The sequence below is a fragment of the Indicator indicator genome, chromosome Z, assembly GCF_027791375.1.
Source record: "Indicator indicator isolate 239-I01 chromosome Z, UM_Iind_1.1, whole genome shotgun sequence".
Taxonomy (NCBI): Eukaryota; Metazoa; Chordata; class Aves; order Piciformes; family Indicatoridae; genus Indicator; species Indicator indicator.
The window spans coordinates 10,538,091-10,682,269 of NC_072053.1; the positions used below are offsets into that span (position 1 = coordinate 10,538,091).

Sequence of the window (144,179 nt, forward strand, 5' to 3'; positions counted from 1 at the left end):
AACACAAAGCATAAAATGATAGATCTGTTAGATTAGAAGCCCAAGAGGATTTTCTAACTACAGCAGGTATTAGTATCTTCATGAGAAGGCACTGCATTTGAAAAGTGAAGGAAAAAGCCTTCCTGTCAGTTGTGAGGAGCTGTAAGTCACCAGACTTCATATCTCAACAGCAATTTGTCTGGATGCAGGATGAATTAATTTCTTTTCTAAAGACATTTACAGGCAAACTTTCTACCAAATAAACCACCTTTCTAGTAAAACTCTGTTGTCTCTTCTTTCCATATGTCACTGTTCTTTTCCCTGACAGGCAGATCCATCTCTTTCCTTCCTGTGGTTGACTAAGAAATACACTTCTGTGCTCATGCATCCTCTCGCATCTGTACAAATGTAATAATTCGGATCCCACAGTAATTCAGGCTGAAACAGACCTCTGAAGGTCCCTGGTCCAATTCCCCACTCAAAGCATGTCTTACTAGACTAGGTTGATCAAGGCCTTCTCCAATCGAGTACTGAGGCATTTTAGTAGGGATCTGAACAAAAATGAAGCTGTAAGTGCTGGAATTTAACCTTATACTTTTGTAGAGAAAGACTACATACTTCACATAATGAAAAAGGTAACTTTCTGTGGAAGACAACTGTAGTTACAAAGGCACTGGCAGTTTCACTGCTGAAGCTGAGTTTCTTTTTGTGTATTTCCACACCAGCTTTATAGATGTTGTATCCAAATTCAGCAGATGGTAGGGCTCAGCATATGGGTCTGAATAATCTGAAGTAAAACATACATCTGCCAAAAGATGCATATAGAATTAGGTTCTCATATCTGTGTTTCTTCACTGATATGTGCCTCTTTTTGCTAAAGCAACTTAATTTCCACAAACTATCTCTGTCTTGACAACTCATGCTTTGAGAAATCCGCCCCATCAGCCACTTTATTTGTGCACCTGTAGGCTAAGAATCAGCAATATCAATGTCCATTTCCAAGACTTTGTTCTGCATGGCAAGCTATGGATGCTACTTTCCCACCTGTATAACCACTGGTGATTTTTAAATGTTGACCAAGAAAAGATAGTGTTCAATTTTCTTGCCTTGTTAGTCCACTTCTGGTCAGCTATGTATTCTTCAGTGCCTACTTTCTGCCATAGTGCCTGGTGTTCTGTACAATTATCTATCTTAGTGTTTTCAGCAAAGTAGTCCACTGCAGACATCTGTTGTCATTTCTATTATGCAAATTGTATGCCAGTGTTAATATGCAGCATCTTAACTGTGCTTTCTAGGAGGCCTACATGCTTCTTAGATAAACAGGTGTCTCCTACTATAGCAGCCAGTTGTTTGCCTGCTGTTTTTTTAAAAAACAAAAAGTCAGCAGAAAGGCAGAGAGATCAGTGTCATTACTGTATTTATCCTCATGGCCTCTTACAGCTATTTTACAGGGACCAGAAATGTTGCTACTGGCAGCCTGATTTTAAAGATGTATCCTTTTTTGCCACCCCTACTAGTGAAATGAGTACAAAAAGAAGAGTAACGTTACATGTGCTTGCCTGGTTTTCATTCCAAGTCATGGTGTTTGTCACAGCCCAGCTTTAAGACAAAAAGAACAAAGTGGAAGGAAACTCTCCCTGTGTGATCTCAGTGCTCTTTGAGGGCCTGAGCGTTCTGCTCAACATCCTCCATACCCTCTTTAGTGCACATTTGTAGACACTGCTGTGGTGCCAGAAACACAGGTGATCTCCTTCACTGGGGTTAAAGGCCAGGCTCTCTGCACTGGGAGTGAGGGTTGTAGGTGCATGGGGAAACCAAACCACTTCATAAACAATATATCTGATTAGATAGGGATGAAAAAGCTGGACTTTGAAACAGTTAAGCAAGATTGCAGAGAGTACAAAAAACAGGAAACGTCCAGCATAGTGTAGAGAGGTGAGGAGGAGGCAGACTCAGCTGAAGTCTGCTCTGATTAGACTTTAACCCCATCACGCAGGCAGCACTCTGTTGGGACATGCTGGGTCTGGTGTTTTTCATGTGGATGCATATTACTCATATTCTTCCAGCTTACCGTGGTTTTTTTTTTTTTATTCTGTATCAAACCCTCTTACAGACCTGTCCACATACAAAAATATTGATAAGATTAATAGTACTTCATTTACTGGAGTGCAGAGGGAAGCTCTAACTGTTTAATTTTTCTCTTGGTGGCCATGTAATCTCTGCTTTATCAATTTCTTTCATTTTAATCTTTCTTTCTCAGATGTACTGCAGTCTGTCTCTTCACATTTGCTTATCATTTTCAATTAAAATTCTATATGACTAATGAAAGGCAAAATCAGTATTGGACTGATACTGCTAGAAACACAAAGGAAAAACACAATTATCAATCTGAAGAAACATAAGCAATTCTAAGATTTCTACTCATTGCCTGTAAACCCAGCTTTGCATTGACTTTAATGTACTTCATCCAAAACCAGCCTTCACTCAAAACTTGGGTGTAGAATGGAGAGATCCTTTGACAGCACGGTTGTACATAGCAAGGACAGTGATTAAGTACAAATCTAGTACTTGCATTGTCAAATTCAAGAAAGAAAAACCACACATTAAGACGTACTTAGTTAGATACATATTTCAGTAATCACTTCTCACACGTCCAAAACTCTCAAAAACTAGTAATCCTTTCTATGGTGAAAGATTTTTCTCTTCATTGGAAAAGCAGGTAGCAATCATTGCAATAAGACTGTGAAATTATTTCTAAGAATACCAGTAACTAAGAGCATCTGTGTTAAGCTCAACTGCCCTCCCTTCCAATTTCCCTGCCCTCACCTTCAGCCTGGGATCTTTGCAGTAATTCCCCCTTCCCATGCCAGAGGCAGAAGGGTGCATGGGGAGCCCTAAGGAGGCAGAGAGAAGAACTGTTGCTTGCTTAGGGTCTGAACTCCCACAGGAAACCCTGCCTGCATGGCCAGCCCTCAAACTGCAGAAGAAAAACCCCACATACCACTGTGATGGGTGGCAACACAACAGTGCATACTACAAAGGGGCATCAGCTCCATGTGATTACTGAGACACTTTGATGAAGTTTTGTTTTCTGTACCCCTTAACATTCATCTGCATGATCTCTGCCTCTCTTTGCCTATTTTCCTGAACTCCCTGAATCTGACTCCTGATCTGTCTCCTTATTCCTCTGAACACACCTTCCACCAGAGCTTTGGTGTTCCTTCCACTCCATGTCTACCAAACACGTCCCAGTCTTCCTGTATTGTAAAGTGTGTATCAAAGTTATGTCCTCTCTGGCCATAAATTCAATCTCTGTTAAAGTAATGTCTAGACATAGCCACCTCTGCCAAGGGTGCTTACACCAGCAGACAGTCTCCTGCTAGGTACAGCCTTATGGCTGCCTCACATTACTCTGAAAAAAAGCTTAAATAAAAAAGGAAATAATTTCAAAATTAGCTGGGTCACTGTAAAGCTGATCAAGTTAGCAATACTTTTGAGTTCAAAGACTAACACAATGAGACAGGTTTACAACCAGTAACCTGTTTACAACAGATTTAAACCAATTTTGCTCTAGAATAATTAGTGAGGGCAATTACTTGGTATTTTTGTTGGGGCAGGTTAGCTGCTTGCAAATGCATGTACACTGCATTCTTCTCATAACACAAGCTTATTCCTCTTATACAACACCACTATAACCTAATTTTGAGAGGTACAAGTATCCCCAAACTATGATTACATAACTGTGATGGTGAAAGTACACACTCTTTTCCAGTGCATTTTAACATCACTCTACTACTAATTTCTGCACAGCACGGTCAGTGTCATGAGTCTGCATGTTGATAGTACTGAACTTCACAGGGACATTATCTAGCATGATTTCTCGTTCCATATTCTTGCCTGGAAATGCTCCCATTCCAAATTTAAATGAAAAAGTTAATTGTTAAAAGTTAATTCACTTTTTTCCTCAGTCCTCAGAATCTCTTCTAGGACCTGTAATCGTAATGCTTGAAGTTCTGGTATTGGTTTGGAATTATTAGAAAGGCACATAGTAGTTAGTGACCACCTGGAAATGCATGCATGCATACATATATATGCACTTCAGAAACAATTAAGAACACAAGGTGGGCTGCAGGAGATTATCTGAAGTTTCTAAAAGTCAGACACTGTTCTTTGCATGAAGGTTTCCTCCAGCTTTTCTCTAATATCCTGTCACACCATATCACAGATAACACTGGAAAAAAACACTTAAAAGTACTTTCCTACCTGTGACAGCTTCTATCCAAACCATAAATAATGGGACTCCAAGTCTGATTTTCTCTATGGTCCTGAAGAAGACCGTTGTATTACACCTTCCTGGTATGAAGAGAGTCCTAAATAATATATTTCATTTAAAATATCTTTAATCCATAGTAGATGTCTCTGTGTATGGTGGAGAAACTTCAATACACTATGGTGTTCATCTTCTTGCTAGGATGGGAGAAACAGAGTATTAAGCAAACACTGTAAAGCAGGGAAGACTTTATGTCTATGTTATGTACCACAGCATTCTTCAGCAAAAAGGTATGGATCAGGAAGGAGAATGTTAAAGAAAACAAAACACTACAAACACAGGCCTACAGTAGGACTGTATCCTCAGCTCTTTCAGACATTTCTCTGCTGACTGCCATGGAGTGCTGCCACTGGCAGTATGTAAGCTGCTGAGGCTTCCTACAGGCACTGACTTTGTCATGCAGCTCTCAAAAAGACAAGCTCAAGGAGGAAGCATTGCTCAGTGACAGGAGAAATTGTGTCTCACTGTGACCATGTAAAGGCTAAAGGTGTCAATACATAAGCCAAACAAATGGAGAAACCACGTCATTCTTCAGGCAAACACTGTGTCTTTGTGGTAAAGGCAGGATAATGTACAAGGTCACAGAGTGTGTTGTTTCTGAGGGTATGTTTGCCCAACAGTCTTCACTCAAGGACTACTGACCTGCAGTATCGGGGAGCAAAAACAAACAAAAAATAAACAGGAAAAAAAATCAGGCCTATCTACATGGATTTGGTGAAGTAAGCTGGAATGCTGACATACAGTTTATAAAGCATTAGCATTTCTCACAGAAAAATTTTACTAAGCAACTGAGAAGTTTGCATGTCATTGTAGTAGGGGTAGGTGTTTCACTGGGATTTTGGTGGAAAATTTAGCTTGCACATGTACACCTCAATGTGGGCCTACTTCCCCTGGTAACCACCGTTATCACACATGTACAACGTTAAGGGAAATCAGAACTTGCAGTTTCATTAACCCTGATACTGTTGCAGCACATTTTGCCTTTCCATATCATAATCTGAAAATTAAAATATTTCCATGCTAATTTTTTATGTGAGGGAAATGAGCGTTAACACTTGGGAAGCCACTGAAATGATAGTAACTCATGTCACCTAAGGAGCTGTTGCATTACTTCTGCATTTTGTTTCCTACTCTTTCTTCCTGCACTGTGTAGTTTCCTAAAAATAAGCTTCCAGAAGATCTTACCCTCAATGCAAAGTTATGCCCAAGATCCCTATAAACAATTTCTATGGTTCATCTTGTAACTCTTCTCAGTCTCTTTCAGAAAGAGGAGGAATAATTTCAAAGAACTAGAAAACGTCTCAGTTTCACTGCATTGTGAACCAGACTTATATACACAGGGGAGGGAAAAGAGGAGGAACACCATGAATGAGACCAGGCCCCACTGGGCGTGTGTGGTTGTGGTCTGACAGCCAATGACTGACCTCAAGCAATGACATCTCCCCAACCAGCCTGGGGAGGAGGGAGTATGGAGTTAAAAAAAAAAACAACAAACCAAAAAAACCCCCACCACTAAACTGTCAGGAATTGTATAAAAGTTAGTGATTAGAAGGACCTGGTCTCTTCACCTGCAACCACCTCACCAGAAGCTTCTAACAGCAGAGGAACTGTCCACAAACAAGTAAGTATAATTTCATTTCTGAATTGTAGAGGTGGTATGTATATCAACAGAGACACAATGTTTATCTAAAGTGGGCTTGGGAAGTTGTTTTTGTTTTGGTGTGGTTTTTTTTTTTTTTCCCTTTTGTTCCAGGAACAGCTTGCAAGAAATAAGCAGTCAGCCACTCGGCAGTGATCTTCCAGTGTGAGCCATTTGCTACTAACATGGGGTTTCTAACTTAGCTTAGTCACTTAGAGCTCCTGGAGTATAAGGAGACTAGAGCAATACCATACCATGCTTTGCTTTCTACTGCTTTGTCTGTGTTTCTTTATGCTTGTGGAGTACCTAAATTTGTGTTTTACAAGGAGAAGAGAAAAAGACTGGAGAATGCAACTGGTCCTGATAAACACCAGTACTGACAGAGGTGTAATTAAGTGTTTGTTGTGCAGCTTTTTCTGAAGCATTGGTGCAATAGTATGGATAAGATTCCTCAGCAAGGGGATGTAAGGTAGTCTGCAGCAGAGGAAACTAGCAACTGCTGTAATCCTTCAAATTGTGAATAGCCAGCTTCAGGAAACTGCTGTGAAATTCAAATCTTCACTGAGTCACTGGTCCTCTGTCACTTTCTCAACCACTATTTAGCCTGTCTGAAATGTTCACCTTCCATGCTGCCATTATAAGACTTGAATTCTTTTGCAAGTCTGGCAGCGTTTTTTTGCTTTCCCTGAGAAAAGCCCAGCTCTGAGAGAGAAGCAGCTTCACTTCAATGACCACGCTTACTTCCAACAAACCAGTTTCTTCCACCTCAGCCACCTCTAGATATCATGAGTGCTCCAGGAGAGCTCTGTCCTGAATGCAGAGGCCAGATCCCTGAGTACATGATCTCCTCTCATACATGTTAGAGAGATGAAATGGGGACATGTTTGCTCAAGGTTTGTGTACAGCTCTGAGATTAACCTGTGAATTGGGACAAGAAGCTGCAGGTGTCACATACTTCCATCCATTTGAGACAGGGTATTGAAGCCAGGTCACTAGACAGAGTATGACCCTTGTCACCCTCACAAGAAGGAGCTAAAAACAATCAGGCAATTTAGTATCATATACAACCCAAGGAACCCAAGAAAGTTAGTGAAATTAATGCCAATTAAATACATCTGCTGCTTTTTTCTAGGAGACAGAAGTCTGAATATCTCTTTTTGTCCCACACCCTGCCTCTTTTTCGAACCCAGAAATGACACATTTTAAAAGCTTTTTTAAAGCCTTCACTCCCACAGCAAAGATGAAGGGATAAACATCTTCTTCCCTCACAGCTTCTTCATAGAGAATCAACTCCCTAAAGCAAGTACTCATGAAAAGTCACAGGGTTAATTCAGGCTGAAAGGGACATGACAAAGGTTGTAGTCCAATCTCCTGCTCAAAGCAGGGTTAGACATAAGGTCAGCCCAGGCTGCCCATGGCTTTATTCAGGTGGGTCTTGTCAGGCTCTTGACAGAAAAAACACAGCCTCTGTCAACCTGCTCCACTGCTTGGCTGCCCCAATAGTCAAAAAAACTTCTTCATATCCAGTCCAAATCTCTCTTGTTTCAGCTTGTGCTTCTTGTCTCTCACTCTCCCATCACATGCTGCTATGAACAGCCTGACTTTGCTTCTTTGATCACCACTCTGTAGGTATTGGGGGTGGCTAAGAGGTACCCCTGAAGCTATGGCTGCTTCAGGCTGAACTAGACCCAGCTCTGCAGCCTTTTTCTTGCAGAGTGTTCAGTCCCTGACCTTCTTGGTGGTATCTGCTGAACTCACTCATTTGTCAATGTCTTTCCTGTACTGCAGGGACCCAACAGTCCCTGCTGGGGATGCAGTACCCAGACGTGATCTAAAGAGTGCTGATCAGAGGAGGGCAATTCCTATCCTTCCCTGGCTCTCTGGGCTGGACCTCTGCTCGCACAGGATGCTGCTGACAGGGCTCTGGGCCTTCTCCAAAGAGCTGTTCCCCTGTTCCACTAGCCCTGGTGGGATCACTGTCAGGGCACTGCTGCCCAGGCAAGTGGCTGGGATTTGTCCTGGTTGAATTTCATGGTGCTCCTATTGGTCTCCTCGGGCCCAGGATCCTCTGGATGGCTGCCCAGCAATCAAGTGTATCAACTAGTCCTGCCAGCTTGGTGTAGTCTGCAGGCTAGATAAGAATGTGCTCTGTCAGCGCCATGTGCCCAGGCTTGCCCAGCCGTTCATATCCATTAATTTGCCCAATGCCCAAGTAACCAGACGTACTTAGAAATAACTTTTTTAAATGGAGGTCCATAGAGAAGTGAGGCTAATAAGTGGATTTATCCACTGTAACAAGAATATAAGGTGCAGAACTCACTATGTGTAATTCTCTCCTCAGTGAGGAGTAAATCCAGACGGGACAGTATTCTGCCTACAAGTTATGGGTTACATCTTTTAATACTTTTCATTCTCCTCATTTACCTATTTATATAAGCAAGTTTTGCTTCTTCAAACCCTACTCTTTGAAGCAGAATCTCTTGTGTGGGCAGTGCAACGGCATGTACAAACCAATATGTGGTTTGTATCACTAGCTGTCAGAGATGGTGCTAAAGGGCAGTGTTTACTAGTAACTGAACAGGAAAAGCTGCATGCATGGGTTTGGAAGCAATTTCATAACACAAGGCAATGAGGAGACCAAAGAGAAAAATGTATCCAATTCAGTCTTTTCCCATCTGCAAACCAGGACTCAGGTGAGATTTTGTGTAGGATTAGAAGATGCCAGTCACTGTAGGTGATTGGAAAGAGCAGACATTAATGAAGTATTAATGTTTCTAGGATGACCTGAAGTGGAATGTAGCAGTTTGTTTCTGCTGCTGTTTATCTTGCCTCTGCCCTTTGGTTATCACTATTAATATTAACAGGGTGCAGTGCTTGTGCTGATATCCATGAAGATATTTCCCCTGCAGTCCTCCATTATGGTAGCTGAAAAAAAATCCAGCAGTGCAATATTTACTTTCACAACTGTGCTGTCCCTTTTCCCTCCACCCCCACCTTCTGCTGGTCACAGGCTGGAGGCTGAAAAAATACCTTTGTTTACTTAAGGAGCTGTAGAAACCTGACAAACACTCAAGGTAGCCATAAAGCTGGGATTTTGTGCATTCTGTGCAGTCTTATTCTTTTGGGTTTTTTTTCTTCTACTTTTAACAGATTCTTTGTAAGCAGTTAGCACAAAGAGAATACATTGTCTCCATACAACATCCAATCAATGTGCTATCACTTGAGCAGGTGACACTATGATAATAGTCCACATCCTAAAACAGGAAATAAAACCAAAATTTCTTGAAAAAATGTAATGGTGTGACAACTCCTAGATACTGAGAACACAGTTCCTTTGAGCTTTTTCTCCTGGAAAAGCTGTCAAAGCAGAACCATGAGCCAAATAGGCTTTGCTGGTGAAAGAAGGAAATGAGCTGCCTAACTTTGGCTACATGGGTACAACCATTTTTCCTTAGGACCTGTAAGGGGACATATCCAGCTCTTTAAGGGAGGGCATGAATGTTTCTATGAATGTGCTGGGAGTTTATGCTTTACAAGGAGCTGTAAGAAGTGTTACTGAAGTGTAAGACTTCACTCCTCTTTAGATGCTCACCTTGCAACAGAGACACCCTTTCCAAATCCAACAAGGAAGATCCTCAGATTATGCTCCTCATGAAATAATTAGAATTGAGGGTACTTGAACATTCTGGACCTTAGAGCTATCATTAGCTTTACACCTGCTCTTTTGCACTCATTTCTTCAGTTAGAAATGCTGTGTGTTTTATTTGTAGCTCAGCAGGGTATCTGGGAACCACTCACCAAGGTCTTACAAATCATTGCAGGGAGTCTTTTGGCAAATCACTACCTGCTCCTCCACACTCAATGAAACACTTGCATATAAACTTGCTGTCTTCCAGTGCACTGTGGAACTACACTGTGGTGCTTCAGTCTCTCAAAAACCTCACTAACACCAGCTTATCCACTGAAAACTGCTTTGCAGGCTGGTTTTGAGTGATAACTGTTTCTTTGTTATCATTACGCAAACACTGGAAACAAGTGAGATAAAACTGACATTAGTCCCACTGCATATTGCGTTGCTGGAGAGAAAGTCTACCTGTAAGAACATAACTAGAGTGACTGATGGTCATGTAGTTCTGCTACCTGGATTAAACATTATCTGGATACACCTACTCATGCTGCAGCATACCTCCAAACTGCGACTCTAAAATCCCATTACTGATGTGGCAATTCATTAGCTTTGACCTTGGAGAAGATCATGTTCTCAGCAGATCAGTTTTCCAGTCTTTTCCACAGAGACTGTGGATTACTGGAGTGGCTCCTCATGATTTGGCATAGCAATTTATTATTTTTGACTGAAGTGCTTACGACACAAACTATTATTACCAGAATCATAGTAACAAGCCAGTTTCCTATTTCTAAGAGACCTACCAGCAGGTGAGGGATAGTGAGGGTTACAGGAGAACTTACTAGCCATGCAGCATGGATCATAGCTCTTAAAGTAAAGCCAGGACTGATGGAGCTGTGGTGATCACAATAGAAGGATTCTGACCACAGCCTGGCACACAGAGAGAGGAGTTTGGCAGAGCCTGCTTTTGCAGGACCACAGCAAAGCATTTCACTTGGAAAAGGAGGGACTCCTCCCTCTTTTCACACAGTCTTCATCATGCACTCCTCCAAATTCCCTCTAAACCTAGAATGACTCACCAGTGTTAAGTTGCACGGGAGGAAATTCTACTTAAGAACAACTTTTAAAAGGGTAAAGCAGACGTCGGGGCACTGCATTGGACTAGTCTGTACTGGTAGACAACACCATTTGAATGGTGTAACTCAATAACTTTACCAATACCCAAGCACTTTCAACTATAAATCAGAGACACAGATTTATAGCTGTCATAGTACTGTGGTAGTATTGTTGCCAGAAATCTTGGCACCATTTGGCAGGATGCACAGAATTCTGTTGATGTTGGCACGTACCCTATCATGAGTAGCAGCCAGACCCCCATTCTTTTCTCCCCACTACACCCTTCAGCAGGAAGGGTAAGACAAGGATTCCTTCCCTTTTTTTTTTTTTTATTAATGATTCATTTCATGGATTTACCACCCAGCTGAAATAACATCAGGTGTTGCTTTAGCTATAGCACATGATAAACAGAGGGGAGAAAGTATTTATGTTTCAGGATCACAGGTTAATGCACACAGGGATGTAACCTGGACTATTCAGGTGATCTGAATAACTGTAATTGAATACCATGTAATCAAAACTTAAATAAGACCAAGCATTTTGTAATATGAGACAGAACTTGCATTTCAGGTGCTGTGTATCTGCATCTGCTAAGTTTCTGCCACAGCTGAAAAGATAGGAACAGGTGATGGATCCTTCTAAAACCCCAGGTCTTTTATATACAAAATAAGCAGTGCACCACAGCTCTGAAAGCAGCCATGGGGAGGAGAGAATTTAAAAGTGAGGCAGGATGATGGGGATGGGAAGTTAATAGAGAAAGCAGCAAATACTGACAACACAGGCCAGGGAAGGGAAGAGGGGCTTTGTTAGGAAAAGTGTAAAGGTAAGTGATTCTTCTCATTGAGCCCAAAAATGCCTTCAGTTCTTAGTGAGGAAGTCTGCAGAGTCTGGAAGTATCACACTTGTTAGCTTAGTGCACATTTTTATAACAGACTGACCTTCCTTTAGTCTCTGAGCAGATCCATATTAAATGCAGAGTCTTTCCCACTTTGGTTCTGGGAGGATGTGTTAGGATGCATTGTTTGCATTTCTCTCTTCTGGTTTTCCCAGACACACCAAGAAAAGCAACTAGAAAAGATTTCTGGGAATGTGCTTATGATAACACGGACAAGTAACAAGAGCCCTGCAACAGAAATACCCAAGTGGTGGCTCTTTTGCAGTTTGTGTGTAAGATCTCTCCCACCTTGTAACATTAACTGTCTTCCATAGGTAAGTCAACATGACCCACCAATTCCCAGCACTGACTTCAGAGCAGAAGAAAGCTCTTTCAGATATTGCCCAGCGGATTGTGGCTTCAGGAAAGGGGATCCTAGCTGCAGATGAATCCGTGGGTGAGTTCTGGATATGAATCAATTAGCAGTACCTAAGACTTAAAGTTTGCTTCATCTTTGAAATTAGTGGGATAAATGAAGGAGATTTAAAAACTGTTGAATGAGCAGGAAAACCTCATTCAGAAAGTGTGGTGTCTACAGCAACAAAAGCTGGCAAACTGTGGGTTAAGAAGGAAAGTTCTGAACTGAAGCCCCACTTCATTACTATGCAGTGGGACCAGCAGATCAGCCAAGCCTGACACCTCTCTGTCTGACCTTTGTCCACCTCACTAGGTACTATGGGGAACAGGCTGCAGAGGATCAATGTGGAGAACACAGAGGAGAATCGCCGGGCTTTTCGAGAGATCCTCTTCTCTTCAGATGCATCTATCAACCAGAGCATCGGGGGAGTGATCCTCTTCCATGAGACTCTCTATCAGAAAGACAGCAGTGGAAAGCCATTTCCAACTCTCATCAAAGAAAAAGGCATTGTGGTGGGGATAAAGGTGAGGATCTTTCCAGTGAAAATTATATACGAGGCTGCACTCTCACCCACCAAACACTTCTTTTTCTGTGTTTGGCCTTAAAATTGCTGGAGGATCTCTTCCTCATTCTTTGTGTTGGCTTTGTACAACTCACCAGTGGCACATTTGCATTCATGCAGGAACTCTTCATACACTGACTCCCATCTATTCACCATTCAGTCCAACTACATCTCTCCATGCAGTAACCTAAATCCAGGCCTTTCCACACCTGATAGAACTCAAGCCATTCCCTGCAGACACCTACACATTGTCCCTTCCATGTATCCAATTCACTCTCTTTCTTTCCCTTTGCCCCAGTAGTTCACTTTTTTGCACCCCCTTACTTTCCTCAGTCTGCAAAGGCAGGCTAGCCATGGGTAACAAGATGAGAATGAGACAGTTCTCAATCTCTCTGTAACCCTTTCTGTTCTCCTGGTCTCCACAGCTGGATAAGGGCACAGCACCTCTAGCAGGAACAAATGGAGAAACCACCATCCAAGGTAAGAAGAGATCTAAGGAACCTACGCTATGACTGGTGCAGCAAAAGCCACAGGGTGACTCACCTGACTCGTGGCCTTGGCTGGTGTCATGGCACTTTTCAGACCTATGTCCTGAAGAACTACATTCAGTGAAGAATTGTTTTTTCACCTGCAGGGCTGGATGGACTGGCTGAGCGCTGTGCCCAGTATAAGAAAGATGGTGTTGACTTTGGCAAGTGGCGTGCAGTGCTGAAGATCACCAGCACAACACCCTCTCAACTAGCCATTGAACAGAATGCCAACACTTTGGCACGCTATGCCAGCATCTGCCAGCAGGTATCTACCCTCCAGCAACATTTCCTGAGATGGTGTTGCTGCTTCTTACTGCTCTGTGATAACCTGAAAGGTGGATCTCTGCAAAGGTTTTGGGAAAGATGAGGAAGAAGGTCAGGGTAGCAAAAAGGAATGCCACCAAAGTCAGTTGGCAGCAAGAAACAGACCCCTAAATAATTCCCTGTTTTTCTTCTCATAGCATGGCTTGGTGCCCATTGTGGAGCCAGAAATCTTGCCTGATGGAGACCATGATCTCCAGCGCTGTCAGTACGTCACTGAAAAGGTAAAATATCCCTGCACCTCTTCTCACCTTCACAAAGCAGTAGCCACCCTTATGCAGTTTGTGCTCACAGATGTCAAAGAATTAAAAAACAAAACAAAACAATGTGTTTCCTAAGTGTGTCACGAGTTGTGCACATCAAGCATTGAGATAATAGAGAATGCAAGAATAGAAACCATGTGTTTGGATTTCCACTCAAAGTGCCAGTATAAGCATGCTCAAATTCAAAATGATGCACTGGAAGCAAAACACTACCTCTCTTAAGGTATCTGTTTGCAGGGACAAATCCAGTAATGAATATGAAGAGTAGAATCATGGTCATCTCAAACAGTGGTATCTCCAGGGCTGCAACCTCAGCAATAAATTTCATGAGAAAGCAAAGTTCAGTTTGATTTTCTCACGCTCCCAAGGAATAAGCCATCCTTCTTCAGCAGGTTCAGGTAAAGATTCGAGCAGAGGTCTGTATTCAGTCCTCCTTTTCAGGTTCTGGCTGCTGTCTACAAGGCCTTGAACGACCATCATGTGTACCTGGAAGGGACACTGCTGAAACCCAACATGGTGACAGCTGGGCACTCCTGCCCCAAGAAGTACACCCCTCAGGATGTAGCCGTAGCAACTGTTACTACTCTTCTCCGCACAGTGCCTGCTGCTGTTCCCGGTGATTCCTGATTCATTCCTACATATCTATTCTCACTGCCACTCTTGCTGGCTTTGCTCCTACATGTGACACTGTGGCTCCTCTGGCATGTAAAGGTCAGGGACTGCAGTGGCTGGAGCACTCTCTTTCTAAGCCCCAAAACCTCTTTCTTGCAGGAATATGCTTCCTGTCTGGAGGTCAGAGTGAAGAGGAGGCTTCTGTCAACTTGAACGCCATGAATCAGTTGCCTCTGCCTAAGCCTTGGAAACTGACCTTTTCCTATGGGAGAGCCCTGCAAGCCTCTGCCCTAGCAGCATGGGTGGGCAAAAATGAGAACAAGAAGGCTGCACAGGAGGCCTTCTGCAAGCGGGCACAGGTATAAGGCTTCCCCTCTGCACAGAGAGGAGCTCCTCACTATGAAGGGAGACATGTTATCACCTTAAGGCTTTTCTTGTCCCCACCCCTCCTGGCACTTCATGTTCACCAGGGATGTTACTCTGTTCTTTTACCTTGCTTGGTTACTCTCACTGTCTTTCTACATCTGTCTTTCTTACTCCAAGCTAACCAGCTCTGCCTCCTTTTTGTTTCTTTTTCAGATTAACAGTTTGGCTTGCAGAGGACAGTATGCCACATCTGGGAAGACTGATGCAGCTGCTGCACAGTCCCTTTTCACTGCCAGCTACACCTACTGAAAGCACAGTAACCTTATTTTCTCCTGTCTCTCTTCACAAGGCGGAAGATGTTCTGAAATGAGAGAAAACCAGTATCTAATTTCCCTAACCCTAAACAAAACTGGAGAGAAAATGGATTAGCTTCCTCCACCCTTTGCTTCTACAATTTACTAAGGGGATATTCTTATTTCATTTGCACATTCCAAGAAAGACGTATTCTTCCCATACAACAAACTAGAGCTGCTACTTAATCACAAACCCACTCTCCCTTTGATTTAAATTTATCCCCCTGCATAGTAGACAGACTAAGTAGTTCCCTTCAAATATATACCTTTGCCCATAACCTCATTTTGCAGCTAAAACCCTGAATTACAAAGCCTGACTGTGTCTTCAATCACAGAAATAAAACAGTAATTGAAAACTAATCTCTATCTCACAATTTTTATTCTCTGTAAAGTCTCTTTCACACATCTGTGGTTTTCAGTAGCCTATGCAACTCATTACTGAGGGTGATCCTGGGAAGCCCTGAAGAAATGAAAGGAAAATAATCCAATGGTCACACAGCTGGAGAGGTTAATGACTGAAGTCTGATAGGCACTGACAAAACTTGATAGATGTATATGGCAAGTGGTACATTGGCCTCAGGACACAAATAAATAACACTACCTTCAGAAGTTTCTCACGTCTTGGGAGAATCATGTTTGGTATAATGAGGCTGCTAAACACCAAGTTAGGGTTGCACAGGTTGAGTTAGTGCACAGGTTGAGTTAGACTGTTCTTCCAAAGCACTTTTATGGTGGCATCTGTTAACATAAAGCATGTCTTAGAATCATAGAATCAGTCAGGGTTGGAAGGGACCACAAGGATCATCTAGTTCCAACCCCCCTGCCATGGGCAGGGACACCTCACACTAGATCAGGCTGGCCAGAGCCTCATCCAGCCTGGCTGCAAACACCTCCAGGGATGGGGCCTCAACCACCTCCCTGGACAACCTATTCCAGGGTCTCACCACTCTCATGGTGAAGAACTTCTTCCTCATGTCCAGTCTGAATCTCCCCATCTCCAGCTTCATTCCACTTCATTCTACTCCTATCACTACCTGATATCCTAAAAAGTCCCTCCCCAGCTTTCTTGTAGCCCCTTTCAGATATTGGAAGGCCACAATAAGGTTACCTTGGAGCCTTCTTTTCTCCAGACTGAACAGCCCCAACTCTTTCAGTCTGTCCTCATAGGAGAGGTGCTCCAGCCCTCTGATCATCCTGGTGGCCCTTCTCTGGACACCTTCCAGCATGTCCAGATCCCTCTTGTAATAGGGGTTCCAGAACTGGACACAGTACTCCAGGTGGGGTCTCACCAGAGCTGAGTAGAGGGGGAGAATCACCTCCCTTGACCTGCTGGCCTCACTTCTCTTGATGCAGCCCAGGCTCTGGTTGGCTTTCTGGGATGCAAATGCACATTTACAGCTCATGTTGAGCTTCTCATCCACCAGCACCCCCAAGTCCCTCTCCTCAGGGCTGCTTTCCAGCCAGTCACTGCCCAGCCTGGATTTGTGCTTGGGATTGCCTCGACCCAGATGCAGGACCTTGCACTTGGTCTTGTTGAACCTCATGAGGTTGGCTTGTGCCCACCTCTCCAGCCTGTCCAGGTCCCTCTGGATGGATCCCTTCCCTCCAGCCTGCCTGCTGCACCACACAGCTTGGTGTCATCAGCAAACTTGCTGAGGGTGCACTCAATGCCACTGTCCACGGCACCGACAAAGATGTTGAACAAGGCTGGTCCCAGCAATGATCCCTGAGGGACTCCACTTGTCACTGACCTCCACTGGGATGTGGAGCCATTGACAGCCACTCTTTGGGTGCAGCCATCAAGCCAGTTCTTTATCCATCTCGTGGTCCACCCATCAAACCCCTGTGTCACCATTTTGGAGACGAGGCTGTGGTGCGGGACAGTGTGGAAGGCTTTGCTCAGGTCCAGGTAAATGACCTACCTTGTTTGACTAAAGCATAGTTTCAATAAGTAGGCTGATGCTGAAGGCTGACAGTTTGACCTTTGGGATGTTGCAATATACCTTTTAGAGTTGTAAGCTTGATTAGCTAAAGCTCAATTAGTCAGTTGTCATGAAAAAAGGGCCTAAGTGGCAGAAATGGCAGGCCTACGGTTATACAAGAATATTCACCTGGCAACATTCTACACCAATCAGCTAGTGACACCTTTGAGCAGCCCACCAGCCGGCAAAGATGATGTAAACCAGAGGACATTCCCTCCAGGGCCACCTGAGACCTGGCCTGTGCAAGCGAAGCCACCTCTATCTGCAGGCTGCTCTTCCCAGCCACCCGCACCCACTGCTGCCAGCGAGGGGAAAGAAAACAGGGAAAGTCAGTGCCCTATAACCTCCTCGTATTCTTTGTGTTGGCAACCACTCTTTCATACTGGCAATAAATAGCTAAACTCCCTCACATGGATCCAATCATTGCATAACTAATGCACACATTTTGTCTGTCCTGACCTCAACCGCACACGAAGTGCAAAACATTCTAGAGGCTGATACCAGACTCAGGAGCAACAACTGTTTTCTGCTTCAGTTGTGATCCTGTAGATCACGCACCCGCGTTCAAATATGCCTCTGCTTCTGACGAGTGGCATCCTACTGATATGTATAGATCACTTCTTTTAAAACTAGGAGCAGCTGGCAGGGGGGTTGGACTCAATGTAGGAGGTCCCTTCCAACCCCTAAGATCCTGTGAACAGGAAAAGCATTTCCACAAACCAGCAAAAGAAGCCTTCTCATGCTTTCTAAAACGAAAGCTGTGGTTTTTCTAGATAATTCATGTTCCTTTGCCGGACGTGTCACACAGGCTGTGTCTGATGCAGGTGGTACCTGCGCACAGGCTCTTCACGATTCTCTTGGACAGAGCTGTTTGTGAGCAGAGCTGCTAAACGTACTGCCGCGAATCAAACCAGGACTGTGCAGAGTGAAGTGCTATTTCTCACTTTTAAATAGGCACATCCTTTTAAAAATCAGAAATAGTGATATTCACATATAATTGTGTGCCGGGTGAGAGGGGTGTCACACAGAACAAACTCCCTATGAGAGGGGGCAGGTTGACGGCACCGGCAGCCATCACGCTGCAAAAACAGGAGGAAAACCCTGGGAGGCAGCTGCCAAGAGCCTTTGACTGGCACTACAGCGACTGCTGCAGTCGCAGTGGCTGACGACATATGTCCCTACCTTATGTTGTTTTAGTCCCATATACACTCTGTTGCCAAACCTCTTCCCCACGCCTGCTGGTACGGCCTCTTCCGTACCCGCCCCGTACCCGGGGTGTGTGGGGCAGGTGACGCGACGGCCGCGCGGCACCCTTGGCTGAGTGTACGGGGAAGATGACGGGACGCAGAGGGTGCCTGCGAGCGGCTCCAGCTGGCTGTCCTCGGCAGGCCAGCCCTCACCCCGCGCAGAGGGTGAGACTACAGTTCCCATGAGGCAGCGCGGGGCGGGCCGGAATCGTTACGTCATGCGCACGCTGGCTGCCGGGAAGAAGCCAGGAGTCTCCGCACGATGGCGGCTGTGGTGTCGCTGCGGGTGGCGGGTCGGCGGCTGGCTCTCAGCGCTCCAGTGTGCAGAGCGTTTTGGGGCGGCCTGAGGTAACGGGGGGATGTTTTGGGGAGCGGCTCCCAGGGGCAGGCAGGCGATGGCGGTTTTCGAATCCTCTCCCACTTGCCTCCCGTTTTCGGGCCTGCGATCTGACGGCGCTGTGGCTATGGCTGCCGCTGGAAGCAGTGCTGTGTCGCGGTCCGAAGACTGGCTGATCGTTCCGCCTGCCGCCCTCAGTGCTCGGTTTTCGTTCGCCAGGCCATGGGGCGTGCAGCGAATGCTGATGATGTACTGCCAGCAGGCACCTGTGCCGAGGCGGAGTTAAGATTTTTTTTGCCCTCACCTGCTTTGGTAAGGGAACGGGCAAGGTCTGGAAAAAGACATGTTTCAGGGCAGTACTACAATAGGAATGCCAAATAGTAGTTTCTATGTAACTTCTTAGGTGAAACTGCTTGTGGCATATGAGCAAGTCAAGTAGGTTGAGGTAGGCATTAATTTTCTATTTAAAACTAGTGATCACTTTGTGGGCATAGTTTATTTATTTTATAGTAGTGATTATTTTCTGTTACAACTACACACTTTTTTTTTTTTTTTTGTTCCAAAGCAAATTAAGAAAATGGTGCTATAGCATTTGTTAAAATTCTGTTTACACTTAAGCTAATAAGATTGGCAAATGATTGCTGTGTAGAGACACCCTGTGTGGTGAGCAGCATTTGGAGAAACCCCAAATGTCTAGCCTCTGTGCTTTTGTTTTTGCATATATAGTGAACCGGCTATGTCCATGGGATAGGTGAACTGTCTGCAGGCTAGATTGAGTCCAATATTAAAAGAACTGTGCTCTGACTCAGTAGCCCAGAGACTGAAAATACTTATGTCTGGTATCAACAGGAAGAAGGAAAAAGAAGTAGAACCAGAGAAAATAATTCATCAAGAGAAAAGTGAACCCAGCTTGATCTGTCCCCCACCACGCAGCAGAAGCTATGTTCCTCCAGAGGACGTAGAGAGCTACCTTGAGTCTCATGTCAAGGAGATTTTTGGACCCTCGCTTCCTGATAATTGGCAGCAGACACCCCTCAAAGAAAACAGGTTAAAGTTTCGCCTTTTGGCTCAGCTAGCAGCAGAACTTGGTCATGCTGTTCCCAATTCACAGCTTCATCTGATGTGCAGTGCTGAGGATGTCTTGAAGTTCTATAGCACTCCTGTAAAGGATGTGTCCAAATTTGATGAACTGTGTGCAGCAGAGTTACCCCCAAACCTGAAAATTATCTGGAAGCAATGAGTTGTACCACAAAGCACTGTATTGCTTTGCTTGTGTTCCTGAGGCAGGACGGCAGAGCAGAAGCGTAGAGCCCTTTCACTGTGGTAACAACTCAGTATGTGAATATCACTAATAAAAGTTTGTTTAGTTGTCTCTAGGTTTTCTTGTTTTTTTCTTTTTTGCTATATATATGGGAAAAAGAGATTTCTCCTTGGTCTTTCAAAAGTGCCTAATTTTTATTGAATGCAGTTATAAATACTAAGTAAAAACCTTGCCCATGGATTTGCAGGACGGCTGATCTTCATTTGTTTTAGGCAGAACCAGCAGTGAAGATCAAAAGATAGTGTAAAGCAGGCCACATTAAGAGGTTATTTCTGCTGGGTGGACTGGTGTCTCCAGGAAAGAGAGGAAGCTGTGGTGAACTATGAAGAGGCTCCTGGCTGTGTACAACTGTGGCAGCAGTCCTACACCATCATGTCTGCCAGTCAGTGGAAGCATCAACAATGTGCCCATTGTGAGCTTGGGGGAGGAAGAACATTTTCTAATTCTGATCATCAGTTTCAGTGAGATGTGCCAATTTTCCCTGCATACAGCCAGTCGATCAAGATAGGGGCAGGTGGTTTTCCTTATCCCAAGAGTCATGTTCCAGAGCCTTTGCACTGAACCAAGGGACACAAGTCACCATGGTGGAGCAAGAGCAACAGCTACAGCTCTTCAGGGGTACCTGCTTCCCTGTCATGGGAGTTACCTGGGGGACAGAGGCCACAGCCACCCAGCTGCCTCCGGTCACATTATGTAGGCCAGGTTTATACCTGAAGTGTAAGAAACTGCACACAGCCCAAGGGCATTACATGGGTCTTAAATAGTCTAACTTCGTGCTGGAAAGCTAGCCACTGCAACATGGCTACACAATTGGCCATAACACTTTGTAATGACAAAAGCCACTGCTGGCTGCCTAAGCTCACTGTAAACAGCACGTGGAGAGCAATGTGCCTCAGCACAGGAAGTAAAAGAAAAGAAAACAAAAATCTGAAAGGCTAACAAATGAATACTTTTTTCACTGGGTCACAGATTCTAGGAGGTAGGCATACATTGCTCCTGAAGGAAAAGTAAATGTGCTGTTAGGTTTAGACTTCCTGCACAGGAAGTTACCTGTCAACTGGAAAATGCGCCAGGTACTATAAACCTGAACTGGTTGCAAACAGAGCTAGCCAAAGGGAAATGGACTGAATTGTGTGTGGTAGTCTAGCTTCATCTAAGCAGTGATCTAGGACTCCAGCACTTCCAAACAAATATGCACACCCACATGGATCTGCATGACCTGCAGACCTTTCCTGGGTGTAGGCATCCTAGCATACCATGTCAGAGAGAACAGGGTTCACATCTTTATTTCAAAGTGTAGAGAAGTGCCTCTTCATGCTGCACAGTAGCTGGATAACTGATAAAATAGTCCTTCAGGGACTGGAAAATCAAGAGTCAAATCCGTCTTCAATCTGGAGGATGCAGGAGGAAAACCACATCTTTCCCTTTCAGGAAGACTGTCCACACCACCATACTGGAGAATGTGCAGTGGAGGAAGTTACTGATCAAGATATTGTGGAAGCTATTGATCAAGAATGCACAATTGATGCTGTAGTGAGAGCACACCTGGGAGGAGTGTAAACTCAGGGACCACAGCTGCAAAATCTAGGCTACAAGATGTAAAGTTTTTGTCTTAGAATTCAATCCCCTGCTAACCCATTGCAGTATGAGTGGACTGATGTGCTGCAGACTGGGTGTATGGAGTGGAGTATCCATTACTGGTAAGCTTTCCTAGTGCGTTATTATTCTTCTGACACAGCAGAACAAAGGTTGGTTCTGCAGCCCAATTTCTTCAGCAGAAATCTTCCCTTTGTGGATCAAAGTTGTAGTGAGGGACCCAGAACACTATTAGTGGTTCCTCAAGGTCACAGAAAGCCTGCACGGCCCAAGTTAGATCTCTCTATTCCTAAGACTGTAGCAGACATCAGTAGAGTCAGAGGAAAATACCAACCTTCAACATTGCAAGTCCAGACAGACGTTCCAAATTTTCTTGTGTCACAGGCAAATGACAAACACCAGGCTACACATTTCGGGTTTTTGATAATTTTTTTTTGTATCTGTTTTGGAAAAAATATACAAAAAAAGCCAAGAAGAACCAACATGGAAGTGTGAGGTAAACATTCCAGTAAAATTACAGACAGAGGCTCCATTCTTTAAAGGAGACACACAGCAGTTATCACCATGCTAGAAGAATGAGATGCAGGAAAACCCTAGAAACAGTGAAAAAGTCATGTGATGAAGCCTTTGCCCCAGTTCTAGCCATTGTAAGTGGTCTCTTTGTTCTTACCCCCCACCCGCATGTAATTGTCTTTTTATTCCTTAAACAAAGGTGTTAAACTGTACAACAGCAGTTTTGATATAAATTATGTCAGAATTTGCAAAAATACAGACTGCTACTATGGACTGTCAGGTTTTCTGGGGGTTTCTTTTGACTTGCCAAAGTCAAATTGGCTTCTTGGTAATGCCAATCCGAATGCCAAATAATGCCACTCCACTGGAGAAGTGGTGTCACTTTGCACCAGTGTTACTAGTTACCCCACAAATCTATGATGAAATTATGAAACACTTAAAAGTGCAGCCTCAGCTCCACAGTGGTGGCTGTATATCCCCATAGTCAATTCCTGAAGCCAGGTTTCACTGGGAGCTTTAGCTGGTCCTTGGGGAGGAACAGAGATCTGGGGAGATGATATAGTCAGCTTACATGCTATCAGCTACTACTATAAATTTTCATGTCCACTCTGTCTATATTGCAGACTGAGTATGTTGTTTTAGTTATTCTTCAATAATTAGCACAGTCACCCACACCAGAATAATCAGGTTTTGATTCAGTAAGGTGCTTAAGCAACGCTTAAGTGTGTCACTGAATCAAGAACAGGTGTTTATTACTTGTTGACAGTGTCATTCAGGTTAGATTCTTGACCACCACTTTATCTGAATTAAATATATGCAATTACTTCAGGTCCCTGCTGAGCTTACTCAGATCAGAATCTGACCCAGTGGTAGAAGCACTTCTTATGGTAAGAAAAGGTAAAAGTGATTTTTATTTTTTTTCCCCAAGATATATAAATTCAAAGATGAAAAAAAAAAGGCATACAAATATCACATAACAACAACAACAATTCCATAGATGTAGTTCCTCAGTGCACACTTTAAACAAGAAAAAGGTTTTTTTGTTCTTTTTTCCATTTTGCATTTAAATTCTGGCATAATAATATTAAAGCTGACAAAAAATCAGGGCAAGCTACATCACTTCCTCATACAAAAAAAGTACAAAACATTAGCCTCTAACTAGACATAACATAATACTGGTCATCACAGTTAGACATTTAGTAACTGTGTGTCTTGGAGTTACTGTACTGGAGGGTAATAAAAAACAGCTTCAGTTACCAGTCTTCCATCTCAGGTTACTTCAGTCATAGAGGCAGAGTGATTCTGCAAAGAGGAAAAGGCAAACACTGAACATTTGTATGATTTTGGCATTTACATATCCTGGTGCATAAAATGAACGAGGAAAAACCTTCACTAGTAACATCTGTTGCCCACCTCAATGTAGGGCTTTCAAATGAAGAGAGAACTGCAAATGTGACTGCTATCTAGGCTATGAACACTCACTGAAAAACAAGGTGTGACTTCTTCAGCAGAGAATTCCACACTGGACTGGATCCTGTCTAGAGGGATGTGTCAGTACTGGCTCAAGCACTTCATACACTCACATAACTAATGCGGTGTGTCTGTCCTTAGTCCTGAAGAGCCTAAAGGACCGTTGTTTGGCTTCATCTGATGTATGCATGTAGATCCTACACATATTGGTACTAGGGAATGTACAGAACCTAAAGCCACACAGAGATGGGATCATTGTGCCAAAACACATGTGACCCCCAAAGTCCTCTAGGTGGAAAGACTGTTGATTTAACCTTCTTAGAAGACAATGGCCAGGACTTCAGTGGCAGTAATGAGTTGTCCTTGGATTATGCTTCGTCTGCACGATTTGTGTGGGTGCAAGGCAAAACAAGAGGGAGAATCTAAGGAGAAACTTGCACAGAGAAGGACAATGCACCTCCTGTATCTGAAGAAACAGTAATACCAGCCAAGGACTTGTTTATAACAACTTTTTTCTCTAGTCTGTTTCTATTGGTGTGGGAGGAATTTCAATTGACACTGACACAATGGTAGATGCATGGTCATTTAAAGACTGGCACCTTCTTGATTACAGTGGACATCAGGAGTTAAGGCGTAGTCCCTGCCTGTACTTCACAGTCCAAAAGCTATTAGTAACTGGCTAGACAAATTTTTTCTCACAGACTGTTTTTATATGTTCAGCCCTTTTGTCCTACGTGTGGATATATAAGTAGCACTGCAAGTCCACCAAGAGAACAGTTAAATGCACACAGTGCTGCAGATTTGGTTTAAAGTCTTCCAGCAAATCTTTGCCTAATCAAAACTGACTTTTCAATTAAGCAAAATATTTCTACTTTCAGTTTATTTGTAAAGGGTTTAAGAGGAGCCACTACTGACCTTGTGGCACACCTTCTACACAGGAATGAAGTACAATTTAAAGAACAAATATATTACACAAGGGCATTTCAGATACTGATAAACTACAGTCCTTTCATGTTCACAAAAATTCTTGGCAGGTGTCATTTGCTTGTCTGTTCTGAAAGGACTGGGTATGATTCAGTTATGCCAAAACAAGCCATCTGAAATGAGCAGTTTAAGAGAAACATCACCACCAATGATGCCTGCACTCATTTTTTTGTAAACTTGAAAGAATTATATTAATTTCTTTTCCAGTGACTTAGAGATGGAAAGCAGATGTGATTTCTTTTTAGAGAGAATACCGAACAATGATAAGGATAAGAAAATAATCTCTGTAATAATCTTCTAGATAGCATAGTTTATCCATAAATCCTTAAGACATTCCTAAGGCATTCCAAAAAGCAATTAGACAGAATATTATTGTATTTTCCCTCATTTTTCTATTTTTCTAAGCAAAAGTACGTCAAAGGATATGTAGAGGCATGTGCAATGCCACTGCTTTAGCTTTGCATGTGCACAGGGGCAGAAGATCTTAGTAATTTAAGTGATAAATGCCTTAAAACAAACTCTCTCCTGATGCAATCACTCTGTGCATTCAGCTCCGTATTAGGAATAAAACTAGCTCCCTGTGTAGTTTTTAAGAAGTAGTTTTAACCATAACAGAAGATGTGCTTGGTGATGGTCTGAGTGAGAGAGTACCTGTGCACTCAATGTCTCCAGAGGACTTTCCACTCTTGGAAAAGCCATTAGTGGCATCCCTCGTGGGTCTTCAGGTTTCGGTTTAGAAGGAGCTCCATGAGTGCCTTTGAAGTTGTGGACAACACATATCCCCTATGTAATGCAGAAAAAAAAAATAGAATGAGGTCAGCATGTTCTGTCCTGAGGAAAAACTTGTAGGAATTACCATCAAGGGTCTAAAAACTGCCAGTTTCTGCAAAGAATTTAACCTGTTTTTCACTTAAACCTATCTCCGCCTTGAATGGTGATATAAACGTTTACTGAAGCTGGGCATGGTAAATGGGTTAATCTGGGGTGATGGATCCTTCTCTGCCTTTTAATGTTTTATACAGCAAAGATTCCCAGGGAGACTTTATAGGGGCATTTCAATATCTGAAGGGGACCTACAGGAATGCTAAAGAGGAACTGTTTAGAAAGTCTTACAGCAATAGGATGAGGGGCGATGGTTTTAAACTTGAGCAGGGTATATTTAGGTTGGACATAAGGGGGAAGTTCTTCACAGTAAGAGTGATGAAATACTGGAACAGGTTGCCTTGAGATGTGGTTGAGGCCCCATCACCAGAGACGTTCAAGCTCAAATTTCATAGAATCATAGAATCATAGAATCAGTCAGGGTTGGAAGGGACCACAAGGATCATCTAGTTCCAACCCCCCTGCCATGGGCAGGGACACCTCACACTAGATCAGGCTGGCCAGAGCCTCATCCAGCCTGGCTGCAAACACCTCCAGGGATGGGGTCCCAACCACCTCCCTGGACAACCCATTCCAGGCTCTCACCACTGTCATGGGGAAGAACTTCTTCCTCACGTCCAGCCTGAATCTCCCCACTTCCAGCTTTATTCCATTCCCCCTGGTCCTGTCACTACCTGATAGCCTAAAAAGTCCCTCCCCAGCTTTTTTGTAGGCCCCCTTCAGATACTGGAAGGCCACAATAAGGTCACCTCGGAGCTTTCTCTTCTCCAGACTGAACAGCCCCAACTCCCTCAGTCTGTCCTCATAAGAGAGGTGCTCCAGCCCTCTGATCACCCTCGTGGCCCTTCTCTGGACACCTTCCAGCATGTCCAGATCCCTCTTGTAATAGGGGCTCCAGAACTGGACACAGTACTCCAGGTGGGGTCTCACCAGAGCTGAGTAGAGGGGGAGAATCACCTCCCTTGACCTGCTGGCCACACTTCTCTTGATGCAGCCCAGGCTCTGGTTGGCTTTCTGGGCTGCAAGTGCACATTGACAGCTCATGTTGAGCTTCTCCTCCACCAGCACCCCCAAGTCCCTCTCCTCAGGGCTGCTCTCCAGCCAGTCACTGCCCAGCCTGGATTTGTGCTTGGGATTTCCTCGACCCAGATGCAGGACCCTGCACTTGGTCTTGTTGAACCTCATGAGGTTGGCTTGTGCCCACCTCTCCAGCCTGTCCAGGTCCCTCTGGATGGATCCCTTCCCTCCAGCCTGTCTGCTGCACCACACAGCTTGGTGTCATCAGCAAACTTGCTGAGGGTGCACTCAATGCCTCTGTCCATGTCACTGACAAAGATGTTGGACAAGACTGGTCCCAGGACTGATCCCTGAGGGACTCCACTTGTCACTGGCCTCCACTGGGACACGGAGCCTTTGACAGCCACTGTTTGGGTGTGTCCATCAATCCAGTTCTTTATCCATCTCGTGGTCCACCCATCAAACCCATGTGTCACCAGTCTGGAGACCAGGATGTGGTGCAGGACAGTGTTGAAGGCTTTGCTCAGGTCCAGGTAAATGACATCAGTTGCTCTCCCCTCATCTATTAATGTTCTGACCTGTTTATAGAAAGCCACCAGGTTTGTCAGGCAGGATTTGTCCTTGGTGAAGCCATGCTGACTGTACCCAATCACCTCTTCACTATTCTTCTGTCTCAGTAGTGCCTCCAGGAGGATCTGCTCCATGATCTTACCAGGCACAGAGGTGAGACTGACTGGCCTGTAGTTCCCTGGTTCTTCATTCTTCCCCTTTTTGAAAATGGGAATAATGTTTCCCCTTTTCCAGTCAGTGGGGACTTCTCCAGACTGCCAGGACTTTTGGACTATAATAGAGAGGGGTTTAGCAACCTCATCTGCCAGTTCTCTCAGTACCCCTGGGTGTATCCCATCGAGTCCCATGGACTTGAACACTTTCAGGATCTTCACTTATGATGGGCAGTTCTTCCTCCCGGTCCCTGCCATTATCTTCCATGACTCCAGGAGTGTGGCTGGAGGCCCTTGCAGTGAAGACTGAGGTAAAGAAGTCATTGAGAACCTCAGCCTTTTCCAGGTCACTTGTGACCATTTCACCTGTTTCCTTTCTGAGGGGGCCCACACCTTCCCACGTCTTCTTTTTACCATTTATATACATATATACTTTTTTATATATATATATATATATAAAAATATATATACATTTGATGGGGCCCTGAGCAACCTGATGATATAGTTAAAGATGTCCTTGCTTACTGCAGGAGATTTCAACAACTTTGAGGGTCCCTTCCAGCCTGATGCATTCTGTGTTTCATTTAGCACCATTCCTACTTACTTACTGGTATTTATCCCACAAGCCCCTGCCTTGTGCATGACCAGACTTCCTGCACCCAGATAGTAATGCTAAGAGCAAATACATGCAGGTTGGCACATGGAAACTCAGTGGAGAAAAGGAAGCTGACACATCTGCTGTCAGAATGATCTCTGCAGCCAGTTCCCTGCTTGTTCTTCCATTTTACTGCTATGGAGACCTTAGCAAGGGACAGGCTGCAGCCTGAATGAGTCTCATGTGACAGCAGGAATCTCATAGCACCCCTGCCCTCCAAACTCCTGTGAGACCCCTTCTCCCACTCTGCATTTGGGCTTGTGACACTTGTAGGGCAGCAGAAGCTCTGCAGGGCCAGAAGTGTCTGGGAGTTTGCTGTGACTACTAGAAATAGGTACTGGAAACACATAGATTGTCCTGACCAAAGGTATAGCCTGTCTGCCTCTTATGGGCTAGATTTAAACTACCTTTCCCAGTGGGAATCAGATAATTTACTTACATTTTGCCAAGGAGATTCAGGTTAGAGTTTGCAGACACTTTTTATTTAAAGTGAACATGAGAATAAATGATATATGAAGATACGTTGTTGTTTTTTAAAAGCAGAGAATAGAAAGAATATCAGTAACAGGACAATCTAGATTTAAGGCATTTTTGGAAGATAATCCCTCCTGATTACAGGGATTACTGTTTACTGTAGCTTTGGACTGAGTAGTTTTGAAGCACATTTTGGTTAAATGTCGCCAATCACATTTCTTGGTAATAGTGAGAATCACCCAGACTGCTTGCTGTGTGAGTAAATCCTCAGCAAGAGATCTTCCACCAAATAAAACACTTAAACCATTCAGACAGCTGGGGAGCAATATCTGAAGTCCAGAGAGATGCCATTCCTGGATTACGTGGAAAGACCTTTGGTACATTTTAATACATTTGGTTACCCTATGAGATGGTGACCAATTCAGATTAATCCCAAATGCTGCAAAGGGAGGTAGTCTGGTCTCCCTGGAAGATTGTCCTGAATTTTCTTTCTATCATACTTCTTTCATGGTCTGAAATAAAATGGGGAACCAAGACTACTGCTTAGAGCCCCAGTCAACACCCTGTATCCTCCATTTTTTTTTTGCCAGATACCAGGCAGACAGTTGGGTTTTCTAATACAGGGGTGTCAGAGAAGTCTTCAATTAATGGAAATCTTCATCATATTTAAAGCATTTTCCAGGACAGATGAAGTAAGAACATGTATAGCAATTTAAACAATCTTGAAATATATACAATGCACAAATGTCATCATATTAGCCTTATTAATTACTATCAACCTGGTTTCATATTAGGATTTTCTCTGATGACAACTTTTAATTAGACGGGGCTAAAATCAGTTCTTAGCAACTGGATTAATTAGCTGACATAGGGCACAAAATAATGATAATTTTTTTGTTTGTTTGTTTTCCAAGTGAGGTATTTTAAAAAAGAATGTGGAAAGACTGATGAGCTTACCAGAAACAAAGCTACAGCACTCCCCAGGATGAAGCCTGCGATGACATCTGAGCAGTGGTTTCGATACTCAGAAACTCGGTTTAGCCCGGTGAGGAATGCAGCACACAGGGTACCCAGACAAAGCACAGGTTTGGCTAGCCTGCTACTCTTTGTTTTAATTGTACTTGTGATGTACATCTGAAACAAAGGGCAAGACAAAAATGAAAGGAGTCTCTGCCAGAAATGCATATTTTCCCACCCAGACAAATCCTAAATCAGCAAAGATGTGGCAAAACCCACAATTCATTAGAAAACCCAACACACTGGGAAATGGAGAAAAGAGGTTTAAAGTAACTCTGAGAACACTTTTAAGAGAATAAACCAGATACTGTTAAACGATGTTTCAGGATGTCAAATATCCCATCAACTGCATTTACCTGCTGAGCTTTCTCTGAACTGGTAGGTGCAGGCTCAATTTTACTGACTTCCTAACTTCTGTAAGCACTTGCTCATGTGCTAGCTCACATGCACTCTGGATGACTAAGTGTTTGCAAAGGGAGTCAAGAATTTATGCTAATACTCCTACAGAGACTGTAATGTGCACATGATGGAATGTCTAGCATCCATATGAACTAGCTGCTCCAGTTTCCTAAGTGGCATTACGTTTAAGTAACAGAGAACATTAAGAAAAACTATTCTAGGCATTTTTTCTTTCTGGAAGGAAACAGGGAATATGAGTTTTCTGTCAAAACACAGATGAATCTGAAAATGTAATTCCAGAGCATGAAGTTTCACTCTGCTCTAAATATTTTTTCGTGAACCTCTTATGATTTTGACAGTTTGTATTGTATTTTAAGTGCATCTTGACAGAGACTAAAACCACGTGGGTCACAATTAGTAGCCACCCATTAATTCCAGAGCCATAAAATACCAAAGATCAAACAAATGAAGTCTGAGGGCAAAACATGTGAATAAAACTAATTTTCAGCAAAGAAGTATGGATGTCTGCATGATTTCTAAAGCTTTGATAAGAAAAGCAAGTACGTCAGATTTCTTTGTGTGAAATGTCTCCAGAGTACACATGGCCTCCTACACATGATACAGAATCAGGAAGGTACAATTGAAAACTTAATTTGATTGAGCTTGATTAATACAGCATAGATCTGATCTAGTGAAAGTACAAACACCTGTTCTACAAAGCATAGAAGTGTCTCTTCCAGTATTTAATGTCACAAAAAGTAATTTCATTTGAAAAAAAAAATCTCTTGCTGTAAAAATAGTAAAATCACCAGAGCTGAAAACATTTCAATTCTTGATCCTTTTACAGTTGTCAGAAATGGATTATATGGTTCTGCTAGTCTTCTGTACAAAAGACTCTATGGAACAACCTTGTTGTTTTACTCCTATCTGCTGTGACACCATAACTGGGATCTCAGACTGTGCTGTATGCAAGCCACAAACCTCATCTCTTTCTAGAAGGACTTCCTTTCTGGGGAAGGGCACTGCTGAATGTTTTGCCATGGGCAGCACTGAAATCAGAGCAGGACTCTGCAGCACTGTGGAGTCCCAAGAGACGTTCCCTTTTGTTGTGCTGTGGCAGAAGCTAAGGACATCATGCCGGCTCGCACCACCAGTCTCTTTGCAAGACGAGAATGGCTTGACGGCGGTGAAACTGCATCAGGATTTTCCTGTGCCTGCACTGAAAGAAGCCTGGGAGGGCCTGGCTTGGTGCCTCCAACTATGACAACCAGCACAGCTTGCTTCACACTCCATGATCTATTTGGCAACCACAGGCAATTATTTTGCTGTATTTTAATGCCTGTGCCTTTCTTCAATACAGAGGTCACTATGATCTAGCAAAGAGTTTTGGGAACAGAAATTATTCTCAAGGTCACTCTGTTCATCGCCTTTCATACATTCCTTTATTCTGTTGTATAGTGTGTATCTTTCACTCTTAACTTTTCTCTCTCTTCTCCCTGACTGGGCCAGCAAATATCCCTACAGCTGGCGTCACCTCACTGGCTGGTGTTAAAAACCCATTATAATATATAACTGTAGAAGAAGGGAAGAGATACAATACCCACCTCTTGGAAATGGAAGGAACAGCCCAGAGAAACCAACTAGGCAAAGGCAAATCTGCCTGCCTCTGTAGCTGTATCTAGGCAAAATCAGAATTTCACCTGCTAAGAAACTGCAATACTAGACTTCTAACAGGTGAATTTGCCAGTTCTCTGCCTGGGTAAGTGAAGTGTTCTGCCCTTAAATGCACTTATGAACACATTATTTAAAGGTGAACTTAGATTACGAACTGGAACATTATGGTGTGTGACAGCACTGTGAATAGGACTAGGCTACTTGATAGGTCCCTGCTTGCTTTGTTTTTCAAACCTAGTACTTGATTGCAGCACAAGCAGTGAAGTGACAGCTACCAACTGAGCGCTAGGCGGCAATCTTGCCCCAGTCTTTGCTGGCAGGTTGTGCAGCACCCATCACCAAAACCCAGGTAAAGGCTTTTCTTTGCAAACACTAGGACAAATTATCAGCACCACTGTGTGAATAATTACCACCCACCATTCACCCTATGCATTTAGTTTAGTATAAGCCAATTCAAACAGGCAGCAGGGGGCTGGATTCTTTCCTGCTCCCCAGCAAAACACTACCGTGGTTTGCAGCTCCCAAAGGAAAAGCATCACCTCTTTAAAGTAAGAATGCAGCCCTGCTGCAGCAGCTGCAAACCCTAGCTACAGAGAACAACCCACACATTCTTGTTTTCTTATAGGTATGAGATAAAGCTGTATCACTGCGCTACCCACGTGGCAGAGTTCTCCTTATTACAGATGGGAAGTATCTAATGTATGTGAAGTTTCACACATCTCAGCATGAAAACGTAAACTTGTAGTAAAGAGAACATTTTTAGCAATGAGGGTAATTAACCATGTGAACAGATTGCTGAAGGAAATCTGTTCAGCCTTCATGAGGAGGGTTTAAACCAAGACAAACTGTTTTCCCAGAAGGTATGCTCCAGTTCATCCATAATTCACACACACTGAGTGCAGAAATAACTGTGGGAGCATCTTCATTCTGGTCGTATTTCCCAGACTCTGCAGTTTGATCTTTACTGTGCTGGCCTCTAAAGCCAAGATTCTGACTATGTTTTTACACTTTCACTTAAAGCAGGTTTTCAAAGCTTCGTGTAAGAGCCCAGGATGTCTGTGAAAGTCACTTACATTTGATTTTTCTATACACAGCATGTGTTTTTGAAAATTTCCCACAATGCTATTTATAGGGTAAATTTATTTACAAAACTCTAAATGTCAAAAACAGTTATTTGATGGGTGGAAGAGGAAGGAAGTAAATATAAAAAGATGTGAAGAAAATAGAATAAATCATATTAAAAAATAAACAACATATGATTTAACCATATAAAGTATCTATTCAGCTTCTTTGCTGTGCTCTTATCAGTACACTCAAGCAGTGTATTTAGCAATGTGCAATGCATGATAGTAGCATTCATCCTGTGTGTAATTCCTCTCCCACCTTTTTCAGACAGAAAAAGCATAGACAAGCAGGCTTTTTTTGTTTGCAAGTTTAAAACAGATACATATATGAAATGCATGCATATATTTAGAATGTATGTTGTATCTATGATGAGAAAGGCAAGACAGGAGAATTCTGTCTTGTCCTTTCAGCAGGAAGTGGGGAGATTTATGATAGTTGATTTTCCTTGGAAAGTTCACAGTTTCATACAAATGCTGGAAAATCTATAAGCTTTAAAATCTTTTCCTTTACCATAGAGATTTCTACAGTGAGAAGCAGATCCTCTGACAAGGATGTGGTGTTGTAGAACATGATGCATTCTCTTCATCACAGCTGCTTGGAATGCCAGGGTCTTGATTTTCATGGTAGGTGTTAATGCAGAAATGGAAGAAATCATTGTTGGGGTAACAGTGACTTGGGCTGCAGAAGGGGTTTGCTGTAGTATTTTCTGCTATTCAGAATTTCCTGAATGTTGAAGGTTTCATGTCCAGGTATACTCTGTCACACTGATCTAGTCCAGGGGCAGTGTACCCAGGCATGAACAGCAGATGCCAGCTGTTGATCCACTGTGATGAGGCAGAGCCTTCTAGCCAGATGGAGGTGACAGAAAGCATTACTTGTGGATGATGCCATGTGAGAGCTTTCATGAAGAATCTCAAAAGCACTACTGAATGGTCAATGTAAGTGGTTAGTTCTTCCAGCCACAGAGACCCTGTTGTGTACTTAGAAGCGTGTGTCTATAACTGTACAGCAGTGTGTACTATGTACACTGATTGCCATCTCTTCTTGTGATAATTTTGGAAGACTAACTAAACTTTATTGCCATCCTAATTATTGTGTTAAATATGGAAGCCAGGGCTGATGGCTGTTGTGTTTTTTTTTTTCCTCTTACTTTAGGTACACAAGATTCATCTCTGCCTACAGAGACCACAAAAGTGATGCTTTGCATCTCCTTAGCTTCTCTGGCAGGTGACAAGAAAAAAACTTAACTGATTAAATATAAAATTCTGGTTATATAAAAAAAAACCCAGAAACAAAACAGAAAGCCAAACCATTCACAGTAGCAGTACCACCATCAGCAGATTAATCAACAAATCAGTACACAGACATCTGCAGAGGACACTCAAGGTTCAGTGATAGGAGGACATTGCTAGATCTCAACAGACACACTATGAAAGACAGTGTCTATGATGATTCCATTCTCCTGCCTCCTCATGTCCAACTCATTTTATTTTTCTTGCTTCATGGCTCAAATCTTCAGCTTTATGCAAAGTATAGCTATTACTAACCAAATGCCCTGTGTTTTAAGTTCAGCAGCCCACATTGCCATGCAGATTAGAATCAGCAAGATACTTCTCAAAAAATTGTACAGAGCACAATTACTAAGCAGAGCTAGATCTGAACAATGCATTTCTCATGTCATACTCATGTTACTCCCACCTGAGAGGCAAAGACAAGTGACCACACTGTTAGTGTCAGAGGGTTAGAGGCAGAGAACTCGGCTGGAGTTGGGCTGTAGGCTAAAATGCCCTAAGGGTAGCTTTTGTGGCCTTGTAGTTCAGAAATAATTCCATGTACTGGCTCTAACTGGTATCTTCCCATGAGGATAGAAGTACAGATCTATTGCAGGTAGTCTTAGAAGACTAGGACTCAGAGACACTAACCTATTGGGAACTTAAGCTCAGTAAAGGAAAGCATTATTCCCTTTCAGTTGTAGTGGAAAAGCAGCCTGTTTGTAGACTTGCCTTCCTACGAAACAAGGAAGGTTGGGCAGGGAAAGTCCATGAAAGGATGTGCCCAGCAGTGTGCCCAGGTGGCCAGGATAGCCAATGGCATCCTGGCCTATATCAGGAATAGTGTAGCCAGCAGGACAAGGGAGGTTTTTCTTCTCCTGACTCAGCACTGGTCAGGCCACACCCTGAGTACTGTGTCCAGTTCTGGGCTCCTCAATTCAAGAGAGATGTTGAGGTATTTGAACATCTCCAGAGAAGGATGACAAAGCTGGTGAGGGGCCTGGAACACAAACCCTATGAGGAGAGGCTGAGGGAGCTGGGGGTATTTAGCCTGGAGAAGAGGAGGCTCAGGGGTGACCTCATTGCTGTCTACAACTACCTGAAGGGAGGTTATAGCCAGGTGGGGATTGGTTTCTTCTCCCAGGCAACCAGCAGCAGAACGAGGGGACACAGTCTCAAGTTGTGCCAGGGGAGGTATAGGCTGGATATTAGGAGGAAGTTCTTCACAGAGAGAGTGAGTGCCCATTGGAATGGGCTGCCCAGGGAGGTGGTGGAGTCGCTGTCCCTGGAGATGTTCAAGAGAAGACTGGATGAGGCACTTAGTGCCATGGTCTAATTGATTGCTTAGGGCTGGGTGATAGGTTGGACTGGATGATCTTCGAGGTCTCTTCCAACCTGGTTGATTCTATGATTCTATGATAACTAGCTTAGGGCAGAACCAGGGCCAAACCTGATCCTGGAGCTTTCACCTCAGAGTTAATCATTGTGATAGCAGCTGCTACAACAGTGTTGCATTTATTTGGATCTGTATTTCACACATGGTTGCTTACTGATCATCAAATCCTGATCAAAACAGTTACTACTTTTTATCTCTGTTATTATTCATGCAAGTAGCAGTGGGTGGCCTCTTCATTTTACAGTTAGAATGGGGTGTTTTATTAATCTGCTACCAAAACCAGGGTAAAGCTCCACTATCATTAATAAGCCTAAGACTTTTCTCAAATTCTAAGCACCTACAGATTCTGCTACTCACCTGAGTCAAGCTATTGGGGGAAAAAAAGACCTAGTTAACCTGTTTTGAGATCAGAACCATGTTAAGTCCTTGGATCTTAATGGCAAACCCACCAAGGTTTCTATTTTGTGAGTAAGATTCTTGGATCAGTTTCCAGGTATTACAAAAGCTGTAGCCAGAGAACAAGGAGCAGCTAACATGTTTCACTAGATTTTAAAAGACAGATAATTTCTTTCCTGACAGTGTCACATTGTCAAGATGTCAACTGGAGTCCATTTCTTAGCTATAACAGCAAAGTTCTGGCAGTGACATAAACAAAAAGAACAAAATCCAGCCTAGTTCAACCTCCTGTTGAAATGTCACCATTTACATTTCAAATGTTCAACAACCCATGGCACATGAACAAAAGAAACAGTTGTGATCCAGGAGCTGTTTAAACATCCACTTAATTTTAATGTTCGTGCAACAGAGGCAGGGAGAAGAAGAGGTTGAAAGCATACTCAATGGCCTCTGAGAAAATCAGCAGCAAAGATTAAGACCTCATGACTCCACACTATACAGTGCACTGAAAGTAATGAGCATTTGATTTACTTACAGTAGGGATTGGTAAAACAGAGAGAGATAGAAGGGGATTTCCCTCTACAGATACAGAATAAATACTTCTGCAAAACAACCTTCTTTTTCTTCAGAAATCATTGTAAGAAAACTGGCCTTACCTAGATGCACATATCACAGGATCACAGGATGTCAGGGGTTGGAAAGGACCCAAAGAGATCATTGAGTCTGACCCCCCTGCCAGAGCAGGACCATACAATCTAGCTCAGGTCACACAGGAATGCATCCAGACAGGTCTTGAAAGCTTCCAGAGAAGGAGACTCCACAACCTCTCTGGGCAGCCTGTTCCAGTGGTCTGTGACCCTTGCAGTAAAGAAGTTCCCCCTTGTATTGAGGTGGAACCTCCTATGCTGCAGGTTACATCCATTGCTCCTTGTCCTATCACAGGGAGCAAGTGAGAAGAGCCTGTCCCCTCCCTCCTGACACCCCATTTATTAAATCCCCTCTCAGTCTTCTCTTTTCCAGACTAAAAAGCCCCAGGTCCCTCAGCCTCTCCTCATAGGGCACATGCTCCAGTCCCCTAATCATCCTTGTAGCTCTCTGGTGGACCTTCTCCAGCAGATCCCTGTCCCTCCTAAACCGGAGAGCCCAAGACTGAACACAGTACTCAAGATGAGGTCTCACCACATATGGAAACCTCTCATACAATTTAGCAGTCATCTCTGGCACTCACCGTGGCATATAATGCTGAGTAGATGCTCAAAGCAGCATGTTTGGATGGAAAGGATCTCCTTGCCTTTTCAATCACCTCTACATCCCCAGTGCAGATGTTGCCATTGTTTATGAACTGGTGGTGAGCTCGACAGTCGTTTCCAGTGTAGTTTGGTTTACATACAGTCAGGAAGTAGGGAGCCAAGTTCCCAGTCACAACTTGGCCAGCATTTACAAATATGTCAGTGGCAAAAAGTCCAAATGCAAACACTCCTGTGAAAAAAGGTTAAAAATAGTGATTATTCAAACAGGTTTTAAAAAAATATATCTTAGTATCAAGAAGAAATTGATAAAATGAGAGGTAAGTGACCAAACTGTGCAGTCATTACTTGGGTAAAACCCCAGCTGACTCCAGCAGAGTGCATTCTGGAGTCTGACAGGTGCTTAACTCAATAGCTCCAGAAGAACTCAGAAACAGGGTGAAAATGATGAGCAAGTGCCTAAACTACTTTTGTGATCCAAGCTCACTACAGAAATCCCTGAAAACTCTGCACCTATGCTATACCTGTAAAGTTTTGGCTATGACAAAGGCTCATAGCAGACAGCCAAGTGGCATGCACATGAGATGCTAAAAATGTTTATGTGTTTTTACCACATCTGGGAAAAATAATCTAGTGTAACATCTCTGAAGCTAAAAGAATAGTGCTGAGACAGTACTGCACTCAACATAATTATCTAGTGTCAGGTACCTTTTGGACATTGAATACTCACTGTCCTGATGTTGAAAAATTAAGATCCTGATCTAGCAATATTTGGCAAGTCCTTTGGGAAACATCCTACTGCTTCTCTCTGGAAGACATTTTCACACTACTGCAGTTCAGCTCATGTCACTGGGAAAACATGCCCACAAACACTATAGCAAGAAGCTAGAAACATTTACACAGTTGTGGAGTGTCCCTTGCTCAATAGTGCAGCTGTTGCTCTCCACCAATGCTTGATACAGCTGCTATAAACATACATGAGGATCTTTTACTTGCATGTGTTGCTTGCATGCTGAAGGAGAAGAACAACAGGGTTGCACATATGCCAAACCCAAACGTTCTGAAAGACTAAACCGATTCTCCGTTCCTCCTTCCCATCACTGACTTGGATTGAAGTGTCCCAAAAATTTAGAATGCATAAATATGTACTTTTGGTGCGGTAATATTGAGTGTCATAAATTTTAGCTTTCTCCCTCCTGAAGCTCTGCAAACAAAAGTAATTGAAATTATAAATTATCTGACTGCTATGTATTTAAATATGACCAAGAACCGGAGCTCCTGAGAAAACATTTTAGGAGAGCTGTGATAAAATCTTAAGAGCTGGCACCATCATGGTTATAACAACTTCACTGCTTATCTGCAGTAAGTTGTGAAGAAAAAAAAAGACAGCTATATCCTGAGGAACAAAAAATATCAGTCAGCAACATAATGCAGCAGAAAATGCTTTACAACAGATTAACAAGAATCAAGGATCATTCTGCAGATATTATCACCCATCATGCAGTTAAAAGAAAGCAGAAAGGCTGCAGCTGACAAAGTTATGTCCCTTTAAACATTCAGGGCCCATCTATACACAGGACACTTGTAAAGATAGTAACATAAATTAGAACCTGTAACTAAAAAGGAGTTAATTCTACGAGTGGAGTTTGCCAGTGCCACTTGCTTGATGAAATGATGCGGTGTGACTGACAGAGCTATGCTGTAACACAGATTCCTCAGTGGAGCACTGATGAGAAGAGCCCTCTCCTTGGGTAGATGGAGCCTGGAGCAGATGCAGGAGGGCAGAGTGGTTTGTCTTCACCACACTTCCCCATTATATTAGTTTGTAATTAACGTGCGATGTGTTAGCATGGATTTAAAAAGCCAGTGGTGGTCAAAGAGGGACCTCCCTCTGGTTCCAGACTGCAGGACTGGGTCTTTTTGATCTCATAGCAGTCTTCCTTCCATTTATGCTACTAAGCATCTGTGTTTAAAAGAAAAACGGAGAGAGCACTGGAACTGTTCCTTTATTTCCCTTATCCCTCTGCTAGAATTTTAAATCCATGGTTTTCCACAGCTGCCAGTAACTCCTCATCTACATCTGCCAGTGCACAATCAAGTTCAAAGCAAAAAGGCAGTATGTATCTTTTCAACCTGGTTAAAGAGCAAGCTAGACTGGAGATGAATGTTGGTTTATATACAGCTCTTTGACCAAATTATTTTATTTTTTTTTTTCCGGCAGTGAGGATTATTACCCAGCCCTTTATAATACTTAGAGGAAATCTAAGAGCTAGGGAGTCTGGGCCATGATCTGAGGGTACAAGCTAAGAACTAAAGGGTTCACAAAGATGGTCCAGTGTTTTTTGGAAAAAAAAAAAAAGTTTCAACACCTGCCTTTTCTCAGTGTTTGCTGGCACTGAAAGTTCTGGCCCAGACTCAACTTCTGGGGGCTGCAATACTCTGATGAACTGAAGAATAAGCCATGGTTGAAAACTTTATCATGCTCTGACTGTGGTGCTGTGGTATTGACCACTGTAATTCCCTTCTTGCAGTTCTGCCAAACTGTACCTTATGAAGATCATAGCTATGTGCAATCAACCTAACAGAAATTTAACCTTTGCACATCCTGTAGCCTCTGGAGACTAAGATAGGGTTGGCTGTAATTGATTTAAAGGCTGCAACACCAGTGAACCTGGGTAGTGGTGGAGAAGTCTCCTGATGGTTTTTACACCCCAGGAATCCATCTATTCAGTGGATTTGTTGAATGACCTACAGCAGCTAGCGTACTGACCAGAGCACAACACCACCATGATGTGATTGCCAAGTTTTTAGAGGCAGATAAATCACTGCTGAAAGACTTCATGAGAGGGGCAACTAGCTCTCCCTCTTCAAGATCATACTTCTGAAGTCCACAGAAACAGAATTGGAGAATATGTACCTCTTCTATTCTGGCATGCTCAGGTGTAATGGGAGGTGATTTCATCCTGCTAAGAAGCAAGCACTTTATCTCACTGTGCTCACTCTGGCCTAGAAAACCTGGGAGTGAATTATAGTCCGAAACTTAGTATACGCTGAGAAAAGATATAAACAGTGCAAGTCATGTGGGAACATGAACCACAGCGACTACAGCTGGCTACTAGTGGAAAAGATGGACAGAAGTTAGTATCGTTTACATAAAGCCACTTGTTCTTCTCATCCACACATGTCACATTATCTGGCTGCACAAAGAGTAGAAATTATTTCTTGGAAGGTTTCCTGACCTTTTGTCACTGTCTTGTCTCTTAGTTGTGTTTGTGTGTGTCAGAAGAAGCCAGGAAGAAAACACTAGAAGGCAAACTGGCAAACAGAATGTAACTGGGAGAAAGACTAACTTAGGCCAGAGATACAGGGTAAGTTCTACTTCCTGCTACACTCTTTAGCTGCCCCAGAGTCCAAGAAGAAGGAATGGAAGATCAGATTTGAACATCTCTTTATCTCCAGGGAGAAAGACCTTAGTCAAACTAAATGTGCAAACCAAAACCAATCAAACAAACAAACCATAAAGGAAAGCTCTGTTCAAAAATGCTGAGGATGCACAACATGATCCTTTCCAGCTTTATCTCACCTGAATTAACGCTTGCCTTGGCAGAAGAATATAAATCTTCAGCAGGTTCAATTTTGAATGCTTCAGTTTCAATTTCTCCATTTATACTTCCCCTTAAATTGCTGCCAAAAAGTCCTGCAAGCATGAACCCATAATTTCTAGGCTCTCACTCACAAGCTACTCTAACAATCTTTCTCCTGCTGAGGTCCCCGTGTGGCTGTTCATCAGTTCATCAGTTCTGCCTACTGGCTTTGTTAAGAGACATCTGCCCTGAAGAATCTAGCTTTCCTCACTCATTGTAACCTCAGTACAACCCTATCTTCTCCCTCCAACTTCTGCTCAAGCTCTATATTTCTCCACCCTGCATCTGACATCAATGACTGCAGCTGTTTTTTGACTCCATGAAAACTCACTATTAAAGACATTTTAAATGCCACTGATTTGACACCCCCTGCCCTACAAAAAAACATAGACAAAAATCAACAAAAAAACCTGGGAGTTGTAGAAGAGCAACTGAAAAGACATTGAGAAGACAGAAGTGGGAAGCCAGTGGGTGGAAATGAGAATGAGAAGGCAAGAGGCTTTATTAGAGAGAAATGATGAAACTCTTAAGTGAGAAAAGAAACAATGCATTGAAGGGCTCATGAGTTATCAGAAGCTGTGGTGTTGAGTTATGTATCATCATACCTTCTACCAAGTGCATTTACTTAGGTACTTCTCTCAATCCCAGTGCCCAGTACATTATCTGTATTTGTCACACCCAGTCTAATTTGCTCAGAAAACATTCATATCACAGATGCACACTCACACTCCTGTAACCCCTCTTCCACCCATTATGTTTTTTAAACAAGATTAGAGCTTCATTGGAGAGTGCCTGGAAGGACTTCTGGCTTTACAGAAATGCTGATCTTCATCCCACCTCTGAAGATTTTGCTATAATGGTCTAGTGCACTAATAAAGCCATACATTTATAGTCCTGTGACTCAGACTCTGCTAAACCACCCTTTATCATTATATCTTAAAGGGTGGTTTTAAAGGAATATTAATCCATTTTACAACTGCAGAGATGGGGGCTGCAGGGAAATTTATTGCCTGTTGCCATGGCATCAGGAACAGGTTCAATAGCAAGGTTCTGAGCATTTATAATCTGATGCCAGGAATGGCTTCAGTCTTGCAGTGAAGACCTGTAGCCAGGTGGGGGTTGGTCTCTTCTCCCAGGTAACCAGTGACAGAACGAGAAGACGCAGTATCAAGCTGTGCCAAGGAAGGTTTAGGCTGGATGTTAGGAAGAAATTCTTCACAGAAAGAGAGATTGGCCAATGAAATGGACTGCCCAGGGAGGTGGTGGAGTCACCGTCCCTGGAAGTGTTTAAAATAAGACTGAATGAGGCACTTGCTGCCATGGTTTAGTTGATTAGATGGTGTTGGGTGACAAGTTGGACTTGATGATCTTGAAGGTCTTTTCCAACCTGGTTAATTCTGTGATTCTGTGAAACCCCACAGGATCACTGCTCCACGCATCTACTGCCTCTTGTATCTGCCTGCTTCACCTGTGACTGTCCTGCCTGGATACTGTTTCCTCAAAATATAAGAAGGAAGTCATACAGTCAGGACATGCAAGAAGAAATTCAGTTCCCAGTTCAAAACTCTGGAGCATCAAAGTCTTCCCCACATACACAGAGGATCTCTTTCTTTCTTGTTGCTTCACAACTATCAGTTCTCATCTAGAAAACAGCCAGCTCTGAACCTGGCATAAAATGGAATGGTAAGGTTTGATTTGTCCCCAATACAGTGATCTGTTTCTCATTGTGGAAGTTTTTCAGTGGAAAGAAGGGAGACCTACAGTAGTTTAAGATGCTGCAGCATTTTAAGTTAGAGGCAGCATATCCAAATACATCTTAGACCTGCTGAAAGGCACCCAGGTAATAACACAATGTGCTTTGTTTCACAGGGAACTTCAGATCCAAGGCAGATAGAAGGATAAGGTCAGGCAAACTATGTCCTGCAGCTCCCTGGGGAACTGACATCAGAGCTCTCGGGTAGATCTATCCTATTACAATAAACTCAGTGTGTGCATAAATCTTGTAAACCTTTATTTGCTGAACCAAAGCCTTAATTTGCTGAAATAAAGCCTTAATTTCATTATTTAGCTGCCCACTGCGAGGTGTCACCATGCTCTAAATTAAGCTGTCAGCAGAAGCTGATCTGCACCATTTGTTAGCTGCAAATTATGCAGGTCCAAAGTAAAAGTCACTGGTAACAAATTCATGAGCAACACTGCATTTCTAAATATCTGAACTGCAGAGAGACTACTTGCATGTTATCAAGGCTTTGCAGGTATACATCTTAATCACACGGATTAAAAAATGAATATAATGAAATACACAATACACAGTCTGGTCATCCTGCCAAACTGAGTCAGGGAGGCCTGAATCAATGAGCTTGGGGGTATAAGAGCAGCTGTATATGTACAGACTAAATCCTTGATTGAAACCATTCATTAAATAATGCTAAAATAATTTATAACCTCTGTATGCAATACAAATGATGAAGTAGAACATGGAAGCAAATGCAAGATGACAAGATGTTAACAGTGTACTGAACGGGAAATTACCACAAGACACAGTGGATCAAAGTACAAAAGGCTGTGTGCACTTATATTGGGAGATAGGTAGAAGAAGTAGAAGCCCCAGAAACAACCACTTTTAGCCACTGGTTTCTCAACCATCCAGCAAATTTTGGCAGCAGATATCTCTAATAAAACTGCCGGGAGGGGTGTGGAAAGGAGGGAGGAGAGATGACTGAAGAATAGCAGTGCAGCAGCAATATTTTAGACTGAAAAAAACTGCTCTGAAGCAATGGCACACCACTTATTTCACCTGAAAATCTTCAAAATAAATGTCTGTGGAAGCAGCTATAAAAGATAAAAAGGAAGATGGAACAAATTGCAACATACATCAAAGCCTGATGTTTCCAAGCTAAGCCATCTTTTTTTTCACGGATAAAAGAATTGATTTCCTAAATGCAGGGAACATAGCAGGTTTCACCAATCTGAGCTGCAGTAAAGGACTTGATGCACACTGAATCAAGGTGGGAGGCAGCCCTTTGCCACAAAAGAAAATGCCTACCAATGTGCAGAATTTATGCCTGGACCAGGAAGCAAGGAGAAATTTTGGTTATGCTTCCTGCAGACAAAAAAAGAGAGAGATTTAAGACAAAGATCTACATTCAAGGTCACTACTAAACCCAGGAGTGGAGAATCTCAGAACCAGGCAGCCACTGAGCACTTGAGGAAATCAAGCAAAAATATGCAGAGACCATAGTAGGCAAGATAAGAAAAATCAGGGCAAAGAAACAAGGGGCTTGGCCAACATGCCAGAAGAGTTGAAGGTTTTGGGTTTTGCTTAATTCTTTGCTCCACTATCGAAGTGCAAAAATGTGCATCATTCTGTATACATGAAGAAAAAGTAAGGGGGAAAAGGCTTGATTCTGGAGATAGTATGACAAGGATGCTTATTTTTCACAGCACCAGAATATAGTCTGGAGTTTCCCTCTTTGCTTTCCTTACAACATTTAAGTAAATATTCAGTGAAGTTTCTATAACTTCATGCTGGCTTGGTGGAAAGCACAGTTAGGCTACTATTCTTAAAATTCTACCTTTTCCCAGCAAATCTACCTACAGATTTAGAGAGGGAAAAAAACTCTCTTTGCCCTCCTAAAATTTGGGCAAAGCAACTTTCAAAGCCTTCTGTGATGTGCCACGCAGGGTTGGGAAGTAGTGTTCATTTTTCCTAAAAAATTAGTATGCAGACACAATGAAGGATTTTTCTCATACTTTTGAGTAATACCAACTATAATGACTTAAAGGCAATATTCCAAGTAGCTCAGTTACTACTTTTTGCATGTACTCACTTAAGAATCTTGTTCACACATCGGCCAAAAGAATAATCAGATGTGGATTTTCCAAGACTAAAGTGGCAGGCAGCAAACTTTCTTTGCAACAAGCCAGACTGCTTGCTAGGGTATCTTGGAAGACAATTTACTTAATCAGGACTGGAAATTACGGCCCTCAAGTTTATCAGGAGAAGGCACAAGCAAGGAAATCCATGTACAAGCAACATGGTAATCCCTTTACAGCCAAGCATCTATGTAGCCTCTTTTTGGGGTATGAAGCTGTATGGAGCTAACTTTCCTGATCACCCAGCATGGGCTACAGCTGCTCAGTTCACATCACATTTTCAAAATGCAGATGGAATTCAATTAAAGGCGTGCAGCTATTTTTAGTTCTCTTCATAAACTATTTCAGCCACTTTCCAGCAAATACTCCTTCTCTCATTTTACTGCAGAGGCATGGAGAAAGTTTCAGAAGAAAACAAACAATCAGTGCTGTTTAAGAAGAGAGGAATACTTTAAGCTGATTGTAGTAACATTAACTTAATTTTTCTCAGGAAAACAAATTAAGCTGCAAAGCCAAAATTGATTTCTCTAGCAGGGTTCACACTTAACTGCTCTTTGAGAGTCCACTGCATCACCATGACTCCCTTTTTTTCCACCAGAAAAGAAACAATAACATGATTGTTTAAGAATAATGCTAACTGTTAAGAAAACACATAGAGCCAGTGCCTAGCCTCCACGATCTAAGCTCTTTCAGTGCTGATCCCGCAGGCAAGAGTATTTGATTAGGACTTTGCAGCATGCTGAGTGTGCTGGATCAGTCAAACAGCCCTGAATGGCCCAGTGGACTCTGGTACCCTGGTTCTCTCTTAATGGTAGTTTACCATCCATCAATATATCCTAAAGGTTATGTGAAGTTCAAGGGTATATTACTTTTAACTGCATTCCTGTGTCTTTTTTTCCAGCAGCAGCACCCATACTAGGCCTAACTAACAAATCACAGGTGGTTTGTTTCTACCCCCAGCGTGGCAGAAGATAGAAAAACATTTCACATCCTGACATCCATGCACACTGCAGGAGTCACAGAGAGAAGAGAGGGAGAAAGAAAACCTTCCTCCTTTGGAGAAAGCTCTTCCTCCTTTGCAGCACATATTTGCTGACGATGAACACCTTAGCACAGGGTGAGATTTTTCAACTCCATGCTCAGGGCAAGTCCTGCCTGCAACCAGTACTGTTGCAGGAGATGTTTTGCTTCCAGATATAGCTCAAAAACTGAGCAGTGACAGGGAAGAAGTGACCCAGATATTTTCAGCTTTCCCCCCCATTGCTTCTTTTAATTTAGACTGTGAATTCAGACCCAGTCCTCCATGAGATGTAGTGTGTGAGAATACTTCATCTCTAAGAGTATACAGGGGGGGCATGATACTCTGTGGCCAAAGTCCCTCTTGGTCACTGGGGAGCTCTGTTTATCACTGGCCCATGCCAGCAGTGATACAAGCCATCCTATCCCATGTGTGACCTTGGGACTTATGATGAATGACCGAGAAGGAGAAAGGCTAGAGCCCTTTGCACTGCTCTCTTACTTTGCTGCTGCAAGGAAGTAGTAAGTGAGCAATCAGCCCTCTCTCATGCTGAACACTGAGTAGTGTGGCTTGGGCAGCCTTAAATGGATGTGAGTTGGGAAGCCTTCAGAGGGCAATAAGATTCTCTGTCAGTGGCACAGTGGAAACAGGAGCTGCAATGCTGTTCCTCTTCCTGCTCCAAAAGAAACCTGGTCAGTTCCCTCATTAAGGTGTCATAGGCATTTTCTCCACCAACTGACAGTGTGAAAAAGGCACAGCAGTTTGCAAGCACCACATAAAGCAACCTCCAAATGATTTAGTGACAGAATCTCTTCATCATTTCTCAGCAATTAACTAAATGAAAGCTCTTAACAAAAAACAAAGACAATAAAAATAAGAAGGTTATTTTGAAGTGGGCTCTGGGCAATTTTGTGCTGTGCTCAGCTGAACATTATGTGGCAGAGCAATGGATGTTAAAATTAGAGCTGAAAAAAAAAGCAAAAGAGATGGGCTGTGAGGACCAATTTGTAAGTAAAATGGGCAGCTTACACAGACTAGCAATGATGGAATTATTCATATAAGGATTTGATTGGCATAACCTTTCTTCAAGGGTCCAGAAGAAGCATTAAGCTCAGCAGAATAGGATATAAATCAGCTCCAGACAGCATGATATGGCACATTTTGAACATTACCTTGCAAATCCCGAGGGGGACTATCCCTCTAAGGTGGAAAACGCCTGCAAAGATTTCACAGCTTAATTAATTTTGTGGTGCAGATTATTAGAATGTTTCATTCTGTTTTGGTGCAAACAGAGACTAAGCTCACAGTGCTCAAGACGCTTACCTATAAAACGTATTATTCTTCGAAGCAGTGGGTTCAGGTAACAGCACTCTCCAGTCAAAATAGTTTTCTCTTGAATAATTAGGGTTTCTCGGGTTGACTTTATGAAGTACATGGATATCTCACCAATAAAAATCTGCCAGGAGAGGGAAAGAAACAGAAGGTTAAAAAATTACGTGTGCAAACATTAAAACACGAGTCACTGGTTCCAGAACACAGAAACTACAACACAGTAACGTGCCTCTGGGCTTTGCACTTGCATGCATGAGGCTACATTTATTCACTAGAGATGAATTGCCACAAGACCCAACTCCCAGCCTCCCACTCAGTGGCAAGACACAGTGGATATTAGACATTCTTGTACTAATTCCTGGAAAATGGATGAAAGAGAGTTTCAATTAATACTGTGGATCAGAGAAGCTCCCATTTTCACTGTGTATCAGAAACGCTGTGTCCAGCAGGAGTAGGGAGGTGATTGTCCCCTTGTGCTCAGCTCTGGTGAGGCCACACCTCAAGTATTGTGTCTCCAGTTTTGGGCACCTCAATACAGGAGAGATGTGGAGGTGCTGGAGCAAGTGCAGAGGAGGGCAATGAAGCTGGGGAAGGGCCTGGAGAATAAATCTTATGAGGAGCGCCTGAGGGAGCTGGGGCTGTTTGGTTTGGAAAAGAGGAGGCTAAGGGGAGACCTCATTGCTGTCTACAGCTACCTGAAAGGATGATGTAGAGAGGCTGGTGCTGGTCTCTTCTCACAGATAATTAGTGATGGAACAAGAGGGTATGGCCTCAAGCTACGACTGGGTAGGTTTAGACTGGACACTAGGAAAAAAATTTTCACAGCAATAGTGGTCAGGAACTGGAGTGTGCTGCCCAGGGAGGTGGTTAAGTCACCTGGATGTGTTTAAAGGTAGTCTGGATGTGGTACTTGGGGATATGGTTTAGGGGTGAACCTTGTAGGGTTATTGGTTGGACTTGGTGATCCTGAGAGTCTTTTTCAGTCTCAATGTTTCTGTGATTCTGTGATTCTGATTGGCCCCCATTTGTCATGTTGTGCTGTTAGCCTTTATGGCCAGTATAGACTTCAGGAACAGAAGGCTTCTAGACATCTGGGGAAGAGGAAAGTAATGCTGCAGACTGCCATCCCAACATTTTACCAGCAAGCCTCAGTAACATTGGATGCTTCCTGCAGCCTCCATACCTTCTTAAACTCACATTAGCCTAAGTCTGCCAGATATGTTACAGAACCTTATTGTTTGGACTTGGTGATCCTGAGGGTCTCTTCCAACCTGAATATTTCTGTGATTCTGTGAACCTGCCAACTTTGAAAATAAAATTAGATGAGGGACATCCCTGTGATAGACATCGATCTGAAGTCACAAAACTTTTGGAGGGGTCAGTGAAAATACTGGACAAACACATCATATTTGTACTATTGAAGTAAAAATTGCCAGGGTGTGGGTAACAGCACAGCCAGTTATCCAGACTGTTAAATTGCTAGCATGTTTCCTGCCATAGTCTGGCCCAGCAACAAGAGTCTCTCAGAAGGTCAGAAGATGCCTGGGACAAGTCCCACAAAGAAAGCTGCATGCACCTGCTGCTATTTACACAGAAGGAGTTTAGCCATTTTGCCAGATTGCACATGCCAGCTAGTCTGAGGGCCAGAGGATAACTTCTGGCCTGTTTTATATACTAAATGTCTTCTTTTATTTATGAAAGCATCAAAAATCAAGTCTTCAGGGATCCACTGATCTTGGTCTTAGCTGTGCTGCTTTTTCTTTTTTTCTTTTTTTTTGATCAGAACATTTATGCTTTCTATAAAAACAGTCACTGCCTCCCATAGGAGTTGTATCAGTATTTTCCAAGCACTCAGAATTAATTTAAGTCTGCTGCAGAGAGATCTGTCTGCCATAGCTGGACAGAAATTAATCACAGGCTTTAAGAGTGGGCACTTCTGAAAATCTTACCTATCATATTTTGTCAGCAGCTTTAGAAGGGGGAACTGGGAGCTCTTTAGAGAGACAGATTTTGCAGGGAAAGTCTTTAGGAAAAAAGCAAGCAAACAAACAAACAAAAACAGCCTGAAGAGGAGCAAATGAACTCTTGAAAGGCCAGTACTCAAAAGAATTAATTTAATACATTATTATAAGACACACAAGAGGAATCCACAGTGCCAGGGAATGGTCAGGGAAATACCTAACAGAAGTGTGTGCATATACACAAGTGCATACAGACACCCACAGGGTTATTATAAATATCAAGCAACTTAGTTCACTCTGACTGCTGGAATGGTGTGTTGTTTGAAGGGCAACAATTTATCCTTATTAAGCCAGTGAGCATCCTTATTGATTATTGACATTCAAGCCAAGTATGCTCAACCTCTTTACAATTCTAGCCGCTGATGGCAAGAGATGTGGAGTTGTAAAATGGATGTCGATAATGGCATCTGGGGGTGGGAGCCAATGCATGGGAGCTGCACTGAAATATTGCCTCTATCCCATTTCACTCCATCTGCTCTTAACAGAATTGGCAAGCAGTTCAATAAGCTCAGCTCACTAACTATGGGGCTGGGAATTATGAAGAAGACCATCTGCACTAAAGCCGTTTAAAAGTGACACTCTCTTTCAAACCATTTATTATTTGAATTATGATAATGTTCAGAAGTCTGAGTTAATGCTGTGGGCTCCCTGTCTGCCTGAGGCTGTATGTACACACTGAGAGACCACTCACACCCTGTGGAAATTCTGCTCTGTGAAGACACAAGTTAGTGGACTTTAAATCCCCCAAACTTTTCAAATAAGAGAGACTTATGTATAAAACATATTAACAGCCCTCCTTTAACAAGACATCCATTTTAAAAGCTCCTTTGCATGAGAAGTTAAATGAATATTTTCCAGTTCCAATTCCCAACTTTATTTCTATGCATTTAGCTGTCTGGCATACTCCTAGCAACTCCAATGTGATTAGATTAGTTTTACTTAGATTTAAGAGTAAATTTTGCTAGGCTATGAATTTGTTCAGTTCCATTCCACCGATTAGGGAGAGTTATCTCAGACTGACTACAGAATAATGGATCAAAATGTGGGTTTTTTTGTTTGATTGTTTGAAAGTGAACAGTGCCCTTGGTTTTAATATAGAGTTTAGATATTTAGTAATGATGCTGCCTTTATATGGTACAACATAACTGGGTTGGTGCTATCTCTGGCACTGAATTTAACTGCCTGATTTTGAGGATTTTGTTTCCTTGTATGTTTAATGTGGGCTCTAGAATGTGAGTCTCGCTGTACTCTAAAACTTTGGTGGGGGACTGATCACCTAGATCTGATAACAGCTCTAGCTGTGCAAAATTGAGTGTGGTCTGAATAGCTCCTCAGAGAACTGACTTTTAAAAAAATTTATTTTCTTCATACATTTCCAAAGTTAATAATGATGATTCTGATTATTTAAAATCTCATGATTCTGCATGAGCAGGATCTGCATGCAGCCAAGTCGTCCAGCTGGCCTCCCAAAATTAATCACTGACAGTGTTAAGTACCTTAGCTTCTGCCAGAATAAAATCAGCACTCCAGGAATTGGTACCATTCAATTCTAAATCTGAAATCTAAATATAGATACATAGATATGAGCAGAAAAAGAAAACAGCAAGCAAGGTACTTGCTTTATTTCTCTTTGGGAAGGCAATGCTAGGTTAATGAACTGCTGCATTGCACTGTGTTAATTAGAGGTAGAAAAGGCAAGAAAATGGCACTGGAGGTTTGGGACTGAAAGCACAGGAGATCTGCAGTCTGAGCTGATGTAGGCAATAGGGAAGCAAAGGTGGTGCCACTAGATGTGATTGTTTTCTTGGTTTCCTGAGTGCAATAGCAGCTCAGTTACAATGAGGTTACATTGCTTGGACACTCTTGCTCACATTCCTGTTTATATGACTATTAGGTAAAAGTACTACCATGATGCTCCCAATCCCCAGTATGAATTAGAAATACCTACCTAGCAGTCATTTTCCCTCTGCCCATTTTAACCTGCCCGCTGAGAAAACTTCTTCAATTTGCTGCCTTCCCATTACTGGCAGTGTCACCATACCCTTACTCCTCATCATTCAGCTCTCAAAAACCTCTACTGAACAGGCTTTACTTATTTCTTGGCTCCTCCTGAGCACAAAAATGGATAAAATTACCTGTCCCATTTTCCTCTTCAACAGCCTTTTATTCATGATAGATTTGGAAATTACAGTCCTTCAACTTGTGAACTGACATTTTCAGACAGTGAAATATCACATCTTTCCCTTTCAAGTTCTCAGCACAACATTACAGCTCAATAGTACCTGCACACCTGTACAGCTTACCAACAGTTTGTTAATTTAGTTATAAATGTAATCCACAAAACAACATAACTACTGCTTTTAAAGGGACATGGAGTCCCTTCATCTTTTCTTTGAATTTTGCTTTTCCTAGAAGACTGTCCGATAAGCACACAGGCTCCCTGCCAAATGATTCTTTGCATGACTGCCTTCTAAAAATAGATTAAACATCAAAAAGAGCTTTTCCTGTATGGATTAATGAAGATAAACTATGCAGGAATGAATCTGGGTTACAACCAAAGGAGGTTTCAGGGGAGTAGTATCCTGGAACAGCACTCCTGCTGGGAAATGTGCAGAAGGATAAGGGTGGGGCAGCCTTAAAGAGTTAAGATTCAGTTCAGAAAAGTAATTACTAATGCTACTGACAGCCAAGGATGGGTTCTGCTGAAGGATTTTCGTTCCTTTTCTCTCATTTAGGACATTAACCTTGTACCTTGATTCGAACCCTCTAGTAAAGCTGAGGACTTCACCTCCGGTTCACTCCCCTGCCATGCTTCCACTGACTTACCTAGAGGCTAAAGTCTTCCTGCTTAGTCATGTTTCCCCAAACTCCCGTGGATGTAGAGTGCCATGCTCTCATTCCTCCTATGCAAAAACTCGCTCACCACCAGGCATACTGCCACAGTCTTGCCTTTTTTCCCCACCTGCCAGTGAAAAATCTACAGATTCACTGCAGCTTAAACTACTCACCTCTCATCCCCAACTGCATCTGGCCTGTCTATACACAGTCCTACATTGCTGCTGGCCCAAGATGCATCTCAACTGCCTTCCTGACTCTCATTCACTCAATCACTCAGGGGTGACAAATGGTAAAACAGTATTTTTCTGGGTTTTTTTTTTTTTTTTTTTTAGCCCCCACTCTTTCAGCGAACACTGTGGTAATGTGAAAGTTGCCACAGGTTCCACTCAGGTAGAGAAGGAGGAGCATCAGCCAGGGGGCACAGAAGAGATGCAGGAATCACATTTGTGTCCACAGCTTAGGACTGCCTGAACTCTCCTGTGAAATAACATCTTTCTGTCACTTTCTACAAAAATAGTACAACTGATGGCATTTCTAATCACAAGAAGATGATGGAGATCCAACATTAGGAAGAACTATGTGAAGTACCAACAGGATCTGTCTGTCTTTTCCATGCATTAAGTTTACATTATTCCAATTTGTGGGAGTTTCTAAATCTTTCCACTTGTTTACTCTAACAGCATCCTTGGGACACAGTCGATCCTTGTGAACATCCCTTTCTACATAGAAACCACATCCAGAGGCACACTGGTATGCAGAAAAATCTCTAGCAGCAAACCAAACTGTCTTGGGACATCATCATGCTCTGTTCTGGGCAGGTTTCAGCAAGCTGTATGACATTTCCCAAATCCTTTGTAAGGATGTGTATGGCTGCATTTTTGATGTCACAAATAGAAAGAACTAAACTTATCAATTCTGCAGCATTCAAATAGCAGCCAAGGGGAGGAACAGATACAAGGCAGGCACTGGCTATGTGCACTCAAAACAGAGAATGTAAGCAGATGAGGGTTATGGAGCTCTCAACCCCAATCAGTCAGTTCTAAAATGACTCCACACAGCTCTCCCTGGGAAAAGCAGGGAAAAGGCCTGTTCACCAAAAGGGGACCTTTGCAAAGTGCTTCAGCAGGTATTTCATCAGCTCTGGCTCGCATTAAGCCAAAACCAACTCTGCCCCTTTACATCACAATGTGTCTGAGGACTGCCTTAGCACAGTTTCCTGTCCCTGGAGAGACACTCTTCAAGCTCTACGTGGGAGCTCATGGCTCCATTAATCTATTAGTTAAGCATCAGCAATCATAGGCACCAGCATTACAGAATGCAGAGACACTGAATCACACAGTGGTCTAGCTGGGAAGAGGCCTGCAGTCCAACCCCTTCTCAAAACAGTGCCAGCACAAACCACAGCCTTGAGCAGATGCCTTATGAGTGTCTTCAAGAACAAAGATCTCACAGTAGGCCAGCACTATTTCCATGCTGGACTATTGTCACTGTAAAAAGATTTTTCCTAATATTTAATCATTTTTTTTTTCTTACAGCTTGTGTTCATTGCAAGGTTGCCTTTTGTACTTTGAATAGTCTGTCTCCATCTTCTGCGAGTGTAGCTCATATTGACTTTCACTTAAGTGTTGTTAGTTCTTTAATTCCTTAGATCTCCCTCAAAGATAGCTTTATGCCTTGAGGGTTACTGATCAGCCATCCTACCTGTTACATGCAATGCCAAATATTGGCACTGCATAGCTGAGACTCCATAGTTAAACCCAAGTGGCAAACACTAAGCAACATTGAGAAAAGACATCTTAGGAGGCAAGCAGTTACCTTGGCACCCTCCCCCAGGACGCTATTAATGCTGTGATCTGCAGCCAGGAGGTTTTCTGTGGTAACATCAGTACCATCACTGGTCATGAAGACCAGCCAAAGACACTCTTTCACCTTTGCCATCACCATCTAGACAAGTATCCTCTAGCCCACAGAAATCAATGCTATATTTTTGCTAACTCTAAGAACAAAGAAGCAACATCTTCAGATGGTCATTGCAGAGCCAAGTCATCCAGAGACTTCTGAGGACAAAATCTTAATATGCATTCAATTACTTATCTCGTTATTATTTTTATGGGGGGGGTGGGGGGGTGGGTGGGTGTTTGGTTTGTTTATTTGTTTGAGGTTTTTGTTTTGTTTTGGTGGGGTTATTTTTTGCTCATTTGCTTGTTTTTGTTGTTCAGTGAAATCAACAGCAAAGAACAGTTAAGAGTCCTTTTCCAGAAAAAGAAAATTGGTTTCTTTTATTCCAAGTCAAAAGGGATGAAATCCACAATTTGGATTCTAGCCTACCCCAATACTACAGCTGTCTTATCGTTGTGCTAAAAAAAAATAACAATTTACTGTGGTAAAACTGTCTAAAATAATTATACTGTAGTTCTAATGAAGAGAAGAAATTTCCCACAGTTCTGCACTGTTTCTCAGAAACTGGCATGTAACTGGGACCATTACAAAGTCCTGGATGCACTATCAGTAGAAGTGCCTGAAAATCAGACAAGCTGTATTTATTACTTTCCTGCAAATACCAGAATACAAACATTTACAGAGGGTAATGGGCATACCTGTGCCTCAGTCCTACATATCTCAGATTGTCATTCATCACTTCACAAGCTGAGTCCTTGGCAAGTCTCAAAGAGCAGGGTATGAATCACCACTCAGAGAGGACACCTGACAAGCAGTGGGGCTCTTCCTCCAGCCTTGCCCTATGAGCAACCCGGGCTCCATTTCCCAAGAATAAAATGAAGGTACAGCCATATGCCACTGAGGAAAGATCACCCTCTCTGGGACCAAGCTGAAATGGTCCCAGAATCCAGGGAGTACAACTGTGGTAAATTTGTGGCAGGTACAACTGCTGTGACAAACACAAAAGCCTGACAGACACCCGACAAAGGCCTGAGGCTTGCTAGGAGCTGATAAACATCAGCTTGGTACCTCTCAGTCATTAACTGGTGCCCCTGGACCCAGAAGCTTTCACCCTGCTTTTGTGTGGTTCTGTGGGCTTGCCTCTCTCACTAATTAGTACTGACCACAGTGCACCCTCAGCTGTGGGTATAAATGAAGAGCCACTAAAAAGGCATTTTGAGTTGGTCTCCACACAGCAAGTGGCCTGGCAGTAGGATCTTCTCCCATTCTATTGGGATGCCATCTAAGGGTACTTCCCTGGACTGAGTGAGTCCTCACCCCTGCTTGGGTGAGTCTATATTTTGGGTATCCTCAAGTAGAACATTTTTCCTTTATGAGTGTGCACATTTTGGTTCATCTCTCTAGAAAGAACATTTTTTGAGGCTTAAGGTTAAATCTTAACTGGCTGTGCAGTTGTGTATTCCCTGCTGACATCCCAACTTATAATTTAATTGTGTTGGAAGGAGTCCTGAGTACAACAAATCCACACTTTGGATGGCTGTTCTGTCTGGTTTCTGGGTGCCTCTATGCCAACATCTCCTTGGAAAAGGGATATATCCTTCCTTAACAACAAGTAAGGGACACTCCAGGCACTGACACTGACCTTTCCTCCTCACTACCACCCAGCTTGCTGCAGCTGCACTAGATTGGAGCATGGCTGGTATGAGACTGTAGAACAGGTGTCTGTGCTTCCCATCAGCATGGTCACCAGCACAGCCTGGGGATTTCTGCCTGAAAAAGCTGAGAAGAAGCTCCTGTAATAGAGTTTTGAGCTGCATTAGCTGCTTTTGGGTTTCCCTGAACCCGCTGTTGAGCTGCCGCAGGGGAACCAGCCAAAACTGGCAGAAATTCCTTGGCTTCCCTTCTGGAAATGAATCACTTTAATAACATGGCCGTACTAAGACAAAGTCAAGGAAGCAAGGTGGAGGACAGAACAGGAAAACCTTTCTAAAAAAATTATGTTTACGGAGCTTAGAAAGTAAGGGCAGATTGTAGAGAGAAGTTTGAATAGTTTCCTCCTGCTTCAGATAAATTTGATTCACACTGTAATTTATCTTCTAACTAATAATCAGACCAGTACAGTTTGACTGATTCCAACATTATGTGAAAACAAAGGCTCCTTTGCAGAAATTAATAGCACTGGCCAGTTAACAGTTATGTAGGCTGCCACTTCCAACCTGGAAACAGAAGGAATGAAACTAAGGATTGTGTGAAAACAGTAGTGGCATTTCCTATTCTGCATTAAGGAAACAAAGGGCAATGCCCTGAAGCTTTCTGCTGCTGTTCAGTATTCATTTCAGCGAGCTGGCTCTGTTCCTAAGCCTCTGCTTCTCCTGAGCAGGCAGACAAATCACAATGGACAGAGCAGTGCAGGCAGCAGCTCTGAACTCTGGAAGGATTATTTTAGTACCAGCTGGGGAACTGGCTGATTTGCAGTAATCTTGTAGTGGGGAAAGCTATTCTTGAGCAACACTAATGAATATTGTGGAGTCATCCCAGAATATTTTTAAGGAAATGCCTTGAAAATTTTATATCAGTGCAAAGTACCTTGTGTCACTTTAAACACTGGCAAAAAAATAAAAGAATTATTATTTCTTATTCCTCCTGCCACAGTATTTTGGAATTGACGGTGCCTTGAAATATTACACTTTCTCCCAGGCTCTGCGATAGCATTCTGCTGTAGGACAGGTCACATCCATGATCATGGAACTCAAACTTTCAAGTTGCTAATAGTTTTTTACATTCCCTATCACTGGAAAACCAGCTGAGTAAAATACCTATATTTACCTCCAGAAAAAGGTTTGCATTCTAAGACCTCCACCTCTGAAAAACAAAACAAAACAAAACAAAACAAAAACAACCCCCCGAAAAACCAAAAAGCAAACCCCCAACCCACAATTACTCTCTGGCTAATTTCACGTATAATTACATATAACCACCAACGGGAGTGGCCGTCTGTCTAAAGCTTTGTAATGCAGAGGTCAGCTATTCAAACGTGCAGATATGTTACTGTAGGCCAGCTGAAGCCCAAGACAAAAGCAGTTTTCAGACAGTTGGGAACTTTTGATGCTTTGAAGTGTGGTGGAGACAAAGACCGAATTTCTGTGCTATTCTCAGAGACAAATACCCTCCTTCTCACCCCCCTTCTCCAGCATCCAGAGACTGGGTGGTGGATACCATGTATTCATGTGCTTGCCATGGCTGTCAAGGGTGGTACATTCCTGTCTGGAAAAGTTAAAATGATTTAACCATAGATTCTACCTTACTGTGAGACAAGATAGAAGCATTCCTATATACATCTCAGCATGACAAACAGGAACACTGGGGATTTAAGAGTTGTTCAGTAACAAACCATCAACAATGTTGGTACAACTGAAATCAGCCTGCAAATAGGAGGAAATCTCAGACAGAAAAAAAGAAAAGGCATGAGAAACAACTGGAACGTGATGAGGTGAAGATGAAACTATACATATCTTACAAAGCTCTTTGTGGCACCAGAACCTATAGATAACAAGTTCAGTCCAAACCAGACAGAATGCCAGAAATCCCCTTTTTCTATCCCTGCCAACAGCAAAATTTACTTCTTGAGTTTGAGGATGTCCTTTTCAGGAAACAAACCACTAAGTTTGAATAAAATGGTCAGTTGTTTCATTACAAAGAAAAACATGTTTTTCCTTAGGTAGATGCAATTTATTACTGAATTCACTACAAGATGCTACTTTGCTGCAAAGATGCTAATACCACCACACTCAGAAAATTAAAACTTAATAAAGCAAAGGCAAGCCTTTGACCTATCCTCAGTAGAATATTTGGGAGAAAAATGCATTTTAGAGTGGAGTCAGACATAACATGATTTTAATTTATTTAACAGTGTCATCATGAGATTCAGGCATCTTCCCTTGCTAGAAACTCTCATTATCATAGAGGTTATCAGTAGGAGCATTAAAAAGCTTTTGTATTTCTGGTGTCTGAGGATTAACCACATGGTGTAGCAGAAAAAAAAGGTTACAACAGAGTTAGCAACATCATATATGTCAAGAACCACAAGTAAAACTGCAGAAAAAGAGGTCAATCTCATTTGTTTTGCCAATAAAAGTTCAGGGAAATGTACATTCAGTGTACCAACCCACAATAGAACTTCTGAGAAGTGTTGTCAGGGAAGAAATAAAATACACGCATTTTCCCCATGGCCACTGTCATAGCCAAATGACTGAGGCACAAAGATATTCCATTAAATTCACAAAGATGCTCCTTTTTGGCTTCATACATTTTAACACCCCAAAGCTATGCTGAAATCAGGACTCTGCATCCTTTCCAGACCTATGCACACAGGACTGCACTTAAATACTGCTTGTGTCTCAGATGAGGGAGCTTGTGCTGACTCCCAAACTATTTTACATAGCACCAGAAACACTTAAATAATACTATGAGTGCTTCCACATTGCTGCTAGGTTCCACTGCTTCTCCTAATTACTCCTCTCATAACATGAGGTGTCAGGACAGTGGAAATATGCAGGCAACACAGAGAGATCAGATTTGCTAATGTAAATCCTCTTAGCCAAACCAACCAATTTGCTGTCAGAAAGTGAAGCAACAAGTGTCTTGCAGAGGAGAAACAAGTAATTGTAAGGAGAAACTGGCATTATTTTGACTTGAGTCATTTCTTCACATGTCAGGATGTCAGGAATTATTCCTGAGAGCAAAGTGTAGAAAGTGAAGCTACAGCTTAGTATACAGTGGATGCACATAAAGCTTCCTCCCATGAAGAGCAGATGTTTGGGTTGTCTCTTTTTATTAATTTTTAAAATTTATTTATTTTGGTTGGTTTTGTTGTTGTGTTTTGGGGTTTGTTTTGGCTTTATTTGTGTTTGTTTGCTTGTGGGTTTTTTTGTGTGTTTGTTGGATTTTTTGAGGTGGGGGGAGGACTGTTTGGCTTTTTTTGAGAGAGTAGAGTCATCACAGTATAAATCAAAACAGCTACACTTGCTCCTTCCATTGAAATCCCCAGGAGATTCAACTGGATCAAACATCTCTTCCTAGACTATGACAGTCTGAATGACAGTCAGCACCCATTTGGGTACCAGATAACATCTGAGAATGCTCACAGTGGTATAACCAGGAGTGGTAGGCAAGGACAAAATTTAGAGAGACTTTTGCAATGTGGTAGTGTCTCCTTTCCTCACTCTGAACTCACTTTCTGCCTCATTTACTAGCTTTCTACTAAGGATCATGCTAAAACTCACTCTGCAGAGTCAGCTACTAGCAGAACCAAGAGTCTGAAATCAGCCTGCAAGGAGAGCAAAGCCTCTCAGAAAAATATGGGAATGTGAAATTAGGTGAAATTACTCATATAAAAACATTGTGCTGAGCACCAGTCAGCAGGACAGAAAAAGATCTCTTTGAAGGATGATCTAGTTGAAGATTAGCCACTATTAAGTAATAATATATTAAGTAATTAAAGAATGTATTAACAATACAATAGAATAAAACATATTGCAAATAAAGCATCAATATAGTATGCATTACTACATAGTACATTAAAAACTGAAAAAAAAATGTTTTCCCAGGAAATTTGATTTATTGCCTCTCTGAAGCTGTATGCAGAGATCATGAAGAAGCATGGTGCAGAGAGCCTTGTGCTATCTTCTCTAGCTGGAGCAGAATAGCCAGAGTAACAGCACAGCACAAACCAAGAAGCAGAGCTTGCAAGCTCATGTTCAGCACTGGATCCCATCATCTAGGGTGATTACTGTAGTTCTAGAACCAGGCTACCTTTTCTGTACAGCTTGCAGTATGAGATAGTCATGCAAGCTTCACACAGCACTAAGTTGAAGGTCTCTTCGGCACCCAAAAACTTCATCTGACATTCACCACAGTCTTTCATTCCATGTGTTTAACAGGGCTATGGAAAAACAGCATTACTCATCTTCTGAAGAAGACTCCATTTCATAAATAGAAGTAACTAAGGAAAACTTCTTGGGCCACTTAACAGAAAGAAAATGCTGATCCAGAGAGAAAACTTGACAGGTTGGAAGCAGACTTTGTCAGGGCAGGTATTTAAACAGAAGATCCAAGTAAAGAGGAACACACTTAATATCAACATCATAATCTAGGAGCAAACCTGCCACTGACTCAACTGTTAACAGTATCAAAGCATGCTAATGACATTCAAACTCCCTTTACATCACCACCAGTGAAAGCTATTTATCTAAAGAATGGCACTAGCCATGTTTATGGAGGGACAGTTAGAGAAGTGTATACATTTCTTCATTTGCAAATCATCTGTCCCCACATCACAAAGTAAAATCAAAGTCTTAATGTTCATCTGAGTTCCAATACACAAAATAACACTGTTACTACAGAGGATTTTTACCAACCCATGGTATAATCCAGCTCAAAACCTCTACTTGTTTTCAGTTTTTGTCCTGTACCAAAAGCTGCAGCCTCTTCAGCACATCTCCTTCATATTGCTGTGTTACAGTGTTTCCCACATTAAAATTATTACAAACACAAACTTTAAAGGACTGTGGTGCACAAGTAAATATGTGATACGCAGCTTTAACCAACTTTTGAAAGAGATGGAAAGCAAAGCTAGCACAAGAAAGAAATGCTAAAGAAAAAGAGAAAAAAGAAATAAAGTACATAGACAGTCTGGTAGGAATTTACCAATGTAATTACAAATGCAGAAAACCTGTCTACGTGGGAAAGTTGCAAAATTTTGCACAGAAAATGGATAAAGGCCAAAGTATTGCTAATCAATGACTGCAATAATCTGTTTGGAATTGTGTGTACTCAGCTAACTGAATTTTTTCATCTGCTCAGAACAGGTACATCACAGTTTACTGGTTGGATAGTAAAGAGAATCAGGTTAAAACAAAAAAACCCAACAACCTAAGTGGATATTACTGCCAAAAATAAATTACAAATAAAAAAGAAAATAGCATTCATATTTTTCTTTGTATTGAACACCTTTCTGCCCATCTAAGCCTTTTAAAGCCCTTCAGAAGTCCTTTTAATATAGCAGCAAAGAATCCTGGATATACTGCATGTCCAATCCAGGTTTTATTTCAGCTTTATCCTGTTTTCTTGTTTCCAGTAATACACCACCTTCACATTAGAGCCTCTCTAGAGCTCAGGCAATTCACAACTAATCACCAAAGTGAGCACGCTATTGTAAAAGGCTTAACAAGCCTTACCCCTCAGTCTTGCATTGTGATTACCTCAGAATAATTACTTCTGGAGATAACTGATGAAGATCTTGTTAGGCTAAGGCAAAACAGAGACCCAACTAAGCGTAAATCAATTACAGCTGAAAGGAGAGGAGAGGGGACAAAGATATTACAAGACTGTTGCTGTTATTTATGGAGCAGTTGTGGAGAATTAAAATAATTTCTTATACTTACAATAGCTGTCGGAGTTGAAGCCAGAACACAGTAGAGCACAAGAGGCGAAATGAAGCTCTCATCCTCTGTTCCAGGGTACGGTTTCATCAAATTGCCATCCTGACAGAAGAAACCTTGGATATGCACCTGAAAAGTATCGGTGCACTCAAAGTAGTAGGCGAGCAGAACAGTCCCAGCCATGATGACAAGCTGAAAATACAGCATGGTCACACAAAGACGTTAGTTGCTTTTTTTAACAGATGCAGCTATGCCTTCGAGCTACTCCCATCGTGCAGACCATCCTCCCTCTATTGTCACCCGACAGCCCTTGCAGTCGTGGTGTGTGAGTGTGTGTTTCCGCGTGTCCGCTTTGCAACATCTGTTACATAAACCTTTTGGCAAACGACACTAATGAACGTCTCAGATAGGAGTGGGTCTGTAACGCCGCTTGTAAAGGGACAGGAGCTTTGACAGCTACTTTATCAAAGGGCATGTGAGTGTCAACAGCAGCAACGATCAATGAAAGCTACCACAATGAGGGGCAGCGCTGCAGGAGCCAACAGCAGTGACAAACTAAAACCTGTGCACAGCAGTAGGGAGCTGGAAGAGTTATTACATAGGATGAAAGGATGCTAAAGCCAAAATGCTTCCTTGATGCAGCTACAAGAACATGCTGGGGAATGTCCAACCTGTGTTAATTCAGAAGACTGTTCCAGACAAGATTTATCCAGAGGTAAATCTGCCACTCACCTCTCCTTGGAGCTGCTGCTTATGAGTAAAGCTTTAGAAGTCTACTCAGAAATCCCGAATCCTCAAACAACTGCTTGGGGCTACTGTGCACTGCCTGGACTCCCCACTCTACCACAACTGCTTTCGAGAAAGACTGGCTTGAGTCTGGATTTTCATGTTTTTTACATATATAAATGGCAAGGAGCAACATAGTTTATTGCAGGTTGGTTGTAAAACCTCAGTGATCAACTTCTTTATATATCCACAGTTACTGTTCATGAGCTATCGCCAGTGTCTGTTTCCCACACTGCTTCAACACCAGATCTCAAAATGATCTCCCAAAGGTTGTCACTAATCTCACCTCATGAAATTAAGTGGCTATACTAAGTCATCATCCTTGCTCCCTCTCTGCCAGACCATGAAGGTAATCTCATGTCCCAGTCTTCATCTTTTACAAAACTAGCAAAACTGATGTGGAAATTAAGAGAATTACAGGATGTGATTAAAAATCCTCTTCATAGAAACCAGTGCCTCCTGCCACTATTACAGAGTTGTGACATATACAACTTATCCTGCTACACCACAGAAAAATACAATAATAATAAAACCATAATACAAACTCTAAAGTGGCTTGTTTTTAGTATTTTGCCTCCCAAGATTTCAGGATCAAAACTGTGTTCCTGAGAGATTATTGTGGAAATAGACTTTTAAAAATATAATTTTGGCAGTTTTGTCTCAAAGATATACTTAAAAGCTATCCATGCATTCCTCCAGCCAAACCTGGCACATATGCTTCATATACACAGCAGTCATTAAAGTCATCATATATTTGAGTGGGAATTAGACTAAAATTAGAAAAAAGAAAAAAACCCTATGAAATCTGAGAAATCACTGATGAATCTAGATATTCACAAAATCATGGAGTGGTTGAGGTTGGAAGGGACCTCTGCAGGCCATGTTGTCCATCCTGCTGCTCAAGCAGGGACACTGTGAGTGCATTGCCTAGGATCACGGTCAGATGGGTTTTGAGTACCTCCAGGGATGGAGACTCCACAGACTCCTTGAGCAGCTTATAAAACAGACTTAAGTAGGGCAAAATTGAGTCATAGATCCTGCACCCTCCCCTATTTTTTACCTTCAAAATTAACAGTATCCTTTTGTAGCCAGATTCTAAACCCCATGGATTAATTCCACCTAGAAAATACAGCCTGGATCACTTAATGTTTTTAGCTCAACCAATTAGCTCCATGGATTCAAACATTAACTCTGCTGATTAGAGAATTATGGTATGAAGTGAAATTTATATAGACAAAGCACATAGCCAATTTTTAGAAGCTTAAGGAAGTAGAGAATCTACATAATTATTCTTTCAAAATATGCATATTTTTTCTTTCCAGCACCCTGATTTACAGCATTGATGTAATATAGCAACATAAAACGTTAATCAAACATTTGTTTTCTGAAGATTCTAGCTTCGTTTTCATGATTCAGTAACTTTTAAGATCCAAAGCTTTGAAATCTGCCCCCCCCACAATGAATTGCAGGTAAGTTATTCACATATGGTCAGTACTGAGCAGTTGCTCTTTGCTGCTCCCTCCTACTCACACTTCTCTTATCTCATATGATGTCCACTGGAGACAGCCAGAACTCGCTGGAAAATCAAAAGATTTAGTTTGTGTATTTTTTTCTATACAGTATCCACCTCTTACTTAATTTTTGCAGCTTTCGTTGTTTTATCCTGACATTTTCAAGACCCCCATATCTAATAAAAAAGAATTTTTTTTTTTTTTTTAAGAAATGTAAAGCAAGATGCTGTTGGCTTTGTATCCCTTGGAGACCTTCACAGTATCCTGGATGAGACAGTGGGATTTCCTGTAAACAAACACAGTCCTGTAAATAAGGACTTAGAAGACTTGAATTTGACTCCTTGAGCAGCTATAGATTTCCTGATCAACCTCGGTAACTGAATTTTATAAATTATCATCAGACATTATCACTTCTCTACCTGACAAGCCCAAATCAACACATTGGAGGTTACAGAATGCATGGATGCAGAACGATTTAAGGTTCAGTTCCAGCACCTCATATCAGAACTATCGGAAGTATCTGACCCACCCTTCCTACCCTAAGCACACTCCCAAATATACTTCAGGTTGCTAGCCCCAGCCAGCATACACAAGGGAGAGATGAGGAGAAGGTGCAATGCAGACAGCTGTTTTCCTCCTCTTACTGGGGAAAGAAAAAAGCAGGTGCTGAACTTACAGCTTTCTTTGGGTGCCACACAGAAAAAAAATGTTTTTTAAAACGTGGGGTTTTGGTATGGGAGAAAAATGGCACTTATCCCTAATATGCCCTCTAGCCTCTGGTTGTACAATTAACTTTGACTTTCCCAGTGCCAAATGCTGCCTCAGTGCTGCATGAAAACTCTTTCTGCATATAAAATACAGTTCTAGTCTGACTTCTGTCAATACTGACCTACACCACCACAGGTATCTCAATAATAAAACCAAATCCTGGTCACACTTCCGTTTTTTCTCTTGAGAAAGAAAAACTGTGTTATCTGAAAAAAGTATTTGGACTGTGAAAACATCAGATCCCACATGAGATGCCCACCATCTCAGGGAAACAGGAACAGCAGTCTCCAGAAATTATACTTTCATCTCAACATACCCTACCACAGTTCTGTGATGACCCGTGACAATATGGGATACAGAAAGCACAGTTCAGCTATTACTACAAATATGAGCAAAACTTTCTCTGCTCACACACTCATTGAAGATCTGACCATATCTATGTGACATGTTGCTGTGTCCCTTCCCTTCCCTTCCCTTCCCTTCCCTTCCCTTCCCTTCCCTTCCCTTCCCTTCCCTTCGTATTTATTATGGCATGAGTGGGATTATTGGTTCTTTATTCTTTGTTCAATTTGATTTACTGGTCACAGACACCTTAATTAACTTCAGTCCCATAACCTCTTTTGATTTCTAAAGCTGGGTCCTAAAATGGCAAATGCACAAATTTTGTAGCCATGATCAGTTTGCAGCAGATAACAACTTTGCCTTTTCTCCCTATGTTTGAATCTAGTCATTGAAGCAAACAGTGAAGAAGAGCAGGTAGGCTGACTTAAAGATACAAACCATGCAGTTACATGATTAGAAAAACACAATGCAGTTTAACACTGATATATTACAGGATTATTTATTAATCCTTATCAACTCGTTTACTTGGGAAAAAAAAAAATGCTCAAAAATTCACTTTAGAAAAGCAGCCAATGAACAGTAGTGTCTAAGGTACTTAATGGCATCTATTAGCACAGTATTTAACCACATTATAATCCTTACTATTTATCATCACTACTCCACTATAAAATAAGAAAATGCTCCTTTCACCATTTTACAGAAAGGAGACAAAAGCAGAGATAAAATGGCTGTCTGCAGGTCGTGGTAAAGTCTGTGTCACAGCCAAGACTTACCTTTCTTCTCGACCAGATTTTTCTGGATTATTCAATAATCTGCACTTGAAAAAGATCAGTGATGTATGCTTGGGTCCTGATCCTACAGAAGCTCATTCTTGGTAGTGTTAAGGAAATACATCACAGAATCATGAAATTATTTCAGTTGGAAAAGACCTTTAAGATCATTGATTCCAACCATTATCAAACTCTACCAAGACTCTAGTACGTATCTTTTGAATGTCTTTATACATTTTATGCATCTTTTAATCATGCACCTGATTCAGCCCTATTTAAAAACTCCCGCTTGATTTTAGAAGCAACCTTGACAAGCTGAACTCAAACAATTGGTGTTTCTTCCTCTAAGCCACCTCTTTAAATTGATTCATTCTGTAACATTTAACACCTGTTACTCCCCACACCATTAAATTCTGCACCACTCTACAAGGCCCAAATGATTCTGTCCTTGCACACCTTCTTATCACTGCTCACTTTTGCTTCTATTTAAGCAAGTTTTGCAAAGCACTTAACAACTATCAGATCTTTCTTTTTTTTCTGTTACTACAGGAAAGAGTAATTTTAAAAGACAGTAGATACAGCAGGAGGCAGAGCCTTTTGATCAGCCTATCCTAAAGAGTCCCCAGAGTTCTTAATAGAGGCTGTAAAAGTTTCCTGTGTGCTCTTCAGCCTTACAGCCTCTATGTCCTGTAAAACAGTCATATAGCCACTGCAAAAATCTCCCTTTGCTTTGTATTTTGTCACTCATATACATCACAGTGCAAATCCTTACCAACTCGAAAACCTCCAAATACTGCTGGTATTTATACAAAAATAGGTAAATTCTTCCAGCTTATCAGCCTTCCCACATGCTACTAATCACGTACCTTACAATGTCTTTAATGTGCATGACATATTTGGAAAATCGTTTTTGCACACAAATGACAACATAAAAGACTAAATTTTTATTCCTTCAGAAGGAAACCAAACCAGTATTTTGCATGATGTGTTGCCTAGCAGATGGTGAAATACTAATTAGAACCCTTGCTCATTCTATTTGTTTCCAGCAAGCTTCAATGTCTTTAAGTTCATAGAAGTTGTGGCATTGAGTGCACCCTCAGCAAGTTTGCTGATGACACCAGGCTGTGTGGTGCAGCAGACATGCTGGAGGGAAGGGATCCATCCAGAGGGACCTGGACAGGCTGGAGAGGTGGGCACAAGCCAACCTCATGAGGTTCAACAAGACCAAGTGCAGGGTCCTGCATCTGGGTCGAGGCAATCCCAAGCACAAATCCAGGCTGGGCAGTGACTGGCTGGAAAGCAGCCCTGAGGAGAGGGACTTGGGGGTGCTGGTGGATGAGAAGCTCAACATGAGCCAGCAGTGTGCACTTGCAGCCCAGAAAGCCAACCAGATCCTGGGCTGCATCAAGAGAAGTGAGGCCAGCAGGTCAAGGGAGGTGATTCTCCCCCTCTACTCAGCTCTGGTGAGACCCCACCTGGAGCACTGCGTCCAGTTCTGGAGCCCCTGTTACAAGAGGGATCTGGACATGCTGGAAGGTGTCCAGAGGAGGACCACCAGGATGATCAGAGGGCTGGAGCACCTCTCCTATGAGGACAGACTGAGAGAGTTGGGGCTGTTCAGTCTGGAGAAGAGAAGGCTCCAAGGTGACCTTCCTGTGGCCTTCCAGTATCTGAAGGGGGCTACAAGAAAGCTGGGGAGGGACTTTTTAGGCTATCAGGTAGTGATAGGACTAGGGGGAATGGAATAAATCTGGAAGTGGGGAGATTCAGGCTGGATGTGAGAATATTCTTCCCCATGAGAGTGGTGAGAGCCTGGAATGGGTTGTCCAGGGAGGTGGTTGGGGCCCCATCCCTGGAGGTGTTTGCAGCCAGGCTGGATGAGGCTCTGGCCAGCCTGATCTAGTGTGAGGTGTCCCTGCCCATGGCAGGGGGGTTGCAACTGGATGATCCTTGTGGTCCTTTCCAACCCTGACTGATTCTATGATTCTATTCTATGAATCATACATAGAATGGCCTAGGTTGGAAGGGACCTCCAAAGGTCATCCAGTCCAACCCCTCTGCAGTAAGCAGGGGCATCCTGAACTAGATCAGGGTGCCCAAAGCCTCGTCAAGCCTCACCTTGAATATCTCCACAGATGGGCCCCAACCACCTCCCTGAACTCATGAATTGAAACTGTCACAATTTCATGAGTGGAGCCCCACAAACCTGCATAAGTGTTTTCAACTCATGACACATATACTGTGGCTTGAAGTTCCACCCAATTTAATCGTATTTCCATCTCCTCTCTGAACAAACTAGTGACCAATTGTTATATAAAGGCCAAAAATTTTTGGCACGCTTGTTTTAGGTAGGTGATGAGAGCGTGCCCCTTGGAACAGACACACTCTCAGCATCCCACAGTTCTAGCATGTGTGTCATGAAGACAGACACATTAGCTGTATATATGACTCCTAAGACTGCTGCAAGAGATTGTTAAAGAGTGTGTCTTTGCTCTCTACTGGATAACATGAGAAATATTTAACTGTGCATCCCTGACTGTTTTGCCCAAGGATGAGTCTGAGTCTTTGTGAAGGAAGTCAGCCTGCTAATCTGTGGAGATGGGAACTCTAACCTTGTCATTGCAGCAGAGGGGTGTGAGAAGCACACCAAATTGTAAGAAATCACACAGGCTGTTACATTTCCTCAACTGCTTTTACCTTTCTAAAAGCAGATCTAGCCTCTATCCAAAAACTACCGAGACTGTTTCCTAAAGTATCTTGATTGCGGTGAGGCCTCAGAAACTCAAGCTGTTTCAGAGGTCAAGAGTTTTTCTTAGGTGTTGTCTGTATTTATTTGTGGCCAGCAGATATCTACCCAATATACAGATTTCTTACCTCTAGTGTTTGTACCTGACATAAATGGAGTAAGAAAACACCTTACTAGTTACATCATTTTCTTAAATAATCAAACTCCCTTCAAATACTGGCAGAAGAATTACAGACTTATGGAAAATACTGGGTTTGTATTATTACATGAAAATTTTACTTAAAACCATTATTTTGACATCTGTTTCACAGCATATCTCTGTGATTTTTTTTTTCAGGACTCCTGAAGCTAACTCCCCAACTATAACTTAAGGGTTTACATTTTCACACTGTAGAATGGTCAAGTGGTAAGGAAACATTCAACACACCCACAGACAAGCCTGTCCTTAAAAATAATAAAGAAGATGGAGACAACAGTTAATTAAAAGCCCATCTGATCCAGATGGGTGAGCAGCTAAAATGCCTATTTCCAAACTGAGGTAGGAGGGTAGTAGGTACGTGTCTCCCAGTACCATTAATGGGAGTTAGCAGTAGGAATTCTTCAGTGATCAGCAGAAGTCTTGGTCTCTACAGCAGTTTGATAAGCACCTGTTCTGCACCGCTTTATCATAAATGACATGCCTTAAAATGTTTCCCCTTTATACTTGTGTAGCATATTCAGGTCTGTGAAAATAGGAAGAGCACAGCAGACAGCAAAGGCTCTTACAGTCTCTGACTGCAGTGAATTAATGATTTTTGTGGATGATAAGGATCTGGCCAATTCTGTAATCTTTTAGGTTGCCAAGGGATTTGACACAGCAAATAATCTACTTCAAAAAATATGACACACACACACATGCACAAAAGACAAAGCAGAGGAATGTTTAATGAATGAATACTTCACTTGGATGTGGTTTCATTATCCTGAATAACCATACATTTCTCACTATCAGAATAAAGATAAAAGCCAATTATCTTTCTAAGCTGCCACTCTTTGAAGTGTTTTCCCCCTGCTCACCTGATATAACTGATTTTGTAATCTCATTCTCGAATCAGTTTTCTTATGCAGCTGTGGCAGACAAAAGTCTTGGTGCACCCTGAGAGCAGCCAGGTACAGGACATGGCTTACTTATAGGAGTTCTGAAGTCCAGTCAGAATGGTGGCACAAGCTGGAAAGCAGCTTGGACGCAGAGAAGGGTTATTAGCACACACAGGCTTTTGAAGCTGGAGCTAGGTAGAAATCAGAGCAGTGTCTGCAGAGCTTCTTACAAGACCATTTCAAAAACGATTGTGTTCTTTTTCTGTTTTAGTACCTAATTCAGAAGTAGGTATACTTTATAAGGCTAAAGAAGACACTCAGGCAAAAGAGAATTTTGTGGAATTAGCATGGAATCTAAGCGTATTGACACCTGGTTAAAAACTGTTTCACCTTCTTTTTTATGTAACTGTCCTTTAAGAAGGACCCCTGAGGGTAACAAAGCACTGGAACAGGATGCCCATAGAAGTTGCGGAGTCTCCTTCTTTGAAGAGATTTCAAACCTCTGTGGATGTGGGCAATCTGCTCTAGGTGACCCTACTATAGTAGGGGTGTTGGACTAGATGATCCCCTGATTTTCCTTCCAATCCCTACCATACTGTGATTCTGCAAATTTCTATGTGCTACACCACAGAACCGCAACACTACCTAAAAGCTCAGCCATATAAAGAAGCCAGATTTCTTCAGCTCTAGCTGTGTAGTTAAAGCAGTACAGTTCTCTAATGGCAACAGAGACATAAAGGCATGAAATTTTGTAACCAACACAACTTTTTCAGATGTAGGAAATAAAATAACAGTAGGATGCATCTCAGTTATCAGGTGTAACGCAATCTACTCCTTACATTGCTCCAGCAATGGCTTCCAACATTTTGCTTTTTAGACCCTTACATTTTACCAGAGATTCTTACATAATAAATTTAAGCCTACTTTCTTTGACAGGTAACTGTGACCCATGAATTGATTACAGGCTGAAACTGTCAGCTTGAAGGGAGGAGGGATGCCTACCCACATGCTTTCCTGTGTGTTATAGTAGTGTAATAGATTTTGTGTAGCCAAGGTCTGAGTATAAAAATGAACTGAGCCCAAAGTATCAGAGACAAATCTCTTTGCATGTACTCCAGTACCCAGGTAGGACAGGAATAAATGGAGATACTGAGTTCAGTTTATTGGAAGCAATGTTTGCCAGAACTCCGATCCAGCACTGGTGGATCCCTGAAGCCCAGTTGCAGGGGTGCATTACCAGCTATATTCCTCTTGTACTCCTATTAACTACGAAGACATTTTTCTCCCGGTGTCTTTCTTTTCAGAGTTAATAATTCTGCATATTGACAAAAAATTCTAAGATGCGTATGATCTCTGCTATTATTTCCTGTTTCCACTAGAGATGGATTTTCTTGTAATAGCTTCTATTTCTGTCTTATTCATTGATTCTTTGTGAACCAGCACGAAAATGGAAGGAAGATTACCTTCATATTTATGGTACTCCTGGACAGGTGCCTGGCAAGGGAAACTCTTACAGGTATTTCAAAAACATATGGAAACATGTGCCATTCCAGGAGGAGTGAGAAGACCATGGAAAACATCATCCATCCATCTAAGGAACAATGACCATATGCCATGAACAAATTCCCTTGCTAACTTCCCTCTGAAACTGCTGACAAGGATGCTAGAGCATGTTCTAACTTTTAGGATGACTCCTCTGATATCAGCACTGAAAATTCTGTAAGCTTGAGAGAAGACAAGATGTAATATCAGATCAATGTACCACATGATACTGCCCTGTGAAAAAACCCTCAGCTGACAATTTTTTCTAGATCCACTGTAATCTAGCACTGACTTCCTCAACCAAGAAAGATAACTGACATCAATAGCAGTTTGCCCTCCTTTCTTTATCCTCAATACCCTATTTTCTCAGCAGACTTCTCCTTTGTGAAGGAGAAAATTCATGAGATGGAGACACCTTGTTTCAAATCCTAGGCTGTTGAGTGCCTACTACAACAGAAACGGGTGTGCAAGCATTTGTCACCCCATGCTCTAGTTGTCCAAGAGCCACATACCTGCTTATAATCAAGTAGTGCATGAACAATCCTGTCCTATTGCTTTTTGGTTTTTTTTAACTTTTCTAACTTTTAATCTGTGACCATTGGTTTTGCAAGGAAAAAGCTCGTTAATTCCAAAACTATTAAAAATGCTTTTACAAACAACAAAGAAATATTCATTATAGATCTACCATGCTGCTGTCCCTGGTAATGGTGATGCTGACTTGCCTGTTTAAGAGCCATCAAAAGAGAGCATCTGTGTTGTAGGTCTGATTGACTGCCTTCTTTGCTAATACATCGAGTGTAAAGTGAGTACTTCCCAACTGGTCCTGCCTTCCTCTTAATTCTTGGTGTTAGTGCCTTGAATACACAAAGCTGTACACATCTGTGTAACTCAGGGCCTGTACTTCCAGATGTTTCATGGCCACCTAGGCCACAAGCTAAAGCGTCGCATCCATAGCAGGTGCATAAAATCTAGGGGTCAGAGAGAATGTCTGGTTCTGCTTTCATGGTAAGGCTGCAACACCATTGAACAATGCTCCACAGTCTCAGTGCTTTAGCGGTACAGAACTTGCTGGCCTTTTACCAAACACTCTTTTCTGTTAACTTTCTAATACAATGACACTCATAGAGAAGTGTACCATAGAGAGTTGTAGAATCATTGAGGTTGCAAAAGACCCTTAAGGACACTGAATCCAACCCTTAACCCAACACAGCAAAGTCCACCACTAAACCATGTCCCTCAGCACCACATCTACACATCTTTTAAATACCCCCAGATATGGTGATTCCACAAACTTCTGTGGGCAGCCTGTTCCTGTGCTTTCTTTCAGTGAAAAAAATTTCCCTAATGTCCAACTTAAGCCTTGCTCAGCACAATCTGTCCTATCACTTATTAAGTGACAGGGAAAGAGGTGTTCAACAAGTGTCTAGATGCAGTGCTTCAGGATAGTTTAGCGTTCATGGCAGTTGGGGTACTGTTGGACTCAATGATATTAAAGATCTTTTCCAACCTTAACGATTCTATGATTATTCATGACAGTGTTGTATGAAATGTCCATACCTATGAAGTGCAACAATCTTTCTCCCTTCACAGTCTCTCTGAATTCCTACTGAAAGTGAAAAACGCATAATTCTCTGTATTCATAAGGCAGTATTTGTGCAAGCTGTTGATGACTGCAAGCAGAGCTGGCTTGGGTAATTATCAGTTTCCCCTCAGAATGCCTGAATTTTCCCTAGGACAGGATGGAGGGTACCTGGAGTGCCACTGTTGCGCTCCTGCCCAACTTTTTACCCAGGATTTTGTGGGTCAAATACTTTATATCAGCCTGACACTCCTCTTACTACATTGTGCTTTTGATGAGCTGGGCTGCCTCATTAACTAAGCTCTGCCTGTGAAAGGCTAAACTTCATCCTTTGATGCTCGAATGGAGCAACACAGGTCTCACTCCCTTCAAGAGGGAATGACACACAACAGTGGATGTCCTTTCAAGCTTTATTTATGTGGTCAGCCAATGTTATGGACACATGCACAAGACTTTCTCTACCTCAGAGAGAGGGTAATATGAATGGACATAGCACAGGTTTTGGAAACTGGGAAATAAACCCAGCCAGCAGTTTGTTTTCAATCACTAACAGCAGCAGAAAAGCAATTCCCCCATGGGCTGCAGAAGGAAAAAATTAATTCCCAGCTCTGTTATGGAATCAGGCACTACCTGTGTTGTTCTTTGTAAGAAAGTCTCTAAAAAATCAATACTAATGATGTATTTTCTTTAGCTAGAAAATAGATAGTAAAGGCTGTGAAAAGACTTGTCATTGAGCTCCCCCTAGTATAACCCTGAATAACAATACTGATCAACCTCTTTCAATTTCTATTTTTGGCAAGCCATATTTCATTATAGCAATCTGCTTTATGAAATTTTACACATTTCTTCCCTCCTTTCTGATTTAGTTCCTACACAGTCATGCTACATTGCTTTGTCCCTCTGTCCCTAAACAAACAGTATGATGTGATGATTATAAAGACTTTTTGTTACTGCTTTTGTGGCAGGTCAGGCCTTGCTATGGACCAGACTGAAAAGAAATGTAATTTACTGAAGATCAACCAGGTATGGTGAGATATATGTTGATATATTATATACTTTCTTTTCAGTTCAAGGAAAGTATTGATGCACAGTACTATTAAATACTGAGCTTGATCTGAAGTAGATATTTGAAGGCTTATCAGCAGGGGGCATTAATGCAACATTAAATTCCAAACGCCAAACGAACATGCAGAGTGTGTAGTGTTTTATGTTTTTAATATGTTTAGTTTCTTCCTTGTATTTTTCATAAGCTCATTTAATTTTTCAAAGCCAAACTGGAATTCCAGGCCATTTTCTAATAGTGGCAATTTGTTTAAAATAACCTATTGCAGACTTCAGCCTGATTTGAAGAAGAAATCATTGTCACTGTTTTATATAGCTTAAAAGAGAGGAGGCTGATTTTATGACCAGTACATTTGGACCCAGCCATTTAAAAAAAGGATTAACTCCACCAGGAAGAATGTGTGGGTTCCACACTTGTGGAAGATATTTAGTCATAAGCATCAGTTAGTCCCTGACATCAGATTGTGTTCATTTGAGGAAATCACTGAAAACACCTAACTTTCCTGAGCTTGCACTCTGATAGGAGCTACTAACCTGGGGAAGTATTTATATATATTGGCAGCTATATTTTCTGTGTGAAAATTAAGGCTCTCCTCTTACCTGATGCTTGTACTATAATTTTCCTTTAAGACTCCAGAAACATGGAGAAATGTTGGGCCTGACAGCTTTCCTGATGCCAAACTGAGATATATATAAGCAAGAGAAGAAGATAATTAAATTTCCATTTGTCAAGAGGGAGAATGTATCAGATTTTTATTTTTATTTCATACTTGAAGGATGCTATATCTGTTACCAAGTGTTATTAAAACCTCCAAGCCCCAAGTATAGCATATATCTTTCCCTGAGAAGGTCCCGTGAGGCTTTTCAGCAAGTGGCATTAATGCTCTATCCAGTTCCAAATGGCACACAGCCATGAAAATGCTGCTTCCAGCATTTAACACCTTAAAATGATCAACACACTATGGCAGATATTAAGCAATTTTCTTAGGAGATAAAGGCTGCATTTAAATGGCATGTGTTCTGAATGATTTATTTTAGCAACAGAAACAGAGCATAGATATATTTTGAACTACTCTGATATTAAATTAGAAGAAACCAAAGGCATCTCTTCCTTTCCCTTTCCCTTTCCCTTTCCCTTTCCCTTTCCCTTTCCCTTTCCCTTTCCCTTTCCCTTTCCCTTTCCCTTTCCCTTTCCCTTTCCCTTTCCCTCCTTTCTCTTTCCCTCCCTGTCCATTACCTTCCCTTTCCCCTCCATTACCTTCTCTTTCTGTTTCCCCATCAAAGTTTCTGCAGAATCTGCACACCTTTTTTCAAAGCACCCCTTTTACCCAAGTTTAAAGACATGATGTTGTAACTGAGAAAGAGAGAGAGGAAAAGGACAGATACTGATATGGCAGATACATGTGACCACTTGATGCTGAGTGAAAGTGAGTTACACTTCAGAACCATTTCTCCTGCATAGCTAGGGCTTGCTTAAAACAAACAGTACAAAATCCTAGGATAACTTCAAGACTTCCTAAGGGAGCTCTTACCAACTCCATGAAATCCAGTACCTAACACATTAATAAAAACTCTGTTTCAAGCCAACCATGAAACCAACCATGTCTAGACATAAATGCTTTGGAAGAGGTTCTTTGGAAAGCATGCAACATTTGTTGTTCATTCTTCGAAGTGCAGGCTGAATTCTTTGCATCTCACCAAACTGCCCACAGCAGGGTTAGAAAGTATAATATGGTCAGGATGTCCTAAAAGAACTGTTCTCCAATTTGTGCTTCAAAGGATTTAAGACTTGCTCCTCTAAAAAAGGATATTTTTTTATAAAGTGTAACAGCTCACCCTCCAGCACTGAGCTAACCAAGGCTTTTTCCTCCTCATCCATGACCTATCCCAGCCTCCCAATGGAAAGCACGTTTTGCTTCAGTAGCATTCGCTGCACTGCACTGCTGCCTATGAAGTCAGCCCAGGCACTGAGTATGTATTTGGAGAGCAGATCTTTCCCCAGTTATCCACCTCATAATGGGTTTTGGTCAATCTGCCCTAAGCTTAGAGCAGATTTGAGAAAGACTGCAATGCAAAGAGCATTCTGTGGTACAATAACGCCTAACATCACTCCTGTGACTAAAGGGATCAGTGCAGGGACTCAAGCAATGCACAAGCACCCAGATGAGGTGTATACATTGTGGGCAGACAGGACAGGACAGACACTTGTCCTCTCCTGAGATCTTCACACCACGTGAGATGTTTTTATGCAAGAGGTGCTTTAGTCATGAACAAAACATTGTATTCAAGAAAAGGTTATCTAGATAAAGTTCTGTAGCTTATCTTTGCTGAAGATCACTCTGCATCTACCTAATGGTCTGTTCCAACTTATTGGAATACTTAAATATTGCAATACAGCAAAATAATTAAAGTCTTGTTAAACTCATAGCAACTCCAAAAAGTTAAACGAGAATTTGGTGTTGTGTTTGTCCCACTAACGTGAAACAAGAAATGTTCTTCTGTGAAAGAGCTGTTTGGAGTTTGATTCTTTTTGACAGCAGTTAACCTGGTCTATATTGACATGAGTCATCCAGTGCACTAGAAATACTGCAAAATGTTGCCATGATTCATTATCTACCTGATTTCAATAATCAAACCACAAAATTGTTACCTATTTAGTTCTGAAGTACCACAAGTCATTCTGCACAAAATATGGATTTCATTGGCACACACACAAGTTTTACTGGCACAATTCTGTGTGCTCCAGAATTGCCCAAGAGAAGGACTTCTCTGAAAAATTGAACGACTGCCCTTGGCTAGAACAACTTCCAAGCTGTGGAACAACCCTGAGAAAGGTTCACTGACTGATTTCACTGTACAAGTGGCTCATAAAAGCTGTTAAATCCATCATGTACTCTAAAGGCATTTTAATCTAACAACTGTTTTCACTTATATACAAGCTGACAGGAAAATCTATTCCTCAAATGACAAGAAGTAACAAACACTGACAAGACACAGGATTCTGGCACAACAAACTAATATATCTTTTCAGTACGCTTTTTATGATTGCTTTGTGGTATCTTTAAGCATAGATATTCATTGAGAGATGCAGATGTCTATTTTTATTTCTGATGTGTTGCTGTGGGTAGAAAGCTTCTTTCTGAAGATTGAAGAGACTGACAGTGGGAGAATTTGATGAAAAAGAGAACTAGGGTAAAGCAAAATACAAAATGAATAAGTATCTGAAGCAAAGGAGAACCAAACTACACCAAAACCAAGCCCTTACTTTCCCTGTGCTTGTATGCAGACTGTAAATGTTCGTGATGGATTGGGTGACATTTCTAAGAACATATAGTCAAGCAGGGACTTTTACACATCCTGACTACTAGAAAAATGCCAAGGTGCCCTACAAAATAGCCTTCTATGTAGTAGTTTATGCTCTCCTTCCAATGAATAGTTTTTTATTCTTGAACCATGTTCATCTTTTTCTTTCTGAAGATCAGTCGTAGTCTGTTACTTGGAAAAAGGAGCTACCTTCTTGCAGACAGCTGCCATGGGGTCCATTGCCTCATCCACACATTTCCAGAAAGACTAAAAAAGCTATTAAAAAAGCCTCCCTATCAAGATGACGAATACAGCCAAATAAAAGGGAAAGCTATTTTCCATTCCTTAGCACCCTTGCCTTGAAGACTGAGGAAAGCACCTCTCATGGGAGGGAAAGCTCACAATAAAGTCTTAGAGCAATTGTGTGTGATTAAGAAGACGGCTCATTGAAGAGCTCATCCTCTCACTTTCCTCACACTGAAAATACTTTCTAAATCTGCTCTCTCCTCAGATATTTTTAAACATACTTTCACCTTTTTTGTTCTGGTCATCAGTCTGCCTCTTAGGAGAGAATCTTAATCAGAAATCAGTCCTGTCATGTTCTTAAAAGATGTCTTTTGGGGCAATGCAAATGTGAGTAGAAAGAAAGCCTAACACCAGAGTAAATCAGTACATATACCACCATTAATATTTTAATGAACATTAAACATACAATGACAAGTTGGAGAGTTGTGACATTTTGAAGAATAGCAGTAACATCTACTTTGTCCTTAAAACATAACTATTCTACAGTTCTCAACACAGAAAGTTTGATGATACATGTAAAGCCTCAGAAAAGCCAAATGCCTAGACACTCTACACTCTCATGGCCACTTCTGCTGCCTTTGAAACAAATGGTCAGGTTGTCATTGAGTTTAAAAGGTGTTAACAGACAGCCCTTTCTCTGAAAGCTTCATTAATTATTGAAGCATTCTGGGGAGGTGTTTAGGATTAGAAATGGGCAAATAACTTCTTAGCAGTAAATACGTATGCAGAGACAAGAGGCTGCAGTTAGACCCTCTGCTGCAGCAGTCTGTCTGCAGCAGCAGCTTTCCCTCCACTGGAGTGGTGACAACTCCACAACCCACCCAGGCACACACCAAGAAAGAAAACATTTTATTGCTCCTTTGCTGTGCTCAGACTCCTATTCTGCTGTGAAGGCATTGATAGGTGTTCAGACCTCCCCTTGCAGATAGAAAGCAGTTATTTGTGTGTGCCTGGAGTGGTCCTTTTCTTCATAAGCAATCCTCTGATAGTTTCATGAGTTACAACAAATGACAACTTTCAATCCTTGCTCTGCTGCCAAGTTCTTCTTTTATTATTATTAACTACTTCTTGCAACAGTCTCACTAATATTTTCCCTCTTTATCTTTTAGTGGCATGGCACTCTGACATGAATTTATTTAATCGCTCTCCTCCCATATGCATGAAAACACTTCTTCACATTTTTAGTGACTAATACTTTAATATTCCTATTCTTCTACCTGCTAAGGAAAAGAAGAAAGGGAAAGGCTGAGTAATTGTGTTTCAAAGACAGCAGCTTTACAGAAGACTGCATTTATTTATTACTAAAATGTATTTTAAAATGTTGTGCTGGTGCAAGGGAGCTGTAACTTGAAAAATGTTTAGTTCTGAGAGACAACTATTTTCCTTAGCTATGAAAAAATATCCTGTTCAAAGCCATTAAAGACAGAAAAGATGTACAAAGAAGAGAAGAGGTAAGTATTCACCTAGCAGCTACTGTAGTGCACCTGGGTTGTTTGGGTTTTTTTCAGACAAATTTGAGACAATCAAGTCCCAAACTGAAGCAAAAGTCTGAAAAAAAAAAAAGAATTCATATGCAGATGCTGAGATCCCGACCATAGTCAAAGCAGTAACAGTAGACCAGTCACTCAGTGCCTCAGTTTCCCTATCTGTAAAAATAAAATACAGCCTCCTATATAATCCACATTACAGTAGTTATCTCAGCATCAAGGAGACCTGGCAAATGAGACAGCAGTTACATGGAGCCATCAGATATAAACAGGCATGAACAATGTGCCTGGTTGCCATCTGTAGTGCTGAGATTGGCATGCACCTCTGGAGATCACCTAGTCCAACCCTCTGGTTCAAAGCAGGGTCAACTACAGCAGGTTGTCCAAATGCATGTCCAATTGGGTTTTAAATATCTTCAAGGGCAGAGATTCCACAACCTCTCTGCATCACCTTTCCTGGTGTTCAATCACCCTTACAGAAGGAAATCTTTCTATTCTGTTAAATGCTCTTTACTGTTTCAATTTGTGCTCACTGCCTCTCATCCTTTCACTGAGTATCACAGAGAAGAGTCTCACAGTGTCAGCACAGCTCTCCAGATGTATCTCACCAGTAGTGAGATGAAGGATGATCTTTGCTGATCTTTGCTGGTAGTGCTCCTCTTGAGGTTGCTGGCCTTTTTTACCAAAATGGCACGTTGCTGTATCATATTCCACTTGTCCACCAGCGTCCCCAGGTCCTTTCCCCTTCATAAGGAGATCAGTAGTCATGCTGAATATTTCACTTTCTTTTCGCATGTTTAGAAATTATTTCCATGATTAGTTGTTCCATTGTCTTACAAAGGATTGAGGAAAGGCTGACCTGCCTGTAGTTCCCTGGAACATCTTTCTTTCCCTTCTTGAAGACAGAAGTGATACTTGCTTTCTTATAGTCCTCAAGAACCTCTCCCCATCACCATGACCTTTCAAAGATACTCAAGAGTGGCTTGCAGTGACACTAGCCAATGCATTCTCTTCAGGGTCTGTGGACTTGTCTCTATTCAGTTTGTTTAAATGTTCCTAGGAGATTTTAAATGAAGCTATCAGGTGACAAAACTAAAACCACACATGGCATAGGCAAGCTAAAAATCCTACCTGACACAGGATTTACAGGCGCTAGCAATTCACAAGGGCCCAAAATGTGAAAAAAAAAAAAAACAAAAACAAAAACGGAAAGAAAAATCTATCACAAGCTGCTAAACACAATGACACTCCCTCTGACCAGGAGAAGTACCAACACCCTGTCAGAGACAGTTACCAAAAAACAGTTCTCTATCATACCCTTTCAAAGTTATCTCCTGCTTACCATAAGTGTTCTGAATCTTGCTACCAAGACAGGGTTTTGGTATGGCTCACAGTTGCCTTATATATTCCATTGACAAAAGATGGCATTCTCCTCGGTCCTAGGGCTTTTGGGTTGAGGACAGTGCAGATGTTTTCCTATCCTAAATCAGCTCAGTACCCTATTAATAGCTGTGAAGTACTTTGATGTCTTTAGACAGCAAGATCTCTGGTGACACTACATAAACAAATCACAGCGTAATTAGCACTACCAGAGAAGTACAGAGAAGGTTACAAGACAATGGTCAGCACAGGCAACTTTGATCAGCCTTTCTGTCTATTCAGTTTCCACATCAGGACAGCAGACAAGTGACAATGCCACAGATGAAGCAGTGCAGCCACCCTGTGTTGCAGGTCTTGCAAGGCACCCTATCCTCTCAGCACATGCACTGTTGCCTTACCTTTGCTTCACTGAGAATGGAGATGCAAAAGATGATTTTGCACTGCTGGTGTCTGCAGCTTCACACAGATCTGCTTGCCGACGCTACTTTACATTCTAACCTAAATTCTGCTGGAGCAGAGCCTGCTGAAAAGCAAAATCTGCACATTTAACTTCAAAACAAACAAAATAATTCACTAGGAGATATCTTTCAACTTCAAAGCTTCCAGGCTACATGCTTCTTCTGAAATCTCACATTCTCCAGATCTTCCTCTGACTGCAGCTCTGTAGGTATCCCCCAGCAGGTCATTTGCCTCAGACTCTAAAAGCTCACAAAGTCACAGACCCTACAAGCCTATCTGCTCAGTTTGCTTTCCCTGTCGTGGTGGTTTTAAGGCTATGCTTTTAATTTCTTTTCACAGAGTACGAGCAGAAAAGTAAAAGAATGTAAATAAATAACAATTGGATGTAAGAAAGAAAAATAATGATTAGTCTAAATACTTCCATTGGAGAGACAGAAACTTCCAAGAGTCAGTTCCCAAAACAAAGTTCAGTGTGTTCAGTCTGTCTGGTGTTTTTCTGCTGGGCAGTCTAGCAGGGTGCTTCTGCATTTCTCTTCTGGTTCTGCTTCGGAGATAACACTCACACATACTGACCTTGAAAACTAAGTTCTAAAAACCTCTCTGCTTCTTGTCTTTCTTCCTTTTGCCAGGAGGGTCCGGAGAAGGCAGGGAAGGGGGAGGCAGAGGGACAGTTTTCCTGGCTTTGGCCAGGAGGGTATTGTACATATCTGTAAATATTGTAAATACTGCGTATTTTGTATATATTCATTGCACTCTACTGTAGGCTGTAGTTTTTGCTTGTAAATACAGCCTCATTTGCTTCCAAACTGAGCTAGTCTGGAGTTGCTAATGTGGGAAGGAAATTTCAACCCACCGCACTACAACACCTGTTAATATCAAGAAATGAAGCCTCCAGATTTGCAAAGAGGTCCTCTTCTAGCAGCGGGAGCTGTGTAACCCAAATGCAAACAGCAGCTCTCTAACTTTCCTCTTAGTCATCAACATCTTGGAGAAGTCTTCATGGTGACAATGCCTTCACTGGTATAGATTTGGGTAAATTTGTATCAAGCTGTGCTAGAGCAGTGAATCTGAAAAATCCAAGATTGCTAAATGAAGTAGTGGGACCACCAGAGTTTTGGTGAATATACCAAATTAAAAATCACATTAAAAAACTCAGTTCCAAATAATGTTTAATGATGGGAATTTCCTGACATGTTCTGTATGTAAGTATTTCTTGCTCCAATACCCTTGTGCTGGAATGCTGTGCTGGAATGCTGTGTCCAGTAAAAGTCTGCAAGTGTATCAGTATCAAAGCATTCCAGAATTCATCATTCTAAAAGCCTTTGTAAAAGATGGAAAATCAAATTGCACAATCATAGAATCATTCAGGTTGGAAAAGACCCCTGGGATCAAGTCCAACCATTAATGCTACTCTTCAAAGTTCACCCTGAGCACCACATCTAAATGACCTTTAAACACATTCAAGGATGGTGACTCAACCACCTCCTTGGGCAGCTCATTCTAACGCCTGACCACTCTTTCTGTGAAAAACCTTTTTCTAATGTTCATTTTAAACCTATCCTGTTGCAGTTTGAGGCTGTTCCCTCTTGTTCTGTTGCTAATTACCTGTGAGAAAAGACCAGCTCCCACCTCTCCACAACACAGCTGTACAGAGCAATGAAGTCTCCCCTTAGCCTCTTCTTCTTCAAACAGCCCTATCTGCTTCAGTCATTCCTTGTAAGATTTATTCTCCAGGCCCTTCCCCAGATTCATTGCCCTCCTCTGCACTCACTCCAGCACCTCCACATCTCTCCTGTATTGAGGTGTCCAACACTGGAGACACAATGCTCGAGGTGTGGCCTCACCAGAGCTGAGAACCAGGGGACAATCACCTCCCTACTCCTCCTGGACACAGCATTTCTGATACAGCCAGGTTGCCATTGGCTTTCTTGGATACCTGGGCACACTGCTTGCTGATATTCAGTTGCTTGTTGATCAGAACCCCCAAGTCCCTTTCTGCCAGATAGCTTTCCAGCCACACTTCCCCAAGCCTGTAGCATTGTTTGGGATTGTTGTGACCCAAGTGCAGGACCTGGCATTTGGCCTTGTTGAAGCTCATCCCATTAATGTTCACCATTGATTCAATGTATCCAAGTCCCTCTGTGGAGCCTCCCTACCCTCATGCAGATCAAAACTCCCACCCAACTTGGTGTCATCTGCAAACTTACTCACACACTATGTCTTCATCAAGGTCATCAATAAAGATATGAAACAGAAGTGGTCCCAACACTGAGCCCTGAGGAACACCACTTGTGACCGGCTGCCAGTTGGATTTAACTCCATTGACCACCATTCTTTGGTCCCTTTCACCCAGCCAGGGCTTCATCCAGCAGAGTGTGTGCTCATCCAAGCCATAAGCAGCCAGTATGGCCATGAGAATTCTGTGGGAAACAGTGTCAAAGGCTTTTGAAAGTCTAGGCAGACAATATCCACAGCCTTTCCCTCATCCAAGAGTCAGATTATCCTGTCATAGAAGGAGATCAGGTTGGTCAGGCAGGACCTGCCCTTTATAAACCCATGCTGACTGGATCTGAACCCTTGGCTGTCCTCTATGTGGTGTGCAATAGCTCTTGAGATGATCTGCTCTCTGACCTTCCCTGGTACCGAGGTCACACTGACAGGTCTATAGTTTCCCAGATCTTCCTTTCTTCCTTGTGTCATGTTTGCTACCCTCCAGTCCATTGGGACCTCCACTGGGACATGTTACCAACACTGACCTTATCACCTTCTTAGATACTTCGTCTGTTGCCTATTTCTTCTGGGTATAGAGGCTCTTCCTCTAAACTGGCAATCTTGGAGGCAGTTGGAGCTCTAAATCTTTGTCATTAATAGAGCAGCATTCATTAAAATTCATAAAACTTGTCTGTGCTTCCAGACTAATATTATTTAATAGAATAGTGCAGGTTTACAGGCAGTAGACAGTGATGAATGCAGCAGTTACTGCCAAAAGAAACTGCCTGTTGATATACAGATTTCAGGACACTCGGACCAATCATAACAATCAAATAGAGAAAATATTTTAAATTAAGCAGAAAACTATAAAAGACATTTCACTTCACCTAAATGGACACAGTCTTATTAATATGTATAATGCATTATAAAATCCATTTTATTTGCCTCCAACATTTTCCCAACTGAACAGGAGGCTTTTAAAAAACCAATTACTTTATCACTTTGAATCTCAACTGCTGCTTGCAAGTCATGTAGCGTCTGAGTCAATCCTTTCGTACAACTCTTTATCACAAGAAGGCACCCATATTAAAAAATGTGCAATTTTTCAGAATCTGTAATCATCTTGCTGTGGATGCAGAGTAGGCAAGGAGGGAAAACTCAAGCTTTGAAAACTTTCATAAAATTCTTAGGTTCTGCTGCTCACTTTTGTCCCTTGCACTTAAAGATACCATTCTCTATTCCACGTTAGCCCTGTCAAAACAAGCACAAATACTCCACTATTTGCTGTGGCTATTTATCTCCACACAGTTTGGTTTTAATTCAACAATCACCTGTCTGAACCTGTATTTAACATTACTGATGTTCCTCAAGATTCTCTTTTAACAGGTCTCCAGATACATAAAAGGCAGTTTTGTCTTCTTCAGAGTCTTACTAAACTGCAGCAGGAGGCATTAAGATGACTATGTGGTTTTTTTAAGAAATTAAATTGTGGACAATATGGAGAAGAGTTTGGTGGAAATTACCTCAGGATACAGATGCTGGAAAAAAGCAGGACAGTGACACAGCTCTTTGATTTACAAAGGAGACTGAGGTAACAAGGGCTGGAACAGGGAGCTTTCTTGAACACAAGCTATACAACAAGAAATGTGGAGGAGGAAATCAGCGCACTGACCATTAATAATCAATATGTATTTTCATACTGGGTATCCAAATACTGGGGTGAAACTATTTTAAGAAAAGGGGACAGTCATTAAAAAATGGTTTTAAGGCTCCAACTACACATAGCTCTAAAATTCAGGATGATTTTTTTACGTGATTCATTCTTTTATTTTGCTTTCTGTTACCCATTCTCTTTTTGTTGCATCCTACCTTCTCTTTTCATTGACACTAGGACTAGATTCTTCCTCCCTTCACATTAGGTTACATCACTTTATTAGAAAGAATATTAGCATGTTTCTCCTATGACAACACTAAAAACATATTTCCAGCAGGGCAATAGGAAAACTCAACTAGACAAGTCCCAGAGGAGCTTGATCCAGCTGCCACTTTTCAGAGCCATGCTATGCCTAGAAACCTCTAGAGATCCTTTCCCACCTAAATTATTCTGTGAGTCTATGATCCTTCTGTTAAAGTATACCTTTAAGTCTCATTCTCATTTGTCTGACCCTGGCAGCCTTCCTCATTGAAATTACATTACTGATTTTTTCCCCCAAACTGTTTTTCTCCTTTCTCTCCACAGAAAGGCATTTCCAAGAATGAAAAGCCTGAAACTTATCATCCTATGTATTCATACAAAATCAATGCTGTCTATATAAAGCACTCTGTTCCCACAGAGTGGAAACTCGGCTTAAGAGTTTCAGTATTTTCCCTACTGTTATAACAGGGATGCATTGATTTTTGTTTTGTCTGGTTTAAATAAGATCATAAAGATCCCTGATGACAAAGATTAACATAATTTATAAAACTAATGAAAGTATAATCTGCTATGCAATCTATTGGAAAGGTTAATTCACTCCATTGTAATAGTAATCTCACATCAGGCAGGCACTAATAAGAAACCAGATTACATTTATGAGGTGCATTTACAGTTTTCTTGCTATAACTCTATAAAAACTTCAGTATTGATTATAGACTACAATAAATCAAATGGAAATTGGATTAATAGTTGCACTATGAAAAACAAAGTGTCACAAACTCTTTTAGGAGGAGACTTAATGGCCAAACCACATTCTTTCCTTGAAGCATACAAAACTGACAATGAGTCTTAAAAAATCAAGTAGACTGCTATACAGTTTAGATTAAATACAACCAGTATGAATTACATAATGTTATACATCTGCACAAAACGATCACACACTAAATTTCGGGGTTTTAATAAAGTATGTAACAAGTATTGATATACTATTAGTATTATAGCAGTGATTATTATGATACCTCTATCCAGGTATGCAAAATCTACAGTCCAGAAATAACTTCATAAATCATGATAAAAAACAAATTATTATATTTATGATAGACATGCAGAATTTAAGATCCGAGGGAATAAACACAGAAATAACTCAGCTATTACATAACCAAATGTAGCTATCCTTTAAGTTACAGAGTTCACTCTACTCAAGTTGTGGCAAAAATGACATTAGTAATAATTACATCATTATTTCGAAGCTGCTTTAATCTTATTGCAGCATATTTTTAGTAGAACTCATCAATAATTACTGTAGAAGCATAAAAAGTTAACAATGCTGCAGAATTATGAAAAGTCAATAAATGTTTCAAACTTATTTTAAACTCCTAAGAGTCTATCCTCCACATGTCCTGTTACACAGGTTCTCTCATTCATTTGCTCATTTGAGCAAGTCCTAAAGGAAATTACATGAGAAAGAAGTGTCTAGCGGGATTTTGGGGAATGTTTAAAGCTTCTGGGAAAACAGATTGGCAGACATGCAGTCTTTGCTGCTTGAGACCACAGCCAGCCACGGGACTCTAGGTATGTCTACCCTGGTGCTGATCTTAATCCCAGTGGGTACTATAAACATATCATCCAGAAGAAAGAGTTACAGACCATTAAGAATGATCATTTTGTTTCTTCAAATATGTAACAACTCTTTAAAAATCGACTATGTGTTTAGTAAAATATTGATTAATCATTCATCTAACATCCACTTCTAAAAATCTATCTGCAGTAGCTAACTTGACCATTACACCACAGTGTTTTAAGAAGATGTGTCTTTATTCCTGACTATTTAAGTTAAAACTAGATTGTTTCAGAAAGAACTAATACAATTTATCATTGTAAATATATACAGATATCCTAAATCTTAGGAAGCCCAAACTTCTGAAGCAGAAGTATTATTTGAGGCATGTCATCACGCTGAAAGATAAGCTGCAAAGCCTCAAGAACTCTAAAACTGAGGGTCGATCTCTGATCATTGTAAACAAGCATCAGCATGAACAACAATTTCATTTGTGTTAAGACTCGAGTGCCCATTTAGCATCATGTGCAGAAGGTGTAAGAATTTCCAAAACACTTATTCCCATCAATACCACTCTCACACATATTTCCTGCAAACACATCTGCATAACATCAATTTTCATATAGTCTCTTTGACAGCCCCACTGAGCTCACAGCTGCGAACAAGTAGGTAACACACACAAAATTACTGCGTGATCTGACTTCAGGAGTGTGATCTGAGAACTACTGCTGTATCCACTACCTCACAAAAATTCCTACTGAGATACATGCTGAAGTGCAGTATGACTGTAAGGAAATACATCAGAGAAAAAGGTTTAATGCTAGAATGCTGGGGTGGACTGAGAAGAAATAGCAGACCTCCCTTCAAGTTGTCCCAGAGGTCACAAGATAATTCAGGAAATCTGAGGTGCACCAGCCAAGTGAGTTAGAAATATACAGTATAAATTTTTTTCAGTAAACTGCCTTTTATATGGTTTGTTGCCACATTCTACTGCATTTGTAATAGCTTTATTTACTTTGTGTTACTCAGGTGCTGGTAACTACATTATCTGTTTGCACTTTGGAAGGAGAAGATACTACTATTTAGGAGAAGCTATTTGCTTCCCACACAAAGGAATCAAAACAATCCATCAGAAGCTTGGGGGAATTCCATGTTGGTGCAATACCTTATTTTTTTTAAAGGAAGCAAAAGACTTGGCAGGCTGATTCCTAAAGCTGGTCCTTACAGTATGTTGGAATTTCTAAAGAGCAGAAAATGTCAATGTTCTTTCAAAACTGTGTCACTTGTACAAATCTGTTTGCTGTGTGACTGATCCTGATGACTTCACTGCAAAAACAAAACCCTCCTTTTCAATGTCTGGTCAGGAGCCAGACGTCCTTTGCAAGCCTGATGAAATTGGACACGATACTTAGAGACATCTGAAAAAAATCTCTTGGTACCCAAAATGTTGTTACGTTTGATATTTAAGCATCTTGCTTTGGTCTGACATTTCTCAGATCTTTCCTACTGGGAATTGTTGTATTTACAGTTACTAAGTATGGATTTTTGAGTCCCTATTAATTTATTTCCACCCTTTTCAAAACTTCATGTGACTAAATAAACACTGGGATGGATATTCCTAAAGAACAGATTAAAAATGTATGTTCACAGGTGCAGACCAGAGGAAATGGTACAATCGTGTCACAGAGGAGTCAATAATATGATAATGCACTGCACCTGCAATGATCTCCAAACTGTTGTAATCTGGACAAATGAATAGCTCAGCATCATGTGCTTGGGAATGAAAATAGGAAACACCTTCACTCTTTGAAGTATGTAAACAACAAAAAAAAGTAGCACATCAACTGCTCTGCCTCAATCTGCAAGAAACATAAAAATTTAAGTATTCTTCTGAAAAGGAAGGAGGGAAAAATTCAGCATCAATCTTCACTGATAATATCACTCTGTTCCCATAGGCAGACAGCTGCCCATGTTACATATTGTGTCATATGTATTTTCACATTGCTGTCTATTTTAAGCCTAATTAAAGAAGGCTTCAAACATGGCTTATAGAGTTCTGCATATATAATACAAAAAAATCTGGCATGAATGGTGCCCAGTTTTACAACCAATTTTATTAAAATCTCTATAGATTCAGTTTGGATTACTGCCTTTTCTAGCAGTAATCTGCCAGAGCTATGGGGTCTTTTAACTGACAAATTGGCAAAATGCATTTCTACTTAAAAACCAAAGCAAATTCAATCTGCCTAACTGCTGCATAATTAAAAAAAAAAACCCCACATAATTCCTTCTCTTACAAAGCTGTCTGTATAGACCGTTTTACTCTACTATGAAATGTATTTTTTATTACTTATAAAAACAAAGGATTTTTGGTACCTTTAATCTCTTCCTTGAAAAACACACCCAATTCTTTGGTACAAGCCCATGGATGTTATTTAGGTTGTGAAAGGGATTATTTGTGATGAGAAATCTTCAGGATAAAGAGGGAGAGTACAAAATAGGCATGTCTGCAAGCAACAACACAGTCCTTTCATTTACGTTTTAAAGATGCAGTAAAGCAGCTAATCCCTCTTGGGCAGTCCCTTAATGTTAGTTTTAAATTGTCCTCAAGAAGCTGAGAAGAATCAAACAATAATCTGCTTGTTTTCCAGAAGGCCCATTTTGGCCATGTGTTTTCTGTGCTTTTCACCTAATTCTGAAGGGTCTAGAATGAGTATTGTTTCAAAAAATTAAGATTTAGTTTATAGTCAAGTAATATGGAAGCTGCCTTGCATCTCACAAAACCAACCCAACACTCAGAAGACACTTATTCACTGAGATTAAGCCAATTTTACAACACGGAGTTATCCAGTCAACTGGAACAAAGGAGGTAGGTGGTGGAGAGACAAAGCAAGCAAACAATAAGGAATGGCTGGCAAATGGGGAACATAAAAAGACATTTAGAAGGAACAACAAAGAGAAACAGATACATGTGCTGAGTCAATAAAACAAGAAACAATGAACTCCAAGAAGATGAAGTGACTGAAGCACAGGGATTATGCAGAAGCATCACCCTGCTACAAGACGAGCTCCTCTGAATTTGCACAGCAACTGTCACCATCAATTCGCACAGTTGGTCTAACTAGAGGATCTAATGACAGGCAGTTTATACAACACCAGCACATGACACGTCCCTCAGGGCATTGTGTCCTCAGAGAATCCCAGTGGAGCAGCACAGCACTACTGCTTGCGTGGCACAGATGGAGAAACAAGGCACAGGGTTGCAAATAGCTATGTGCAAGACTCCTGCAGCAAGGGAATTGACTGAGCCAGCACTCACAAACTGCTGGAAAATCCTTCTTCTCTGCCTTAGCAGGAAACAAAATCAAAAAGCCTTATATAGTGGAAACTGGATACTGCTACAGAACACTTGCGATCACCGTAACTATCTAGAAGTTAATTAAACTTGGGATGCCTTTTTAGTTAATACCTATATTAAAATCTCTGTAGATTTCTTTGTGTATTCTAGGAAAACTGGACATTACCTTGCCAAAATTTAAAAAAGTAATTGGAATATCCAAACCTTCAATCCTATGTTTTTATGTCTTTTATGCAATTTTAATCACATGATGAAAGCTCTAATGCAACCAGCAAGTTTTAATTATGAGAGAAGTGTCTGATTTTTAAAGGAACATGGAGTAACTGCCGATATATCCAATGCCTCTTAAAAATGTTGTTTTGCGGACCACAGCACATAGAAAAAGACCTTCCATTATCTCCAAACCTGCTCACAATTAGAGGGCACCAGTCAGTACACCCAAATATGCAAAATGTTCTGAGTTTTCAGAACACCTAAATAAAAAAATAGAATTAAAAATGCCACATATGTCATGACTCTTCTAAATGCACTTATTTTTCATAGCTCCCTAAACCCTGCTGTGATGCTGATGACAAAGAGGAGTTCAAGAGGCACTTGTCTCACTTACACAAATGATTTGAGTATTGCAGAAATTCTCCTGCTAAAGAGTAGTTCAGCTGTTGGCTTGACTACATAACATACTGGCAGGAAAATGTAGGCAGGCAGAGAAAGAAGAATGTTTTCCTTCTGTGCTTTTGTTAGTGGAAACTTCTTTTTTTTCCTTCTTAAATTATGTCTGAACTGATATTTGGAGATGATTCAATCTGGCCAAATAAATTAGTGAAAAGTAAACAAAAATTTACCCCACCAATAGAAACAGAGATCATAAGCGGCTGCAACATACCTACCATTCAAATCAGAGTTTATATCAGAATTGATGTCAGACTAGAGCTGTATCTTGCAGCATTTTCCATTTTATTTATAGAGGGGAAGGAGAGAATAGATTTTTCTTATAAAATCTTCAGTTCTTTGCAGTGTGTTATATATTGAGCTGTCAAGAAGAAACAGTTTCCACTCTGCCTGCAAAATCTTTCCTGAGGGCAGAATAATGGATTTAGTGTGGAAAAAGCAGGATCTTCAGATCACAGAATTTGAAAGTTGGGCAATGTTTTTAGTTTCAATGGTGCCACATATGTGAGCTTGCCGTTACTGACTGGTCAATATTAGAATTATAATAATCCACAATAAAGAATAATGTGGCATGTAAATCAGTCATATTAAAGTCACTTAGTATTCAGTAGCTCTTTGATCAGTTTAAGACAGTTTAATTAAATCTAGTGCCAAAAAACTGCAGTGTTTTCATGTGCAAATACACACCTCTAATGTGTCTGCCTCCTTTAGAAGTAACTGTACTTGAAAATAGATCCTCAGATACCTCCCACTCTGAAACAACTCTAGACGTCAGACTTGTAGTGTGAGAAGGAGGGAAAAAGAAACAGAAAGCACTGCATCAGCAGAAATTCCAGAATAAATGTCTCCATTTATTATCTGTGGACCTATTGTAGTCATAACTGCTGTTGACTCAGAAGAAATGAGAGGGTTTCTGCAGGAAAAAGAGGAAGTGTTGCTTGCTTGTTGCTTGCTTGTTGCTTGCTTATTGCTTCCTTAGAAGCCACTATTGGAAGAGACACGATGGCTTGAAAGTTGTTTGCATACCTTCCCCCTGAAGTCATATACACTGTGGGGATGCTGTTTTCCCATAGCATGCAACTGTCCTTCCAACATCTATTTGAAAATGCAACTATCACATCACATTACACTTCATGTCACTAATAATAAGCATCAAATAGCCTGCAAAAGCAAGTATAATCACTTTGACCCACCAAATTCAAAGCCAGACTGTACTCAGCTCTTCCACGCTCCCCCTAACATGAGTTTTGTTCTAGAAAGCTAACATCCAAAACCAGATGAATAATAACAAAGAAAGACCACAGCACATGGAAAACACTGCCAGATCTAGCCCTCAGAGTAGCTGACTAGTCCTCTAGGGAAAGAACAGGGATTCAGCAGGCATTGCGTTTCTCTCATTACACCTCGTGTTGCCTAGATCTGAAGGAGCTTAAGGAGTTTAATTGTTCTGACAATCGAGTCTCTGCAGAAAATTGAGCCACTGCACTCAAAATGCTCCTCCAACAGTTGTGATTTTACCTTTCCTCACCTACAACAAGTACACATGTGGATGTTATGTGGAAGGATGTAGCATAGCACTCCTTGGATCCAGCCTTGCAAAGAGAGCTCGCAAAATAGTGAGAGAGCCGTGAAGCATCATTAAAGATGCTTCTAATAGCACACTGTCAGGCATGTCCCAGCAAAAGAAGGAATGAGGAGATGCTCCACAAAGAGTTTTGGTAACAAATGCTACCATAAGTCAAATGTATGTGAAAAAGGACGAATATATGAGAATTTTTTTCTTGTCATCCAAGATACTGTTTCTTCTACTTTCTCTCACTCTTGTCTGCAACCCGTAAGACCACTTTAGTGATCACTCCCAGCCACCAACAAATCCTCTAATAGGCTGCAGTTGTGCACTGTTTGCATTTGCTGGGATAGATGAAAGGCATGTTGTGGCAGTTCAGGCTGGGTGCCTCCTGTTACTGCCACATTAGCTACACCCCTGGTGTTCTGAGTGTCCAGCTCAATAAGGTGGACACAGGAAACGGCACACTTCTACCCATAAATCCTGTGCCCTACAAATCCATCTGTAAAGTCATTCTCTGCCTCTTTCTCCCCTCTCTGCTCCCATGGGAGATGCTCTCTTATCAGGTAACGGTGGGGGAGTATCTCAAGGCCTCTTAGGCCTGTCTAGGCCTAATGACAGGAGGAGAGTGGAGGTGGGGGGGGGGGGCAGTCTCAGACCTGGCCAGCCTGAGACTTGCCTAGCAGTGGGAGGGGGAAGAAAGAGCCCTGGGGGTTTGGGTATACCCTCAGGTGGGAAGAAGGGAAGAGTTAGGAGGCCTCTGCATGTTGTGTAAGGGGCTCTGTACACTTTGGGTTATTCTTGGCACTATGCTTTGTAGATTCTGTAGTTTCACCAATTGCTTTTCCATTTAAACTTTTCCATCACTCTCCAGTCCGTTTGTGTGTCATTCTTTTGCCCCTCTCGGGGCAAGAGAGGATCTGTCTGGCCTCAAACCAGCACACATATCAACAGCTAGGAGTTCCATAGCCTTTGCTCTGGGTCTATAGCTGACTCCAAATGGCTCTAGAAGCTACTAGAGTAGGACATCCTGCTTTTCTATTTAACAATCATCAGCAGCTAACAGCATCAGTCCTCATGGACTCAACTGTCTGTACACTGCTCAAAGCACTGGCACATGCCAGCTGAATGAGGAACAAAATTGGTCTCATCTTGTTGCAACCTCTTGTAAACCAACATGTTGCAAAGTGTAAGCCAAGGCTGAGCAAGAGCCCCCTCGAAGACTCTGAGCAAGAGCCCCCTTGAAGACTCCTGTCACTGATGCTGACTGCAAGCAGTGCTACAGGGGATGTCAGGGAAAAGGAGAATAGTAGTCTCAGGTACATCCTAATTAATTGTTTATGTGTTTAACAAAATGTAATGTACAAAATCCTCATAGGCACTTGGTGACAAAGGCCAGACTATAATGATACCTCTTATAATACAATAAAGAACTATCCAGATAGCTGCCTGCATTATATGGGAGAAGGACTCAAATTTGATAAGTGGCTAAAAATTAGTTTAATGATTTTCTATTTAGCCTTTAAATGTACTTACAGCGTGACATTGTGTTTCTAATTGAGAACTGAAAATGTTGATTTAACGTTTCTGTCATTACAGATTAGACATCACATGCTATCTCTGGATTATTAAAAAGTTCATATTTTGAACATAAAAAGGAATTTGTAGAGTCAGGCACAGAGTTTAAGTTTTAATAATGAGCCATTCATCTTCAGGTCAGGTTTCTTAATAACTAACTGCTACAAGTTAGTTCAGTATGAGGACAATTAAATAGAAAAAAATGGAAATGTGAATAACTGCTGAAATTAAAAGTGTCACATTTGTACAGACTGAAGCATAACGGTTTTAAAATGTCCAAATAGTTTGTGACAGCTCATTTCCACCACTGCCATCACAACTTCTTTGAACATACTCTGCATGCTGGGCAGTTAGCAAGTATCTACTGGACGAGCATCTAATATGACCATAAGGGCTCAGCATTTTATTCTTAAGAGTAAATATCTAAAAACTTTTAATTACATGGCCACATTCCATGGGAGACAGTGGCAGGAGGCAGCACATTCTGGAGAACAGGCCTATTGTAATATTCACTGACCTTCTCTTTTCCTCCTCATAATCACATAACCTGTCTATTGCTGGATTGTTTTAGCTTATAAAAAATGTTACCAGAAGAGCAGGTACCATTATATTAAACTGTCCTGTGTCTACCTTTAGCAGCTGCAGCAAGGTGTTGCACAGCTAATAATACAGCTGCTTCAAAGCTACAAAACCAGATCCCGTCCTAACACAAGCAATCCAGAAAAGGGCTTGGTGTCTGCGGTAGGTCATCCAAAACCCACTTCTTTTTGTCTCAGAAGCATGGCAGTAGGAAAGAAAAACACCTGCAGAGCCTGAAGATTTACAGGAATTTTTCAGATAGAACAGCTACTATCAATCATCTCTGCATTCCCAGCAGGAAATTAGATTTCCTCTTGTTTAATGCTACAATGCTTGACATAACTCCATGAATTTGTAGTTCCAGTAGTGCTACATTAAAAATCCATATTCTGGACAAAGAGGGGAAGAAATATAGAAGTGAGAAGGTCTTTTCAGTCACTACCTCTCTGCTTTTGACTGATTTTTAATTTAAAATGGTATATTAATCAGCATGGCAAGTATATAAAAGGACAAGGAAAGTACACTTACAAGGCAAAAAAAATTGTTTTCTCTGCCTCCTGTAAAAAGATTTACTCTTTTACTCATGTCAGTCTTGTCTACAGGAAGGACAATTTATATCTCTGTCACAGGCTGCCAACCAGACTCATCATTCATACATTTTAAAGACTAAAAATTTTCAAAGTTGCCTGTTTAAGCAATAAATTTGAGATACTTCATTCCTGATGGTGTTCATTTGGTTTCTCCTGAACTTATTACTAATTTTCCCACATTTTTACCCATTCTTTCTCTGGCTGATGGAATAAAGCAGTGACCCATTGTCTCAGTCGGAACAGCTCCTCAGTTTCGCCAGGGAGCATACACAGACATTGCTCAGAAAGCTGGACAGTATGTTAATGACAAATCCCTATGAAGTCCTACAAGTCTCAGCCACCTTCCCACTCTGATGTCTGCTGTGGCTGCAGCTGGGAAGGCCCTGTGCCAAGCTTCACCATAGATTTATTAGGCATTTCCTCTGTCCTCATCTTCCAATTGGTCAGATTCCTCCTGCAAGAAAGGCCCATTCAAGTCACTAGCTTAAGCATGCAGGGATCATCTGACTCTGCTTTAGGGCTAAGCTGGTAGTACAGATAGCAAGGAGTGCATGGCAGACAACTCTGTTTCCTGGCTGGAGAAGATACCCTGAGGAATGGACTCCAGGTGAGTAAGTATTAGAGAGGTCCTGGACAACTGAATGCTTTTCCCATATCCCTGGGGAAAGGTCAATGCTCAGTAGCTCTGGAAAGCAACCATTCAGAGTGACCATTATGCATGCTCCTGCAACACACTCAAACGCTTCCAGGATTTCAGGGAAAACAATAGGCGTGAGCCTTACACATCACAAAGCATTGCAATTAAACTTTTCACTGTTCTTAGTGCTTCTCTTGTGGAAGAGCACAAAGTTGCCACTGTATTTGTCCCATGAGTGACAAACATCAAGGTGAAGTGTGGCTGGCTGTGGTATGAAATTCCTTGGCCTTTCGCCTCTTTCATATGCTCCATCCCTGCAACCATTCTGGGTGAGGTTGTTTAGGGCTCTGAGCAACCTGACCTAGTTACAGATGTCCCTGCTGACTACAAGGGGGTTGGATTAGTTGACGTGTAAAGGTCCCTTCCAACCCAAACCTTTCCATGATTCCACAGTTCTAAGTCAGCACAAAATCTGGGCCAAAGAGTGAATATTGAATCCAAGTTACATCAGACAGGCCACTCTGAAGATGGTCAGTCACAGACAGTTAACTCCTTTTCACCAGCTAAATTTGATGGAAGCTTTCATTCTCTTTGGAAACCCAGAGTTGCTACCCTTGCCAGGGAATCCATCCCAGCCTTATAAGCACCAGAGGAACATTCATTGATTCAGATAATGTTTTTGAGCAGCCTAGCAATGTTAGGAAAGTAAAAGAAGTACCACCAAAAAAAAAAAAAAAAGAAAAAAAAAGAAAAAAGAAAAAAAAAAGCAATTTATACAGAGCAAAATAGTAAGCCAATTTTTAAAAAATCCTCTACCCTTAACAAAGACATGGAGCCATTATCCACTGTAGCATCATCCACTTCTGTAACTTCACTGATAGTCAATTCTCAGCCTTCATACTAGTCAAGCTCCTTCAACACACTCAAAGAATAAGCGTGCTTGATAAACTGTGTGTTCCATGCAAACTGGAATCAGAGCTGAGTGTTGCTTCCTAAGCCTATGAACCATTAGACTGTGAGATTTTCTTAAACAAGGGCTAATGCCTTGGGCAGCAGCAAGATGGGGATACAGACTGAGGAAAATGGGAAGATGAGCAATCAGGTACTGAAGGTACTGCCTGTTGACTACCTAATACCACAGGACTAGTGGTCAGCAATTGGTTTAATTCCTGCAGGACAGAGCTGCCTTTTACACAGCCTTGGAAACTGAATGCTGCACTCACCTCAACAAAGATGAAGCAGGGGATGATGGAATAACTTCTCTGGGTATTGTTTCCTAAAGCCATTTCTCATCACACTTCTTGGGGAGGCACTATTCAAAATTTTATTGTTCTGAAAAAGAAAAAAACAAAGGTATTTTAGTATGTTTCACTTTTTTACAACCTCCACATTTAACGTAATGCTAACATAACATAACATGGAGCATAACATGGAGCATGTTTGTAACATGGAGCACTGAACATCAGACCAGGGATACAGACTAAAAAGAGTGTCAAGGTCTAGCTTGTGGTTGTACAAAATCACCTGAGAAGGCACTTCCTTTGCAGCACAAAAGCAGGAGACAGACACAAGTTGCAAGATACATCATCTGCTGAGCAAAGAGCAATAAGGAATACAACTGTTTTCCATAATTACAATGAAATCCCAAGCAAAGGCTTCTTCTCCAGGACTGTAAAATCACATTTTCAGCTCAATGTCCTGCCTACAGTGCATTTTAAATCAAGAGGTTTTGATATTTGACACATGAACTTGTACTTTAAAAGACACGCTAATAGTACATTAATTGTATACATGAACAAAATGTTTATCCGAATGAAGTGTGTCCTGCTCAGGATGACAGCACATCTTATGCACACACAAAAAAAAACCCTTAGAAGCAAATGCAACAAAAATGCAACAAATCAGCCCTTCTAGCTTGCTACAAGTTCTTACATTAATTCATCAAACCCTACCTACTTAGCATTACTTTGGGCTACTGGCTATTCTAATTAACATAGCATAATACTCTGTGCTAAAACACTTCATCTCTTTATAGTACAAAAAGTAGGAGAGAACAGATAACATGGAGATCTTTTGCTGGGAGTGTCTGTGCTTTTCTGCATGCATGAAGTAACACATCAAGAAGCTAAGTCTGGCTTAAATGATTTTAGAGATAGAAATAGGCTAGCAGGGAAGGGAGGGGGCTGGAAATACAGTATGTGTCTCAGAGCTGCCAGATGCATGCTTGCACAGAGCATGACACAGAGAAAAGAATGGAAATCCTTTGCTATCAATTTTAATATAAGAACATCAAGCACACTCATACACAAACCCTGCCCTGATCATAAGCATCTCCACAGGCGAGGGCCAGAGGGGAGCAAGGAGGTGAAAGCTGCTGTATTTTCCAGTGCATGCTTTGCACATCTTCCCCTGGCTTTTTGACCTCACTGGCATCTGAGTAGCAACTCAGGCCTTGCTGTATGGAGCCTGAGGTTCAAGAAGGGGTCAGTACTTTCTCAACATCTCTCTGTAGGGTTACTGGAAGAAATACTATTATCAGAGGAGCTGGATCAGCTGCCAGTGCTTGCCACTTGCACCATGATGAGGGCTCTTGTCCTGCAACCTATGAATTACTTGATGTGTTTCTTAGCTCTTCACAATTTGACACAGAGCTGTAAAATACACAATGTATGTAGTTTTGGTAATATGTTTCTAGGCACAGCACGGCTATAGTGACTCCAGTAAAGCCACATCCCAGATTCTGAAAATGGGAGTTCCAGGTCAAAAAAACCCAAAACCCCACAAACCCCCCTCCCCAGAAAAAACCCACAAACAAAACAAACAACCACCCCCAACACACGCACAAAAAAAAAACCCAAAAGAACAAAACAAACAAACAAACCAAAACCACCAACAAAAAAACCTCAGGAAATGTTACTTCTGACACACTTCAGAAACTCCCATTCTACATTGCATCCCAATTTTGAAATGCAAATATTCTGTTTTTCAAAATGCCTGTTTTTCAAAACATCAACATAGGAGATGAAGTGTGGTTTATGTTAGAAGCTAGTGCCACTCTTTGAAAAAACAAGAATGCAACTCCATTTGGGATATAGAAAAAAATTCCAATCATGGAATCACAGAATTGTCAGGGCTGGAAGGGACCTCAAGGATCATCTAGTTCCAACCCCCCTGCCAGGGGCAAGGACACCTCACACTGGATCAGGTTACCCAGAGCCACATCCAGCCCCGCCTTAAAAACCTCCAGGGATGGGGGCAACCTGGGCAGTGTCTCACCACCTTCATGGGGAAGAACTTCTTCTTAACATCCAATCTGAATCTACCCACTTCTAGTTTTCTCCATTCTCCCTAGTCCTGTCACTACCAGACATCCTAAAAAGTCCCTCCCCAGCTTTCTTTTAGGCCCTTTTCAGATGCTGGAAGATCACAATAAGGTCTCCTCAAAGCCTTCTCCTGTCCAGACTGAATAGCCCAACTCTCAGTCTGTCTCCATAGTAGAGCAACTCCAGACCTCTGAACATCCTCATGGCCGTTCTCTGCACTACTTTTCTTGTAATAGGGGCTCCAGAACTGGACGCAGTACTCCAGGTAAGGTCCTACCCTCCCTCATCCTGCTGGCCACACCTCTCTTGATGCAGCCCAGGACAGAGCTGGCTTTCCTTTTCCAACAACACTTTTCACACTTCCACATCTTGTGCCATGTGACTCTCCCTTTAACTTGGCAAACACATGGTGCTTGATAGAGTAGTAGGTTAAAGAGTTAAGAGCAGCTTATAGTGTTAGTCCATGAACCTCTTTTTGTATTGTAGAGACACATCTTTTTTGCAAGTCCTGTTTTTCAACTGGCTTAGTGTAAAGATGTTAATACCTCAGCATGTTCATGAATGCTTTGTCAGATCAAGCATAGAAATAACCAAGATTTTCTATAACGCTGCTCTGTAACTTCAAACGATGCCTTCAGTTCCAACTGCTGTGACTGTTCTGTGCTCCCAACCAAAGCAGAGAGGCCCCCAAGACAACCCAAGAGTTTAAGAAACATTCTCAACAGATAACTGAAAGCAACTGTCCAGACTAGCAATGAAGCTGAGTAGTCATATAAAGCAGTCATATAAAATTGCCTAATTTAATGCTAGGGGACTCCTGATGTCATAAATATGTATCACTATGTCTGTTCTTTTAAGCTTGTTGTGCACCACGGCTTTAAAAAAACTGCATTGCCTATGGGAAAACATTTTACATGTCAGCTTCTCTCTATGTGATGACACATTTGTGTCAAGACATAAGTAGTAAGAGACCAAATAGTTGCCTGATCAGGCCAGCTAACTCCCAGACTGTGGGAAAAGTCTCATCTAGCAAGTGCTTGTCATAGCAGGTGTTTTCATCAGCTCGCTTGACAGAAGAGGAAAGGGCAGGAAAAGTGCTCTTGGTGGGAGCAACACCTTTTATCTCTCTCCAGCTAGCAATGAATCCTCTAGGGACAAAGACAACAAAACACAGATTACAGCAATCCCCAGATACTTCAGACTACAGACCAATCCAAGATAACCCACTTAGGGCCAAGGAATAGGGGAATCGTAGAAAAATACAAAGCAAGTGTTTAGAGACAGTTATGCTTTACAATCCATGAAGCTTTCTTTGCGTTGAACACGTTCTCAAGGTGCAAAGCCTCTGACCAAAGCAATGAGAAATAACAGCTCTCCATTTTTTATTTCCTTTTTTTATTGATTTGATTTGATGCTTTAGGAGCTCATGATGCCTTTTAGATCCCACTAGCTGTAGCCTTTTAAGGCCTGCTACGTGAGCACTGCATGAGAGTAGTCAAATCTAATCTAACTAATTAGAGACCACTATAGATGGACTAACAATACTAATCTGGAGTCTGGTATTGTGAGTTGCTTCTACACTTGAAACAGTATATATAATTGTATAATATAATATTTGTGAATTAGTTAACACTAGTTAGTTCTCATCTTTCTCAATTTACTTCACATGCATTTTCAGAAAGCCCCTGATATCCAGTGTAGGAGGTTACTGTTTGATATCTCACAGGAGAACAAGCAGAGACATAGAATATACATAAATGAATTGAAAATTAACTGAAAAGGACAGAAAAAAATTAAAAAATCAGGCTGAAGAGATTTTCTTGCTGCAGGGATCCATCCACGAGAAAAAAAGAAGAAGGGGAGTCAAATAGTGGAGGAAAGAAAAGTCTTCTAAAAAAAGGTATTTACAGGTCAGTAACCAGCAGAAGAATTTCTAAAAGGCCCGTTCAGTTATGCTGTAAAGCTTTTTTTTTTTTTTTTTCCCCATGTGATCATGCAGCAGAAAACAAAAAGGACATATCTAGGACAAAGCAGCATTTGCAATATTAAGCTCCTGCAACAGACAGTTCAGGTGATGATTGTTCTGTGAAATCAGTGCTTAAATCAATTCATTGCTGGTCCTTTCCTCAAAGGACAGTGGTCACTCTTACGTTTTTAAAGCTATGTTCTACATAGGTGAGAAGATGAACATTATGGTTTTAGATATTGCTGCAGTAAGGCGCCTGTACACCAGTGGAAAATATTGCAATCCCGAAGAGCTAAGAAGCATAACCGATCACACTTTTCTACAAATGCTTCATTCAATCAACACCAGTGCAGGTTTCTTTTGCTGTTAGCTACTGGAATGCAGTAACTACTGCTCAGACTATGACAGCAGCATAAACACTGGTGGTACATATAAGACATCACTGCAGAATCACAAATCTGCTCAGATTTTAGGTGAGGATGATAGCCACTGTTCACTTGGTACCATGATATAATGCAAGCACAAAAGAAAAAAACACATGGGATCTTATATCTCTCTTCATCTAGACGGTTTCATGATCCTTTCAGCAGTGGCTAACATTCTGTTTCAAAACAAAACATCTGCTTTATTAGGAGGAATACAACTTTGGTATTTCTGTAGCAATGAAAAGATACTTAAAATTCAAGCATTTCCCCTTTGTAAATCAGTTTAACCTTGCACTAACAATTTGCAACCCTGTGTTGGCAAATGGCTTCAAATTATCAAAATTTCTTTTCTTCTCATTAAGAATTCTGTTTACAATTAAAAAAGGAAATCACTAAAACTTCTGCACCAGTCCATCAAGCATCAATTTGCCCAGCTGAAACATGAAATTGCATGTCAAACCTCTATTCAATTAAGAAAACAAATTCAAACTAATGCCACTAATTACCCAAGCTTTTGCAGAGAACTGTATCATTATAACAATTAGTTATTACACTAGCTCTTACAGATCTCATTCTAAAGCAGAATCCTCTCTTTCCTGTGGGGGAAACAGAGCCAGAAATAGTTGAAGCAATTTGCCAGACCATCACACAATGACTCAATGTCTAGGCTGAAGAAAGACACATTATTCTCAGAATCGTGTCAAGTGCTCCATCCACTTGACTATACAATCTCTACACTTCAAATGCACTTGCTAATTCCTGCACAAGAGCTACACAGTTGTACATTTAAGATATACAGGTTTCCCTTACCTTGTTACTGAAACCAAACTGAGTTTTACAAGTGAAACACAACATATTTTCAATCATATGCACATCATAACTGTGCATAAGCACCGATCAAACGTACACCAAGCTTTGCATCCTGGCATGTTCATAGGCACCTCATTATCCCCCTAACATGGACATCTATACAATTTGGAACGGGTTGCAACAGGATAACAGAGGGTTAAAATGTCTTTCCCAAAGCTCTTTCCAATATAAACATAAACAATGCATATAAAAGGGCCTAAGGAATCCAAGGTAAGACTTTCTGAAAAAGGCAGTCATGGCTATTTAATGTTTTCCTGGCTTTAGTACAGACATTTTTAGTATTTTCACAGTAACCAGAAACACTGAGTGGTGCCATGAATCATTCCAAAAGCCAGTTGTGTGAGCAAAAGAACAAATGACATTGTAGCATAAAGACCTGTTCCTGATTTGGCCTGTCTGCCTTGCATCCAAACATAACCAGACTGCTTGGTGTTATTGCTTAAAAAGTAGCAAAACCAAGAAAACAGCACTACATTTGCAACAATTAGAAGGTACCAGACAACTGGCACTGAGTTTGCTGCCTCAGTGAGCCAGCACACAGTGTTTTTGACCTATACAGGATAAAGTTATCCTTCAGATCAGGTTATCCTTGTTCTGCAGAAAAGTGTATATACAAATGGAGCTTGGGCATGAGGTAGGACACTCACTTAGTTTCGGCTTCTCATCATCAAAGAACCCTTTAGCCCATTCATCATGAACTGAGAGGCACAGAGCCATCGACACCACGGCCACTAGCAACATGGTGTCATTGGACATTGCATGCCCAAATTCTGACTAACATGTTTGAGTCATGCTTCATTTTTCATAGCTAACTGGGAAATTGCCCAGTAGCTGACCATAAAGAAATGTGCCCTCAAAGGCTGAAATTTTGGCTGGTAACTGTCTCCCAGACCACGCCTGTATCAGCAGCACAACTCCCTACTTTGCAAGAACACTGAAATGAGGAGCTGAATGGATGAAGCAGGAGCTCAGTTTACTGGATCTAGATCTCATCACAGGATAACATTTATTATAAATTTTCTTAACAGCATAAATGCCTGGATTCTATTAAAGCTAGGCCATTCAAAGAAATTGGCCTGTCAGAAAAAAAGTGCTTCTCACATATGTCTCCACACTCAATGACAAGAAACTAATTACATGTCACTAATGATTGCAAAGTCAAAGAACAAAAACCTGCCACCAATATGCAAAATAAACTCACACACATTCACCATCACAGTAAACAATTTTGCAGCATTTCACTAATAAACCAGAAAAACACTTTCTCTGACAAGAGTTCTGACCTTTTCTTACTGCTAGCAGAGGTCATATTTTAATATTTCTCCATTCATATTAGCAAACCATTTTATGGCAAGCAAGTGATACCTAAGTAATATAATTTTCAATATATCTGAAATTATTATCCTTAGCACAACCCCCACCTTATTATGAAGAAAGCTATATTAAGAGCTATCTGGATTCTTAAACTACCAAACTCTTAAAAACATGTTGCTGAATTCCTGTGGTAAAGCAGAGTTTGATCCACATAAGAAAATTATGTTGGAAATTCTAAGTAGTCTGTTATAGATGTTTTCCCTTTTTATTATCTTCATTTGGAAAATTATCCTGTGCCAGTATAAAATCCACAGACAGGCTGGCTGATAAGAGATCTGCACCACTTGGATCTTTAAGAGAGGTCAAGTGTTATGTCAGCATGGCAGGGGCCCATAACTCCTCACTGGAGGGAGGCAAGTGAAATACCAATGCCACAGCTGCTAGCAACAAAATTTACATTGATGACACTTGGCTAGAATTCCACAGATGCTGTCTTAGCAGAACCCAAACCAACTGTTTAAATAGCAACTACATAGAATCACAGAATCATAGGGGTTGGAAAAGACTTTCAAGATCATCAAGTCAAACCATTTATTCACATATGTGATCATCCAGGAAGACAAAGAAAATGGCCAGAAGTCTTATTTTGAAATATTTCACACTTGCAAACCTCTCCTTGATGTGTAAGTCTGAAAATGTCATTCTGGTTGATCTGTTTCATTTGCTGAAGCATTGAATTCCTTGTGAAAAAGTTTCCTGTATCAATTACTCAGTGTTGCCTTGGATGATACCCACTAAAATGCAAAACCCAGCAAAATCATATGAACAATAAAGTTTAACCCACTACAGCTGATAACATTTCTCTTTCTTGTTAAAAGCATTAGCGGTGTCTAAAGAAAGAATCTGACAAGGAGATTTATTAGTAAATTGTTTTTAAAAAGTAACAGTCTGTGAAAAAAAGCCCAGCATACCACTAAATTTGTCCATACAGTTAACTACACTGATCCTGCTCCTAACTTTCATTTAACTCAAAAAAAGCTAATTGTTCTGCCTCTCATTTTATCCCTTCAAACTGAATCTAAATTAAATAGTTGTGCTTTATCTTGGGCAAAAGATAAAAGACTATTTCTGGCCTTTATCCATCCACCTGAAGGCACATCACCTGGTTTTGACTAATTAACTGACCTTAGGACTTTCTGTGAACAAATGCAACAGGCACCTGGTCAGATATCTTCAAAGTTATTTGTAACAATAAGCTGGCAGGTGAGATCATTCATAGACATATGGGACTCTGAATGCCAAAGATTAGTAATATGATTAGTTTAATAAAATACAGGAGTCTACAGTTTCAAAAGGAATATATTCAAGATTTAAATCTGCAGCTGACTGAATAATCATGAGCTTGAGAGACGGCTGCTCTGTTTCATGCTATCCTAAATCACCAGTCTTATAGACTATGAGTTCTCATTTCACCATCTGTTTTGCACAACCTACAAAGAAAATTTGCAGCTGACAGTTTTTCAAAGCTCAGTCTGGAAAACAAATATGAAAGCATGACCTCCCTGATATTTGGAATACTATCATGAAGGGCTTCTGATTGAATTTCACCTTCTGAAACCAATTCCATTACATCTGATGCCTCTTAATGCAAAGTCCTGATAGGCACTGAGGAAGCAGAAAAACTGGTACAGGATGGAGGGCAGATAAGCAAAACTGGCCACAGGTTTTGCTTGTGATGGGAAAATACATGACTGAAAATGTTGCCTAGTCTAATAAGGGGACATGAGTATAATAGATTCTAGAAAATGCTTCTCCGTTCCTCTCTCAAATTCCTCAGGGTGTTTTCAGAAGAGATTTTAACTAAACATATTTATATTTTTAAATTATTAAAAATAATTAATTCTAATATAAGAAAAAATATCCGAAGACATTTACCTCATTCAGGTGAAAATTTGTGCTTTACTCCAGAAAACTGCTATTATTACTGGTTTTGGTTTTTAATTTCAAAACATCTGCAGTCAATAGCCTAACTGCAACCTACTGAGCTACTAAAACACCAGTTGGTTGCTTATGTGTCAGCAAGATGAGCAATAGTTCTTTATTTGTAATAGAGTTTCACAGCTATGCACAGAATGAATTCTGGGAATCCCAATATTAAAAACATATTTCAAAAATACATGTTGCATGTGCTTCTCATATGCCTTCCTTACTGAGCCTAAGTTCAAGCAAGCTGCTGATTAACACATTTGAGTTATGTTCTTCTCACTGGTAGGAGGGGCTCAGTAGTTACAGTCTCACCTTAACTAACTAGCAAGGATTTCATTGATACCAGGAGCAGCTTGCACTGAAACAGAAATGGTACAACCAGTCCTGCCCCCGGCCTGCCCCTCTCCCTGCTACCTGGCATTGTCACACATCTGCTCCGTGCCAGTTCCCAAGAGGATACAACCAATCCAGCTGATAGAGATGAAAGAAAAGTCTGTGGGATGGTCTGACTGACAACTGAATCAAACAAAAATGAATGGCCCTTTCACATCATCCTTGCTGATCAAGCAATAGCATATCCTAATCCTTTATTTGTAGGAAGAGACTTATGCAAAGTGCCAGCTAATCTCAGATGGATATCTCTAAGGAAATTTCCAGGACCCGCTTCCTCCCTTTTTCCTGCTGTGACAACTTAGGAAACCAACACTTTTGAAGAGTGTTCATTGTCATCATTGGTAAAGATAAAACAGTGGGAACACTATGACCACAGGAATGAACAGGGTGCAGATATGTTATACAGGGTGAGGAAAAATGTGTATTTTTTTTCCTTTTTTTAATTTTTTCCCCCCATAGGATAAATGCTGCATTGAAAATTTCAAATCAAAATCACAGTGAGCTAGCAGTAAACACTAGACATGTAACAGGCACAAGCCAGTGGACTCTACACAGAAAAACAAAAAACGTTCATTCTGTCCCCTCAGGGCCTAAGCAACAAAACAATGCAAGTAATGATTGCAAGCTGTAACAAGAAAGTAAATGAGCAACTGCCTCACCACATTGCAGCCTTTGGTGGTGAGACCCAGAGGCACAGTGCCTCGCTCCTCTGATATTCTGGTAATCATACTGACAGTGGAGCTGCCAGAGGTGTACAAGGACTGCACGGACTCCCACTCCTTCATACTTGATGTGGATGTTTTACCTGTTCACCTGGTTTTTAAACACCACTTTCACGTTTATCCCTTGCAAGGGTAGAGTACAAGGGATTTCTGGCATACCTGCCCTGATCCTTCATACAAAATACTATGATAGAAAAATAGCCCTAATTCTTTGTTTTCCTCTTTGTACCTCTGTCCTTTATGTGGCCAAGGGAAACAACTGTAACTCCTACAAGCTGATTGCTGTTATCACAGAACCATAGAACTGCCTGTTTGGGAAAGACCTTAAGATCATATAATAATAGGTTGTGTCCCTGAGCACTTCATACAAACATCTTTTAAACACTTCCAGTCATGGTGACTCCATGACTTCCCTGGGCAGCCTGTTCTTGAGCCCAATGACATCTTTTGTGAAGAAATTTTTCAGTATCTGTCCATTTCTAAGGGCAGTATTACACTATAGCTCCTGTAGTTTATGTGAGCCTCAGATACACAATCTGGATGGTAAGACAAGAATGTAGGAAAGTACTGGGATAGACTGATAACTGGCTCAACAACAGAGTTCAGAGGGTTGTCATCAGTGGCACAGAGTCAATTTGGAGACCTGTGGCAAGCGGTGCCCCCCAGGGATCAGTACTGGGTCCAGTTTTGTTCAATATTTTATCAACGACCTGGATGAGGGCATTGAGAGTACCCTCAGCAAGTTTACTGATGATACAAAACTGGGGGGGTTGGCTGACACCTGACAGGCTGTGCAGCCATCCAACGTGACCTGGACAGGCTGGAGAGCTGGGTGCAGGCAAACCTCATGAAGTTCAATAAGGACAAGTGCAAGGTCCTACAGCTGGGGAGAAATAACAACAGGCACCAGGACAGGTTAGGGGCTGCCCCGCTGGAAAGCAGCTCCACAGAGAAAGACCTTGGAGTGCTGCTGGACAGCAAGTTCTCCATGGAACAACAATGTGCTCTTGTGGCCAAGACAGCCAGTGGTACCCTGGGATGCATCTAAAAATGTGTGTCCAGCAGGTCTAGAGAGGTTCTTTCCCCCTACTCCACCCTTGTGAGACCACACCTGGAATACTGTGTCCAGTTTTGGGCTCCCCAGTTCAAGAGAGACAGAGACCTGCTGGAAAGAATCCAACAGAGAGCCATGAGGATGATGAGGGGACTTGAGCATCTTCCCTATGAAGAGAGACTGAGAGCCCTGGGGCTGTTTAGTCTGGAGAAGAGAAGACTGAGAGGGGATCTGATCAATATCTATAAATATGTGAGGGGTGGGTGTCAAGTGGAGGGGGCCAGGCTCTTTTTGGTGGTTCACAGTGATAAGACAAGGAACAATGGGTTCAAACTTGAACATAGAAGATTTCACCTCAACATGAGGAGAAACTTCTTTACAGTGAGCATGACAGACCACTGGAACAGGCTGCCCAGGGGGCTTGTGGAGTCTCCTTCTCTGGAAACTTTTGAAACCCAGCTGGATGTGTTCCTGTGCAGACTACCCTAAGTGATCCTGCTCTGGTGGGGGGGTTGGACCTGATGAACTCTTGAGGTCCCTTCCAACCTCTGATATACTGTGATACTGTGATACTGTTAGACTACCTGACATCTTAATAGTTTATTAAAATAGCTGTTGTTAGTCCAATATATTTATTACCTGGAAACAAAAAATAAAAAATCTGCAAACAGTAACAAAAACATTTCAAAATAGTTTTTACAGACTTCGTAATACCTCTCCCTTCTCTGTGGTGTGCTCACCACAAATCCCTCCCCAAATCCTATGGCTGACAGCTTCTGTCTGGGATGAGAGAGAGGGTTATGGCAAGCTGTCAATGTCTGGAGCTTTTCTCCAAGAGGAAGGCATCAATACTGACAGTGGGAGCTTACTCCTCGTCAGTCTAGGATCAAATTTGGTTTATTTTTATATGTCTTCTAGCATACTTTACATCTTGCTTGTTCTACAATCTTCTGCAATTCCATGTCAGCATTTAGATTTACTAAATATGGCTTACTTTACATATACTTTCTTTGCCCTCTTTGTAACACTCCATATCTGTTCTCCATGTTACATTTTTATCCGAGTTTCAGAGAGTTCCTTTTACACAGAATAGGGACTTGTAGGTAGAGGAATATACGAAAATTACAATAAAAACAGGCTCTACGTTATACAATCAAATAAAAGCAAGCTAAAGCTAAAACTGACAACATAACAGTCACCACTTTGTTAAGAAATTGCTGTTATAATGTACAATAAAGAAAACAGAACAGGCAGGCCAAGGCAAGCCCTGACAATGCAGATCTGACAAAACCTTGTCCTTTCAGAATTAGGTTAGAACTTGTGCTCTGTTACTAGAAAATGAAATACAGCACTTGTCTGGTTGCAAGGACACAACCTCCTCCCACAGAATTTGAGATACTGACAATCATACACTTTCACCTAGAAATCCAGCAAGACCATTGCCAACCCTTCTATATGGAGCAAAACTCCTGATTTGGGCCAAGTACTGGTCTTCCTGGAGCCTTGTGCTTTTCCCTGCTTGATTTTGTCTCATGACACCTCCACTGGTCTCAGAGGAGCTCACACAGTCCTGTTTCACCCAATAAGCATTTGGTTTTTAAAGCAAATACAGTCTGTACAAGTAAGAAAATGGCTATGGTCAAAATGACAACTACAGCATACAAAGCCAAATTCTGTAATCCCTGTAGCTGAGACCATATAGTCACTTCTGAGAGCATGACACTCATGAGAGCATCACATTCTTTGAGTTTTCATGAGATATACACCTATGACCAGGTAAATTGTACACAGTTAGCTTACACTGTTTTGTGGGCACTTCTCTGTGCATATGAATTCATATACACTGAAATACAACTGGAGTCTACAAACTGCATGGCAGATGATGATTGGAAATAAATGGAAAGATTTCATAACCAAACTTAGTTAAAATATTATTAAACAGTCATTTATGCTGTTTGCTGCTGTCCAAAGGAGACTGTCAGCAACATTGTACCTTTTTTACTAGCCCTTCACAGTTGACACACATCTCTCATCTATACAATGCTATTATTCTTGTTTTCCAAAACTACCTGATCAGCTCTTTAAAAATTAAAAAAATCTTTTCCATCAAACTGGTGTAGGACAGCGTATCATACAGACACACAGCATTTTGCATTTCAGAGGAAACTAGTTTTTACTACCTGCTGTTTTCTGCCCACCTCAGGGTCACAGATCTATAGTGTTTTTTAAAAATATCTCATGCTTTTAAATTTGGCACATCCTTCTACATCTCTTAGTTCATTCATGTTTTCTGTTTGTCACCTCAACCATGACAATTGACTGCATCACTCTGTTCACATGTATGTATGTATGACAATACAAATAAAACAATGCAAGTAAAGCTAAGAAATGCCAAGTTAACAATATCCACAGTGTTTGAACAGATTATATATTCTTCCATATTACGGAAGGCAAAAATAGCAAAGGTTGCAGGGAGCATAAACCTTCTGCTTTCATACTGATATCATAGAATCATAGACCCCCAAAGGTCATCTAGTCCAACCCCCCTGCAGTGAGCAAGGACATCCTCATCTAGATCATGTTGCTCAGAGCCTTGTTGAGCCTGACCTTGAATATCTCCAGGGTTGGGGCCTCAACTAGGTCTCTGAGGAACCTGTTCCAGTGTTCCACCACCCTCATGGTAAAAAATTTGTTCCTATCATCCAATCTAAATCTGCTCTTCTGTAATTTAAAGCCATTGTCCCAAGTCCTATCACTACAAACCCGTGTAAACAGTCCCTCTCCATCCGTCTTGTAGGCCCCCTTTCAGGTACTGGAAAGTCACTATTAAGCCTCTCTGGAGCCTTCTCTTCTCCAGGCTGAACAACTCTTATCTCCTTCAGCCTGTCCTCTTAGGAGAGGTTTTCCCAGCCCCCTGATCATCTTGCTCTGCTTGATTCACTTGTTTTACTCTATTTGCTTCAGCTCTGCAAATGCTCAGGTATTCTTTGTAAATGTATCTGCCTTTTCTTCCAAAACATTCTGGAAGGCAGCAAGATGAGCTATAGAGCCACAGATGCCGTGCTAGGGCTGATACCACAATGGAGACTCCTGCTTCCATTGTGCATCATGGTCTGCCCTCACTGCAGCAGCCCTGGGTTAGTGCATGCTTCAGACTAAACTGGTTTCAGAGTACTGGCCACTACCTGTTTTGTAACTGCTTCCAGGCAGCTTCTCACAGCCAGCATGATCCTGCATCTGTTCCTCAGAAATCACAGCAACCTGGCTTCTTCTATGTGCAGGTCTTCTTTCTTTGCACCTATAGCCAAGTCCTCAGCCCTGCATTTTCTTCACTGCTGGCTTCCCTAGAATAGCTGTCCTAATTGCAGATATCAGAGTCCTGATACTCAGTATTACCTTTTGTATAAATAGCCATAATGGTACACAGCAGCTCCTAGGCAGTTTAATTCTTGATCAGCTCTTATTTCTAAAAGAACCTTAGGTGTTCCCTAGTCTCCACTTTTTGATTTTGCACAAGAGATGGCTGACTGAGATGATGAGGGCACTGGGGTTTATTTTTCTTGTACTGATGTCCAGCAAAAGGCTTAGTATGACAATTACTGAAGCACGGCTTCAATTCCCACTGCAACCTTCAGTTGTTATGTTAATGTTAAGCAAAGGTACCTGCCACAATCTCCCTCCCACACATATTTTTGACACCACATTTTGCAAGAGCAGTGGGAAGTCTCAGTTTGCAAAGGTAGCAGTTTGTACTGCTTCTGTGTCTTTCCTAGCCTTGGGATTTTTATTTAGCTTACAATAATTTATTTTCCTCCCAAACAATCCTATTTGTCTTGCGAGAGTTCTGGCTCAGGACATGTAGTTCATGTATTTATAGGCCCTAAAATTAGGTGTCCTCCTGGGCAAGACCATTCACCACAGCTGTCCTACAAGCAGCCTGGTCAATAAACAGATTTTTGTCTACAGCAATTCTTTAAAGCAGCGCTCTCCAAACCTTTGTAATAATGAATCGGTATTAGTTAAACACATTCTGAGCACACCTCCTTAATAAACTGTATGCATGTACTACAGTATTCTGATGCCAATTATAGAACATACAGAAAAGTAAAAATTAAAAAGGATGAGCTAAAGATGAAATAAACACTGTTCTAAATATTTATTAGTGGTACAAAAATGTTTTCTTCCACACCCCAATGGAGTGTCTAATGCACCCCTTGCAGTAAGTGCACTCCACTTTGGGGACAACTGGTTGGAAAGACCAGAGACAGAGTTTGACAATTTCTTCTGACAAGAATATGCTTTTATTCAGCATTATCTATACCTATATATCTATATCTATATATACATATGTGTGTGTGTGTGTGTGTAAAATTTGCTTTTTGATATTCATTTTAAAGCTTTCAGAAGTCAATGCACCTTCTCGGAATAACAATTTGTGGCTGCAGGGGATACATCTAACCTAGCTTTTACAGCCACCCACTGAGCATCTCTGCAGTGGAAGCTCGCACATTTACAGATTCAACCATGTGTGCTGGTTTCAGCTGGGACACAGTTAATTTTCTTTACAGTAGCTGGTATGGGACTATTTTGAATTTGTGCTGCAAGCAGTGTTGATAACATGGAGATGTTTCCGTTATTGCCGAGCAGTGCTTGCACAGAGTCAAGGCATTTTCTGGATGTCACCCACCACTGAGTAGGCTGGGGGTGCACAACTAATTGGAAAGGGGTAGAGCTGGGTGAGCTGACCCCAACAGGATATTTTATACCATGTCATCACAGTCAGTGTATAAAGCTGAGGGAAGAAGAAGAAAAGCGAAGGAATGTTCCAAGTTAGGTGTTTGTCTTCCTAAGTCATCATTACATGTGATGGAGTCCTGCTTTCCTGAGGATGGTAGTAGTGGCGGTGGTGTCTGTCTGCCTGTCTGTCTGTGAACAGAGGCTGGGTGCTCAAAACCTGTTTTTTTTTCTTATAAGGCAGCCTTTAAAGCCTCATCTTGTCCAGCATTTGCTTCCTCAGAGTAATTGCTTACAGGCTTTTTGGTAGTGAATAGCACTTTTAACTTACTATCTCACTGCAAATTCATTCTTAAGTTTTACTCTCATTTCCCTCTCTTGTTTTTTGCTCTTCAGTTTAGAAGTTCTTCATCCTGTCTCTTCACCACCATTCCTCTGCACATGTGATTTCCTCACAGGACGGTTCTGGCTGTGTTTTCTTCTAGCTTTGCAAACTCTTGGTCAGCATGCAGGACAGTCCTGCAAGACTCTTGATTCCAAGAGTTGGTACACCACTGTATAGCCCACATCTCTAGGCGGGTTACCTTTCCCATGAAAACCAAGGAGGTGCATGGACAAGCATCCACATCCATTCCTAAATAGTTAATAACAATAAAAATATATGACCCTGTTTCCTTGGTGTCATAGAATCATAGAATGGTCTGGGTTGGAAAGGACCTCTGAAGGTCATGCAGTCCAACGCCCTCTGCAGCAAGCAGGGGCATCCTTAACTAGATCAGGCTGCCCAGAGCCTCACCTTGAATATCTCCAGGGATGGGGCCTCAAACACTTCTCTGGGCAACCTGTTCTACTGTTCCACTACTCTCATGGTAAAGAACTTGTTCCTAACATCCAATCTAAACCTGCTCTTCTCCAGTATGAAGCCATTGGCCCTTGTCCTATCACTTTGTAAAACAGTCTCTCTCCATCCTTCTTCTAGGCCCCCTTCAGGTACTGGAAAGCCACTATCAGCTCTCCCTGGAGCTTCCTCTTCTCCAGGCTGAACAACCCCAGCTCCCTCAGCCTGTCCTCATAGTAGAGATGCTCCAACTACCTGATCATTTTCGTGGCCCTCCTCTGGACCTGTTCGATCAGGTCCACATCTTTCCTATATCAAGGACTCCAGACATGGATGCAGTATTCCAGGTGAGGTCTCACCAGAGCAGAGTAAAGCGGCAGAATCACCTCTCTGCATCTGCTGGCCACACATCTTTTGATGCAGCCCAGGATGTGACTGGTCTTCTGGGCTACAAGCACACACTGCCTGCTCATGTCCAGCTTCTCATCCATCAGCACCCCCAACACCTTTTTCCACAGGGCTTTTTTATCACCTCATCCCCTGGTCTGTATTGATAGTGAGGGTTTTTGCAGCCCAGGTGCAGAACCCTGCACTTGTCGTGGGTTGAGTCAGATCTGCTGCTGTTATTCATATCATGCTTCAGTCAAACCAGCTTCAAAAATGAAAGTGCTGCATGGAGAAAAGTATTAGGGGGCTTGAAGTTCAGATTGCAACATGGGAGGCTTCCTGTTCCAGTTGCTGCTTCTGGGCCTTGGGTGTTGTCTTTTCTGCTGGAATGGCAGTTGGATAAGGAGGAATGAGCTTTCGGCTCACTTGCTTCTGCTTGCTGCTGCTCTGTGCTGTGCTTTTTCTGCAAATAGGCTAAGGTAATGATGCATCTTGTGATTATCTGATTCTGCTCAGCAAACTCTATTCTTATCTCAATTCCACAACCCCCTGCCCCCCCATCCTTGGTCTCCATCCTGAGTTTTTATGTGTTACTTTTCCCTCACTTCTGTGTTGGGAAAATAGAAATACACAGGTTATATCTCCAGAGAGGGAGAGTCCACAACCCCCCTGGGCAGCCTGTTCAATTACACTTGGCTTTCTCTTACAGGTGCTCCTGGCTTTTCTGAGTTTTATCCACTTTTGCAGAAAAGTCTGCTCAAAGTAAAAATAAAATTAAAACTTGAGACCAGCTACAGTGAGGGACAGATGCAGGGACAAAGACCTAGGACTATAATGAGAGTATTTTAAACCGATACCAGCTAAGCCTGGGCTTCCATCTGGCTCTGCCTTGCTCAGACTCTCACCTATTTTTATCAGATTCTGACAGCTCATTCTGCACAGGCTCACACCTACCTAAATCCAAATTTGCCTATGTTGAATCACAGAATCACAGAGTGGTAGGGGTTGGAAGGGATCTCTGGGGATCTCTGGGGATCTTCTAGTCCAACCCCCTGCTAATGAAGGTACATCTAGATCAGGTTTCACAGGAATGTGTTCAAATGAGTTTGGTTGGAAAGCCTCCAGAAAAGGAGACTCCACAACCTCTCTGGGCAGTCTGTTACAGTGCTCCATTGGCCTCAAAGTAAGTAAGTTTCTCCTTAAGTTCAAAAGAAACCTTATGTGTTCTAATTCGTATCCATTACCTCATGTCCTATCACTGGTCACCACAGAAAAGAGCCTAGATCCATCCTCATGACCTCCATCCTCCAGATATTTATATGCATTTAGTATATCGTTTCTCAGTCTTCTCTTTTCCAGGCTAAAGAGCTCCAGGTCTCTCAGCCTCTCCTTATAAGAGATGCTCCAGTCCCCTAATCATCCTTGAAGTCCTTTGTTGGACTCTCTTCCTGAACTGGGAAGCCCAGAATTAGAAACAGTACTCCAGGTGTGGCCTCAGTAGGGAAAAGTAGAGGGGGAGGAAAACCTCCCTCATCCTGCTTGGCCATGCTCTTCTTATTGCATCCCAGAATACTATTTGCCTTCCTGGCCATGCGGGCACGTTCCTGGCTTATTGTGAACTTGACCACCAGAGCTCCCAGGTCCTTCTCCACAGAGCTGCTTTCCAGCAGGTCAGTCTCTAACCTGTAGTGGTGCACAGGGTTATTCATCCTCAGGTGCAGGACTCTACACTTGCCCTTATTCAACTTCATGAAGCTCCTCTCTGCTCAACTCTTCTGCCTGTCCAGGCCTCACTGAGTGCCAGCACAGCCTTCTGGTGTGTCAGCCACTCCACTCAGTTTTGTATCATCAGTAACGTTGCTGAGAGCACACTCTCAAGTTGAGGTCCTGACAGATTAAGACAAGCATGCAAAGATCATCTTTTCCCTCCTCTGTGTTTTCTGTGTGATCCTTTATCATCCAAGATGTTACAAAATGAGTGAATGTGTTTAAAGCAAAATACTTATCAGGTCCACAAGCACACATCTGGTCATGCCACGAAGTCCCCAGAATGTCTTGGATGCTCTTTCCACTAACTTGATGAGCCTGTGCCATCTATGTGGGCCAAAGAATTACACCTTATATCAAGAGTCAGGAATTCATTGTTGGCTTAACTGATATCTTAAAGATAAGGAAATTACTTCAGTTTATGGCTTGTTACTACCAGTGGATAGAATGGAGCACACTGGGAGCTTTAGTATATCCTCTTTTGGTCCCCTTTATTATTTATTCACAAGTTTAAGCCAGTATTTCATAAAGGTAGGCTCACTCTTTTAGCTGTGAAATCATGTGCCAATTGCCTATTCATAAATCCATCATCACTGTGATTATGATTATCCAATTGATGATTGGATCATAAGACCTGCAAGCTTCTTCTTGGAGCTTCCAGTGGATCTGTGCCAGTGTTGGATTATTCCATCTATAAAGCCATGCAATGATCACACAACATGGACACAGCTTAGCTTAAAAGTCCCCACTATGCTTCTGCTTACCCTTGTGTGTGGAGAAAGAAGCAAACACTATTCTTGTGATGGTTGCATTTGGGCCACTGACCAGAGACTGTCCTCTGTTCATCCAAAATAGAAAGCTGCTTTAGTCTGCGCCCACTTCTCCACAGGAAATGCTGTAAAAGACATCCACTGTCTGTAGATCAGGCACAAAATATCTGTGAGACTCTTTTTCTCCAGTTGGTCTCAGCTACTCATCATTCAAAAGTGGCCAAACACAGACCAAATTGTTGCTCTCCACTTCCAGTGACAGCTGCCTCCACAGGGAGATGCTTCTGCTCCTCTTTCAGCAGGATGCATTAATAACCTCTGAAGAGAGCACAGCTGCCATAAAAATGGCCAGGGCTGAATTTTTCAAAGCACTGCTGAGCTAACTGTACAGTCATTGATAAACTTTCATAAATAACAGTTCAGCAATAGCTAAGACTGTCCTGAGTTAACTAAAAAAATCAGGTATAAGTCTCCCAGTACTTGGATCAAGGGTACCAGAGCTGTGTGCCTCCAAGCATTGTTCAGGTACTAAGTATAGTTGTAATTTGCAGGCTGTGTTCCTAACAAAATATTGTATGTCCTGTTATGGCTGCAGAAAAGCCATAGAAAAGCCAGATAGTGCATTCAGTGAATTCAGCAGAATCACAGCTATAAGCCCTCCACCTTACCCAGAGGAACTTAACACCACAGTGCACTGATCTGGTATTAACGAGTGTGCAACCACTGCCTCAGTGCTGACGATTATGAATTGGACCCAGAAGACCTCCCTTTGTATGCAGTGGTTAAACATTTTTACCTGCTTCTACTGACAAAACTGGAATGTCTCCAAACCCCACCTCCCTGCACATCCTGGCACAAAGGAAAAAATTCAGCAGGAAATTGACAGAGAGATGGATGACAGTGGGGAGGAGGAGATCCACTGTAATGAGTTTGGTCCTGTGGAGAAAAGCTCACAGTAATAAAGATTGGCATAAAGGAGTCCCAAGATAAGCAATACAACAATTATCACAACAGGAGGTATTTGGTCATAAGAGAATGACTGTGACAGCTAAACATAGCCAGCTTCCCCAAACAACATGTGATAGTGCTTTTCAAGTGTTTTGGGAGTCTGCATTCTTTACAGCTTTGTTCTCTTGAGAGTTACTTTCAGAAGGATCTTTTCCTTTTGGGACCTGTTTGCAAAGAGGTATTTGACCTCTAAGATGCAAAAATCCAAATTGTCTCCTCTAACAAAGGAACGGAATTATTTGGCATGCTGATGATAACAGCAAGTAGCAGGATGGAATCTAAGAAAGAAAAGTTAACTATCAGGTTTATTCATCAAATGTTTCTAGCATGGAAAACTTTGGAAAGATTTCAGGACACTTGCAACTGCTACATCTAGCCAACCACACCAAACATCCAGCACCCACACAATGGCTACTAACATGCATGAGCCTTTTCCCATCTTTTGAGTGACCAGGCTTATAGTGTGATATATCTTCAGCTCTTAGTGGATATACAAATAAAGAACAACTGAAAAGTAACCACGCTCTCATTTCTCTTAGAAAGTTGAAAGGGTTTTTCATACCATTTTCACTACAGTAGCATCCATGTAACAGTGCAAAATAAGCCCCACAGGCATTACGAGCCATGTGTCCAAAACTTATAATTGTCATTCCTTTTCCAAATGATCTATGTCTCTCTCAGTGTTGATATGTAGTCATAGCAGGATCTACAGAAAACCTTAAGGTGTGGTAAGAGGAGTTCCACTACTTTTGTATTAATACTGGGACAGTCTGGCTGCTGCCAGAGGTTGCCAGTAATTTCAGCTAGGTAGGATTTCACATTTGCTTTTTACCAAGGCATTGCTGTCAGAGGAATAATATTCATTCCATTGTTAAACTAGCATGTTCTCTATTACCAGGCAAGGTTTTGTAAGAGACTAAAAAAGACAATCTGAGTTATACATCTCTGTCCTAGAGTCTTTCTGGAGGAAGTCCTACCCTGTCTAGAAAGCAGGAGACAAGAATAAAATCTTATCTTTACTATAACTGTTTTAGAAAGGCTCCTCACAGAATTTAGACCATTTTAGCTAAGTATTCTCATGACAAATCATCATTAAAAATGAACACAAGTGATACCAGCAGAATGTGTTCCTTGAACATCACTGGATAGATCAAGGGCAAGTAGAGGTCTGTCAGCAAATGAGATTTTCAGAAATGTAAGGGCATTTGTATGAAGAAGTATGAATGCAAGAAAATTGAGGGAAACAGACAGAAGGCACTAGAAGAAGGGTTAAAAAGAAAGGCATGCATTAATTGTCGTAGAGCATGATTCACTGAATCAGAAAAGACAAGCTGCCAAGAGGGTGAAAACATATCTGCAGACATAAAATATGCAGATAAGGAAAACATGAGAAATATGAAATTCAAGAACTTCGCCCAAGACTTGCAAGAGGTTAAAAAGGTGGAAAAAACCCACCCCAAAACATGAGGTGAAACACCCCAACTGGCACCCATACCTAAAAATTACAAAAGAAATGTAGGTCTACACTCCATTCACCATTGTCAATCAAGCAGAACCCCAGAGACACAACAGGACTCAGCAGCCACCATGATAATTGGCTCCCCTGTCCAATTCACACAAGACTCATGCTGTTTAATATACCTATTAATGAGACACAAACTTGCCTTTGTTAATGGCCCAGTACATAGAAAGGGGTCTCCCATTAAATCAAGTGTAAACACACAGAACTAATAAAATCCTATTATATTTTAACTCATGTACACAAATTTTCCATAAATCCACAAGCTTGAGAGAGAAATTGGATGAATACACAACTATACAGATAACAGGCAGTTTGAAGAATAAACTCAAAACGGCAGAATTACAGAACTGAGGGGGAAAGTGTTGACTAATATAAGTGATATTGCAATAACTAGTGACAGGCCATGAGTTCTATGAACTCTGCAAGGATGCCAGACTTGTCTGTCTTTGTCTTGACCAGGCCTGGAGCTTTGATTTATCTTTCACAGCTGTCTAGGCAGGTAGAAACCAGGTAACTGTTCCTCTGATACTCTTTGGTTCAGCTTTGCACTGTGGTGTGGTACAATGCCTATTACTACAATACTTCTGGCATATTTCTTAACATCAGACTCTTGTGTAGAGCAAACTACCTATGAACTTATGATAAAATCACAGCACAGACAAGTACAGTCGCAGAGTGTGAGGGGAGACTTTGAAATCACAGGCACAGGGTGATACTGCAGGTGCCAGGGCTGTAAACAACCCAGCAGTAGTCCTGGGCCATTAAAACACTGCAGCCCAGTTTGTTCAGCATTACAAAGGAGAAACATGATACATAGAACAAATTTAGATGTAATGCAGATGTGTGGAACAGTAAATCAAGGGTGAGTGTTTGACTGTGTTTCAAGAGCTATGAAAATAACCCCAAGTAAGCCCCAAACGAAAACTTTAACATCAGTGTCTCCTTTCAGCCAAGACCTAGGATGTTACTCTCCTACCATCATTTCCTCTTCTTGATTAAGGAAGCCCCAGAAGGGCACTGGAAGGGCCAGGATAACAAGGGGAAGGACAGGTAATGACAAGACTATACATGATGGTTTTACTTGAGTTATGAAAGGGAATTACTTAAAAAACAGGTAAACTGGACTTCTAGTGTAAGTTCAACCACAGTAATAACGATTGGTGCATGGTGTCTAAACTGTTAAGACACTGACAAGAAAATAAATCCTTGGCTCTGCATAGGAGGTGTATTCCTGTAGCCTACATAAGCTGCAGAGTAACAAAAGGAAACAACCCATTATCTGATGAATTAAAAGAAAAAAAAAAAAAAACAAAAAACTTATGAGTCCAAAATGGATATTCCTTTTTTAACTTTGTTTAATTCCTTCATCTACTAGTCACAGAATATTTCACTAAGTGGTGTAATAGGATTTGGTAGTGCCCAGGACCTCACATCTTTTCCCATAGTATCTTAAATTGTTCTCACCTCAGAAATTTTTGTCTTTGATTTAAACATCTTCTGTTCTCCAACACATTTTTCATACCCATTTTTGTTTTAGTTGTTGATGCTACTGATTTTGCTCTTAAGTCATGAAAGCTAATGATTACCCATAAATCAAAATATTTTAGAACAACTCTGAAATGGGATAAAGCAAGGTGGATGCACTTTCGAGAACCTTTAGCTAAGAAATTACAAACTATACACAGGCATTGTGAAATTATGAGAAAGATGTTCATGAATATACTATTTACTTGAAAATTATTATTTTTAATGTAACACTGATTCATCTTTTCCTGTTTTTTGTTTGTTTGTTTGTTAGCTTTTGGAGTGTAAATCTTCCTGTCATAAGGCTTTCTGCTGAAAGCATTGTTCATAGAATTTAAAAAGCAAGAGAAAGACAGAGATTTTTGTAAACACTGGATTCTGGATACAAAGGCTTTCAGACAAGCATTAAACATAATTCTGCAATCATATCCTATAACCTTATCATCAACACAAAGTGTTACATGCATAGCTCTTGGATGCTAGAAGAAGAATGGAGACGCTTGTATTTCCTTCCAGATGGTAACAGATCTCTGCCTGTCTCTCAGTGGATGCAACACAGGAAGGGGTTTTGCAGCAGTGCAATCAGAAATGCTTTTTTCTTGGAGCTCAGCTATTTTAACCAGCCCAACACACAAGTTCAGTGCTGCTGCAAGCGTAGAGGATTGGTGTCTTTGACACCACTTTCACAAGTGACATTTTGTTTCGAGACACCGTAGAAGAGAGCTCAGGATATGAGCTGCCAAGAACAGGCTGCCTATCTGATTTAAAACCACTGGAGTGAAACATGATTATTACGCTGTTTATCTCCATGCAAATCAAATGCCTTCCTTCTCCCATCCACATTTACCAAAACAGCTTCTGACTAACAAACCCTGCTCTCCTCCAGTTGTGATGATAATCACAAAGGTCTAAACTGGGAGGAGAGGTGTGGTGGAGTGTCAGTCTGACTTCCTCATATAACATTGCAGTTGAACAAAAGATGAAAAATAAGTCCCATTATGTGGACAATGTTATAAAATTATCTTTTATTTAAACACAGACAGGCAAACTTAAGGTGTGAAGGGAAAATGATTTTGTGAAAATCAGTTCAAGTTTCAGGGAATAGATGCCTTTGTTTCACCTTCAGTTTGGAAAAGCTTAATATGTTTTTAAAAATGCTATTTTCTAATGCAAGAGAAACAAAAGGCACACAGAAATTAGTGTCACCATCATAACCCTCACTGACCTGTACCATGGCAACTTCTCAGGCTGAAGACACTGATCTCTGTTACCTGAGCTAAAGAGCTAAATGGTGCCCTTCAAAGAGTTGCCTCCTACGCAGGCAGTGAAAAAGAAAGGTGACAGAAACCAAGTGGTTGTCACTCTCAAACTTGCAGCAGCTACATTTTCTTTGCATGCCTTTTTTTGTCTTTTTAGGTGCAAGATCAGATTAAGTGTAAGCGTAGGCTTGTGTACTACAGACTGCAAAACATCCTCCCAAGGGCCAAGAGGAAGCCTCATCTAAAATTAGATCAGGTAAAATAGTAGAGAACACACTGTAATTACATAGTGCCAGTAAAGTTAGCAATAATTTAACTCTGCAAAAGTGTTCCCAAACTTTTCAACAGAAAGGTATTTGGACTTTTCAAATCCTTTTTACTATCCTGAGCTGACAGAAAATGTGTTTTGTGCATGCTTGTCAGGGATTAAAGAGAGGAAAGAAGTCAGAGGCAAAAGGAACCCAAACCCCTGTTTTCAAAACAGAAATTTTAATTTTTCAGCTCAAACGTTTTGTAAATGTACTATGGATAAAAGCTTTTTCAGTTAGACAAAAAAAAAAGAATACATACGTAAGAAAAGTTTTCCACTCTCCCCCCTCTTCTACTTTCCTCTTGAGGGTTTAAACATGTTATCTGAAGCTCTACAGGATTTTCTGAGTGTGTCAGATAGCTATTTTTTCACATAATCTCTTTTGGTTTAAATATTTAGGGTTTCACAGGATCTCAGTAATAAGCACCTTCCTCAGTAAACCTTTAGTTGCTTGGTGAATGTGCCTTGCCTCTATATTTAGCATGAATATTTTAGGATTTCTATTCACCTTGGCTCTGGAAAGCAGAGGGAGGGCTGTTAACATAAAACCAAATAACCCCTAGGATTGCTTTTTAAAAGGGTAAATTGTCCTGCAAAGGTAGTTTTGACTAATGAACAGGTTTTTCTGGCTTGTATTTTTAAACCTATTGCCTTGCCACAGAATTAAAAAGACTGCTTCTTTCAGCTGTGGTGAATCATGGCAACCACTGAAAACAAGTCACCCTTCCCCAAGCATACTATATTCTTCCATGCTATTCCCTGATGAGTGAAATGGAGGCTGTACCTCTGGGACCAGGTTTTAATTCTCTGCTTGTTCTGCTTCTGTTACAGTTCTCCTTGGAGAATTTGATTTGTAAGTGCCATCAAGTGAAGTGCTTTAACAAAAACAAACACAGCCAAAACAAAGAAAAGAGATCCACATATGCCATGCATCCTCGTGTTCCTAAATACTCCTTGCACTGATATAAAGATTTAAGTGTGTATCTATATATACATATATTTTATTGTAAATAATAAATATATTAGGATATAAAGATATTTATTCTTATTAACATTATTCCTGCCTCACTTGAAAATATACTGTCTCCCTCATGACTCTTCCTTCCATCCCATCTCTCTTCCTTACATCACCCAATCTTTCATTGCTTTTTTCGGACTGAATAAGCAAGGCACCAGTCTGCCCTACACCAAGGCAGTACCTAGACTTTTCATGCATGGAAAGAAACAATAAAACCCCAGTCCTCTTTGCCCCTACTGATAGAGGCAGGACCTCAGATGAGAGTCATCTCTGTCTTGCACAAAGGGTTATTGGTGAGCCAAACCCCAAATCAGACCCCAAGAGCTGGGGATAAGGTTGTTTCCCTCATTTGTCAGCCCTGCATCCTGATTTTAGATTTTTAAATCAAGGAGACAGATCTGTTACACTCATGCCTTGGAAAATGCTCCACTGCACTGGAAACCACTTGTTGCCCATTTCTGATGATAATCTGGAAGGAAACACATCTATATGCTCCTACATAGAACATCTATTCTATAAGTCTGGTTTTGTTTACGACTCTAAGCCTAATTCTACCAGTGTTACAGTCAAAGCCAAATTACAGTCAGATTCAGTAATAGCCAAGATTTTCATCCTTCTCCAGCTATGGGTTTGAAGAAAGATAAAATAATCTAAATATATTTCTCATAGCAATAACCACTTTAACAAACATATCCCCTCTTTTGCAGGTTTCTATTGCATAAATCATGAAACTGTCACCCAGAGGGCACATTCACAGTGGTGGTGATACAACTTATTGCACCCTGTAAGGAAGCCAGATTCCCATTGCACTGCAACTGGTAACAACCATTTTAACACCTACTATGATCCTTACTGTCAGAAACAGGGAACTGATCATCTTTATAAGGAGTCAGTCTTGTGGGTTTCGTTCATGTACTGAAACACCCCACAGGAGAAAAATAAAACTCAGACTTGCTAGTAAGCAAATACATCCTCAGGCATAGTATTTTACAAACCAAAATGTGCAAACTTTTAAAGCCAGTATCTCACATATGATTTTTGTTTTCTGAAGCCACACTGTAAATCCCAGGAGTTCATTTAGCCGAAGTAGCATAAACCAAATGCTGGGCCATGTGGTAGGAACAGACGGGCACTGAGGCAATGCCAAGAGAACCTGCAGGAGCTCAGCATCACTTCAGCTCTGATGCTCAGCAAGAAATACAGCCTCCCTCAAGATAAGCAAGAACCTTCACTGGTAGACCTGAGACCACATCAGACCTGTAATCAAAGAATAAGCTTAAAAATAGAGCTCTGTAATAGAGAAAACTGCAAACCTTCCAAGAAAGTGAAGCCTACTATTCTTTTCACTGTCAGATTTTCCTTATCATTATATGCTCCAAGGAGAAGTATTTACACATAGAAAATTTGAGTTCTTTACATTCAGTGGACTTAAAACTTATCTGATTTGGTCTCTGAGAGGCATAATACCTCTCTTCGACGAATTACCAAAAATGAAGACTCTTTTAGCAGGAATAAAGGCTCCGATTTTCCAGTCTAATCTGAGACAGAGTTACTTGTGGGAGTAACTGAAAGGACAAAATAGCAATTAGAAACAAAGAAATTATAATATTAAGGCATGTTTTACAGATTATTTCAGAAAATCAGTACAGAGAGTGACTTGTTTAATGAACCATATAATTCAGATACTACTGAGCAATGAAAATGAGATTAAAGAAACTCCTGATAAATTCATAAGGCTTCAGTCCTACTTTTAACAACTGCTGCATGCAGACAAGCTTCCCATATGCTTCTTGGGGTAACTTAAGTGGTCTTTACTTTTGCTTTTTCTCCACGTGCCTATGCACAAATTCTAAACTGAGAAGTCCTTCAAGCACAACCAAGTCCTGATTACACAAAGGTGGGGTGGTTTTTAAAGTGTTTGCTATCACAACGAAGAATTAAAGAACGCTAATCCTGTATTCGGCAGGAGTGCTGTTTCCAACTGTTGTTAATTTGCCTGTTAATACCTTTATCCTACTACTTTATTTTCATTTTTCAAACTTCACTCTGTCAGTATTAATGATTTCTGCAGCTAATGTGTTCAGATAATGTGAAAGTATTTGCCTGAACAAGGCAGAAACCCTGTGGGCTAGCACTGAATCCAGAGACTGAATTTTGTAAGTCTTCTCAGCCCTAGAAAAGTCCCACCACACTGCAAAGTATAAAGCTTGCTCTCCATTTACATTACTGCTTTTATCCATCACATTGTTCACTGAAGCCAAAAGCATCAGTTAATCTTTCTGTGTGAACTGGTTCTGTTGCAGACTGTCCCGTAGACATAATTCAGACCTGCATTACAGAACTGTAAAATGACCGAGCTGACATCTGCAGTTACTCTGTGTTTACACCAATGAAGGATCAGGATGTGATGCCTTATGAGTAACTGTACCTCTAATGCCACAAATGGAACAAAAGTGATTGTGTATTTTCTGGGATAAAGTAGGCCTCCATATACCCTGCAGCACATTAATGAAAGCAACATGAGCTTCTCTTTGATCAAGACCTGCCATGCCAAGTTTTACAGCATGCCACAGGAGTCTAATAATACAAAATAATTTCAGCTGTCACTGAGCAAGCTTTTGCTGTCTTTTTCTTGCTTTGTTGCTGGGAGTGTGCTAAATCCTGCCTGCTGTATTGCTAGTCTCTGACACTCATTGAGGACGTAGTGAAGGCTTCAACTGATTACAGACTTTAGACCAATTTTTAAATATCAGAAGTATTCCATATATGGGATATGTTCTTAAATATCCTTAAGGTAATATTAGCCCAGTTATGTAAGACATGTTAGCTCACATAAAAGAGGGGCTTCATCACTCTGGAAGTTTTCAGAATACATATACACCATAGGAGCTATGTGTGTTCATGGGAGTAATGGTAAATGCTCGGTAACATTAGACCAGGCACGTGGAGAAAAAGCAGAAGTAAACTCATACGTACCAAGCATCTAGCCTGCAATAAAACTATAAAAAAAAACCATACAAAAATCATCACCACCACCAAACTACTGAAAAATGACTGAAGACTCCATTAAGACTTTATTTTCCAAACGCATTCAATTTATGAGGGAAACGAGACCACTAATGCATAAAATCTTGTTTATAAAATGGAACAAAAGAATTCCCAAAACAAATGAAGACCCAAGGCAGAAATAGTTTACGTCTTCACGAAGGTCAATCTGCAAAACTGCTCTGCCTTGCCCTAAGACCAGAAACTTCAAAGGACCATCATGAAGAAGCCACTTCATCAAAGAGCAAACCAAAAAGTGCTAAAGCAGATGGAGTGTCTCAGGCCAAGCGTTTCCTAATTGATAAACACACCAAATGACTACAGTTTTAAGTACAATTGTTATCCTTTGAACAATAGTTCCCATTAAGGGTGAGCACCGTGGGAAGTAGAAGCCATGCCTCCCACATCCTATTCCAGTCCCCCACCACTGTGATACCTTGAAAATGGGATAACAGCAAAAAACGAAACCAAAACCAACAAACAAACCAACCATGAACAACCAACCTATTTCAAAAGGTGTTCACCATTTTTTGTGTTCTGCTGACATATTTGACAGTGCAGTATACACTGGCAAATTAAGATGTGCATACTTCTGAAGTCATAACTGTAAAATGCTCCAGGCACAGCACTGTTACATTACCACATTCTGCAAAGGTCTTTCTGGAAAAGAATAATACCGTGAGAAAGAAGTGAGAAGGAGGGAACAATCTACTTGATGCTTTGATTTAGAATAACCAGCTAGACTGAACATTCTTGGATGTGTAACAGAAGGTTTAAGGTTGGTATGAATGACACAATAACATAAATGTTTTTGTCTGGATGGGCAGGAAAAAAAACAAAGGAAACCCCTTCATGGTAAAAGTGGACATGAATTACAAGAGCAGAAGTGGGAAACAAATTGCTTCTGCCAAGCCCAGAAGGTTGCACCCTGACACAACTACAGCACCTCTATCCCCATGTCAGGAAGATGGCAAGAGTGCTCACCAATATTGCCCATCACATTTCTCCAATATTTTGAGAACTTCTTTCCAATAAGCTGGCACAGAAACAAACAAATATTCCAAACAGTGGAAAACAGACAACAAGCAGGAATGTTGTTTGAGATTAATGAAATCACAGGAAGCAGAATTCTGACAAACAGGTCATGTCCGTAGCAAGTGCATACTCCTAAGAGTTATGAAAAACCTGTCCTGAACCTACTGGGTTGTCTCCAGTCCAAAAGAATACTAGGAACAAAATGTATTGTCAATTGCCTTTGTCCTGTGTGACGCACATGAGAAGTGCTGGACAGACTACTTGGGAATGCAGGCCTCAATGACTGTAAATGTGTGAGAATGAGAACATGAGCTCTCCTATAACATCCTTGTGAGTAAGCTCAGAAAGTGTGGGATAGAAGAACAGACAGCAAGATGAATTAAGAACTGGCTACAAAAGAGAGCCCAAAGAGTGGTGGGCAATGGTGCCAAGTCCAGCTGGAGAGCTGTGATTAGTGCAGGCCCCCAGAGACCAGTGCTGGGTCTGGTCCTGCTCAATATCTTCATCAATGACATTGATGAGGGGACAGACAGACAGACAGAGTCTGCTCAGCAAGTTGCTGACAATACCAAACTGGGAGGCTTGGCTGAGACACCTGAAGGCTATGCAGCCATTCAGTGAGACTTGGACAGACTGGAGAGCTGGGCAAAGAGGAACCTAATGAGGTTCAACAGGGATAACTGCAGAGTCCTGCATCTCAGAAGAAATAATAAACTGCTCCAGTACAGGTTAGGAGGTGATCTGCTGGAGAGCAGCCATGTGGAGAAGGACCTGGGAGTCCTGGTGGACAACAAGTTATCCATGGGTCAGCAATGTGCCCTTGTGGCAGAGAGGGCCAATGGGATCCTGGGGTACATTAAGAGAAGTGTGTCCAGCAGATCCAGGGAGGTGATTCTCCCCCTCTGCTCTGCCCTGGTGAGACCTCAGCTGGAGAACTGCATCCAGTTTTGGGCTCCCCAGTTCAAGAGGGACAGGGATCTGCTGGAGAGAGTCCAACAGGGAGCTACCAGGATGATTAAGGGACTGGAGCATGTGCCCTGTGAGGAGAGGCTGAGAGACTTGGGCCTTTTTAGTCTGGAGAAGAGAAGACTGAGAGGGGATTTAATGCATTTTTATAAATATCTGAGGGCTGGGTGTCAAGAGGGAGGGGACAGGCTCTTCTCTGTTGCACCCTGTGATAGGACAGGGGACAATGGATATAAACTACAGCACAGGAGGTTCCACCTCAACATCAGGAACTTCTTCACTGTAAGGGTCACAGAGCACTGGAACGGGCTGCCTAGGGAAGTTGTACAGTCTCCTTCTCTGGAGACTTTCAAGACCCATCTCCTGTGTTCCTGTGTGACCTGTGCTAGATTGTATGGTCCTGCTCTGCCAGGGGGGTTGAACTTGATGGCTTTCAGAGGTCCCTTCCAACCCCTAACATCCTGTGATCCTGTGATTCCAAGTTTCTTCTTATTTTCTGAGAGACTACAAATGTTTCAAACAAATTGAATATTTGGGTTTAGGTGTACATTCCTGTAAAAATGAAGATGCTAGCTGCCATTTCATTCCTTGTGCTCTTATCACTGACTTGCCTTTGACAGTTGTAACTAAGCAGATATTGGTAAATGATGAACATTTTGTACAAATCTCATTACAAGAAGGAAGATGTAAGAATTTTTCATCATAACAATTCACTTGTCATCTTAAATCACTGCCTGTAAATTCTAAGGTTCAATTTCAGATGTGGTTCTTAGGCAACCAAATGGCAACCAATATCACAATTCTTTGAAATAACTCTTTCTTTCTAGTTATACAGTGCCTATTGGGCTTCCTTCCTAAAGAGAGTATAGAAAGTGTAATAAGCAAGTTTGTTTAAAAGCAAGTCAAGGACTAGGAGAACTTTAGTCTGGAAAGGAGAAAAATAAACTTTTTTATTTCTAGCAGCTACACTTTGAGCCAGCTCACCATCTTGAGAACTACTGGACACAGTGGAGTCCATGAATCTTTAATTATATTTTCTATAAAAAACAGAGCAGTTGCATAATTGTATTCACATACCTGGTAAATCGCTTCTAAATAGAGCAGCATGCTGTCCCCTTTTACTTTTTAAAGCCATTTCTTTTTGAAAAGTCAAATCATTGTTTCCAAGTAGAATTTCTGAACAACAAACCTATTCTCTTCTATTAAAACACAACAGATTTTTTCAGGTCTGAAACAGATACTGACATTTTGAAAAGGATGCCATTGATTGCACAGATCATTACACAACAGATACTCCCTGAGACTGCTGAAATCAGTTGGAAAAACAGCTATCACAACAGCACTATATCCAGTACAACAATGTCCTTTCCTCTGTGAAAAATACCTGTCAGCTGATGAGACTATACTTGATCTAGGTATTAACCACATCCAGCGACATCCTAAATGCAGTGTTTCTAGAGGAACTGCTTCTGGCAGTGTGGAGCTTCCCAGAAATTCCTCCTGATAATTATGCCAGAAACTCACCAGTAAGTGTAGAAATGTTGTATAGTTAGCAATTTTAGAACACAGTGAATTAATCTTTTAAAACATTCTACAGCTAGAATTCACATTTTGCAGCTTCAGTACAAGGCTCAAACGACAGATACAGAATCACGGAATCATAGAATCAACCAAGTTGGAAGAGACCTCCAAGATCATCCAGTCCAACCAATCACCCAGCCCTACCCAATCAACTAGACCTTGGCACCAAGTGCTTCATCCAGTCTTCTCTTGAACATCTCCAGGGACAGTGACTCCACCACCTCCCTGGGCAGCCCATTCCAATGGGTAATCAACCTCTCTGTGAAGAACTTCCTCCTAACATCCAGCTTAAACCTCCCCTAGCACAACTTGAGACTGTGTCCTCTTGTTCTGCTGCTGGTTGCCTGGGAGAAGAGACCAATCCCTACCTGGCTCCAACTTCCCTTCAGGATGATGTCAAAGGCACATTACTCAGAATTAAATGCAACCTCTTGCCACTCCTCATCTGACAGTGAAGGCTGAACTCTGGGCAACCCGATCTAGCATGAGATGTCCCTGCCCATGGCAGGGGAGTTGGAAATGGACGATCTTTGAGGTCCCTTCCAACCCTGACAATTCTGTGAACTCAAAAGAAGAGATCCCATATATGTATGCCAAGCAAATGTTGTTCTTAATTTCCATGAGTGCAGGATTTTTGGATCTTTAGGGATGTTGGGAAAGATGACTTGAAATTTTAAGTTGCATTGAAAATGAAAGGCTTCAAAATATCTCAGCATTTTGCTATACATGATAATAATTTCAACAATGAGCTGTCAGTTTGAGATCTGTCTGTATTTTCATCCTGTTTGTATTCACTTTTGAATTACTCCCAAAAGTTTCTTCGCATTATGTTATTTGCATCCAATACTTGTATCAAAGCAATAATCTATACTGTGATTTCCCATCCTCTGTATACTAGAAGAATCTCTATTTCAAATCAAGATTCTCTTTCTCTCCCAAGAGAGGTGAGGTGATTAGGATTCTCTAATACCCATGCACTAGATCAAGAAATAATACTGCCAAAAGGATATACTGCATCCTTGCAAAACAATAAACTTGTGTATTCATACTGGATTGGAAATTGCATATCATTTCATGTTGCAGTTTTCTGGTCCAGAACTTCAGGATCACGTTTTTACTTGTATATACTTTTTTCCCCCTTGATGCCTAGTCAGAAGTGACCAGCTGCATCATCACAAATGCATCATGACAAAAGCTCGACTGTACCTCATTAAGTGTTTTGAATGTAATAGAACAGGTTTCTTAACAGTTTCACAAGAAACATGTTTGTATCCACAAGCAGAGAGACAGCTTCCTTTCCTCCTGAGAGATTTCGTTTCCATGAATGAAAGAAAAGCCAGTGGAATATCCTAGTACATGTTCAGATTTGCATGTTCCCTCAAAACACAAAGAAAGGGCTGTTTATTTAGAAAAACAGCTCTACATTTGACAAAACAAATGTCTGACACCTGATGAAGAAGCTCTTGAACATATTTATTTACCACTCCCTGATATTGTAAGGCCTCTGTTTTCTGACTTGTTTGGCAGTCCATGGAAATGGTTGAGCTGGCACATTTTCTCTAACACATTCAGATGAAAAACAACCCAAGGAGAGAACAACATAACCAACTATCCCCAGGCTTACACTCGTTTATGCTGCTCATCCAGCAACTGCAGCCTTTGGGATTGCCTGCCTGCTTTGAATCCTCCCACCTTCACAACTGCTGAACACCTGCTGCTGCTAAGGAGGAAAACCAATGCACAAAGACTTTCACCTCTGCAGGTAAAGATCAGTGCTCTCAAATTGAGCACTGTGCACCTCTTCTAAAAGGCCTGCTCTTTCCATGCTTTTGAGACACCTGATGGGGACTCTGGAAAGAGAGTATCTGTTCCCACCCCTGGCACTACATTCACAGGCAACCAAGTTCACACAAGTCACTTCATCTCTGAGCTTCATGACATTTTACTTTTCATAATTCAGCATTTGTAATCGTAAAGACATTTATCCAAAGGAGCCTTGTGAGCCAGATACTCCAGTATTATCCCTCACATGAAAAGGAAAAGCACACTACGACAGCTAGGCTACAGCTACTTATGTCCCATGAAACTGAGTGAAGCACAGTCAAGCATTTTTGTGTATTTTGGTGTACAAAACAACAACAAAACCCAGCAGAAAACCAAACTCTTCTTATTCACTCCAGACCTCTTAAGAGAATGGCAAAATGCTTTTTTTTTCTCAAGCTACTTTATTAGAAAATTCAGAGTAGCCAGCATTATTGCAATGGAAAGCTTCTTGTGACCCATTATTGAGGTTACATTGCTGCAAAAAAATAGCAGAGAAAGCAAGTCCTTTGCAGCCCTGCTTATATGACTGCTCTTATTTTGTCTGACACACTGGAGACAACAGCCAAAGTTAAAAGGGTAAATTGTGACAGCATGGAGAAAAAACTCTCACTCAAGATGCAAAGAATCATACCGTACTGAGGAGAAACACAGATATACAGCATATATTCTCTACTTTATGAGCCTCTAAATTGCAGTCAGATTGTAATTAATTTATTTAGTTAGTTAGTTATAAATACAGAGACATTTCATTACAAAATGCCTGGAAAAAAATGTTAAGCATAACTTCTGGGAGAAAAAAAACCAACAGACCTATGAAACAACCAACCTCAAAGATAATCCCACTGTACAGAGCCACTCCCTGTTTCTTTGGTCCACTTAAATCTACCTTTCTATGCAGATCAATAATTTGCTTTACTCAGTTTATGGAACAGCACCATTTTCTGTATGTTTCTCCTCAGCTGATGAGACCAGAACTCATCTTGCTCCTTGTCTAAACTAGTGAACTAAACTAAAAGCAAGGAACACTGCAGGACAGGTTACGCTGTCATCAAGTTGTGAAATGTTAATTTCTCTGTATTCCTAAATTCTTGTAAATACTTAGTTCTAAGCAGGTGATGGCCAGATTGTGGCATCATTGGTAAAAGTGAACTCCACAGGAAATCTTGATGGTACCACTCATGGAGTAAGGTATAGCCAAAAGTGACTAAGAGACATAATGTCAACTCATTTACTTAAATCTCTTGGGATTAATTTTCTCACACCTTCCCATGCAATTAAACAAAACTCAATTCCTTCATTCTCTGTGAAAGGTATATTGCCATATTCTCCATCAAATGAAGGAAAATAAATCTTCACAAACTGTGCAATAGATAAGAATACTGTGTACTCACAGTAGGAGTCACTGTGCAACCAGACAAAAGAGTTCAGGCCAACTGTAACCAACAATTGCTGTAGTGAAGCTAGCAAATTTACCTCCTCACAAAGTGCATACAGATCATGCTCTATTCTGGTTCATTTTAAAATGTCAGCAACTCTCTTCATTCTGGAAAAAAAGATGTAATCCTCTAATGGCAATCCCCATTCTAGTTAAAAGCACAACAAAGCCATGCTGCCCCTAAGCTATTATACTGACTGAATGAAACTGCTGATTTTTAATCAATGTGTTCTACTCTGTCCTGTTTCACATCATGGCCCTATTAAGCCACCTGTTCATTGGTGTAAGACATGATTCTTTTTCTTTCTACACAGACCCATTAGTAATAATAGACCTCCTTTTTTGTTATTTTTTCCCTCCATTAAGGCATTTCAAAGACTGTCTGAAATAAGATTATCATCTGCAAATGTTTTTGTACAATTTAATAGCACGGACTCTAGTATTATACTCAAATAATGCATATTACATTTCATTTGGCATGTGGGAAAATAAAATGAAAGGATGAGTTTTGAGGCATAAACAGGATAAATTGATAGGATTCTACTTCATTATATTGAATAACTACATCCTGGCACAGTGCCCAAAACATATTCATCGTGAAGAGACTACACTATACAGCACACTGCCAAAATGTAACTTCCTCAGACAAAGGCTAGACAACTCTGACAAATCAGAAGTCTTACAGATTTGATTGCTGTGGCTGCATTAGAGGTACCTGAAAATTTGTTGAATTGCAATTCTTCGTTACAGTTCATTAATAGGGTCCATAAATATAAAAGCCGTTAATTACACCTGTGTTGTGCAAGTGTTCGCATTGCACTGATTGCATTCCTTACATCTCCCAGCTTGCAATAGATTCCCCTTTGGGGCTGTTCCTCAGCCTGGTTTAAGGACTGAAGAAGGCTGTCATCATTGTTTACACGGTAAGGAATCAGTATTGTTCCCATCCTGCTGCTGTGGTGAGGCTGGGCCATCTGTGCAACTTAGAAAGAATTTACACTTAGCAGATCTCTATCTTCCTTATGGTTTTGCTTTGGAAATATGCTTCACTTCTGGCATTGTCTAAACTGTTTTATTCTGATCTGCAAGAAGCATTATCAATACCCTGCATTAATAAAAAAAATAAAAAGCACCAGGCATCTAATCCACATCTCATAAAAGAAAAGGACTCAGTTCATGGTTGTGAGAGCTGCATTGTCAGTCCTGCAGCAGATGCCATTATTGGCTACATTTGCTTGCCCTGCAGAGTTGCCAAAGAGGATCTGAAGTCAAATCCATCAATTTTTGGTTTTCTCACAACAGGCATTCTGCTGTATGCCCACCCCATCATTTTACTCAAGGTAATTCCCATGCAAGTACCATTCACAACATTCAGCATACTATGCCCAACGAAACAAAAAAACTATAACCTGCCCAGGGATACTGCATTAGAATATGCTTCCCACCAAATCAATGGGCTAAGATTCTCCATGCCTTAAAAAGGAGGCAAAGTAACTTATATGGATATATTTTTTTCCTTACTGAAGCGAAACATGAAAGACTGAGTTAACAAACGTATAACTACACGAATCCTCTTCTCCCCTCATCCATTTCAACAGCCCTGGCTCAGAGACACACTGCTTAAATCTGAGCATGAGAAGCAATCCCAAATTAAAATGCCTTCTTCCTCCAGTGCAGAGGCAGGACTGAAACTTACGCATGATATTACTCCAGGCAGTCATCAAGGTATTGTACTGGTCTGCTTGAACTCACTCCTGAGTTCAAAAGCCAACAAGCAGTAGGCATGAGGACATGGGGTTTACATTAAATTTTGTGGGGGATGGGATTAGCACAGGGGAGAGTACTTTGAAATGGCCTTTCCCTTTGTAGTGTTTGAGGCAAAGCAATGTCACCAAGCTGCAAGAGATGCAGCAGGGCAGCTGAGGCTGGAAGAAAGCCACAAAATGTGATTTCCTACAGCCGAGCAAAGGATAAATCTCATGTGTATGAATGATTCATTTCTTACCCTTGGAGAGATTTCTTGTCTAAGGTCTGTCCTGAGAGGGAGCAGGCAGAGGTGATGTGTTTCCCAGTTATTTAATTTCCAAAAGAAAGATCAAAAGAACATATTTCAGCCTATTAAACCTAGCCTACCTGCTTCTCAATCACAAGATTTCTACTTTAGGGAGGTGCAGAAAACATATAGCTTTTCCTTTGCTTCTAACTGATGCTTGAAGACTTTTTTGTTTGTTCTAAAATCTAGTAACATAAACATTCCTGAATATTGTATGGCCAGCTTGGACAAAATGAAAGTCTCAAAGTCAATACAGAAACAAACACAGATGCTCAGAACTGTGAATTCATATTACAGAAACTGCAAACACAAAAGAATGAGGCCATTGTCAGCCAAAAAACCACACTCTATATCAACTAGTTACTTGCCTGGAAAAATATTTAAATTACAAGTTCAGCCTTATACTTGTTGCACTGTGTATCTTCCACAATACAGAGTAAGATTTTCTTCATAAGAAAATCAAGAAAGATATGTCTCTCTGAGGAGCTAAAAGACACAGCTGTAGATCTGTTCTCTATTTAGAGCGATTTTTAAGTTCCAAAAGTTCCAAAGTTTGTCCCCCTTAACCAATTCTCTATGTGACAAACTTGAGCCAGAAGAAAATGCTCCTCCTGTTTTAAGGAGCAAAGTTAAGATTTCACCTGTCCAAAATGCAGAAATTAAAAAGAGGTTTGCATTACTTTGATTTCCTGTTGATGAGACCTGAACTTGAAGCTGAACTAGTTACAATCATTCACTGTGCTGACTTGAGAGAAGAGTGACAGTTCTGGTACTGGGCTTTTTATAGGCAACTAAGATTAGGCAGCTGCCTATACCTAGCCACAGCAAGACTGTAAGTCAATCTTTCCAGGTCACATATACCTTACAATTACTGTACAAAACACCCACCCAAATCAATGACACCTTCACAAAAAAATAACTGGAGTTATACCTGGATGTCTTAGCACATATACCGAAGGCTGAGGCTGTGTTTGGTTCAGTTTAGAACAATCTCCAATACGTTTTAGTGTTCACTGAAAGGAAAGAAAAAAGAGTTTATTAAAGATAATGCAGATTTTCTAATTTTTTTTTTTTTGGCAAGGGCAGACTGCTCTTAAAACTATATATTAATGCCCTTTTATGGAGGAGACAAAAGTGCTCTTGTGGGGTTTTTTTCTCTCGAAGTCTGAGCAAAAGCAATGCAGTGAGAGTGCTGTGCTATACACATTATGTATATGGGCTCGTAAATTTCTCAAAGCCAGAAACATCTCTTCTGCATAGGAACAAAGCTAGAAAGATGAAAGGCTAATACTCTAATGAAGAACACATTGAACTGCTATTAATGATCAGAATAAAATTAGTCAGTTCTCTACCACCTTATAAACACAATAACGTTTGTTCCCAGCCTGACATTGTGTATTACTTCCACCCAACTGAAAAAAATTTAACCACTACAAGACTGAATACTAATGATAATGACAGTTGAATGTATTTCCTATTGCCATTTACCAATCATGTTGAGTTTAAAAGCCATCTTTACCATACTTGCACAGAAATTCTCAACTCCATTACAGTGCTGTTGAAAAGACTGAAATATGAACAAAAGAGACCTTTTAATGTGCACTGCTGGTCTCCAAATGTAAAACTTAAAAAAGGAAATTCTTGACATCCTATTCTTATTTCACCTTCTCACACAGATGCAGAAGGTTCTCCACAAGCAGTCAAGCTTTATTTTATCAACAGAGGGGTAAGGACAGGAGTCCAACTTTCCATTTGATGGCAAGCAAAGTCTGAAGATAAAGAGTGACCCACTTAAAATGTGTTCCACTTTAGATTTGAGAAGGCATTACCCCAGTCTGACTGCAGGTGATCTGTTTTGAAATTTGAAATTGCTTTATCTTTTGCTCAGCAAGGGTGATGAGATGAAAAGGATTAGAGGCCCAAACTGTGACTGAGACCAGAACGTGTTTCTATTTTCTGGCACCTTAAGAAGACAGCAGTCTCCTATTGCTACTCCTTTACATCACTGCAGTTTACAGCACTTCTCGTTTTTGCCTCTCAAGTGAAAACATTTCTGTTATCATTGTGTTTAAAGGCACTTTGCTGAGCAATGTTTAACAGTCCCATTTGAATTCTCTCTTGATTGAAATAGTATATTTTTTGTCAGTGGCTGCCAAGAAACCGTACCTCTTCTGGAATTTTATACGCTGACAGAGGCTGTCAGCAGATTCATGTCTATGTGTGCAAGCTGAAAGCTGGTATTTCAAAGGGTTGCATGCTAGCACTATAGAGTATGACAGCAGGCTTGTAGGTGACTATACAGACAGGAACCTGGCAGAAAACCCACACCTCTCACTAGCGTTACATACTGCTTCTACTTCCACCTGCAAGCTCTGAGAGACTATCTGTAATTGACATTGCAAAAGGACACACTGCAATACAGCCAACGGGTAAATGGGAGAGACCATGAAGCCTGCATTTAGTCATGCATCACTGCCTGAATGAAGATCTATTTACAGGCCTCCTGTAACACTGTCATTACAGTGTCTATCTGTTGTTCTGTAGCACAGATAAAAGCACAAAGCGTGCCCTCTAACCAGGACACAGCTTCAATGAAACATGCAGAAAGGCAAAAATTAATTGCTCTAAGCAAGTATGTTTTTTAAAAGTCACTCATCTAACCCTGCATCATAAAAACACAATAACTGAATTTAAAAGTGTCTTCTCACTTCAGGGTATTTTTCTTGTTACTCAGATTCTTACCAGAACACATAGAGGAAAAGGAAAAAAGGAAGAGAAAAAGGAAAAGGAAAAAGAAAAGAAGCAAGAAAGAAAAAAAGGAATCATTAACACCTAAGCCATGAGTCAGTTACAGAAGGGTCGTTTCCCAGATGTTAAGAGCATGGTGAAGGAGATATCACCCAGGGAGACACACCTGGTCAAGGCATTCCTGAGAGTGGCTTCATAACCAGAACGATTTGGGAAGTGCTGCCTGTGATCATGAACTGTCTGGGAAAAAGGGACCATATTTTTTCTGTTTAGACCCAGCATTTAAAGAATCCTTAAGCACTTGTGAGGAAGCATTTCACAGAAGTCAGTAACAAGCCGTTTTCCCTTGAAGACCCGAGCAGCCTCTGCGCATGTTTTCAGGTCATCCACTGGTAAGAAATGTTTATTTCAAAGGCCATGGCAGATGATTGAGGTCAGCTACTCTAACTGCCCCTACACAGCTGAGAGAACTACATCCTCTGGGTCTTGCATGATTCAGCAGTTTTTTGCTTAGTTTAGATAATTTTTTGCTACTTCTAAAGAAAACTTTGAAATCAAATTTTTACAGTATCCTGACAGAGTTTTTAAGAATGAAAGAGATAATTATTTAGAGAGCTAAAGGTGCTTCCTTGACAAAGTATTGTGGTAGGTTAGCCTTGGACAAGGGCCATATTTCCATCCAGCTTCTCAAACTCTACCACTCCTCAGGAAAGGGGAAGAAAATAGAAGGGGAACTAGGAGAACTCTCATGGGCTGAGGCATAGATGAGATTTCTTAACAATTAAAGTGGTAGGCAAACCAAAATTGATGTGGGGGGAGATTAGTTTTGCTAAGTGAAACAGACTCAGGTAGTGAAAAGTAAAGACAAACACCTTCCCCCACAAACCTTCAGTCCCTGGAGCAGAATGGTGTGACAAGAACATAGTGGCTTCTCTCTGTGACTCCCTTCTTGCTCACACTTTCCCCCTGTACTGGACTCTGCCTCCAAACTGCAGTACCTGTCAGGAAATCTGGGCAGCCATAGGCTCTCTGAAGGTGGTAGGGCAGGTATGTTCCAGTCCTGGGCAATGCTCAGCGCTTCCTGCCCCAACTTGCTCTCTCCCACCCTGTTTATTCCCTTTTTTCCCCTCACTCCTCTGCTCCTTCAGCATTTTTTCCTTCTCTTCCATCCATTTCAGGGGCCTTACCTCTGGCTGAGGGGCTGGGCTGGTCATGGCTGGTTCTAGGCAGCTCCAGATACTTCCAAGGACCCTCTATCATGACCAGTCCTGGTCATCCCCCAGCAGAGACACTGACATTGGTCTCCCTTCAGCCAAGACCCCAAAACTGAGCTGAGGCTGACACAGATTTATTTAGATATTACAAAGGAGGCAATTGAGAGAGAAAGAAAAAAATCAAACTGAACATTGCAAGACTTGTTTGCGAGGGATGTTAGTGTATTTTTGCCAGCTAAACCATGCAGCTATTTGTGCTCAGTTCAGATCCTAGCAGGATGATGGGATCAGCATTTCCTAACTTACTCACTCCCTGACCTTCAATTTTCAGGGCGTTGATTCATGCCCATCCTCTCTTATGGGGCTTGTGGAGAGACATGGGCAGGCAGTCTGGCCCACTGCTGCCGCATTGCTGCCTCATTGCTGTCCCAGCACCCACCCTGCCCCTCTCATTCTTATCCTATGCCCTATCCACTGCTTCCAGAAAATGTTTCCCAAAGCTATAGATGGCACAGGATGACAACATTGCTCTTTTATAGCTCAGTGAGATGGAATAAATCATGCTAACCTTGAATAAAGAAAAATAGGTGACGTGTCTTTGACATAAAGAGATATCAATCAATTTATTTCTGCTGATGCTGAAGACATAACATGTTGAGTTGCAGCCACATGCTGCAGAAAAAAAAAAAAGACAACTGTGAGGGTATGTCTCTGTAGTTAAAGAGCAGACATTTTCTTAGATCATTGCACTGCTGCTGGATTTGACAAAAATGATACTGGTGTGAGCAGGCAGGTAAACAGGAGCTCCAGATTTGCAGGAGAAGGTAGAACTGGCCAAAATAAGGACTACAATCACTGAGGCAGCTGACCTACACTCATGGAAGCTTGAAATGGCTGCGCAGCCCTAATGAGGGCTACAGAGGAGGCTGGAAGTTTTGCTTTTGACCTCATGCATTAACTTCAAGTGAACTGGGGTCTCCTATTCAGGATTCATATTGCAACAGGCTGCCTTCTTACCTCCTAACAAGCACTTATTTGAAAAGCCAAGGAATGCATTAACACTGTGTTCACAAAAGGCTCTTGTGTGGTATTACGGGCATAGATGATCTGCGGTACAGATGCATGGAGAACAGAGACCACAGCACTACTGAGTTTGGGTCGATACAAAGAGTTCTTCATTCACAACCAATTCTCAGCCACAGACAGAAATTATTAATAAAAATTAAAATGTTTCTCCTTGTGAAATCTCAAAGAAAAGGCATATAAAACTAACAGAAGGTGATGGCTCTGCTCTTGGTTTTGCTAGCTGTCCCATTTACAAATGTTGCAATTCAAGAAACAAACATTATGATAACATTTAAGTCCAGTGAAACCATCACAAAGTTTAAAATTAGAATGTGTTCAAGTCATTTGCTAAACTTAATATATTGTTAGCATCTCAATATACCATACTCCAAACACCTCAACATTTTAAGCTTTTACTTTAGAGTGAACATCTTTTGTCAGAGGTCTTTCTTTGGAAAATACTGTGCTGGCCGTTGCATTTACTACAGAGGGATTTCATCTCTCTCTCCAATCATTACTATGATGTGTGAGTATTTGGTTCAGTCTTGCCTTATGAATGGTTAAGAATCAGAGAGTCTAGTGTGACAGTGACAGTGCCTCCCCGCTGTGACAATACTTCAGAAATTTCTTCATCACTGTTCTTAAGCTCTTGGCATCTGTACAGATTGTACCATCAGCTGCTACACAAGGCTGGATGCTCCAGAAAACCTTGCCCAAAATGCTCCATGTGCATCTCAAGTGGCAGTGTTGTGAATAGCAACACACAGCTCATTGACACTGTTCAAATGAAATAATGGCTCCAAGACTATAGGCAGGCTTTTGAACACTCACACACTCTGCAATAAACAGAGTTTCTAAGTAGATTTTAGCTCTCATAGTTTAATTTGAAAGACCTTACTTTAGGTGAGCCTGATTTACAGGTTCTTTCAGAAATACTGATATGTCAGTAAGGGACAAGAAAAGGTCTTTTGTCAACCCCTTACTATTTCAAATGCAAACCAGAACCTGGTTAGAGAATAACCAATGCTCCATTTTAAGGATGTGATCACGGAATCACAGAATCAGCCAGGTTGGAAAAGACCTCCAAGATCATCAAGTCCAACCGATCACTCAACCCTAACTAATAAATTAGACCATGGCACTAAGTTCCTCATCCAGTCCTTTCTTAAACTCCTCCAGGGACGCTGACATCCCTACCTCTCTGGGCAGCCCTTTCCCATGGACAATCACTCTTTCTGTGAAATACTTCTTTCTAAAATCAAGCCTAAACTTCCCCCTGCACAGTTTGAGACTGTGCCCTTTTGTTCTGCCGCTGGTTGCCTGGGAGAAGAGACCAACCCCCTCCTGGCTACAGCCTCCCTTCAGGTAGTTGTAGATGGCAGTAAGGCCTCCCCTGAGCCTCCTCTTCTCCAGGCTAAACAGTCCCAGCTCCCTCAGCCTCTCCTCATAGGGCTTGTGCTCCAGACCCCTCACCAGCTTTGTTGCCCTTCTCTGGACACATTCCAGCAACTCATGATCTTTCTTGAACTGAGGAGCCCAGAACTGGACACAGTACTCAAGTTGTGGTCTAACCAGTGCTGAGTACAGGGGAAGAATGACTTCCCAGCTCCTGCTGGCCACACTATTCCTGATGCAGGCCAGGATGCCATTGCCCTTCTTGGCCACCTGGGCACACTGCTGGCTCATGTTCAGGTGGCTGTCAACCAGCACCCCCAGGTCCCTTTCTGCCTGGCTGCTCTCCAGCCACTCTGTCCCCAGTCTGTAGCTGGGGCCAGTATACAGTCTTTGAGGTCTTGGGCTGTAAAACAGCCGTTGGGAATTTTTATCTGAGGAGGTCACATCAGAGGTGATCACATACTCTTTCAATTATGGAATGTGAAGGACAGGCCTTTTGTGGTCTGAAGAGAAAGGTGAGAACAGCAGTTAGATCAGCATTGAATAGAATAGAATAGAATCAAGAAGGTTGGAAGAGACCTCAAGGATCATCGAGTCCAACCTGTCACCCTACACCTCATGACTATCTAAACCATGGCACCAAGTGCCACGTCCAATCCCCTCTTGAACACCTCCAGGGATGCTGACTCCACCACCTCCCTGGGCAGCACATTCCAATGGCCAACCACTCTCTCTGTGAAGAACTTTCTCCTCACCTCCAACCTAAACTTCCCCTGGTGCAGCTTGAGACTGTGTCCTCTTGTTCTGCTGCTGGTTGCCTGGGAGAAGAGACCAAACCCCTCCTGGCTACAACCTCCCTTCAGGTAGTTGTAGACAGCAATGAGGTCTCCCCTGAGCCTTCTCTTTTCCAGGCTAAACAGTCCCAGCTCCCTCAGCCTCTCCTCACAGGGCTTGTGCTCAAGGCCTTTCACCAGCCTCGTACTCAAGCTTAAAGCATAAGCACACCAAACACCAGAAAACCAAAGCAGAAAACCAAACATAATGCAAACACAATTCTCCACAGAGCCTTTCTGCAACTAAGAAAAGCTCACCCAGGTAGGCAGCCTCACAACCCTATAATGGACTTGTTAGTCTCCCTGCCCTCCCTGGAGTACTGTCCTCCTTCCTTCCCTGTGTCAAGCGTTGAGGCTTGGGCAGCCAGTAAATGAGTAACCGACGCTCAGTATTAGCTCCTCTCCCTTCCCAAAGGGGCAGAGAAAGGGAATAAGGGACAGTGACTTATGAACTAAAAAACTAAACGAGTTATAATGAAACAATGGCAACAAAATTAAGTAGATACAAATCCAATATTGAACCCAACCCCCTTGATGGTATCATCACCACTGGCACATTACCACTTCTAGGAGCAAACACTGTCTGCAAAAGTATGCTTCCAATTTCCAAAAGTGCAGTTACTTAGAAGGGATTGAGCTGAAAAGCAAAACCACTGAACAGAATTGGTTCTTTTCTAAGTCTAATCAGGAGACTTGCCCAGGAAGGGGGAAACATCATGACCTCTGACACAGAAACAAAGATGTCCAATTACTGGTAGTCCTGCTGTGCAACCATGCAAGTGCTGCATGAAACCACACTTCTCTCTTATCATTGAATTTGCACACATGGTTGCTCTTCTTAGCCTAGATCCTAGCTAAAAGCACAGACAGGTTCTTTGCCCTCATCACAGGGCATTTACAAGCTGTCAGCTTCTTCCACCACTGGAAATGTTAGTAGCTGTTGATCTCATGCTTATGGCTCCTTAACAGCAAGATAATATAAATATCTTGTGAGCAGGATGTGCTTGCTTCCTTTTCAGGGTTAAAACCCTTTGTTGACAATTTTCCTTCCCTGTCTGCAGCAAGCAAATTCTCTGAAGAGGGACAAAACATTAAGTCCATATCCTTATTAGTATTTCTCAACAAAGAGCAAAAGGTTTCCCCCAGAACCTTTTAGCTGTGATTAATGCTGTGAAGACATTGGTAGGCAAAGCTTTCTCAGGCAAAAAAAGCACGAAACATTTTTCATGGATGTCACTTCCAATTCAAAGATAAATTTGCTTCAACCATTTCCCCTGTCTCTTCCTAGTCTCTCCCTTCCCTGTGTCTCTGTCTAGTGAATTAAAGCCTAGTAAAAAATATGCTTGCCCTTCTCATCTCTACATGGAAATCACATCCCACTTGGGGAGTCTCTGGACTGAAATGCTTGTAGGTTAAAGAACATTATAAAGAAATACTGTATATGTGCCCCTCCAAGACAAGTGTGGTACCGTTTCCTGGATGTCTTATTGCATTATATGAATGTCCTCTGGCTCCAGAACCCTGCTCCAACAAAGATAACAATTGCACCTCCGGATGGAAATTGTTTTTCAGATGGTCAGTTTTTAAACAACAAAATGCTTTCTAAAGAAAGCAAAATATATATCTTCTAAAAAGCCATTACACAAATTGTAATTTTTGCATCAAAAAGACTGACTTTGTGCTTTCAAATAGTCTAGAATACTCATCAGTGTTCATTAAAAATAAAGTTTGCACATAGCATTTCCATTTTAAGAGCAGAGCAAGTGAGTTCTCTACGTGTGGCTTCTGGAAGCAAGAAGCAGGGGACAAAAAGGAAGAATAAGACAGAGCAGTAGTAGCAACAAAACCAAAGTTGTCAGGAGATCAGCCAGAAGAAGCAGTTAGCATCTCATATGGGGCATGGACATCTATTTGCTAGGACAAAAGAAAATGATCAGGCAATACATGTTTTCAGTCTGTGCTTGCATCTATCATGGGTGGGAGCATTGGCCTGCTTGAAGGTAGAAAGGTTCTGCAGAGGGACCTGGACAGACTGGATCATTGGGCTAATGTCATTTGTTTGAGGTGTAAGGCCAAGTGTCAGGTCCTGCACCTGGGTCACAGCAACCCCAGGCAATGCTATAGGCTTGGGGCAGAGTGGCTGGAAAGCTGCCCAGTGGAAAAAGATCTGCAAGTGTTGGCTGACTGCCAGCTAAATGTGAGGCAGCAGTTTGCCGAGGTGTCCAAGAAGTCCAATAGCATCTTTGCCTGTATCAGCAATAATGTGGTCAGCAGGACCAAAGAAGTGATTGTCCCCCCTGTACTTGGAACTGGTGAGGCTGCACCTTGAATACTACAAGAAGGCCACCTCACTACAAGGACATTGAGGTGATTGAAGACTGTCTAGAAAAGGGCAATGAAGCTGGTGAAGCATCTGGACAGCAAGTCTTATGAGGAGCAGTTGAGGAACTGGGATTGTTTAGTCTGGAGAAGAGGAGATTGAGGGGAGTGAGACTTTATTGCTGTCTGCAACTACCTGAAAGGAGGTTGTAGTGAAGTGGGTGTTGGCCTATTGCCCTTAGTAAGTGATAAAATGAGAGGAAATGGCCTGAAATTGTGCCAGGGGAGTGAATATCAGGAAAAACTTATTTGCTGAAAGAGTGATCAAGCATTGGAATAAATTGTCCAGGGAGATGGTGGGAGTCACTGTCCCTGGGGGTGTTCATAAGGCATATGGACATGGCAATCTGGAACATGGTTTAATGGCCATAGTAGTGTTAGGTTGATGGTTGCACTCAACGATCTTAGACATCTTTTCCAACCAAAACAGTTTTATGATTCTAAGATCAGTGGCACCCTAGATTGATGACACTTTTAACCTTACCTTCTGCCACCTGTGTTACAATTACCCTGCAATTTCACATAGTCTACACTACTTAACAGTCTGGCTTATTTTTAAAGCTACATTTGTTGGATTGATGTATTACTATTAGGAAGATTAAATTAAGTAAATTCTCTAACTTAATTTGTAGGGAATTATTTGGATTATCACAACTATTATTCCTTCCCCTTGATAGACACAGATTACCACTCCCTGAGATCTCCTCTCTGTTTAACCAAGCCATGTATGAATGAGGAAACAGAAAGGCACTACAAAAAGCAGTTTTCTGCGTAACACATCTGCGTTTAGTGTCACAGGTCTACTGACTCAAATGGAACCAGAAACACAGCCTAGGCTACACTATGCAAGCCACCA

The 144,179-nt window shown here is 41.4% G+C and overlaps 3 protein-coding genes across 3 annotated transcripts; 2 read left to right on the top strand and 1 right to left on the bottom strand.

The window, feature by feature from the left end:
• Positions 1 to 5,888: 5,888 nt before the first annotated feature.
• ALDOB (aldolase, fructose-bisphosphate B) lies at positions 5,889 to 15,328 on the top strand. Its single transcript, XM_054397404.1, has 9 exons — positions 5,889 to 5,930; positions 11,899 to 12,020; positions 12,294 to 12,505; positions 12,969 to 13,023; positions 13,178 to 13,338; positions 13,535 to 13,618; positions 14,099 to 14,273; positions 14,429 to 14,628; positions 14,849 to 15,328. The coding sequence occupies exons 2-9, from the start codon at positions 11,909 to 11,911 to the stop codon at positions 14,942 to 14,944; spliced, it is 1,095 nt and encodes a 364-aa protein (XP_054253379.1). The 5' UTR covers positions 5,889 to 5,930; positions 11,899 to 11,908; the 3' UTR covers positions 14,945 to 15,328.
• Positions 15,329 to 18,470: 3,142 nt separating this feature from the next.
• MRPL50 (mitochondrial ribosomal protein L50) lies at positions 18,471 to 19,915 on the top strand. The gene is made up of 2 exons (XM_054398052.1): positions 18,471 to 18,565; positions 19,404 to 19,915. The coding sequence occupies exons 1-2, from the start codon at positions 18,480 to 18,482 to the stop codon at positions 19,792 to 19,794; spliced, it is 477 nt and encodes a 158-aa protein (XP_054254027.1). The 5' UTR covers positions 18,471 to 18,479; the 3' UTR covers positions 19,795 to 19,915.
• A 3,338-nt stretch (positions 19,916 to 23,253) lies between these two features.
• On the bottom strand, positions 23,254 to 95,846 carry PLPPR1 (phospholipid phosphatase related 1). Its single transcript, XM_054397889.1, has 7 exons — positions 95,784 to 95,846; positions 60,784 to 60,972; positions 46,575 to 46,707; positions 36,695 to 36,945; positions 29,146 to 29,322; positions 25,090 to 25,221; positions 23,254 to 23,286 (listed from the first exon to the last, which is right to left on the bottom strand). The coding sequence occupies exons 1-7, from the start codon at positions 95,844 to 95,846 to the stop codon at positions 23,254 to 23,256; spliced, it is 978 nt and encodes a 325-aa protein (XP_054253864.1).
• Positions 95,847 to 144,179: the final 48,333 nt, after the last annotated feature.

What these genes read in the sequence shown, in the direction of transcription:
- PLPPR1 (XM_054397889.1), bottom strand. Translation starts at nt 95,846, where the DNA reads ATGGCTTTAGGAAACAATACCCAGAGAAGTTATTCCATCATCCCCTGC. An exon ending in CCTGCTTCATCTTTGTTGAG is followed by an intron (nt 60,973 to 95,783) that starts GTGAGTGCAGCA and finishes CTGTATTTTCAG; the next exon opens with CTTGTCATCATGGCTGGGAC. An exon ending in ACTCAGCATTATATGCCACG is followed by an intron (nt 29,323 to 36,694) that starts GTGAGTGCCAGA and finishes CCTTTGTTTCAG; the next exon opens with ATGTACATCACAAGTACAAT.
- ALDOB (XM_054397404.1), top strand. Translation starts at nt 11,909, where the DNA reads ATGACCCACCAATTCCCAGCACTGACTTCAGAGCAGAAGAAAGCTCTT. An exon ending in ATGCCAGCATCTGCCAGCAG is followed by an intron (nt 13,339 to 13,534) that starts GTATCTACCCTC and finishes TTCTTCTCATAG; the next exon opens with CATGGCTTGGTGCCCATTGT. An exon ending in GTCAGTACGTCACTGAAAAG is followed by an intron (nt 13,619 to 14,098) that starts GTAAAATATCCC and finishes CCTCCTTTTCAG; the next exon opens with GTTCTGGCTGCTGTCTACAA.
- MRPL50 (XM_054398052.1), top strand. Translation starts at nt 18,480, where the DNA reads ATGGCGGCTGTGGTGTCGCTGCGGGTGGCGGGTCGGCGGCTGGCTCTC. An exon ending in GCGTTTTGGGGCGGCCTGAG is followed by an intron (nt 18,566 to 19,403) that starts GTAACGGGGGGA and finishes TGGTATCAACAG; the next exon opens with GAAGAAGGAAAAAGAAGTAG.